The following is a 144,179-nucleotide window of genomic DNA, read 5'->3' on the forward strand; positions in this document are numbered from 1 at the left end:
GCTTCTCTCTACTTTTCATCTGAAGATATTTCCTTTGTCACCATAAGATTCATTGGGCAAAGAAATATTCCACTGCAGATTTCAAGAAAATGGTGTTAGCAACTGATCTATGAACAGAAAAGTGTAAGTCTGTGAGTTGAATTCACACGTCACAATACAGTTTCTTAGATCACTTCTTCTCAGTTTTTCTCTGAAGATAATTCCTTTTTCATTTTAGCCATAAATGGACCCACAAATATCACTTTGCAGATTCCACGGGAAGACTGTTAGCAAACTGTTACATGAAAGGAAAGGTGGAACTCTGTGAGATAAATGAACAGGTCACATAGAAGTTTCTCAGAACGCTTCCTTTCTGTTTTTATGTGAAAATATTTCCTTTTTCACTGTAGCCCTCATTGCGCTCAAAATATCACTTTGCAGACTTCACGAGAAGAGTGTTAGCAAACAGCTACATGAGCAGAAAGGAGGAACGCTGTGAGGTAAATGCACAGGTCACACAGAAGTTTCTCAGAACTCTTCCTATTAGTTTTTATCTGAAGATATTTCCTTTTTCACTGTAGCCATCAATGTGCTCCTAAATATCACTTTGCAGATTCCATGAGAAGAGTGTCAGCAAACAGCTACATGAACAGAAAAGTGGAACTCTGTGAGATGAACTCACAGATCAGAAAAACATCTCTCAGAAATCTTCTTTCTCGTTTTTATCTGGGGATATTTCCTTTGGCTGTATACTCCCCCAATTGATCCGAAATATCGGTTCTCAGATTCACCAAAAACTGGACTAGCAAATAGCTCCATGAAATACAGCTGTAACTCAGTGAGTTGAATTCACACATCACAAAGCAGTTTCTCAGGAAGCTTCTTTCTACTTTTTATGTGAAGATATTTCCTTTGTCACCATAAGATTCATTGGGCAAAGAAATATCCCACTGCAGATTTCCAGAAAACTGTGTTAGCAAACTGATCAATGAAAAGAAAAGTGTAAGTCTGTGAGTTGCATTCACACGTCACAATACAGTTTCTCAGAACGTTGTTTTTCACTTTTTCTCTGAAGATATTTCCTTTTTCATTGAAGCCATAAATGCACCCCCAAATATCACTTTGCAGATTCCATGGGAAGAGTGTTAGGAAACTGAAAGGAAAGGTGTAACTCTGTGATATGAATGAACAGGTGACATAGAAGTTTCTCAGAACGCTTCCTGTCAGTTTTTATCTGAAGATATTTCCTTTTTCACTGTATCTCTCAATGCGCTCCAAATATCACATTGCAGACTCCACGAGAAGAGTGTTAGCAAACATTTACATGAACAGAAAGGTGGAACTTGTGAGGTGAAAGCACAAGTCACATAGAAGTTTCTCAGAACGCTTTCTTTCCGTTTTTATCTGAAGATATTTCCTTTTTCACTGTAGCCCTCAATACGCTCACAAATATCACTTTGCAGATTGCACGAGAAGAGTGTTAGCAAACAGCTACATGAACAGAAAGGAGGAACACTGTGAGGTGAATGCACAGGTCACATAGAAGTTTCTCAGAACTCTTCCTTTTAGTTTTAATCTGAAGATATTCCCTTTTTCACTGTAGCCCTCAATGTGCTCTGAAATATCACTTTGCAGATTCCACGAGAAGAGTGTCAGCAAACAGCTACATGAACAGAAAGGTGGAACTCTGTGAGATGAACTCACAGATCAGAAAGACATTTCTCAGAAATTTTCTTTCTCGTTTTTATATGGGGATATTTCCTTTGCCACTATTGTCCTCCAAGTGATCCGAAATATCGGTTCTCAGATTCAACAAAAACTGGACTAGTAAATACAGCTGTAACTCACTAAGTTGAAATCACACATCACAAAGCAGTTTCCCAGGAAGCTTCTTTCTACTTTTTCTCTGAAGGTATTTCCTTTGTCAACATAAGCTTCATTGGGCAAAGAAATATCCCACTGCAGAATTCAAGAAAACTGTTTGCAAACTGAACAATGAACAGAAACGTGTAACTCTAGGAGTGGCATTCAAACGTCTCAATAAAATTTCTCAGAACGCTTCTTCTCAGTTTTTATCTGAAGATATTTCCTTTTTCACTGTAGCCTTCAATGCGGTCACAAATATCACTTTCTAGATTCCAAGAGAAGAGTGTTAGCTAACAGCTACATGAACAGAAAGGTAGAACTCTGTGAGATGAACTCATAGATCAGAAAGACATTTCCCAGAAATCTTCTTTCTCGTTTTATCTGGAGATATTTCCTTTGGCTCTATACTCCTGCAAGTGATCCGAAATATCGGTTCTCAGATTCAACAAACACTAGACTAGCAAACAGCTCCATAAAATACAGCTGTAACTCAGTGAGTTGAAATCGCACATCACAAAGCAGTTTCTCAGGAAGCTTCTTTCTACTTTTTATCTGAAGGTATTTCCTTTGTCTACATAAGCTTCATTGGTCAAAGAGATATCCCACTGCAGATTTCAAGAAAAAGGTGTTAGCAAACTGATCAATGAACAGAAACGTGCAACTCTGGGAGTGGCATTCAAACGTCTCAATACAGTTTCTCAGAACGCATCTTCTCAGTTTTAATCTGAAGATATTTCGTTTTTCACTGTGACCATCAATGCGCTCCCAAATATCACTTTGCAGACTCCATGAGAAGAGTGTTAACAAACAGCTACATGAACAGAAAGGTGGAACTCTGTGAGGTGAAAGCACAGGTCACAAGTATCTCAGAACGCTTCCTTTCAGTTTTTATACGAAGGTATTTCCTTTTTCACTGTAGCCCTCAATGCTCTCACAAATATCACTTTGCAGATTCCACGAGAAGAGTGTTAGCAATCAGCTACATGAACAGAAAGTTAGAACTCTCTGAGATGAACTCATAGATCGGAAATACATTTCTCAGAAATCTTCTTTCTCGTTTTTATCTGGGGATATTTCCTTTGGCTCTATACTCCTCCAAGTCATCCGAGATATCGGTTCTCAGATTCAACAGAAACTGGACTAGCAAACAGCTCTATGAAATACAGCTGTAACTCAGTGAGTTGAAATCACACATGACAAAGCATTTTCTCAGGAAGTTTCTTTCAACTTTTTATCTGAAAGTATTTCCTTTGTCAACATAAGCTTCATTTGTACAAAGAAATGTCCCACTGCAGATTTCAAGAAAAAGCTGTTAGCAAACTGATCAGTGAACAGAATAGGGTAACTCTGTGAGTTGCATTCACATGTCACAATACAGTTTCACAGAACGCTTCTTTTCAGATTTTATCTGAAGATATTTCCTTTTCACTGTAGCCTTCAATGTGCTCCCAAATATCACTTTGCAGATTCCACGAGAAGAGTGTTAGCAAACAGCTACATGAACAGAAAGGAGGAACTCTGTGAGGTGAATGCACAGGTCACACAGAAGTTTCTCAGAACTCTTCCTTTCAGTTTTTATCTAAAGATATTTCCTTTTTCACTGTAGCCCTCAATGCGCTCCCAAATATCACTTTGAAGATTCCACGAGAAGAGTGTCAGCAAATAGCTACATGAACAGAAAGGTGGAACTCTGTGAGATGGACTCATAGATCAGAAAGACATTTCTCAGCAATCTCCTTTGTAGTTTTTGTCTGGGGATATTTTCTTTGCTCTATACTCCTCCAAGTGATGTGAAGTATCGGTTCTGAGATTAAACAAAAACTGGACTAGCAAACAGCTCCATGAAATACAGCTGTAACTCAGTGAGTTGAAATCACACATCACAAAGCAGTTTCTCAGGAGGCTTCTTCCTATATTTTATCTGAATGTATTTCCTTTGACTACATAAGCTTCATTGGGCAAAGAAATATCCCACTGCAGATTTCAAGAAAACGATGTTAGCAAACTGAATATGGACAGAAACGTGTAACTCTAGGAGTTGCTTTCACACGTGACTATACAGTTTCACAGAACTTTTTTTTCAGTTTTTATATGAAGATATTTCCTTTTTCACTGTGGCCCTCAATCCGCTCACAAATATCACTTTGCAGAATCCACGAGAAGAGTGTTGGCAAACAGCTACATGAACTGAAAGGGGGAAATCCGTGTGATGAATGCACAGGTCACATAGAAGTTTCTCAGAATGCTTCCTTTCAGTTTTTATCTGAAGACATTTCCTTTTTCATTGTTGCCCTCAATCCGCTCACAAATATCACTTTGCAGATTCCACGAGAAGAGTGTTGGCAAACAGCTACGTGAACAGAAAGGGGGAACTCTGTGAGATGAATGCACAGGTCACATAGAAGTTTCTCAGAACTCTTCCTGTCAATTTTTATCTGAAGATATTTCCTTTTTCACAGTAGCCCTCAATTTGCTCCCAAATATCACTTTGCAGATTCCACGAGAAGAGTGTCAGCAAACAGCTACACGAAAAGAAAGGTGGAAGTCTGTGAGATGAACTCGTAGATCAGAAGAACATTTCTCAGAAATCTTCCTTCTCGCTTTTATCTGGGGATATTTCCTTTGGCTCTATACTCCTCCAAGTGTTCCGAAATATCGGTTCTCAAATTCAATAAAAACTGAAGTAGCAAACGGCTCTATGAAATACAGCTGTAACTCAGTGAGTTGAAATCACACATCACAAAGCAGTTTCTCAGGAAGCTTCTTTCAACTTTTTATATGAAGGTATTTCCTTTGTCAACATAAGCTTCATTGAGCAAAGAAATGTCCCACTGCAGATTACAAGAAAACGCTGTTAGCAAACTGATCAATGAACAGAAAAGTGTAACTCTTTGAGTTGCATTCACACGTCACAATACAGTTTCTCAGAACGCTTCTTTTCAGCATTTATCTGAAGATATTTCCTTTTTCACTGCACCCTCAATGCGCTCCCAAATATCACTTTGCAGATTCCACGAGAAGAGTGTTAGCAAACAGCTACATGAACAGAAAGGTGGAACTCTGTGAGGTGAAAGCACAGGTCACATAGAAGTTTCTCAGAATGCTTCTTTCAGTTTTTATCTGAAGATATATCCTTTATCACTGTAGCCCTCAGTGCACTCCCAACTATGACTTTGCAGATTCCACGAGAAGAGTGTTAGCAAACAGCTACATGAAAAGAAAGGTGGAACTCTTTGAGATGAACTCAGAGATCAGAAAGACATTTCTCAGAAATCTTCTTACTCGTTTTTATCGGAGGATATTTCCTTTGGCAGTATACTCCTCCAAGTGATCAGAAATATCGGTTCTCAGAGTCAAAAAAACTGGACTACAAACAGCTCTCTGAAATAGAGCTGTAACGCAGTGAGTTGAATTCACACATCACAAAGCAGTTTCTCAGAAATCTTCTTTCTACTTTTTATCTGAAGATATTTCCTTTGTCACCATAAGCTTCATTGGGCAAAGAAATACCCCACTGCCGTTTTGAAGAAAAATTTGTTAGCAAACTGAAGAATGAACAGAAAAGTGTAACTCTGTGAGTTGCATTCACACGTCACAATGCAGTTTCTCAGAACGCTTCTTATCAGTTTTTATCTAAAGATATTTCCTTTTCAACTGTATCCGTCAATGCGCTCTCAAATATCACTTAGCAGATTCCACGAGAAGAGTGTTAGCAATAAGCTACATGAACAGAAAGGTGGAACTCTGTGGGATGAACTCAGAAATCAGAAAGACATTTTTCAGAAATCTTCTTTCTCGTTTTTTTCTGGGGGTATTTCCTTTGGTTGTATACTCCTACAAGGAATCTGAAATATCGGTTCTCACAATCAACAAAAACTGGACTAGCAAACAGCTACTTGAAATACAGCTGTAACTAGTGTGTTGAATTCACACGTCACAAAGAAGTTTCTCAGAAATGTTCTTTCTACTTTTTACCTGAAGATATTTCCTTTGTCACCAGAAGATTCATTGGGCAAAGGAGTATCCCACTGCAGATTTGAAGAAAACTGTGTGAGCAAACTGATCAATGAACAGAAAAGTGTAACTCTGTGAGTTGCGTTCACACGTCACAATACAGATTCTCAGAACGCTTCCTTTCAGTTTTTATCTGAAGATGTTTCCTTTTTCACTGTAGCCCTCAAAGCACTCTCAAATATCACTTTGCAGATTCCACGAGAAGAATGTTAGCAAACAGCTACATGAACAGAAAGGTGGAACTCTTTGAGGTGAATGCACATGTCACATAGAAGTTTCTCAGAACGCTTCCTTTCCGTTTTTATCTGAATATATTTCCTTTTTCACTGTAGCCCTCAATGTGCTCCAAATATCACTTTGAAGATTGCACGAGAAGAGTGTTAGCAAACAGCGACACGAACTGAAAGGTGGAACTCTGTGAGATGAACTCAGAGATCAGAAACACAGTTCTCAGAAATTTCTTTCTCTTTTTAATCTGGGGATATTTCCTTTGGCTGTATACTCCTCCAAGTGATCCGAAATATCGGTTCTCAGATTCTACAAAAACTGGACCAGCAAACAGCTCCATGAAATACAGCTGTATCTCAGTAAATTGAATTCACACATCACAAAGCAGTTTCTCAGAAAGATTCTTTCTACTTTTTACCCGAAGATATTTCCTTTGTCACCGTAAGCACTATTGGACAAAGAAATATCTCACTGCAGTTTTGAAGAAAACTGTGCTAGCAAACTCATCAATGAACAGAAAGGTGTAACTGTGAGTTGCATTCACACGTCACAATGCAGTTTCTCAGTACGTTTCTTTTCAGTTTTTCTCTGAAGATATTTCCTTTTTCACTGTAGCCGTCAATGGGCTCCGAAATATCACTTTGCAGATTTCAGGAGAAGAGTGTTAACAAACAGCTACATGAACAGAAAAGTAGAACTCTGTGAGGTGAATGCACAGGTCACATAGAAGTTTCTCAGAACACTTCCTTTCAGTTTTTGTCTGAATATATTTGCTTTTTCACTGTAGCCGTCAATGCGCCCCCAAATAATACTTAGCAGATTACACGAGAAGAGTGTCAGCAAACTGCTACATGAACAGAAAGGTGGAACTGTGTGAGGTGTACGCCGTGGACACATAGAAGTTTCTCAGAACGCTTCATGAAGAGAAAGCTGGAACTCTGTGAGATAAACTCAGAGATCAGAAAGACATTTCTCAGATATTTTCTTTCTCCTTTTTATCTGGGGATATTTCCTTTGGCTGTATACTCCTCCACGCAATCCGAAATATTGGTTTTCACATTCAACAAAAACTGGACAAGCAAACAGCTCCATGAAATACAGCTGTAACTCAGTGAGTTGAATTCACACATCACAAAGCAGTATCTCAGAAAGCTTCTTTCTCCTTTTTATCTGAAGATGTTTCCTTTGTCACCATAAGCTTCATTGGGCAAAAAATATCCCACTGCAGATTTCAAGAAAACTGTGCTAGCCAACAGATCAATGAACAGAAAAGTGTAACTCTGTGAGGTGCATTCACACGTCACAATGCAGTTTCTCAGAACGCTTCTTTACAGTTTTTATCTGAAGATATTTCCTTTTTCACTGTGCTGTCAATGCGCTCACAAACATCACTTAGCAGATTCCCCAGAAGAAATTCAGCAAACAGCTACATGAACAGAAAGGTGGAATTCTGTGAGATGAATGCACAGACCACGTAGAAGATTCTCAGAAGGCTTCTTTTAAGTTTTTATCTGAATATGTTTCCTTTTTCACTGTAACCCTCAATGCGCTCCGAAATATCACTTTTCAGATTCCAGGAGAAGAGTGTTAGCAAACAGGTACATGAACAGAAACGTGGAACTCTGTGAGATTAACTCAGAGGTCAGAAAGTCATTTCTCTGAAATCTTCTTTCTCGTTTTTATCTGATGATATTTCCTTTGGCTGTATACTCCTCCAAGTGATCCGAAATATCGTTTCTCAGATGCAACAAAAACTGGACTAGCAAACAGCTCCATGAAATACAGCTGTAACTCAGTGAGTTGAATTCACACATCACAAAGCAGTTTCTCAGGGATCTTCTTTCTACTTTTTATTTAAAGATATTTCCTTTGTCACCGTCAGCTTCACGGTTCAAAGATACATTCCAATGCAGATTAAAAGAAAACTGTGTTAGCAAACGGATCAATGAACACAAAAGTGTAACTCTGTGAGTTACATTCACACGTCACAATGCAGTTTCTCAGAACGCTTCTTTTCAGTTTTTATCTGAAGATATTTCCTTTTTCACTGTAGCCCTCATTGCGCCCCCAAACATCACTTAGCAGATTCCAGGAGAAGAATGTTAGCAAACAGCTACATGAACAGAAAGGTGGAATTCTGTGAGATGAATGCATCGGTAACATAGAAGATTATCAGAAGGCTTTCTTTCAGTTTTATCTGAATATGTATCCTTTTTCACTGTAGCCCTCAAGGCGCTCCAAAATATCACTTTGCAGATTCCACGAGAAAAGTGTAGCAAACAGCTACATGAACAGAAATTTGGAACTCTGTGAGATGAATGCACAGGCCACATAGAAGATTCTCAGAACGCTTCCTTTCAGTTTTTATCTGAAGATGTTTCCTTTTCCACTGCAGCCCTCAATGAACTCCCAAATATCACTTTGAAGATTCCACGAGAAGAGTGTTAGCATACAGCTGCATGAACAGAAAGCTGGAACTGTGTGAGATGAACTCAGAGATGAGAAAATCATTTCTCAAAAATCTTCCTTCTCGTTTTCATCTGGGGATATTTCCTTTGGCTGTATACTCCTCCAAGTGATCCGAAATATCGGTTCTCAGATTCAACAAAAACTGGACTAGCAAACAGCTCCATGAAATACAGCTGTAACTCAGTGAGTTGAATTCACACATCACAAAGAAGTTTCTCAGGAAGCTTCTCTCTACTTTTTTCTGAAGATATTTCCTTTGTTCACCGTAAGCTTCATTGGGCAAAGAAATATCCCATTGCAGTTTTCAAAAAAACTGTCTTAGCAAACTGATCAATGAAGAAAAAAGTGTAACTCTGTGGGTTGCATTCACACGTCACAATGCAGTTTCTCAGAACGCTTCTTTTCAGTTTTTATCTGAAGATATTTCCTTTTTCAGTGTAGCCGTCAATGCGCTCCCAAACATCTCTTAACAGATTCCACGAGAAGAATGTTAGCAAACAGCTGCATGAACAGAAAGGTGGAATTCTGTGATATGAATGCATAGGTCGCATAGAAGTTTATCAGAAGGCTTCCTTTCAGTATTTATCTGAAGATATTTCCTTTTCCACTGTAGCCCTCTAAATGTTCCCAAATATCAGTTTGCAGATTCCAGGAGAAGACTGTTAGCAAACAGCTGCATGAACAGAAAGGTGGAACTCTGTGAGGTGAATGCAAAGGTCAAATAGAAGTTTCTCAGAACGTTCCTTACAATTTTTATCTGAAGATATTTCCTTTTTCACTGTATCCCTCAATGCGCTCCCAAATATCACTTTGCAGATTCCACGAGAAGAGTGTTAGCAAACAGCTACATGAACAGAAAGTTGGAACTCTGTGGGATGAATGCACAGGCCACATAGAAGATTCTCAGAACGCTTTCTTTCAGTTTTTATCTGAATATGTTTCCTTTTTCACTGTTGCCCTCAAAGCGCTCCCAAACACCACTTTGCAGATTCCACGAGAAGAGTGTTAGCAAAAAGCTACATGAACAGAAAGGTGGAATTCTGTGAGATGAACTCAGAGATCAGAAAGACATTTCTCAGAAATCTTCTTTCTCGTTTTTATCTGGGGATATTTTCCTTGGCTGTATACTCCTCCAAGTGATCCGAAATATCGATTCTGAGATTCCACAAAAACTGGAATAGCAAACAGCTCCATGAAATACAGCTGTAACTCAGTGAGTTGAATTCACACATTACAAAGCAGTATCTCAGAAAGCTTCTTTCTCCTTTTTATCTGAAGATGTTTCCTTTGTCACCATAAGCTTCAATTGGCAAAGAAATATCCCATTACAGATTTCAAGAAAACTGTTACCAAACTGATCAATGAACAGAAAAGTGTAACTCTGTGAGTGGAATTCACAGGTCACAATGCAGCTTCTCAGAACGCTTCTTTTCTTTTTTTATCTGAAGATATTTCTTTTTCACTGTAGCCATGAATGCGCTCCCAAACATCACTTAGCGGATTCCACGGGAAGAACATTACCAAACAGCTACATAAACAGAAAGGTGGAACTCTGTGAGATGAATGCACAGGTCACATAGAAGTTTCTCAGATGAGCTCCTTTGCCGGGGGAGATGCTCATCTGAGAAACTTCTATGTGACCTGTGCATTCATCTCACAGAGTTCCACCTTTCTGTTTATGTAGGTGTTTGGTAATGTTCTTCCCGTGGAATCCGCTAAGTGATGTTTGGGAGCGCATTCATGGCTACAGTGAAAAAGAAATATCTTCAGATAAAAAAAAAAGAAAGGAAGCGTTCTGAGAGGCTGCATTGTGACCTGTGAATTCCACTCACAGAGTTACACTTTTCTGTTCATTGATCAGTTTGGTAACAGTTTTCTTGAAATCTGTAATGGGATATTTCTTTGCCAATTGAAGCTTATGGTGACAAAGGAAACATCTATGCAGCCATCAAAAAGGATGAGTTTGCGTCCTTTGTAGGGACTTGGATGCAGCTGGAATCCATCATTCTTAGCAAACTATCACAAGAACAGAAAACCAAACACCGCATGTTCTCAGTCATAGGTGGGAACTGAACAATGAGATCACTCGGACTCAGGAAGGGGAACATCACACACCGGGGGCTATCATGGGGAGGGGGGAGGGGGGAGGGATTGCATTGGGAGTTATACCTGATGTAAATGACGAGTTGATGGGTGCAGCACAGCAACATGGCACAAGTATACATATGTAACAAACCTGCACGTTATGCACATGTACCCTACAACTTAAAGTATAATAATAATAAATAAATTTAAAAAAAAAAGGGAGAAAAATAGCTATTAATAAAAGAGAAGTCAGGAAAAAAAAAAAAAAAAAAAAAAAAAGAAGTTTCTCAGAACGCTTCCTTTCAGTATTTTTCTGAAGATATTTCCTTTTCCACTGTAGCCCTCTAAATGTTCCCAAATATCACTTTGAGATTCCACGAGAAGAGTGTTAGCAAACAGCTACATGAACAGAAAAGTGGAACTCTGTGAGGTGAATGAACAGTCAACATAGAAGTTTATCAGAACGCTTGCTTTCAGTCTTTATTCGAAGATATTTCCTTTTTCACTGTAGCCCTCAATGCGCTCCCAAATATCACTTTTCAGATTCCACGACAAGAATGTTAGCAAACAGCTACATGAACAGTAAGGTGGAACTCTGTGAGATGAATGCATAGATCAGATAGAAGTTTCTCTGAAAGCTTCCTTTCAGTATTTATCTGAAGATATTTAATTTTTCACTGTAGCAATGAATGCGCTCCGAAATATCACTTTGCAGATTCCACGAGAAGTGTGTTAGCAAACAGCTACATGAACGGAAAGGTGGAACTCTGTGAGATGAACTCAGAGATCAGAAAGACATTTCTCAGAAATCTTCTTTCTTGTTTTTATCTGGGGTTATTTCCTTTGGCTGTATACGCCTCCAAGCAATCCAAAATACCGGTTGTCAGATTCAACAAAAACTGGACAAGCAAACAGCTCCATGAAATACAGCTGTAACACGGTGAGTTGAATTCACACATCACAAAGCAGTTTCTCAGAAAACTTCTTTATACTTTTTCCCTGAAGATATTTCCTTTGTCACCCTAAGCTTCATTGGGCAAAAAATATCCCACTGCAGATTTCAAGAAAATTGTGTTAGCAAACTCATCAATGAACAGAAAAGTGTAACTCTGTGAGGTGCATTCACACGTCACAACGCAGTTTCTCAGAACGCTTCTTTACAGTTTTTATCTGAAGATATTTCCTTTTTCACTGTAGCCGTCAATGGACTCCCAAATATCCCGTAGCAGATACCACGAGAAGAGTGTTAGCAAACAGGTATAGAACAGAAAGGTGGAACTCTGTGAGATTAATGCATAGGATAAATAGAAGTTTCTCAGAACGCTTCCTTTCAGTATTTATCTGAAGGTATTTACTTTTCCTTTTTTTAAATTTTTTTAATTTTATTATTATTATTATTATTATTATACTTTAAGTTCTAGGGTACATGTGCATAACGTGCAGGTTTGTTACATATGTATACTTGTGCCATGTTGCTGTGCTGCACCCATCAACTCGTCATTTACATCAGGTATAACGCCCAATGCAATCCCTGCCCCCTTTCCCCTCACCATGATAGGCCCTGGTGTGTGATATTCCCCTTCCCGAGTCCAAGTGATCTCATTGTTCAGTTCCCACCTATGAGTGAGAACATGCAGTGTTTGGTTTTCTGTTCCTGTGATAGTTTGCTGAGAATGATGTTTTCCAGCTGCATCCATGTCCCTACAAAGGACACAAACTCATCCTTTTTCATGGCTGCATAATATTCCATGGTGTATATGTGCCACATTTTCTTAATCCAGTCTGTCACTGATGGGCATTTGGGTTCATTCCAAGTCTTTGCATTGTGAATAGTGCCGCAATAAACATACGTGTGCATGTGTCTTTACAGCAGCATGATTTATAATCCTTTGGGTATATACCCAGTAATGGGATGGCTGGGTCATATGGTACATCTAGTTCTAGATCTTTGAGGAATCGCCATACTGTTTTCTATAATGGTTGAACTAGTTTACAATCCCACCAACAGTGTAAAAGTGTTCCTATTTCTCCACATCCTCTCCAGCACCTGTTGTTTCCTGACTTTTTAATGGTCGCCATCCTAACTGGTGTGAGATGGTATCTCATTGTGGTTTTGATTTGCATTTCTCTGATGGCCAGTGATGATGAGCATTTTTTCATGTGTCTGTTGGCTGTATGAATGTCTTCTTTTGAGAAATGTCTGTTCATATACTTTGCCCACTTTTTGATGGGGTTGTTTGTTTTTTTCTTGTAAATTTGTTTGAGTTCTTTGTAGGTTCTGGAAATTAGCCCTTTATCAGATGAGTAGATTGCAAAAATTTTCTCCCATTCTGTAGGTTGCCTGTTCACTCTGATGGTAGTTTCTTTTGCTGTGCAGAAGCTTTTTAGTTTAATTAGATCCCATTTGTCAATTTTGGGTTTTGCTGCCATTGCTTTTGGTGTTTTAGACATGAAGTCTTTGCCTATGCCTATGTCCTGAATGGTACTACCTAGGTTTTCCTCTAGGGTTTTTATGGTTTTAGGTCTAACATTTAAGTCTCTAATCCATCTTGAATTAATTTTCATATAAGGAGTAAGGAAAGGATCCAGTTTCAGCTTTCTACTTATGGCTAGCCAATTTTCCCAGCACCATTTATTAAATAGGGAATCCTTTCCCCATTTCTTGTTTCTCTCAGGTTTGTCAAAGATCAGATGGCTATAGATGTGTGGTATTATTTCTGAGGACTCTGTTCTGTTCCATTGGTCTATATCTCTGTTTTGGTACCAGTACCATGCTGTTTTGGTTACTGTAGCCTTGTAGTATAGTTTGAAGTCAGGTAGCGTGATGCCTCCAGCTTTGTTTTTTGACTTAGAATTGTCTTAGAGATGCGGGCCCTTTTTTGGTTCCATATGAACTTTAAAGCAGTTTATTCCAATTCTGTGAAGAAACTCATTGGTAGCTTGATGGGGATGGCATTGAATCTATAAATAACCTTGGGCAGTATGGCCATTTTCACGAAAGTGATTCTTCCTCTCCATGAACATGGTATGTTCTTCCATTTGATTGTGTCCTCTTTTGTTTCATTGAGCAGTGGTTTGTAGTTCTCCTTGAAGAGGTCCTTTACATCCCTTGTAAGTTGGATTCCTAGGTATTTTATTCTCTTTGAAGCGATTGTGAATGGAAGTTCATTCATGATTTGGCTCTCTTTTTTTCTGTTACTGGTGTATAAGAATGCTTGTGACTTTTGCACATTAATTTTGTATCCTGAGACTTTGCTGAAGTTGCTTATCAGCTTAAGGAGATTTTGGGCTGAGACAATGGGGTTCTCTAAATATACAATCATGTCATCTGCAAAGAGGGACAATTAGACTTCTTCTTTTCCTAACTGAATACCTTGATTTCTTTCTCTTGCCTGATTGCCCTAGCCAGAACTTCCAACACTATGTTGAATAGGAGTGGTGAGAGAGGGCAACCCTGTCTTATGCCAGTTTTCAAAGGGAATTTTTCCAGTTTTTGCCCATTCAGTATGATATTGGCTGTGGGTTTGTCATAAATAGCTCTTATTATTTTGAGGTACGTTCCATCAATACCGAATTTATTGAGCGTTTTTAGCATGAAGGGCTGTTGAATTTTGTCAAAAGCCTTTTCTGCATCTATTGAGATAAACATGTGATTCTTGTCTTTGGTTCTGTTTATATGCTGGATTATGTTTATTGATTTGCAAATGTTGAACCATCCTTACATCCCAGGGATGAAGCCCACTTGATCATGGTGGATAAGCTTTTTGATGTGCTGCTGAATCCGGTTTGCCAGCATTTTATTGAGGATTTTTGCATCGATGTTCATCAGGGATATTGGTCTAAAATTCTCTTTTTTTCTTGTGTCTCTGCCAGGCTTTGGTATCAGGATGATGTTGGCCTCATAAAATGTGTTAGGGAGGATTCTCTCTTTTTCTATTGATTGGAATAGTTTCAGAAGGAATGGTACCAGCTCCTCCTTGTACCTCTGGTAGAATTCAGCTGTGAATCCATCTGGTCCTGGACTTTTTTTGGTTGGTAGGCTATTAATTATTGCCTCAATTTCAGAGCCTGCTATTCGTCTATTCAGGGATTCAACTTCTTCCTGGTTTAGTCTAGGAAGAGTGTAAGTGTCCAGGAAATTATCCATTTCTTCTAGATTTTCTAGTATATTTGCGTAGAGGTGTTTATAGTATTCTCTGGTGGTAGTTTGCATTTCTGTGGGGTCAGTGATGATATCCCTTTTATCATTTTTTATTGCATCTATCTGATTCTTCTCTCTTTTCTTCTTTATTAGTCTTGCTAGCGGTCTGTCAATTTTGTTGATCTTTTCAAAAAACCAACTCCTGGATCTATTGATTTTTTGGAGGGTTTTTTGTGTTTCTATCTCCTTCAGTTCTGCTCTGATCTTAGTTATTTCTTGCCTTCTGCTAGCTTTCGAATGTGTTTGCTCTTGCTTCTCTAGTTCTTTTAATTGCGATGTTAGAGTGTCAATTTTAGATCGTTCCTGCTTTCTTTTTGGGGCATTTAGTGCTATAAATTTCCCTCTACACACTGCTTTAAATGTGTCCCAGAGATTGTGGTATGTTGTATCTTTGTTCTCATTGGTTTCAAAGAACATCTTAATTTCTGCCTTCATTTTGTTATGTACCCAGTAGTCATTCAGGAGCAGGTTGTTCAGTTTCCATGTAGTTGAGCGGTTTTGATTGAGTTTCTTAGTCCTGAGCTCCAGTTTGATTGCACTGTGGTCTGAGTGACAGTTTGTTATAATTTCTGTTCTTGTACATTTGCTGAGGAGTGCTTTACTTCCAATTATGTGGTCAATTTTGGAGTAAGTACGATGTGGTGCTGAGAAGAATGTATATTCTGTTGATTTGGGGTGGAGAGTTCTGTAGATGTCTATTAGGTCTGCTTGCTGCAGAGATGAGTTCAATTCCTGGATGTCCTTGTTAACTTTCTGTCTCGTTGATCTGTCTAATGTTGACAGTGGAGTGTTGAAGTCTCCCATTATTATTGTATGGGAGTCTAAGTCTCTTTGTAAGTCTCTAAGGACTTGCTTGATGAATCTGGGTGCTCCTGTATTGGGTGCATATATATTTAGGATAGTTATCTCTTCCTGTTGAATTGATCCCTTTACCATTATGTAATGGCCTTCTTTGTCTCTTTTGATCCTTGATGGTTTAAAGTCTATTTTATCAGAGACTAGTATTGCAACCCCTGCTTTTTTTTGTTCTCCATTTGCTTGGTAAATCTTCCTCCATCCCTTTATTTTGAGCCAATGTATGTCTCTGCATATGAGATGGGTCTCCTGAATACAGCAGACTGATGGATCTTGACTGTTTATCCAGTTTGCCAGTCTGTGTCTTTTAATTGGAGCATTGAGTCCATTTACATTTAAGGTTAAGATTGTTATGTGTGAACTTGATCCTGCCATTATGATATTAACTGGTTATTTTGCTCGTTAGTTGATGCAGTTTCTTCCTAGCCTCGATGGTCTTTACATTTTGGCATGTTTTTGCAATGGCTGGTACCGGTTGTTCCTTTCCATGTTTAGTGCTTCCTTCAGGGTCTCTTGTAAGGCAGGCCTAGTGGTGACAAAATCTCTAAGCATTTGCTTATCTGTAAAGGATTTTATTTCTCCTTCACTTATGAAACTTAGTTTGGCTGGATATGAAATCCTGGGTTTAAAATTCTTTTCTTTAAGAATGTTGAATATTGGCCCCCACTCTCTTCTGGCTGTTAGAGTTTCTGCCGAGAGATCTGCTGTTAGTCTGATGAGCTTCCCTTTGTGGGTAACCCGACTTTTCTCTCTGGCTGCCCTTAAGATTTTTTCCTTCATTTCAACTTTGGTGAATCTGGCAATTATGTGTCTTGGAGTTGCTCTTCTCGAGGAGTATCTTTGTGGCATTCTCTGTATTTCCTGCATATGAATGTTGGCCTGCCCTTCTAGGTTGGGGAAGTTCTCCTGGATGATATCCTGAAGAGTGTTTTCCAACTTGGTTCCATTTACCCCATCACTTTCAGGCACCCCAATCAGACGTAGATTTGGTCTTTTTACATAATCCCATACTTCTTGCAGGCTTTGTTCATTTGTTTTTCTTCTTTTTTCTTTTGGTTTCTCTTCTCGCTTCATTTCATTCATTTGATCCTCAATCGCTGATACTCTTTCTTCCAGTTGATCGAGTCGGTTACTGAAGCTTGTGCATTTGTCACGTATTTCTCGTGTCATGGTTTTCATCTCTTTCATTTCGTGTATGACCTTCTCTGCATTAGTTCCTCTAGCTATCAATTCTTCCACTTTTTTTTCAAGATTTTTAGTTTCTTTGCACTGGGTAAGTAATTCCTCCTTTAGCTCTGAGAAGTTTGATGGACTGAAGCCTTCTTCTCTCATCTCGTCAAAGTCATTCTCCGTCAAGCTTTGTTCCGTGGCTGGCAATGAGCTGCGCACCCTGCCGGGGGATATGCGCTCTTTTTTTTTGAATTTCCAGCTTTTCTGCCCTGCTTTTTCCCCATCTTTGTGGTTTTATCTGCCTCTGGTCTTTGATGATGATGGTGACGTACTGATGGGGTTTTGGTGTAGGTGTCCTTCCTGTTTGATAGTTTTCCTTCTAATAGTCAGGACCCTCAGCTGTAAGTCCGTTGGAGATTGCTTGAGGTCCACTCCAGACCCTGTTTGCCTGGGTGTCAGCAGCAGAGGCTGTAGAAGATAGAATATTGCTGAACAGAGAGTGTACCTGTCTGATTCTTGCTTTGGAGGCTTCCTCTCAATGGTGTACTCCACCCTGTGAGGTGTGGGGTGTCAGACTGCCCCTAGTGGGGGATGTCTCCCACTTAGGCTACTCAGGGGTCAGGGACCCACTTGAGCAAGCAGTCTGTCCCTTCTCACATCTCAACCTCCATGTTGGGAGATCCACTGCACCCTTCAAAGCTGTCAGACAGAGTCGTTTGCATCTGCAGAGGTTTCTGCTGCTTTTGTTGTTTACTGTGCCCTGTCCCCAGAGGTGGAGTCTACAGAGACAGGCAGATTTCCTTGAGCTGCTGTGAGCTCCACCCAGTTCGAACTTCCCAGCGGCTTTGTTTACCTACTTAAGCCTCAGCAATGGCGGGCGCCCCTCCCGCAGCCTCGCTGCTGCCTTGCCTCGAGATCGCAGACTGCTGTGCTAGCAATGAGGGAGGCTCCGTGGGCATGGGACCCTCCCGGCCAGGTGTGGGATATAATCTCCTGGTGTGCCCATTTACTTAAAGTGCAGTATTGGGGTGGGAATTACCCGATTTTCCAGGTGTTGAGTGTCTCAGTTCCCCTGGCTAGAAAAGGGGATTCCCTTCCCCCTCACGCTTCCCAGGTGAGGCGATGCCTCACCCTAATTCAGTTTTCGCTGATCCCGCTGCAGCAGCTGGCCAACACCAATTGTCCTGCACTGCCTAGTGAGATGTACCCAGTACCTCAGTTGAAAATGCAGAAATCCCTGGTCTTCTGTGTCACTCGCGCTGGGAGTTGAAGACTGGAGCTGTTCCTATTCGACCATCTTGCTCCCTTCCTTTTTCAATGTAGCTCTCAATACGCTCCCAAATATCACTTTGCAGATTCCACGAAAACAGTGTTAGCACACAGCTACATGAACAGAAAGGTAGAACTCTGTGAGATCAACTCAGAGATCAGAAAGACATTTCACAGAAATCTCCTTTCTCGTTTTTATCAGGGCATATTTCCTTTGGCTGTATACTCCTCCAGGTGATCCGAAATATCAGTTTTCAGATGCAACAACAACTGGACTAGCAAACAGTTCCATGAAGTACAGCTGTAACTCAGTGAGTTGAATTCACACATCACAAAGCAGTTTCTCAGAAAGTCTCTTTCTACTTTTTATTTGAAGATGTTTCCTTTCTCACTGTCAGCTTCACTGGGCAAAGTGTTATTCCACAGCAGATTTCAAGAAAACAGTGTTAGCAAACTGATCAATGAACAGAAAAGTGTAACGCTGTGAGTTGCATTCACACGTCACAATGCAGTTTCCCAGAACGCTTCTTCTCAGTTTTTATCTGAAGATATTTCCTTTTTCACTGTAGCCCTCAAAGTGCTGCCAATTATCACTTTGCAGATTCCAGGAGAAGACTGTTAGCAAACAGCTGCATGAACAGAAAGGTGGAAATCTGTGAAGTGAATGCACAGATCACATAGAAATCTCTCAGAACGCTTCCTTTCAGTTTTTATCTGAAGATATTTCCTTTTTCACTGTACCCCTCAATTTGCTCCCAAATATCACTTTGTAGATTCCACGAGAAGAGTGTTAGCAAACAGCTACATGAACAGCAAGGTGGAACTCAGTGAGATGAACTCAGAAATCAGAAAGACATTTCTCAGAAATCTTCTTTCTCGTTTTTATATGAGGATATTTCCTTTGGCTCTATACTCCTCCAAGTGATCCGAAATATCGGTTCTCAGAGTCAACAAAAGCTGGACTAGCAAACAGCTCCATGAAATACAGCTGTAACTCAGTGAGTTGAATTCACACATCACAAAGCAGTTTCTTAGAAACCTTCCTTCTACTTTTTATCTGAAGGTATTTCCTTTGTCAACATAAGCTTCATTGGGCAAAGAAATGTCCCACTGCAGATTTCAACAAAACTGTGCTAGCAAACTCATCAATGAAGAGAAAAGTGTAAGTCTGTGAGTTGCATTCACACGTCACAGTGCAGTTTCTCAGAATGCTTCTTTTCAGTTTTTATATGAAGATATTTCCGTTTTCACAGTAGCTGTCAATGGGCTCCCATATATCACTTAGCAGATTCCAAGAGAAGAATGTTATCAAACAGCTATTTGAACAGAAAGGTGGAACTCTATGAGATGAATGCATATATCACATAGAAGTTTCTCAGAACGCTTCCTTTCAGTATTTTCCTGAAGATATTTCCCTTTTCACTGTAGCCCTCAATGCACTCCCAAATACCACTTTGCAGATTCCACAAGAAGAATGTTAGCAACCAGCTACATGAACAGAAAGGTAGAACTCTGTGAGATGAACTCAGAGATCAGAAAGAGATTTATCAGAAATATTCTTTCTCGTTTTTATCTGGGGATATTTCCTTTGACTGTATTCTCCTACAAATGATCCGAAATATCTGTTCTCAGATTCAAAAAACACTGGACTAGCAAACAGATCCATGAAATACAGCTGTAACGGCAAGATTGCCGAATAGGAACAGCTCCAGTCTCCAACTCCCAGCGCGAGCGACACAGAAGACTGGTGATTTCTGCATTTTCAACTGAGGTACTGGGTTCATCTCACTGGGGAGTGCCGAACGATCGGTGCTGGTCAGCTGCTGCAGCCCGACCAGCGAGAGCTGAAGCAGGGCGAGGCATTGCCTCATCTGGGAAGCGCAAGGGGGAAGGGAATCCCTTTTCCTACCCAGGGGAACTGAGACACACAACACCTGGAAAATCGGGTAACTCTCACCCCAATACTGCTCTTTAAGCAATCAGGCACACCAGGAGATCATATCCCACACCTGGCCGGGAGGGTCCCACACGCACGGAGCCTCCCTCATTGCTAGCACAGCAGTCTGTGATCTACCGGCAAGGCAGCAGCGAGGCTGGGGGAGGGGCGCCCACCAGTGCTGAGGCTTAAGTAGGTAAACAAAGCTGCTGGGAAGCTCGAACTAGGTGGAGCTCACAGCAGCTCAAGGAAATCTGCCTGTCTCTGTAGACTCCACCTCTAGGGACACGGCACAGTAAACAATAACAAACACGCAGAATCCTCTGCAGACACAAACGACTCTGTCTGACAGCTTTGAAGAGAGCAGTGGATCTTTCAACACGGAGGTTGAGATCTGAGAAGGGACAGACTCTCTGCTCAAGTGGGTCCCTGACCCCTGAGTAGCCTAAGTGGGAGACATCCCCCACTAGGGGCAGTCTGACACCCCACACCTCACAGGGTGGAGTACACCCCTGAGAGGAAGCTTCCAAAGCAAGAATCAGACAGGTACACTCGCTGTTCAGAAATATTCTATCTTCTGCAGCCTCTGCTGCTGATACCCAGGCAAACAGGGTCTGGAGTGGACCTCAAGCAATCTCCAACAGACCTACAGCTGAGGGTCCTGACTGTTCAAACAGGAAGGACACCTACACCAAAACCCCATCAGTACATCACCATCATCAAAGACCAGAGGCAGATAAAACCACAAAGATGGGGAAAAAGCAGGGCAGAAAAGCTGGAAATTCAAAAAATAAGAGCGCATCTCCCCTGGCAAAGGAGCGCAGCTCATCGCCAGCAACGTATCAAAGCTGGACAGAGAATGACTTTGATGAGATGAGAGAAGAAGGCTTCAGTCCATCAAATTTCTCAGAGCTAAAGGACGAATTACATACCCAGCGCAAAGAAACTAAAAATCTTGAAAAAAAAGTGGAAGAATTGATGGCTAGAGTAATTAATGCAGAGAAGGTCATAAACGAAATGAAAGAGATGAAAACCATGACACGAGAAATACGTGACAAATGCACAAGCTTCAGTAACCGACTCGATCAACTGGAAGAAAGAGTATCAGCGATTGAGGATCAAATGAATGAAATGAAGCGAGAAGAGAAACCAAAAGAAAAAAGAAGAAAAAGAAATGAACAAAGCCTGCAAGAGGTAAGGGATTATGTAAAAAGACCAAATCTACGTCTGATTGGGGTGTCTGAAAGTGATGGGGTAAATGGAACCAAGTTGGAAAACACTCTTCAGGATATCATCCAGGAGAACTTCCCCAACCTAGAAGGGCAGGCCAACATTCAAATCCAGGAAATACAGAGAACACCACAAAGATACTCCTCGAGAAGAGCAACTCCAAGACACATAATTGCCAGATTCACCAAAGTTGAAATGAAGGAAAAAATCTTAAGGGCAGCCAGAGAGAAAGGTCGGGTTACCCACAAAGGGAAGCCCATCAGACTAACAGCAGATCTCTTGGCAGAAACTCTCTAAGCCAGAAGAGAGTGGGGGCCAATATTCAACATTCTTAAAGAAAAGAATTTTAAACCCAGAATTTCACATCCAGCCAAACTAAGTTTCATAAGTGAAGGAGAAATAAAATCCTTTACAGATAAGCAAATGCTTAGAGATTTTGTCACCTCTAGGCCTGCCTTACAAGGGACCCTGAAGGAAGCACTAAACATGGAAAGGAACAACCGGTACCAGCCATTGCAAAAACATGCCAAAATGTAAAGACCATCGAGGCTAGGAAGAAACTGCATCAACTAACGAGCAAAATAACCAGTTAATATCATAATGGCAGGATCAAGTTCACACATAACAATCTTAACCTTAAATGTAAATGGACTCAATGCTCCAATTAAAAGACACAGACTGGCAAACTGGATAAAGAGTCAAGACCCATCAGTCTGCTGTATTCAAGAGACCCATCTCACATGCAGAGACATACATAGGCTCAAAATAAAGGGATGGAGGAAGATTTACCAAGCCAATGGAGAACAAATAAAGTGGGGGTTGCAATACTAGTCTCTGATAAAACAGACTTTAAACCATCAAAGATCAAAAGAGACAAAGAAGGCCATTACATAATGGTAAAGGGATCAATTCAACAGGAAGGGCTAACTATCCTAAATATATATGCACCCAATACAGGAGCACCCAGATTCATCAAGCAAGTCCTTAGAGACTTGCTAAGAGACTTAGACTCCCATACAATAATAATGGGAGACTTCAACACTCCACTGTCAACATTAGACAGATCAACGAGACAGAAAGTTAACAAGGATATCCAGGAATTGAACTCATCTCTGCAGCAAGCAGACCTAATAGACATCTACAGAACTCTCCACCCCAAATCAACAGAATATACATTCTTCTCAGCACCACATCGTACTTACTCCAAAATTGACCACATAATTGGAAGTAAAGCACTCCTCAGCAAATGTACAAGAACAGAAATTATAACAAACTGTCTCTCAGACCACAGTGCAATCAAACTAGAACTCAGGACTAAGAAACTCAATCAAAACCGCTCATCTACATGGAAACTGAACAACCTGCTCCTGAATGACTACTGGGTACATAACGAAATGAAGTCAGAAATAAAGATGTTCTTTGAAACCAATGAGAACAAAGATACAACATACCAGAATCTCTGGGACACATTTAAAGCAGTGTGTAGAGGGAAATTTATAGCACTAAATGCCCACAAGAGAAAGCAGGAAAAATCTAAAGTTGACACTCTAACATCGCAATTAAAAGAACTAGAGAAGCAAGAGCAAACACATTCGAAAGCTAGCAGAAGGCAAGAAATAACTAAGATCAGAGCAGAACTGAAGGAGATAGATACACAAAAAAACCCTCCAAAAAATCAATAGATCCAGGAGTTGGTTTTTTGAAAAGATCAACAAAATTGACAGACCGCTAGCAAGACTAATAAAGAAGAAAAGAGAGAAGAATCAAATCGATGCAATAAAAAATGATAAAGGGGATATCGCCACCGACCCCACAGAAATACAAACTACTATCAGAGAATACTATAAACACCTCTATGCAAATAAACTGGAAAATCTAGAAGAAATGGATAATTTCCTGGACACTTACACTCTTCCAAGACTAAACCAGGAAGAAGTTGAATCCCTGAATAGACGAATAGCAGGCTCTGAAATTGAGGCAATAATTAATAGCCTACCAACCAAAAAAAGTCCAGGACCAGATGGATTCACAGCTGAATTCTACCAGAGGTACAAGGAGGAGCTGGTACCATTCCTTCTGAAACTATTCGAATCAATGGAAAAAGAGGGAATCCTCCCTAACTCATTTTATGAGGCCAACATCATCCTGATACCAAAGCCTGGCAGAGACACAAGAAAAAAAGAGAATTTTAGACCAATATCCCTGATGAACATCGATGCAAAAATCCTCAATAAAATACTGGCAAACCGGATTCAGCAGCACATCAAAAAGCTTATCCACCATGATCACGTGGGCTTCATCCCTGGGATGCAAGGCTGGTTCAACATTCGCAAATCAATAAACATAATCCAGCATATAATAAACAGAACCAAAGACAAGAACCACATGATTATCTCAATAGATGCAGAAAAGGCTTTTGACTAAATTCAACAGCCCTTCATGCTAAAAATGCTCAATAAATTCGGTATTGATGGAACGTACCTCAAAATAATAAGAGCTATTTATGACAAACCCACAGCCAATATCATACTGAATGGGCAAAAACTGGAAAAATTCCCTTTGAAAACTGGCACAAGACAGGGATGCCCTCTCTCACCACTCCTATTCAACATAGTGTTGGAAGTTCTGGCTAGGACAATTAGGCAAGAGAAAGAAATCAAGGGTATTCAGTTAGGAAAAGAAGAAATCAAATTGTCCCTCTTTGCAGATGATATGATTGTATATTTAGAGAACCCCATTGTCTCAGCCCAAAATCTCCTTAAGCTGATAAGCAACTTCAGCAAAGTCTCAGGATACAAAATTAGTGTGCAAAAATCACAAGCATTCTTATACACTAGTAACAGACAAACAGAGAGCCAAATCAGGAATGAACTTCCATTCACAATTGCTTCAAAGAGAATAAAATACCTAGGAATCCAACTTACAAGGGATGTAAAGGACCTCTTCAAGGAGAACTACAAACCACTGTTTAGTGAAATAAAAGAGGACACAAACAAATGGAAGAACATACCATGCTCATGGATAGGAAGAATCACTTTCGTGAAAATGGCCATACTGTCCAAGGTAATTTATAGATTCAATGCCATCCCCATCAAGCTACCAATGAGTTTCTTCACAGAATTGGAAAAAACTGCTTTAAAGTTCATATGGAACCAAAAAAGGGCCCGCATCTCCAAGACAATCCTAAGTCAAAAGAACAAAACTGGAGGCATCACGCTACCTGACTTCAAACTATACTACAAGGCTACAGTAACCAAAACAGCATGGTACTGGTACCAAAACAGAGATATAGACCAATGGAACAGAACAGAGTCCTCAGAAATAATACCACACATCTACAGCCATCTGATCTTTGACAAACCTCAGGAAAACAAGAAATGGGGAAAATATTCCCTATTTAATAAATGCTGCTGGGAAAATTGGCTAGCCATAAGTAGAAAGCTGAAACTGGAGCCTTTCCTTACTCCTTATACGAAAATTAATTCAAGATGGATTAGAGACTTAAATGTTAGACCTAATACCATAAAAATCCTAGAGGAAAACCTAGGTAGTACCATTCAGGACATAGGCATAGGCAAAGACTTCATGTCTAAAACACCAAAAGCAACAGCAGCAAAACCCAAAATTGACAAATGGGATCTCATTAAACTAAAGAGCTTCTGCACAGCAAAAGAAACTACCATCAGAGTGAACAGGCAACCTACAGAATGGGAGAAAATTTTTGCAATCTACTCATCTGACAAAGGGCTAATATCCAGAACCTACAAAGAACTCAAACAAATTTACAAGAAAAAAACAAACAACCCCATCAAAAAGTGGGCAAAGGATATGAACAGACATTTCTCAAAAGAAGACATTCATACAGCCAACAGACACATGAAAAAATGCTCATCATCACTGGCCATCAGAGAAATGCAAATCAAAACCACAATGAGATACCATCTCACACCAGTTAGAATGGCAATCATTAAAAAGTCAGGAAACAACAGGTGCTGGAGAAGATGTGGAGAAATAGGAACACTTTTACACTGTTGGTGGGATTGTAAACTAGTTCAACCATTATGGAAAACAGTATGGCAATTCCTCAAGGATCTAGAACTAGATGTACCATATGACCCAGCCATCCCATTACTGGGTATATACCCAAAGGATTATAAATCATGCTGCTATAAAGACACATGCACACGCATGTTTATTGCAGCACTATTCACAATAGCAAAGACTTGGAATCAACCCAAATGTCCGTCAGTGACAGATTGGATTAAGAAAATGTGGCACATATACATGGAATACAATGCAGCCATAAAAAAGGATGAGTTTGTGTCCTTTGTAGGGACATGGATGCAGCTGGAAACCATCATTCTTAGCAAACTATCACGAGAACAGAAAACCAAACACCGCATGTTCTCACTCATAGGTGGGAACTGAACAATGAGATCACTTGGACTCAGGAAGGGGAACATCACACACCGGGGCCTATCATGGGAAGGGGGGAGGGGAGAGGGATTGCATTGAGAGTTATACCTGATGTAAATGACGAGTTGATGGGTGCAGCACAGCAACTTGGCACAAGTATACATATGTAACAAACCTGCACGTTATGCACATGTACCCTACAACTTAAAGTATAATAATAATAAATAAATTTTAAAAAAAAAGAAATACAGCTGTAACTCACTGAGTTGAATTCACACATCACAAAGCAGTTTCTCAGAAAGCTTCTTTCTACTTTAATCTGAAGATATTTCCTTTGTCACCATAAGCTTCATTGGGCAAAGGAATATCCCACTGCAGATTTCGAGAAAACTGTGTTAGCAAAATGATTAATGAACAGAGAAGTGAAACTCTGTAGTTGCATTCACACGTCACAGTGCAGTTTCTCAGAACGCTTCTTTTCAGTTGTTATCTGAAGATATATCCTTTTTCACTGTAGCTGTCAATGAGCTCCCATATATCACTTAGCAGATTCCACGAGAAGAGTTTTAGCAAACAGCTACTTGAACAGAAAGTTGCAACTCTGTGAGATGAATGCATAGGTTACATAGAAATTTCTCAGAACACATCCTTTCAGAATTTATCTGGTGATATTTCCTTTTTCACTGTAGACCTCAATGTGCTCCCATATATCACTTTGCAAATTCCACGAGAAGAGTATTAGCAAACACCTACAGGAAGAGAAAGGTGAACTCGGTGAGGTGAATGCACAGGACACATAGAAGTTTCTCAGAACGCTTCCTTTCTGTTTTTGTCTGAAGATATTTTCTTTTTCACTGTAGCCCTCAGTGCGATCCCAAATATCACTTTGCAGATTCCACGAGAAGAGTATTAGCAAACAGCTACATGAATAGAAAGGTGGAACTCTGTGAGATGAACTCAGAGATCAGAAAGACATTTCTCAGAAATCTTTTTTCTCCTTTGTATCTGGGGATATTTCCTTTGGCTGCATTCTCCTCCAAGCAATCCGAAATAACGGTTCTCAGATTCAACAAAAACTGGACTAGTCAACAGCTCCTTGAAATACAGCTGTAACTCAGTGAGTTGAATTGACACACCACAAAGCAGTTTCTCAGGAAGCTTCCTTCTACTTTTTATCTGAGGATATTTCTTTGTCACCGTAAGCTTCATTGGGCAAAGAAATATTCCACTGCAGATTTGAAAACAACTGTATTAGCAAACTGATCAATGAACAGAAAAGTGGAACTCTCTGAGTTGTATTCAAAGGTCACAATGCAGTTTCTCAGAACGCTTCTTTTCAGTTTTTATCTGAATATAATTCCTTTTTACCTGTAGCCCACAATGCGCTCCCAAATATCACTTAGCAGATTCCATGAGAAGAGTGTTAACAAACAGCTACATGAACAGAAAGGTGGAACTCTGTGAGGTGAATGCACGGGCCACATAGAAGTTTCTCAGAACGCTTCCTTCAGTTTTCACCTGAAGATATTTCTTTTTTCACTGTAGCCCTCAATGTGCTCCCAAATATCACTTTGCAGATTCCACGAGAAGAGTGTAAGCAAACAGCTACATGAACAGAAAGGTGGAACTCTGTGAGATGAATGCATAGTTTATGCAGAAGTTTCTCAGAACGCTTCCTTTTAGTATATATCTGAAGATATTTCCCTTTTCACTGTAGCCCTCAATGCGCTCCCAAATATGTCTTTGCAGATTCAACGACCAGAGTGTTAGCAAACAGCCACATGAACAGAAAGTTGGAATTCTGCGAGGTGAATGCACAGGTCACATAGAAGTTTCTCAGAACGCTACCTCTCAGTTTTTATCTGAAGATATTTCCCTTTTCACTGTAGCCCTCAAAGGGAAACCAAATATCACTTTGCATATTCCACGAGAAGAGTGTTAGCAAACAGCTACATGAACAGAAAGACGGAATTATGTGAGATGAATGCACTGGCCACATAGAAGTTTCTCAGAACGCTTCCTTTCAGTTTTCACCTGAAGATATTTCTTTTTTCACTGTAGCCCTCAATGTGCTCCCAAATATCAATTTGCAGATTCCACGAGAAGAGTGTTAGCAAACAGCTACATGAACAGCAAGGTGGAACTCAGTGAGATGAACTCAGAAATCAGAAAGACATTTCTCAGAAATCTTCTTTCCCGTTTTTATCTCGGGATATTTCCTATGGCTGTATATTCCTCCAAGTGATCTGAAATATCTGTTCTCAGAGTCCAGAAAAACTGGACTAGCAAACAGATCCCTGAAATACAGCTGTAACTCAGTGAGTTGACTTCACACATCACAAAGCAGTTTCTCAGAAAGTTTCTTTCTACTTTTTATCTGAAGATATTTCCTTTGTCACCATAAGTTTCATTGGGCAAAGAAATATCCCACTGCAGTTTTGAAGAAACCTATCTTAGAAAACTGATCAATGAACAGAAAAGTGTAACTCTGTGAGTTGCATTCACACGTCACAATGCAGTTCCTCAGAACGCTTCTTTTCAGTTTTCATCTGAAGATATTTGGTTTTTCACTGTAGCCGTCAAAGCGCTCCCCAACATCACTTAGCAGAATCCACGAGAAGAGTGTTAGCAAATAGCTACATGAACAGAAAGGTGGAACTCTTTGAGATGAATGAACAGGTCACACAGAAGTCCTCAGAACGTTTCCTTTCAGTATTTATCTGAAGTTAATTCCTTTTTCACTGTAGCCCTCAATGCGCTCCCAAATATCACTTTGCACACTCCACGAGAAGAGTGTTAGCAAACAGATACATGAACAGAAAGGTGGAACTCTGTGAGATGAACTCAGAGATCAGAAAGACATTGTTCAGAAATCTTCTTTCTGGTTTTTATCTGGGGATATTTCCTTTGGCTGTATACTCCTCCAAGTGATCCAAAGTATCGGTTCTCAGAGTCAACAAAAACTGGACTAGCAAACAGCTCCATGAAATACAGCTGTAACTCACTGAATTGAATTCACACTCCACAAAGCAGTTTCTCAGAAAGATTCTTTCTACTTTTTAACTGAAGATATTTCCTTTGTCCCGTAAGCTTCATTGGGCAAAGAAATATCCCACTGCAGATTTCAAGAAAACTGTGCTAGCAAACTCATCAATGACCAGAAAAGTGTAACTCTGTGAGTTGCATTCACACGTCACAATGCAGTTTCTCAGAACCCTTCTTTTCAGATTTTATCTGAAGATATTTCCTTTTTCACTGTAGCCGTCAAAGCGTTCCGTAAGATCGCGAAGCAGATTCCACGAGAAGAGTGTTAGCAAAGAGCTACATGAACAGAAAGGTGGAACTCCGTAAGTTGAATGCAGATATCACATAGAAGTTTCTCAGAACGCTTCCTTTCAGTATTTACCTGAAGATATTTCCTTTTTTACTGTAGCCCTCAATGCGCTCCCAAATAACACTCTTCTTGCAGATTCCACGAGAAGAGTGTTAGCAAACTGCTACATGAACAGAAAGGTAGAACACTGTGAGATGAATTCAGAGATCAGAAAGACATTTCTCAGAAATCTTCTTTCTCTTTTTTATCTCGGGATATTTCCTTTGGCTGTATTCTCCTCCAATTTATCCGAAATATCTGTTCTCAGATTCAACAAACACTGGACTAGCAAACAGCTCCATGAAATACGGCTGTAAGTCAGTGAGTTGAATTCACACACCACAAAGCAGTTTCTCAGGAAACTTCTTTCTACTTTAACCTGAAAATATTTCCTTTGTCTCCATAAGCTTCATGGGGCAAAGAAATACCCAACTGCAGGTTTCAAGTAAACGCTGCTAGCAAACAGATCAATGAACAGAAAAGTGTAATTCTGTGAGTTGCATTCACACGTCACAATACAGTTTCTCAGAACGCTTCTTTTCAGTTTTTATCTGTAGATATTTCCTTTTTCACTGTAGCTGTCAATGCGCCTGCAAACATGACTTTGCAGATTCCACGAGAATAGTATTAGCAAACTGCTGCATGAACAGAAAGGTGGAACTCTGTGAGATGAATGAACAGGTCACATAGCAGTTTCTCAGAACGCTTCCTTTCAGTTTTTATCTGAAGATACTTCCTTTTTCACTGTAGCACTCAATGCGCTACCAAATATCACTTTGCAGATTCCACGAGAAGAGTGTTAGCAAACAGCTAAATGAACAGAAAGGTGGAACTCTGTGAGATGAACTCAGAGATCAGAGAGACATTTCTCAGAAATCTTCTTTCTTGTTTTTGCCTGGGGATATTTCCTTTGGCTGTATACTCCTCCAAGTGATCCGAAATATCGGTTCTCAGATTCAACAGACACTAGACTAGCAAAAGCTCCATGAAATACAGCTGTAACTCAGTGAGTTGAATTCACACATCACAAAGCAGTTTCTCAGGAAGCTTCTTTCTACTTTTTATCTGAAGATGTTGTCTTTCTCACCATAAGCTTCATTGGGCAAAGATATATCCCATTGCAGATTTCAAGAAAACTGTGTTAGCAAACTGATCAATGAACAGAAAAGTGTAACTCTGTGAGTTGCAATCACACGTCACAATACAGTTTCTCAGAATGCTTCTTTTCAGTTTTTATCTGAAGATATTTCCTTTTTCACTGTAGCCATCAATGCGCCCCCAAATATCACTTTGCAAATTCCACGAGAAGTGTGTTAACCAACAGCTACATGAACAGAAACGTGGAACTCTGTGAGATGAACTCAGAGATCAGAAAGACATTTCTCAGAAATCTTCTTTCTCGTTTTTACCTAGGGATATTACCTTTGGCTGTATACTCCCCCAATTGATCTGAAATATCGGTTCTCAGATTCAACCGAACTGGACTAGGAAACAGCTCCATGAAATACAGCTGTAACACATTGAGTTGAATTCACACATCACAAAGCAGTTTCCAGGAAGCTTCTTTCTACTTTTTATCTGAAGATGTTTCCTTTGTCACCATAAGCTTCATTGGGCAAAGAAATATCCCACTGCAGATTTCAAGAAAACTGTGTTAGCAAACTCATCAATGAACAGAAAAGTGTTACTCTGTCAGTTGCTTTCACATGTCAGAATGCAGTTTCTCAGAACGTTTCTTTGCAGCTTTTATCTGAAGATATTTCCTTTTTCTCTGTAGCCTTCAATGCGCCCCCAAATATCACTTATCAGATTACATGAGAAGAGTGTTAGCAAACTGCTACATGAATAGAAACGTGGAATCTGTGAGGTGAATGCACAGGTGACATAGAAGTTTCTCAGGACGCTTCCTTTCAGTTTTTATCTGAAGATATTTCCTTTTTCACTGTAGCCCTCAATGCGCTACAAAATATCACTTTCAGATTCCACGAGAAGAGTGTTAGCAAACAGCTACATGAACAGAAAGGTGGAACTCTGTGAGGTGAATGCATAAGCCATATAGAAGTTTCTCAGGAAGCTTCCTTTTGGTTTTTATCTGAAGATATTTCCTTTTTCACTGTAGCCCTCCATGCGCTACCAAATATCACTTTGCAGATTCAACGAGAAGAGTGTTAGCAAACAGCTACATGACCAGAATGGTGGAACTCTGTGAGATGAAATCAGAGATCAGAAAGACATTTCTCAAAAATCTTTCTCGTTTTTATCTGGGGATATTTCCTTTGGCTGAATATTCCTCAAAGCAATCCGAAATATTTGTTGTCAGATTCAACAAAAACTGGACTAGCAAAAAGCTCCATGAAATACAGCTGTAACACAGTGAGTTGAATTCACACATCACAAAGCAGTTTCTCAGAAAGCTTCTATCTACTTTTAACCTGAAGATATTTCCTTTGTCACTATCAGCTTCATTGGGGAAAGAAATATCCCACTGCAGATTTCAATAAAACTGCGCTAGCACACAGATCAAAGAACAGAAAAGTGTAACTCTGTGAGTTGCTTTTACAAATCACAATGTAGTTTCTCAGAACGCTTCTTTTCAGATTTTTTCTGAAGATATTTCCTTTTTCACTGTAGCGGTCAATGGGCTCCAAAATATCACTTAGCACACACCACGAGAAGAGTGTTAGCAAACAGCTACATGAACAGAAAGGTGGAACTCTTTGAGATGAACACAGAGATCAGACAGACATTTCTCAAAAATCTTCTTTCTCGTTTTTATCTGGGGATATTTCCTTTGGCTTTATACTCCTCCAAGTGTTCCGAAATATCGGTTCTCAGATTCAAGAAAAACTGGACTAGCAATCAGCTCCATGAAATACAGCTGTAACTCAGTGAGTTGAATTCACACATCACAAAGCAGTTTCTCAGGAAGCTTCTCTCTACTTTTTATCTGAAGATATTTCCTTTGTTCACCGTAAGCTTCATTGGGCAAAGAAATATCCCATTGCAGTTTTCAAAAAAACTGTCTTAGCAAACTGATCAATGAACAGAAAAGTGCAACTCTGTGAGTTTCATTCACACGTCACAATGCAGTTCCTCAGAACGCTTCTTTTCAGTTTTTCTCTGAAGATATTTCCTTTTTCACAGTAGCCGTCAATGCGCCCCCAAATATCACTTTGAAGATTCCACTAGAAGAGTGTTAGCAAACAGCTACATGAACAGAAAGGTAGAACTCTGTGAGATGAATGGACACGTCACATAGAGGTTTCTCAGAACTCTTCCTTTCAGTTTTTATCTGAAGATATTTCCGTTTTCACGTTAGCCCTCAATGCGCTCCCAAATATCACTTTGCGGAATCCACGAGAAGAGTGTTAATCAACTGCTACATGAACAGAAAGGTGGAACTCTTCGAGATGAACACAGAGATCAGAAAGACATTTCTCAGAAATCTTCTTTCTCGTTTTTATCTGGGGTATTTCCTTTGGCTGTATACTCCTCCAAGCGATCCGAAATATCGGTTCTCAGATACAACAAAAACTGGACTAGCAAAAGCTCCATGAAATACAGCTGTAACTCAGTGAGTAGAATTCACACATCACAAAGCAGTTTCTCAGAAAGCTTCTTTTCAGTTTTTATATGAAGATATTTGCTTTTTCACTGTGGCCGTCAAAGCGTCCCCAAATGTCACTTTGCAGATTCCAAAAGAAGAGTTTTAGCAAACAGCTACATGAACAGAAAGGTTGAACTCTGTGAGGTGAATGCACAGGCCACATAGAAGTTTTTCAGGAAGGTTCCTGTTGGTTTTTATCTGAAGATATTTCCTTTTTCACTATAGCCCTCCATGCGCTCTCAAATATCACTTTACAGATTCCACGAGAAGAGTATTAGCAAACAGCTACATGCACAGAAAGGTGGAACACTGTGAGATGAACCCAGAGATCAGAAAAGACATCTGTCAGCAACCTTCTTTCTCTTTTTTATCTGGGGATATTTCCTTCGGATGTATACTCCTCCAAGTGATCCAAAATATCGATTCTAGCGTCAACAAAAACTGGCCTAGCAAACAGCTCCATGAAATACAGCTGTAACTCAATGAGTTGAATTCACACATCACAAAGCAGTTTCTCAGAAGGCTTCCTTCTACTTTTTATATGAAGATATTTCCTTTGTCACCATAAACTTCATTGGGCAAAGAAATATGGCACTGCAGTTGTGAAGAAAACTGTGTTAGCAAACTGATCAATGAACAGAAAAGTGTAACTCTTTGAGTTGCATTCATACGTCACAATGCAGTTTCCCAGAACGCTTCTTTTCAGTTTTTATGTGAAGATATTTCGTTTTTCACTGTAGCCTTTGATGGGCTCCGAAATATCACTTAGCAGATTTCATGAGAGGAGTGTTAGCAAACAGCTACATGAACAGAAAGGTGGAACTCTGTGAAATGAATGCATAGATCGCATGGAAGTTTCTCAGAACGTTTCCTGTCAGTACTTATCTGAAAATATTTCCTTTTTCACTGTAGCCCTCAATGCGCTACCAAATATTACTTTGCAGATTCCACTAGAAGAGTGTTAGCAAAAAGCTACATGAACATAAAGGTGGAACTCTGTGAGATGAACTCAGAGATCAGAAAGACATTTCTCAGAAATCTTCTTTCTCGTTTTTATCTGGGGATATTTCCTTTGGCTGTATACTCTTCCAATTGATCCGCAATATCGGTTCTCAGATTCAAAACAAAACGGACTACCAAAGAACTCCATGAAATACAGCTGTAACTCAGTGAGTTGAATTCACACATCACAAAGCAGTTTCTCAGAAATCTTCTTTCTACTTTTTATCTGAAGATATTTCCTTTGTCACCATAAGTTTCATTGGACAAAGAAATAGCTAACTGCTGTTTTGTGGAAAACTGTGTTAGCAAACTGATCAATGAACAGAAAAGTGTAACTCTGTGAGTTGCATTCACACGACACAATGCAGTTTCTCAGATCGCTTCTTTTCAGTTTTTATATGAAGATATTTCCTTTTTCACTGTAGCCATCAATGCGCTCCCAAATATCACTTAGCAAATTACACGAGAAGAGTGTTAACAAACTGCTACACCAACAGAAAGGTGGAACTCTGTGAGTTGAATGCACAGGTCACATAGAAGTTTCTCAGAACGCTTCCTTTCAGTTTTAATCTGACGATATTTCCTTTTTCACTGTAGCCCTCAATGCGCTACCAAGTATCACTTTGCAGATTCCACGAGAAGAGTGTTAGCAAACAGCTACATGAGCAGAAATGTGGGACTCTGTGAGGTGAATGCACAGGTCACAGAGAAGTTTCTCAGAACGATTCCGTTTAGTTTTTATCTGAAGATATTTCCTTTTTCACTGTAGCATTCTAAGCGCTCCCAAATATCAGATTCCACGAGAACAGTGTTAGCAAACAGCTACATGAACAGAAAGGTGGAACTAAGTGAGGTGAATGCACAGGCCACATAGAAGTTTCTCAGGACGCTTCCTTACAGTTTTTATCTGAAGATATTTCCTTTTTCACTGGACTCTCAATATGCTCCCAAATATCACTTAGCAGATTCCACGAGAAGAGTGTTAGCAAACAGCTACATGACCAGAATGGTGGAACTCTGTGAGATGAACTCAGAGTTCACAAAGACATTTCTCAGAAATCTTTTTTCTCATTTTTATCTTGGGATATTTCCATTGGCTGTATACTCCGCCAAGCAACCCGAGATATCGGTTCTCAGATTCAACAAAAACAGAATTAGCAAGCAGCTCCACGAAATACTGCTGTAACTCAGTGAGTTGAATTCACACATCACAAAGCAGTTACTCACAAAGCTTCTTTCTACTTTTTATATGAAGATATTTCCTTTGTCACCCTAAGCTTCATTGGGCAAAGAAATATCCCACTGCAATTTTGCGGAAAACTATGTTAGCAGACTGATCAATGAACAGAAAAGTGTAACTGTGAGTTGCATTCACACGTCACAATGCAGTTTCTCAGAAAGCTTCTTTTCAGTTTTTATATGAAGATATTTCCTTTTTCACTGTAGCTATCAATGCGATCCCAAATATCACTTAGCAGATTACACGAGAAGAGTGTTAGCAAACTGCTACATGAACAGAAAATTGGAACTCTGTGAGATGAATGCACAGGTCACATAGAAGTTTCTCAGAACGGTTCCTTTCAATTTTTATCTGAAGATATTTCCTTTTTCACTGTAGCCCTCAATGGGCTCCCAATTATCACATTGCAGAATCCACGAGAAGAGTGTTAGCAAACAGCTACACGAACAGAAAGGTGGAACTCTGTGAGATGAACTCAGAGATCAGAAAAACATTTCTCAGAAATCTTCTTTCTCGTTTTTATCTGGGGACATTTCCTTTGGCTCTATATTTCTACAAGTGATCCCAAATATCGGTTCTCAGACTCACAACTAGTGGACTATCAAACAGCTCCATGAAATACATGTTTAACTCAGTGAGTTGAATTCACTCATCACAAAGCAGTTTCTCAGAAAGCTTCCTTCTACTTTTTACCTGAAGATATTTCCTTTGTTCACCATAAGCTTCATTGGGCAAAGAAATATCCCACTGCAGATTTCAAGATAACTGTGCTGGCAAACAGATCAATGAATAGAAAAGTGTAACTCTGTGAGCTGCATTCACTTGTCGCAATGCAGTTTCTCAGAACGCTTCTTTTCAGTTTTTACCTGAAGATATTTCCTTTTTCACTGTCACAGTCAATGCGCTCCCAAACATCACTTAGCAGATTCCACGAGAAGAATGTTAGCAAACAGCTACATGAACAGAAAGGTGGAACTCTGAGAGATGAATGCACAGGTCACATAGAAGTTTCTCAGAACGGTTCCTTTCAATTTTTATCTGAAGATATTTCCTTTTTGCACTGTAGCCCTCAAAGTGCTCCCACATATCACTTTGCAGATTCCAGGAGAAGAGTGTTAGCAAACAGCTACATGAACAGAAATGTGGAACTCTGTGAGGTGAATGCACAGGCCACATAGAAGTTTCTCAGAACTCTTCCTTTCAGTTTTTATCTGAAGATATTTGCTTTTTCACTGTAGCCCTCAATGGGCTCCCAAATATAACTTTCCAGATTCCATAAAAAGAGTGTTATCAAAAAGCTACATGAACAGAAAGGTGGAACTCTGTGAGATGAACTCAGAGATCAGAAAAAGAGTTCTCAGAAATCTTTTTTCCCGTTTTTATCTGGTGATATTTTATTTGGCTGTATACTCCTCTAAGCAATCCGAAATATCGGTTCTCAGATTAAACGAAAACTGGACTAGCAACAGCTCCATGAAATACAGCTGTAACTCAGTGAGATAAATTCACACATCACAAAGCAGTTTCTCAGAAAGCTTCCTTCTACTTTTTAACTGAAGATATTTCCTTTCTCACTGTAAGTTTCATTGGGCAAAGAAATATGCCACTGCAGATTTGAAGAAATCTGTGCTAGCAAACTCATCAATGAACAGAAAAGTGTAACTCTGTGAGTTGTATTCACAGGTCACAATGCAGTTTCTCAGAACGCTTCTTTTCAGATTTTATCTGAAGATATTTCCTTTTTCACTGTAGCAGTCAATGCGCTCCCAAATATTACTTAGCAGTTTCCACGAGAAGTATGTTGGCAAACAGCTACATAAACAGAAAGGTGGAACTCTGTGAGGTGAATTCACAGGCCACATAGAAGTTTCCCAGAACGCTTCCTTTCAGTTTTTATCTGAAGATATTTCCTTTTTCACTGTAGCCCTCAATGGGCTCCCAAATATCACTTTGCAGAATCCACGAGAAGAGTGTTAGCAAACAGCTACATGAACAGAAAGGGGGAACTCTGTGAGATGAACTCACAGAACAGAAAGACAATCTCAGAAATCTTCTTTCTGGTTTTTATCTGGGTATATTTCCTTTGGCTGTATACTCCTTCAAGCATTCCGAAATATCGATTCTCAGAATCAACAAAAACTGGACAAGCAAACAGCTCCATGAAATACAGCTGTAACTCAGTGAGATGAAATCACACATCACAAAGCAGTTTCTCAGAGAGCTTCTTTCTACTTTTTACCTGAAGATATTTCCTTTGTCATCATAAGCTACATCGGGCAAAGAAATATCCCACTGCAGATATCAAGAACACGGTGCTAGCAAACTGATCAATGAACAGAAAAGTGTAACTCTGTGAGTTGCATTCACACGTCACAATGCAGTTTCTCAGAACGATTCTTTTCAGTTTTTATCTGAAGATATTTCCTTTTTCACTGTAGCCGTCAATGGGCTTCCAAATATCACTTAGCAGATTCCACGAGAAGAGTGTTAGCCAACAGCTACATGAACAGAAAGGTGGAACTCTGTGATGAATGCATAGATCACATAGAAGTTTCTCATAAACCTTGTTTTCAGTATTTATCTGAAGAAATTTCCTTTTTCACTGTAGCCCTCAATGCGCTCCCAAATATCACTTTGCAGATTCCACGAAAAGAGTGTTAGCAAAGAGCTACATGTACAGAAAGGTGGAACTCTGTGAGGTGAACTCAGAGATCAGAAAGACATTTCTTAGAAATCTTCATTCTCGTTTTTATCTGGGGATATTTCCTTTGGCTGTATACTCCTCCAAGTGATCCGAAATATCGGTTCTCAGAGGCAACAAAAACTGGACTAGAAAACAGCTCCCTGAAATACTGCTGTAACTCAGTGAGTTGAATTCACACACCACAAAGCAGTTTCTCAGGAAGCTTCTTTCTACTTTTTATCTGAAGATATTTCATTTCTCACCATGGGCAAAGAAATATCCCACTGCAGTTTTGAAGAAACCTATCTTAGAAAACTGATCAATGAACAGAAAAGTGTAGCTCTATGGGTTGCATTCACACGTCACAATGCAGTTTCTCAGAACGCTTCTTTTCAGTTTTTATGTGAAGATATTTATTTTTTCACTCTACCCGTCAATGGTCTACCAAATATCACTTAGCAGATTCCACGAGAAGAGTGTTAGCAAACAGCTACGTGAACAGAAAGTTGGAACTCTGTGAGATGAATGCATAGATCACATAGAAGTTTCTCAGAACGCTTCCTTTCAGTATTTATCTGAAGATGTTTCCTTTTTCACTGTAGCCCTCAATGCCCTCCCAAATATCACTTTGCAGATTCCACGAGAAGACTGTTAGCAAACAGCTACATGAACTGAAAGATGGAACTCTGTGAGATGAATTCAGAGATCAGAAAGATATTCCTCAGAAATCTTCTTTGTCGTTTTTATCTGAGGATACTTCCTTTGGCTGCATACGCCTCCAAGTGATCCGAAATATCTGTTCTCAGATTCAACAAAAACTGGACTAGCAAACTGCTCCACGAAATACAGCTGTAACTCAGTGAGCTGAATTCACACATCACAAAGCAGTTTCTCAGAAAGCTTCTTTCTACTTTTTACCTGAAGATATTTCCTTTGTCACCATAAGCTTCATTTGTTCAAAGAAATATCCCACTGCAGATTTCAAGAACAGTGTGCTAGCAAACTGCTCAATGAACAGAAAAGTGTAAGTCTGTGAGTTGCATTCACACGACGCAATGCAGTTTCTCAGAACCCTTCTTTTCTGTTTTTATCTGAAGATATTTCCTTTTTCACTGTAACCGTCAATGGGCTCCCAAATACCACTTAGCAGATTCCACGAGAAGAGTGTTAGCAAACATGAACTAAAGTTGGAACTCTATGAGATGAATGCATAGGTTACTTAGAAGTTTCTTAGAACGCTTCCTTTCAGTATTTATCTGAAGATATTTCCTTTTTCACTGTAGAACTCAATGCGCTCCCAAATATCACTTTGTCAATTTCAGGAGAACAGTCTTAGCGAACCGCTTCATGAGGAGAGGGTTGGAACTCTGTGAGATGAGTTCACAGATCACAAAGAAGTTTCTCAGAAAGCTTCTTTCTCATTTTTATCGCAGGATATTTCCTTTGGCCCTATAGTCCTCAAAGGGATCCGAAATATCACTTCTCAGAGTCCACAAAAACCGGGCTAGCCAAGGGCTCTACGAAATACAGCTCTAACTCAGTGAGTTGAAGGCACACATTACAAAGCAGTTTCTCAGAAAGCGGCTTTCTTTTTGGAGCTGAGGTTATTTGTGGTCTCGGAGCGCCACCGTGTGTCTGATTGCAGATTCTGCGAAAACACTGTGAGCAAGCTTCTCAATGAAAACAATGATGTAACCCTGTGAGCTGAATTCACCCATACCAAAGAAGTTTCTGAGAAGGCTTCTCAGCAGATTTGTCTGAGGTTCTTTCATGATTCACCATGAGATTCAACGATATCCAGGATATCACTTCTGAGATTCCACACAATCAGTGCTAGCAAACTCCTCCATGAAAGTGTGGTGTAACACTGTGAAATGAATTCACACATCACAAAGCGGTTTCTCAGAAAGCTTCATTCCGGTTTTTCTCGGAGGATATATCTTTTCTCCTTCCATCTTCAAACCCATCCGAAATATCAGTTCTCAGAATCCTCAAAACCCGGCTAGCAAACGGCTGCACGAAATAGTGGTGTAACTCTGGGAGATAAAGTCACATATCAGAAAGCAATTTCTCAGAAAGCTTCTTCACGTTTTTAACTCAGGATATCTTCTTTGTCACTCTAAGCTTCATAGCGCTAAGCAGTAACCCGTTACAGATTTCAAGAGAACTGTGTTAGCAAAGTGATGCCTGAAGAGAAATGTGTAACTCTGTGAGGTGCATTCACACATCGCAGTGCAGTTTCTCAGAACGCTTCTTCCTGGTTTGAATCTGAGGATATTTCCTTTGTCACCATAGCCCTCAATGAGCTCCCAAATATCACTTTGCGGAATCCACGAACACAGTGTTAGCAAACTGCTACAAGAAGGGAAACGTGAAACTCTGTGTGATGAAGTCACACATCAGGAAGCAAATTCTGAGAAAGCTTCTTTCTCGTTATTATCTGAGGATATTTCCTTTTTCACCATAGGCTTCAAGGCGCTCCTACATATCACTTTGCAGATTCCACGAAAACAACGTTAGCAAACTGCTTCATGAAGACTAAGTTGTAACTCTGTGAGATGAATTCACATATCACAAAGCAGTTTCTCACAAAGCTTCTTTCACGTTTCTAATTGTGGATATTTCCTTTATCAGTGTAGGCCTCAAAGCGGTCCAAAGTAGCCCTTCTCAGGTTCCTCAAAGACAGTGATAATCGACTGCTCCACGAAACGTAAGTGTAACTCTGTGAGATGAATTGAAACATCACAAAGAAGTTTCTAAGAAAGCTTCTTTCTAGTTTTTATCTGAGGATATCTCCTTTGTCGCCATAAGCTTCAGTGCGCTAAGAAGTATCCCATTACAGATTTCAAGAAAACTGTGTTAGCAAACTGATGCCTGAAGAAAAACGTGTAACTCTGTGAGTAGCATTCACACATCGCAGTGCAGTTTCTCAGAGTGCTTCTTTCCCGTTTTAAGCTGAGGATATTTCCTTTTTCACCACAGCCCTCAACGAGCTCCCAAATATCCCTTTGCAAAATCCATGAACACAGTGTTAGCAAACTGCTTCATGAAGACAAAGTTGTAACTCGGTGAGATGAATGCCCATATCACAAAGAAGTTTCTCAGAAAGCTACTTTCTAGTTTTTATTGGAGGATATTTCTTTAGTCACCGGAAACATCATTGCGCTAAGAAATATCCCAATGCAGATTTCAAGAAAACAGTGTTAGAAAACGGATCAATGAAAAGGAAAGTGTAACTCTGTGAGTTGCATTCACATGTCACAATGCAGTTTCTCAGAACGCTTCTTTCCAGTTTTTATCCCAATGCAGATTTCAAGAAAACAGTGTTAGAAAACGGATCAATGAAAAGGAAGTGTAACTCTGTGAGTTGCATTCACATGTCACAATGCAGTTTCTCAGAACGCTTCTTTCCAGTTTTTATCTGAGGATATTTCCTTTTTCACCATAGCCCTCCATGGGCTCTCAAATATCACTTTGCCATTTCCACGAGAATAGTCTTAGCGAACCGCTTCATGAGGAGAGAGGTGGAACTCTGTGAGATGAATTCACAGATCACAAAGAAGTTTCTCAGAAAGCTTCTTTCTCATATTTATCGGAGAGTATTTCCTTTGGACCTATAGTCCTCAAAAGGATCCGAAATATCAGTTCTCAGAGTCTACAAAAACCAGGCTAGCCAACGGCTCCACGAAATACAGCTGTAACTCAGTGAGTTGAATTCACACATCACAAAGCAGTTTCTCAGGAAGCGTCTTTTTGAGCTGAGGTTATTTGTGCTCTCGGAGCGCCACCGTGTGTCTGATTGCAGATTCTGCGAAAACACTTAGCAAGCTTCTCAATAAAAACTATGATGTAACCCTGTGAGCTGAATTCACCCACACCAAAGAAGTTTCTGAGAAGGCTTCTCTGCGGATTTGTCTGAGGTTCTTTCATGATTCACCATGGGATTCAACGATATCCAGGATATCACTTCTGAGTTTCCACTAGATCAGTGCTAGCAAACTCCTCCATGAAAGAGTGGTGTAACACTGTGAAATGAATTCACACATAGCAAAGCGGTTTTTCAGAAAGCTTCGTTCCGCTTTTTCTCGGAGGATATTTCCTTTGTCCTTCTACTCTTCAAACCCAACCGAAATATCAGTTCTCTGAATCCACAAAAACAGGGCTAGCAAACGGCTGCATGAAATAGTGGTGTAACTCTGGGAGATAAAGTCACATATCAGAAAGCAATTTCTCAGAAAGCTTCTTTCACATTTTTATCTGTGTATATCTCCTTTGTCACTGTAAGCTGCATAGCGCTAAGTGGTATCCCTTTGCAGATTTCAAGAAAACTGTGTTAGCAAACTGATCCCTGAGGAGAAAAGTGTAACTCTATGAGTTGCATTCACATTTCGCAATGCAGTTTCTCAGAACGCTTCTTTCCAGTTTGAATCTGAGGATATTTCCTTTTTCACCATAGCCCTTTGAGCATCCAAATATCACTTTGCAGTATCCACAAAAACAGTGTTAGAAACTGCTACAAGAAGGGAAAGGTGAAAGTCTGCGTAATGAAGTCATACATCAGAAAGCAATTTCTGAGAAAGCTTCTTTCTCGTTATTATCTGAGAATATTTCCTTTTTCACAATAGGCCTAAAGGCACTCCCAAATATCACTTTGCAGATTCCGCGAAAACAGTGTTAGCAAACTGCTTCACGAAGACTAAATTGTAACTCGGTGAGATGAATTCACATATCACAAAGCAGTTTCTCACAAAGCTTCTTTCACGTTTTTAATTGAGAATATTTCCTGTATCAGCGTAGGCCTCAATGCGTTCCAAAGTATCCCTTCGCAGGTTCCTCAAAGATAGTGTTAATCGACTGCTCCACAAAATGTAAGTGTAACTCTGTGAGATAAATTCACACATGACAAAGAAGTTTCTAGGAAAGCTTCTTTCTAGTTTTTATCTGAGAATATCTCCTTTGTCACCGTAAGCTTCATTGCGCTAAGAATTATCCCATTGCAGATTTCAAGAAAACTGTGTTAGCAAATTGATGCCTTAAGAGAAATGTGTAACACTGTGAGTAGCATTCACACATCATAGTGCAGTTTCTCAGAACGCTTTTTTCCAGTTTTAATCTGAGGATATTTCCTTTTTCACCATAGCCCTCAATGTGCTCCCAAATATCCCTTTGCCGAATCCACTAACACCGTGGTGTCAAACTGCTTCCTGATGACGAAGTTGTAACTCGGTTAGATGAATTCACATATCACAAAGAAGTTTCTCAGAAAGCTACTTTCTAGTTTTTATTTGAATATATTTCCTTTGTCACTGTAAGCTTCATTGCGCTAAGAAATATCCCAATGCAGATTTCAGGAAAACAATGTTAGCAAACGGATCAATAAAAAGGAAAGTGTAACTCTGTGAGTTGCCTTCCCGTTTCACAATGCAGTTTCTCAGAACCCTTCTTTCCAGTTTTTATCTGAGCATATGTCCTTTTTCACCGTAGCCCCCAATGGGCTCCCAAATATCACTTTGCAAATTCCACGAGAACAGTCTTAGAGAACCGCTTCATGAGGAGAGAGGTGTAACTCTGTGAGATGAATTCACAGATCACAAAGTAGTTTCTCAGAAAGCTTCTTTCTCATTTTTATCGGAGGATATTTCCTTTGGCCCTATAGTCCTCAAAGGGATCCGAAATATCAGTTTTCAGAGTCTACAAAAACCGGGCTAGTCAACAGTTCCACGAAATACAGCTGTAACTCAGTGAGTTAAATTCACACATCACAAAGCAGTTTCTCAGAAAGCGTCTTTTTGAGCTGAGGTTATTTGTGGTCTCGGAGCGCCACCGTGTGTCTTATTGCAGATTCTGCGAAAACACTGTTAGCAAGCTTCTCAATGAAAACCACGATGTAACCCTGTGAACTGAATTCACCCACACCAAAGGAATTTCTGAGAAGGCTTCTCTGCGGATTTGTCTGAGGTTCTTTCATGATTCACCATGGGATTCAACGATATCCAGGATATCACTTCTGAGATCCACACAATCAGTGCTAGCAAACTGCTCCATGAAAGAGTGGTGAAACACTGTGAAATGAATTCACATATCACAAAGCGGTTTCTCAGAAAGCTTCATTCCGATTTTTCTTGGAGTATGTTTCCTTTGTCCTTCTACTCTTCAAACCCATCCGAAATATCAGTTCTCAGAATCCACAAAAACAGGGCTAGCAAATGGCTGCACGAAATAGTGGTGTTACTCTGGGAGATATAGTCACATACTAGAAAGCAATTTCTCTAAAAGCTTCTTTAACTTCTTAACCTCAGGATATCTCCTTTGTCACTGTAAGCTGCATAGCGCTAGGAAGTATCCCATTGCAGATTTCAAGAAAACTGTGTTAGCAAACTGATGCCGTAAGAGAAAAGTGTAACTCTGGGAGTTGCATTCACACATCGCAATGCAGTTTCTCAGAACGCTTCTTTCCAGTTTTAATCTGAAGATATTTCCTTTTTCACCTTAGCCCTCAATGAGCTCCCAAGTATCACTTTGCAGAATCCATGAACACAGTGTTAGCAAACTGCTTCATGAGGAGGGAGGTGTAACTCTGTGAGATGAATTCACACGTCACAAGGAAGTTTCTGAGAAAGCTTCTTTCTACTTTTTATCTGAGGATATCTCCTTTGTCACCGCAAGCTTCATTGTGCTAAGAAGTATCCCATTGCAGATTTCAAGAAAACTGTGTTAGCAAAGTGGTGCCTGTAGAGAAATGTGTAACTCTGTGAGTTGCATTCACACTTCGCAGTGCAGTTTCTCAAAACGCTTCTTTCCAGTTTTAATCTGAGGATATTTCCTTTTTCACCATAGCCCTCAATGTGCTCCCAAATATCCCTTTGCAGAATCCACGAACACTGTTTTACAAAACTGCTTCGTGAAGACAAAGTTGTAACTCGGTTAGATGAATTCACATATCACAAAGAAGTTTCTCAGAAAGCTACTTTCTAGTTTTTATTTGAGGATATTTCCTTTGTCATTGGAAGCTTCATTGCGCTAAGAAATATCCCAATGCAGATTTCAAGAAAATGGTGTGAGCAAACGGATCAATGAAAAGGAAAGTGTATCCCTGTGAGTTGCATTCACATGTCACAATGCAGTTTCTCAGAACCCTTCTTTCCAGTTTTTATCTGAGAAAATTTCCTTTTTCACCATAGCCCTCCGTGTGCTCCCAAATATCACTTTGCAAATTCCAGGAGAACAGTCTTAGCGAATGGCTTCATGAGGAGAGAGGTGTAACTCTGTGAGATGAATTCACAGATCACAAAGTAGTTTCTCAGAAAGCTTCTTTCTCATTTTTATCGGAGGATATTTCCTTTGACCCTGTAGTCTTCAAAGGGTTCCGAAGTATCAGTTATCAGATTCCAGGAAAAAAGGGCGAGCTAACGTCTCCACGCAATACAGGTGCAACTCAGTGAGTTGAATTCACACAGCACAAAGCAGTTTCTCAGAAAGCTGTTTTCTCTGCTGAGCTGAGGTTATTTGCGGTCTCGGAGTGCCACCGTGTGTTTTATTGCAGATCCTACGAAAACACTGTCAGGAAGCTTCCCAATGAAAACAGTGATGTTGCTCTGTGAGCTGAATTCAACCACAACAAAGAAGTTTCTGAGAAGGCTTTTCTGCAGATTTGTCTGAGGATATTTCATGATTCACCATGGGATTCAACGGTATGCAAGATATCACTTGTGAGATTCCACAAACTCAGTGCTAGCAAACTCGTCCATGAAAGAGTGGTGGCACACTTTGAAATGAATTCACACATCCCAAAACAGTTTCTCAGAAAGCTTCATTCCTGTTTTTCTCGGAGGTTTTTATTTCCTTTGTCCTTATACTCTTCAAACCCATCCGAAATATCAGTTCTCCGAATGCACAAAAACAGTGCTAGGAAACGGCTTCAAGAAATAGTGGTGTAACTATGTGAGATGAAGTCACAAATCAGAAAGCAATTTCTCAGGAAGCATCTTTCATTTTTTATCTGAGGATATTTTCTTTTTTACCATAAGCTTCATTGCGCTAAGTATCCCATTGCAGATTTCAAGAAAACTGTGTTAGCAAACTGATCACTGAAGAGAAAAGTGTAACTCTGTGAGTTGCATTCACACATCGCAATGCAGTTTCTCAGAACGCTTCTTTCCAGTTTGAATCTGAGGATATTTCCTTTTTCAGCATAGCCCTCAATGAGCTCCCAAATATCACTTTGCAGAATACAGGAAAACAGTGTTAGCAAACTGCTACAAGAAGGGAAAGGTGAATCTCTGTGACATGATTTCACACAACAGAAAGCAATTTCTCAGACAGCTTCTTTCTAATTATCATCTGAGAATATTTCCCATTTCACCATGGGCCTCAATTCGCTCCCAATATCACTTTGCAAATTCCACGAAAACACTGTGAGCAAACTGCTTCGTGAAGAGAAAGTTGTAACTCGGTGAGATGAATTCACATAGCACAAGGAAGTTTCTCAGAAATCTACTTTCTAGTTTTTATTTGAGGATATTTCCTTTGTCACCGGAAGCTTCATTGCGCTCAGAAATATCCCAATGCAGATTTTAAGAAAACAGTATTAGCAAACGGACCAATTAAAAGGAGAGTGTAACTCTGTGAGTTGCATTCGTATGTCACCATGCAGTTTCTCAGAAAGCTTCTTTCCAGTTTATATCTGAGGATATTTCCCTTTTCACTGTAGCCCTCCATGGGCTCCCAAATATCACTTTGCAAATTCCACGAGAACAGTCTCAGCGAATGGCTTCATGAGGAGAAAGGTGTAACTCTGTGAGATGAATTCACAGATCACAAAGAAGTTTCTCAGAAAGCTTCTTTCTCATTTTTATCGGAGGATATCTCCTTTGACCCTATAGTCTTTAAAGGGATCCGAAATATCAGTTCTCAGATAGCAGGAAAACAGGGCTAGCCCACGGCTCCACGAAATACAGGTGTACCCCAGTGAGTTGAATTCACTCATCACAAAGCGGTTTCTCAGAAATCTTCTTTCTGGTTATTATCTGAGGATATTTCCATTTTCAGCATGGGCCTCAATGCACTCCTACATATCACTTTGCAGATTCCAGGAAAGCAGTGTGAACAAACTGCTTCATGAAAACAAAGTTGTCACTCGGTGAGAGGAATTCACATGGCATAAAGAAGTTTCTCAGAAATCTACTTTCTAGTTTTTATTTGAAGATATTTTCCTTGTCACCGTAACTTCATTGCGCTAAGAAATATCCCAATGCAGATTTCAAGAAAACAGTGCTATCAAACGGATCAGTGAAAAGGAAAGTGTAACTCTGTGAGTTGTATTCACCTGTCACAATGCAGTTTCTCAGAACGCTTCTTTCCAGTTTTTATCTGAGGATATTTCCTTTTTCACCATAGTCCTCCATGGGCTCCCAAATATCACTTTGCAAATTCCTCGAGAACAGTCTTAGAGAACAGCTTCATGAGGAGAAAGGTGTAACTCTGTGAGATGAATTCACAGATCACAAAGAAGTTTCTCAGAAGCTTCTTTCTTATTACTATCGGAGGATATTTCCTTTGGCCCTATAGTCTTCAAATGGATCCGAAATATCAGTTCTCAGATTCCACAAAAACAGGGCTAGCCAACGGCTCCACGCAATACAGGTGTAACTCAGTGAGTTGAATTCACACACCACAAAGCAGTTTCTCAGAAAGCTGCTTTCTCTGCTGAGCTGAGGTTATTTGTGGTCTCGGAGCGCCACCGTGTGTCTTATTGCAGATCCTGCGAAAACACTGTTGGCAAGCTTCTCAGTGAAAACAATGATGTAGCTCTGTGAGTTGAATTCAACCACAAGAAAGAAGTTTCTGAGAAGGCTTCTCTGCAGATTTGTCTGAGGATATTTCATGATTCACCATGGGATTCGACGATATCCAAGATATCACTTGTGAGATTCCACAGACTCAATGCTAGCAAACTCTTCCCTGAAAAAGTGGTGGAACACTTTGAAATGAATTCACACATCCCAGAGCAGTCTCTCAGAAAGTTTCATTCCGGTTTTTCTCGGAGGATATTTCCCTTGTCCTTATACTCTTCAAACCCATCCGAAATATCAGTTCTCAGATTCCACAAAAACAGAGCTAGCTAAAGGCTCCACGAAATACAGGTGTAACTCAGTGAGTTGAATTCACTCATCACAAAGCAGTTTCTGAGAAAGATTCTTTCAAGTTTTTATCTGAGGACATTTCCATTGTCACCATAAGCTTCATTGCCCTATGAGGTATCCGATTGCAGATTTTAGAAAACTTTCTAGTAAACTGATTAATGAAGAGAAAAGGGTATCTCTGTGAGTTGCATTCACACATCACAATGTAGTTTTTCAGAACGCTTCTTTCCAGTTTTTATCTGTGGATATTTCCTTTTTCACCATAGGCCTCAACGCACTCTCAAATATCACTTTACAGATTCCACGAAAAGAGTGTTAGCAAACTGCCACAAGTAGGGAATGGTGAATCTCTGTGTGATGAATTCACACATCAGAAAGCAAGTTCTCAGAAAGCTTCTTTCTAGTTATTATCTGAGGTTACTTCCTTTTTCACCATAGGCCTCAAAGCGCTCCCAAATATCACTTTGCAGATTCCACGAGAACAGTGTTAGCAAACTGCCTCATGAAGATTAAGTTGTAACTACGGGGGATGAATTCAGATATCACAAAGAAGTTTCTCAGAAAGCTTGTTTCACGATTTTATCTGAGGATATTTCCTTTGTCCTTATATTCTTCAAAGCGATCCGAAATATCAGTTCTCAGATTCCACAAAAAAAGGGGTAGCAAACGGCTCCCCGAAATACAAGTGTAACTCATTGAGTTGAATTCACATATCACAAAGCAGATTCTCAGAAAGCTTCTTTCTAGTTTTTCTCTGAGGATATTTACTTTGTCACGCTAAGCTTCATTGTGCTAAGAAGTATCTGAATGCAGATTTCAAGAAAACTGTGTAAGCAAATTGATTAATGAAGAGGAACGTGTATCTCTGTGATTTGTATTCGCACACCACAATGCAGTTTCTCAGAACGCTTCTTTCCAGTTTTTATCTGTGGATATTTCCTTTCTCACAATAGGCCTCAATGCACTCCCAAATATCACTTTACAGATTCCACGACAACAGTGTTATCAAACTGCTAAGAGAAGGGAAAGGAGAATCTCTGAGTGATGAATTCACACATCCGAAAGGAAGTTTTCAGAAAGCTTCTTTCTAGTTATTATCTGAGGATACTTCCTATTTCACCATAGGCCACAATGCGCTACCAAATGTTACTTTGCAGATTCCACGAAAACAGTGTTAGAAAACTGCTTCTTGAAGAGTAAGTTGTAACACTGTGAGATGAATTCACATATCACAAAGAAGTTTCTCAGAAAGCTTCTTTCACATTTTTATCTGAGGATATTTCCTTTATCATGCTAAGATTCTTTCTAGTTTGTTATTCTAAGCTTCATTGTGCTAAGAAGTATCTGATTGCGGATTTCAATTAAACTGTGTTAGCAAACTGATCAATGAAGTGGAAAGTGTATCTCTGTGAGTTGCATTCACACTTCACAATTCAATTTCTCAGAACGCTTCTTTCCAGTTTTTGTCTGTGGATATTTCCTTTTTCACCATAGGCCTCAATGCGCTCCCAAATATCACTTTGCAGATTCCACGAGAACAGTGTTAGAAAACTGCTTCCTGAAGACTAAGTTGTAATTCTGTGAGATGAATTCATACATCAGAAAGAAGTTTCTCAGAACTTCTTTCACATTTTTATCTGACGATATTTCCTTCATCCTTATATTCTTCGAAGCGATCAGAAATATCAGTTATCGGATCCCAGAAATACAGGGCTAGCAAACGGCTCCATGAAATACAGGTGTAACTCAGTAAGTTGAATTCACACATCACAAAGCAGTTTCTCAGAAAGTTTCTTTCTAGTTTTTATCTGAGGATATTTGCTTTGTAACCCTAAGCTTCATTGCGCTAAGAATTATCCGATGGCAGATTTCAAGAAAACTGTGTTAGCAAACTGATCAATGAAGAGAAAGTTGTATCTCTGTGAGTTGCATTCACACATCACAATGCAGTTTCTCAGAAGGCTACTTTAAAGTTTTTACCTGTGGATATTTCCTTTCTCACCATAGGCCTCATGTCGCTCCCAAATATCACTTTACAGATTCCACGAAAACAGTGTTAGCAAACTGCTACAAGAAGGGAAAGGACAATCTCTGAGTGATGAATTCACACATCTGAAAGCAAGTTCTCAGAAAGCTTCTCTCTAGTTATTATCTGAGGATACTTCCTTTTTCACCATAGGCCTCAACTTGCTCCCAAATATCAGTTTGCAGATTCCACGAAAACAGTGTTAGCAAACTGCCTCTTGAAGATTAAGTTGTAACTCTGGGAGATGAATTCATTATTCACAAAGTTTCTCAGAAAGCTTCTTTCACGTCTTTATCTGAGGATATTTCCTTTGTCCTTATATTGTTCACAGCAATCCGAAATATCAGTTCTCAGATTCCACAAAATCAAGGCTTTGAAACGGCTCCAAGAAATACAGGTGTAACTCAGTTAGTTGAATTCACACATCACAAAGTAGTTTCTCTGAAACCTTCTTTCTAGTTTTTCTCTGAGTATATTTCCTTTGTCACCCTAAGCTTCATTGCGATGAGAAGTATCCGATTGCAGATTTCAAGAAAACTGTGTTAGCAAGCTGATCAATGAAGAGGAACGTGTATCTCTGTGGGTTGCAGTCACAATTCACAAGGTAATTTCTCAGAATACTTCTTTCCAGTTTTTATCTGTGGATATTTCCTTTTTCACCATAGGCCTCAATGTGCTCCAAATATCACTTTGCAGATTCCACAAGAACATTATTAGAAAACTGTTTAATGAAAACTAAGTTGTAACTCTGCGAGATGAATTCATATATCACAAAGAAGTTTCTCAGAACTTCTTCCACATTTTTATCTGACGATATTTCCATTGTCCTTATAATCTTCAAAGCAATGCAAAATATCAGTTCTCAGATTCCACAAAAACAGGACTAACAAACGGCTCCACGAAATACAGGTTTTATTCAGTGAGTTGAATTCACACATCACAAAGCAGTTTCTCAGAGAGCTTCTCTCTGTTTTTTTTCAGAGGATATTTCCTTTGTCCCGCTAAGATTCATTGTGTTAAGAAGTATCCGATTGCAGATTTAAAGGAAACTGTTCTAGCAAAGTGATCAATGAATAGGAAATTGTATCTCTGTGAGCTACATTCACACGTCACAATGCAGTTTCTCACAACGATTTTTTCCAGTTTTTATCTCTAGATATTTCCTTTTTCACCAGAGCCCCCAGTGCGCTCCCATATATCACTTTGCAGATTCCACGAGAACAGTGTTAGCAAACTGCTTCATGAAGATTAAGCTGTAACTCTGGGAGATGAATTCATATATCACAAAGAAGTTTCTCAGAAAGCTTCTTTCACATTTTTATCTGAGGATATTTCCTTTGTCCTTATATTCTTCAAAACGATCAGAAATAACAGTTCTCAGATTCCACAAAAACAGGGCTGGCAAATGGCTCCACGAAATACAGGTGTAACTCAGTGAGTTGAATTCACACATCACAAACAGTTTCTCAGAAAGCTTCTTTCTAATTTTTCTCTGAGGATATTTCCTTTGTCACCCTAAGCTTCATTGCGCTAAGAAGTATCCGAATGCAGATTTCAAGAAAACCGTGTTAGCAAACTGATCAATGAAGAGGAACGTGGATCTCTGTGAGTTGCATTCACACATTACAATGCAATTTCTCAGAACGCTTCTTAGAGTTTTTATCTGTGGATAATTCCTTTCTCACCATAGGCCTCAATGCGCTCCCAAATATCACTTTACAGATTCCACGAAAACAGTGTTAGCAAACTGCTAAGAGAAGGGAAAGGAGAATTTCTGAGTGATGAATTCACACATCCGAAAGCAAGTTTCAGAAAGCTTCTTTCCAGTTATTGTCTGAGGATACATACTTTTTCACCATAGGCCTCAATTCGTTCCCAAATATCACTTTGCAGATTCCACGAGAACAGTGTTAGTAAATGGCTTCATGAAGAGAAAGATGTAACTCTGTGAAATGAATTCACACGTCACAACGAAGTTTCTCAGAAATCTTCTTTCTTTTTTTTTTTTGTTTTGTTTTTTTGAGACAGAGTCTCGCTCTGTCTCCCAGGCTGGAGTGCAGTGGCCGGATCTCAGCTCACTGCAAGCTCTACCTCCCGGGTCCACGCCATTCTCCTGCCTCAGCCTCCGAGTAGCTGGGACTACAGGCGCCCACCACCTCGCCCGGCTAGTTTTTTTTTTTTTGTATCTTTTTGTAGAGACGGGGTTTCATTGTGTTAGCCAGGATGGTCTCGATCTCCTGACCTCGTGATCCACCCGTCTCGGCTTCCCAAAGTGCTGGGATTACAGGCTTGAGCCACTGCGCCCGGCCTCGCGTTTTTTTCTGAGGATATTTCCTTTGGCCCTATAGTCCTCAAAGGGATCCGAAATATCAGTTCTCAGATTCCACAAAAACAGGGCTAGCAAATGGCTCCACGAAATACAGGTGTAACTCAGTGAGTTGAAGTCACACACCGCAAAGCAGTTTCTCAGAAAGCTTCTTTCTTTTTTGAGCTGAGGATATTTGTGGTCTGAAAGCGTCCCCGTGTGTCTCATTGCAGATTCTGCGAAAACACTCTTAGCAAGCTTCTCAATGAAAACAATGATGTAACTCTGTGAGCTGAATTCACCCACAACAAAGCAGTTTCTGAGAAGGCTTCTCTGGACTTTTTGTCTGAGGATATTTCATTATTCACCATGGGATTCAACGATATCCAAGGCATCACGTCTGAGATTCCACAAAATCAGTGCTAGCAAACTCCTCCATGAAAGAGTGGTGTCACACTGTGAAATTAATTGACACATCACAAAGCAGTTCCCCAGAAAGCTTCATTCCGGTTTTTCTCTGAGGTTATTTTCTTTGTCCTCATACTCTTCAAACCCATCCGAAATATCGGTTCTCAGCTTCCACATAAACAGGGCTACCTAAAGGCTCCACGAAATACAGGTGTAACTCAGTGAGTTGAATTCACACATCACAAAGTAGTTTCTCAGAAAGCTTCTTTCTAGTTTTTATCAGAGGACGTTTCCTTTGTCACCATAAGCTTCATTGCGCTGAGAGGTATCCGAATGTAGACTTCAAGAAACCGTGCTAGCAAACTGATTAATGAAGAGAAAAGTGTATCTCTGTGAGTTGCATTCACACATCACAATGCAGTTTCTCAGAATGCTTCTTTCAGGTTTTTATCTGTGGATATTTCCTTTTTCACCATAGGCCTCAATGTGCTCCCAAATATCACTTTACAGATTCCCCGAAAACAGTGTTAGCAAACTGCTACAAGAAGGGAAAGGACAATCTCTGAGTGATGAATTCACACTTCCGAAGGCAAGTTCTCAGAAAGCTTCTTTCTAGTTATTATCTGAGAATACTTCCTTTTTGTCCATAGGCCTCAATGCGCTCCCAAATATCAATTTGCAGATTTCACGAGAGCAGTGTTAGCAAACGGCGTCATGAAGACAAAGTTGTAACTCTGGGAGATGAATTCATATATCACAAAGAAGTTTCTCAGAACGCTTCTTTCACGTTTTTATCTGAGGATATTTCCTTTGTCCTTATATTCTTCAAAGCGATCTGAAATACCAGTTCTCAGATACTACAAAATCAAGGCTACGAAACGGCTCCAAGAAATACAGGTGTAACTCAGTGAGTTGAATTCACACATCACAAAGTAGTTTCTCAGAAAGCTTCTTTCTAGTTTTTTTCAGAAGATATTTCCTTTGTCACGCTAAGATTGATTGTGCTAAGAAGTATCTGATTGCAGATTGCAAGGAAACTGTTCCAGCAAACTGATCAATGAATAGGAAAGTGTATCTCTGTAAGTTGCATTCACACGTCACAATGCAGTTTCTCAGAACGCTTCTTTCCGGTTTTTATCTGTGGATATTTCCTTTTTCACCTGAGCCCCCAATGCGCTCCCAAATATCACTTTGCAGATTCCACAAGAACAGTGTTAGAAAACTGCTTCATGAAGACTAAGTTGTACCTCTGGGAGATGAATTAATATATCAGAAAGAAGTTTCTCAGAAAGCTTCTTTCTTTTTTTAGCTGAGGATATTTGTGGTCTCAAAGTGCCCTCATTTGTCTCATTGCAGATTCTGCGAAAACACTCTTAGCAAGCTTCTCAATGAAAACAATGATGTAACTCTGAGCTGAATTCACCCACAACAAAACAGTTTCTGAGTAGGCTTCTCTGCACTTTTTTTCTGAGGGTATTTCATTATTCACCATGGTATTCAATGATATCCAAGGCATCACTTCCGAGATTCCACAATATCAGTGCTAGCAAACTCCTCCATGAAAGAGTGGTGTCACATTTTGAAAGGAATTGACACATCACAAAGCAGTTCCTCAGAAAGCTACATTCCGGTTTTTCTCTGAGTATATTTACCTTTTCCTTATACTCTTCAAACCCGTCTGAAATATCAGTTCTCAGATTCCACAAATGGGGCTTGCTAAAGGCTCCACGAAATACAGGTGTAACTCAGTGAGTCGAATTCACACATCACAAAGCAGTTTCTCAGAAAGCTTCTTTCTAGTTTTTATCTGAGGACATTTCCTTTGTAACCGTCAGCTTCATTGCGCTAATAGGTATCCGATTGCAGATTTCAAGAAAACTGTGTTAACAAACTGATTAATGAAAAGTGTATCTCTGTGAGTTACATTCACACATCACAATGTAGTTTCTCAGAACGCTTCTTTCCAGTTTTTATCTGTGGATATTTCCTTTTTCACCCTAGGCCTCAATGCACTCCCAAATATCACTTTACAGATTCCACGAAAACAGTGTTAGCAAACTGCTAAGAGAAGGGAAGGAGAATCGCTGTGTGATGAATTCACACATCTGAAAGCAAGTTCTTAGAAAACTTCTTTCTAGTTATTATCTGAGGATATTTCCTTTTACACCATAGGACTCAATGCACTCCCAAATGTCACTTTGCAGATTCCACGAGAACAGTGTTAGAAAACTGCTTCTTGAAGACTAAAGTGTAACACTGTGAGATGAATTCACATATCACAAAGAGGTTTCTCAGAAAGTTTCTTTAACATTTTTATCTGAATATATTTTGTGTCCGTATATTCTTCAAAGTGATCCGATATATGAGCCTCAGATTCCACAAATAAAGGGCTAGCAAACGGCTCCTCGAAATACAGATGTAACTCACTGAGTTGAATTCACATATCACAAAGCAGATTCTCAGAAAGTTTCTTTCTAGTTTTTGTGTGAGGATATTTCCTTTGTCACCCTAAGCTTCATTGCACTAAGAAGTATCCCACTGCAGATTTCAAGAAAACTGTGTTAGCAAACTGATCAATGAAGAGGAACGTGTATCTCTGTGAGTTGCATTCACACATCACAATGCAGTTACTCAGAACGCTTCTTTCCACTTTTTATCTGAGGATATTTCCCTTGCCCATATACTCTTTAAACCCATCCGAAACATCAGTTCTGAGAATCCACAAAAACAGCGGTAGCAAACAGCTCCTAGAAATAGTGGTGTAACTCTGTGAGATGAAGTCACATATCAGAAAGCCATTTCTCAGAAACCTTCTTTCACGTTTCTAATTGAGGATATTTCCTTTATCAGTGTAGGCACAATGCGATCCAAAGTATCCCTTCTCAGATCCCCAAAGACAGAGGTAATAGACTGCCCCATGAAACGAAAGTGTAATTCTGTGAGATGAATTCACACATCACAAAGCAGTTTCTCAGAAAGTTTCTTTCTCGTTTTTATCTGAGGATATTTCCTTTGTCACCATAAGCTTCATTGCAATAAGAAGTATCCGATTACAGATTTCAAGAAAACTGTGTTAACAAGCTGATCAATGAAGAGGAACGTGTATCTCTGTGAGTTGCATTCACACATCACAATGCAATTTCTCAGAACGCTTCTTTCCAGTTTTTAATCTGTGGATATTTCCTTTTTCACCATAGGCCTCAATGCACTCCCAAATATCACTTTGCAGATTACAGGAGAGCATTGTTAGAAAACTGCTTCATGAAGACACAGTTGTAACTCTGTGAGATGAATCAATATATCACAAAGAAGTTTCTCAGAAAGCTTCTTTCACATTTTTATCTGAGGATATTTACTTTGTCCTTATAATCTTCAAAGCAATCCGAAATATCAGTTCTCAGATTCCACAAAAACAGGGCTAGCAAACGGCTCCATGAAATACAGGTGTAACTAAGTTAGTTGAATTCACACATCACAAAGCAGTTTCTCAGAACGCTTCTTTCCAGTTTTTATCTGTGGATGTTTTCTTTTCACCATAGGCCTGAAAGCGCTCCCAAATATCACTTTGCAGATTCCACGAAAAGAGTTTTAGCAAACAGCTTCGTGCAGAGAAAGGTGTAGCTCTGTTAGATGAATTCACACATCACAAAGAACTTTCTCAGAAAGCTTCTTTCTAGTTTTTATCTGAGGATATTTCATTTTTCACTACAGGGCTCAAAAGGTTTCCAAGTATCCCCTGGTGGATTACATGAAAACAGTGTTAGCAAACTGCTCAATGAAACGCAGAGTGTAACATAGTGAGATGGATTCACACATCCCAATGCGGTTTCTTAGAAAGCTTGTTTCTAGTTTTTATCTGCATATATGTATTTTTCACCATAGGCCTCAGTGAGCTCCAATATATCCCATTGGAGATTCCATGAAAAGAGTGTTAGCAGACAGCTTCATGAAGAGAAAGCTGCAACTCTGTGTCATGAATTCACACATCACAAAGAAGTTTCTCAGAATGCTTCTTTCTAGTTTTTATCTGAGGATATTTCCTTTTTCACTATAGGCCTCAAAGTGCTGCCAAATATCCCCTGTCAGACTCTATGAAAAATGGTGAAAACAAACTGCTCAATGAAAAGAATAGTTTAACACTGTGAGATGCACTCGCGTAACACAATGTATTTTCTCAGATAGTTCTTTCCAGTTTTTATCGGACTATATTTCCTTTTTCAATATATTCCTCATATTGCTGACAAATATCCCTTTGCAGATTACAGGAACACAGTGCCAGCAAACTGCTCCATGAAAAGAAACATGTAACTCTCTGGGATGAATTACCATATTACAAAGAACTTTCTCAGAAGGTTTCCCTCCAGTTTTTATCTGAGGATATTTCCTGTGTAACCACAGTCTTCATTGTACTAAGAAATATCACATTAGAGATTCCAAGAAAGCAGCGTTAGCAAACTGCTCAATGAAAAGCACAGTGTAACTCTGTGAGATGCATTCGCACATCACAATGCAGTTTCTCAGAAAGCTTCTTTCTGCTTTTTATCTGAGGATATGTCCTTTTTCACTGTAGGCCTCAATGCGCTCCCAAATATCCCTTTGCAGATTCCACAAAAAAAAGTGTTAGCAAACGGCTTCATGCAGAGAAAGGTGTAGCTCTGTTATGAATTCAGACATCCCAAAGAAGGCTCTCAGAATGCTTCTTTCTAGTTTTTAACTGAGGATATTTCCTTTTCACTGTAGGCCTCAAAATTCTCCCAGATATCCCTTGGGAGATTCCCTGAAAACAGTGTCAGCAAACTGTTCCATGAAAAGAAAAGTGTAACTCTGTAAGATGCATTCACACATCACAATGCAGTTTCTTTGACACTTTCTTTCTAGTTTTTCTCTGAATATATTTCCTTTGTCACTATAATTTTCAAAGCGCTCCCAAACATCCTATTGCAGTTTCCACGAAAACAGTGTTAGCAGACTGCTGTTGGAAAAGGACAGTGTAACTCTGTGAGATGTACTCACACACCACAAAGAACTTTCTCAGAAAGTTTCCATCCAGTTTTTATCTGAGGATAATTCCTTTGTCACCCCAGTCTTCATTGTGCTGAGAAATATTCCACTGCAGATTCCAAGAAAAAAGTCTTAGCAAACTTCTCAAAAAATGCACATTGTAACTCTGTGAGATGCATTCACAATGCAGTTTCTCAGAAAACTTCTCTCTGCTTTTTATCTGAGGATATGTCCTTTTTCACCATAGGCCTCAATGCGCTCCCAAATATCCCTTTGCAGATTCCACAAAAACAGGGTTAGCACACGGCTTCATGCAGAGAAAGGTGTAGCTCTGTTAGATGAATTCACACATCACAAAGAACTTTCTCAGAAAGTTTCTTTCTAGTTTTTATCTGAGGATATTTCCTTTTTCACTGTAGGCTTCAAAGTGCTGCCAGATATCCCTTGGGAGATTCCACGAAAACAGTGTTAGCAAACTGCTCCATGAAAAGAAAAATGTAACTCTGTAAGATGCATTCACACAGCACAATGCAGTTTTTCAGAAAACTTCTTTCTAGTTTTTATCTGAGGATATTTCCTGGTTCGCCATGGGCCTCAATGCGCTCCTTTATATCCCTTTACAGATTCCAAGAAAACAATGTCAGCAAACGGCTTCATGCAGAGAAAGGTGTAACTCTGTGAGATGAATTCAAACATCCCAAAGAAGGCTCTCAGAAAACTTCTTTCTAGTTTTTATGTGCGGATAATTCCTTCGTCAGTGAAGGCTTCAATGCGATCTAAAATATCCCATCTCAGAGTCCCCAAAAATAGTGCTAACAAACTGCTCCATGATAAGAAAGTGCATCTCTGGGATGTGAATTTATGCATCACAATGCAGTTTCTTGGAAAGCTTCTTTCTAGTTTTAATCTGAGGATATTCTCTTTGTCACTATAATCTTCAAAGTGCTGTGAAATATCCTTTATGATTTCAAGAAAACAGTGTTAGCAGACTGCTCAATGAAAAGAACATTGTAACTCTGTGTCATGAATTCACACAACACAAAGAACTTTCTCAGAAAGCTTCTATCCAGTTTTTATTTGAGTATATTTCATTTGTCACTATAATCTTCAAAGTGCTGTGAAATAACCAAGGATACAGTGTTAGCAGAGTGCTCAATGAAAAGGACACTGAAACTCTGTGAGGTGTATTTACACATCACAAAGCAGTTTCTCAGAAGGTTTCTTTTTGGTTTTTATCTGACGATATTTCCTTTGTCCCCATAGGCTTCAATGTGCTCCCAAACATCCTAATACAGTTTCCACGAAAACAGTGTTAGCAGACTGCTGTATGAAAAGTACGGTGGAACTCTGTGAGATGAACTCAAACATCACAAAGCAGTTTCTCAGAAAGCTTCTATCCAGTTTTTATCTGAGGATATACCCTTTGTCACCACAGACTTCATTGCGCTAAGAAATATCCCACTGCAGATTTCAAGAAAACAGCATTAGCAAACTGCTGCATGAAAAAAGAAGTGTATCTCTGTAAGATGCATTCACACATCATAATGCAGTTTCTCAGAAAGCTTCTTTCTAGTTTTTATCTGAGGATATTTCCTGGTTCGCCATGGGCCTCAATGTGCTCCTTTGTATCCCTTTACAGATTCCATGAAAACAGTGTTAGTAGACTGCTGTATGAAAAGAAAGGTGTAACTCTGTGAGATGAACTCACATATCAAAAAGCACTTTCTCAGAAAGCTTCTTTCTAGTTATTATCTGAGGATATTTCATTTTTCACTATAGGCCTCAAAGTGCTGCCCAGTCTACCTTGGCAGATTCCATGAAAAAAGTGTGAGCAAAGTGCTCCATGAAAAAATGTTGTAACTCTCTGAGATGAATTCACACATCACAGAGAACTTTCTCATAAAGCTTCTATCCAGTTTTTATCTGAGGATGTTTCGTCACCACAGGCTTCATTGTACTAAGAAATGTCCCATTGCAGATTCCAAGAAAACAGGGTTACCAAACTGCCAAATGAAAAGCACAGTTTAACTCTGTGAGATGCATTTGCACATCCCAATGTAGTTTCTCAGAAAGCTTCTTTCTAGTTTTTATCAGAGGATATTTCCTTTTTCACTATAGGCCTCAAAGTGCTGCCAAATATCCCTTGGCAGATGCCCTGAAAACAATGTTAGCAAACTGCTCCATGAAAGTAATGGTGTAACTCTCTGAGATGAATTCACACATCACAAAAGAACTTTCTCAGAAAGGTTCTATCCAGTTTTTATCTGAGGATATTTTCTTTGTCACCACAGACCTCATTGCGCTAAGAAATATCCCACTGTAGATTCCAAGAAAACAGTGTTAGAAAACTGCTCAATGAAAAGCACAGTGTAACTCTGTGAGATGCATTTGCACATCACAGTGCAGTTTCTCAGAAAGCTTCTTTCTGCTTTTTATCTGAGGATATGTCTTTTTTCACCATAGGCCTCAATGCGCTCCCAAATATCCCTTTGCAGATTCCATGAAAACAGTGTTAGCAAACGGCTTCATGCAGATAAAGGTGTAGCTCTGTTAAATGAATTTACACATCACAAAGAACTTTCTCAGAAAGCTTCTTTCTAGTTTTTAATCTGAGGATATTTCCTTTTTCACTTTAGGGCTCAGAAGGCTTCCAAGTATCCCCTGGCAGATTCCACAAAAACAGTGTTAGCAAACTGCTCAATGAAAGGCAGAGTGTAACAATGTGAGATGGATTCGCACATCCCAATGCAGTTTCTCAGAAAGATTCTTTCTAGTTTTTATCTATTTCCTGGTTCACCATAGGCCTCAATGCGCTCCCAAATATCCCTTTACAGATTCCACGATAACAGTGTTAGCAAACGACTTCATGTAGAGAAAGGTGTAACTCTGTGAGAAGAACTCAAACATCACAAAGAAGTTTCTCAGAAAGTTTCTTACTAGTTTTTATCTGAGGATATTTCCTTTGTCACTATAATCTTCAAAGTGCTGCGAAATAACCAAGGAAATAGGGTTAGCAGACTGTTCAATGAAAAGAACACTGTAACTCTGTGAGATGTATTCACACATCACATACAGTTTCTCAGAAGGCTTCTTTTTGATTTTTATCTGAGGATATTTCGTTTTCCACTATAGCCCTCAAAGTGCTACCAAATATCCCTTGGCAGATTCCATGAAAAAAGTGTTAGCAAACTGCTCCATGAAAAAATGTTGTAACTCCCTGAGATGAATTCACACATCACAGATAACTTTCTCAGAAAGCTTCTATCCAGTTTTTATCTGAGGATATTTCATCACTACAGGCTTCATTGCGCTAAGAAATGTCCCATTGCAGATTCCAGGAAAACAGGGTTAGCAAACTGCCAAATGAAAAGCACAGTTTAACTCTGTGATATGCATTCACACATCCCAATGCAATTTCACAGAAAGCTTCTTTCTAGATTTTATTCACACGTCCCAATGCAGTTTCTCAGAAAACTTCTTTCTAGGTTTTATCAGAGGACATTTCCTTTTTCACTATAGGCCTCAAAGTGCTGCCAAATATCCTTTGGCAGATACCACAAAAACAGTGTTAGCAAACTGCTCCATGAAAAGAGATGTGTAACTCTCTGCGATGAATTCACACATCAGAAAGAACTTTCTCAGAAAGCTTCTATCCAGTTTTTATCTGAGGATATTTCCTTTGTCACCACAAACTTCATTGCACTAAGAAATGTCCCATTGCAGATTCCTAGAAAACGGTGTTAGCAAACTGCTCAATGAAAAGCACAGTGTAACTCTGTGAGATGCATTCGCACATCACAATGCAGTTTCTCAAAAAGTTTCTTTCTGCTTTTTATCTGATGATATCTCCTTTTTAACCATAGGCCTGAAAGCGCTCCCAAATATCCCTGTGCATATTCCACGAAAACAGCGTTAGCAAACAGGTTCATGCAGAGAAAGGTGTAACTCTCTGCGATGAATTCACACATCACAGAGCACTTTCTCAGAAATCTTCTTTCTAGTTTTTATCTGAGGATATTTCCTTTTTCACTATAGGGCTCAAAGGGCTTCCAGGTATCCCCTGGCAGATTACATGAAAACAGTGTTAGCAAACTGCTCCATGAAATGCAGAGTGTAACAATGTGAGATGGATTCGCACATCCCAATGCAGTTTTTCAAAAAGCTTCTTTCTAGTTTTTATCTGAGGATATTTCCTTTGTCAGTATAATCTTCAAAGTGCTGAGAAATAACCAAGGAAACAGTGTTAGCAGACTGCTCAATGAAAAGAACGCTGTACCTCTGTGAGATGTATTCACACATCACAACGCAGTTTCTCAGAAGGCTTCTTTTTGGCTTTTATCTGAGGATATTTCCTTTGTCCCCTTAGGCTTCAATGCACTCCCAAACATCCTAATACAGTTTCCATGAAAACAGTGTTAGCAGACTGCTGTATGAAAAGAACAGTCAAACTCTGTGAGATGAACTCACACATCACAAAGCAGTTTCTCAGAAAGCTTCTATCCAGTTTTTATCTGAGGATGTTTCATCACCACAGGCTTCAATGCACTAAGAAATGTCCCATTGCATATTCCAAGAAAAGAGGGTTAGCAGACTGCCAAATGCAAAGCACAGTTTAACTCTGTGAGATGCTTTTGCACATCCCAATGTAGTTTCTCAGAAAGCTTCTTTCTAGTTTTTATCTGGGGATATTTCATTTTTCACTATAGACCTCAAAGTGCTACCAAATATCCCTTGGCAGATTCCATGAAAACAGTGTTAGCAAACTGCTCCATGAAAAGAAAGGTGTAATTCTCTGAGATGAATTCACACATTACAGAGCACTTTCTCAGAAAGGTTCTATCCAGTTTTTATCTGAGGATATTTCCTCTGTCACTACAGGCTTCATTGTGCAAAGAAATATCCCACTGCAGATTCCAAGAAAACAGTGTTAGAAAACTGCTCATTGAAAAGCACAGTGTAACTCTGTGAGATGCATTCGCACATCACAATGCAGTTTCTCAGAAAGCTTCTTTCTGCTTTTTATCTGAGGATGTGTTTTCACCATAGGCCTCAATGCACTCCAAAACATCCTATTGCCAGTTTCCACAAAAAGGGTGTTAGCAGACTGCTGCATGAAAATAACAGTGTAACTCTGTGAGATGAACTCACACATCACAAAGCAGTTTCCCCGAATGCTTCTTTCTAGTTTCTTTCTGAGGATATTTCCTTTTTCACTAAAGTCCTCAAAGTTCTGCCAAATATCCCTTTTCATGTTCCAGGAAAACAGTGTTAGCAAACTGCTCTATCAAAAGAAGGGTGTAACTCTCTGAATTGAATTCACACATCACAAAGGACTTTCTCAGAAAGCTTCTATTCAGTTTTTTTCTGAGAATATTTCCTTTGTTACCATAGGTTTCAATGAGATTCAAACTATCGCTTCTCAGATTCCCCAAAAACAGGGCTAACAAAGTGATCCATGAAAAGAATTGTGTAACTCTGTGAGATGAATTTACACATCCAAAGCTGTTTCTCAGAAAATTTCTTTTCAGTTTTAGTCTGAGGACATTTCCTTTGTCACCATAGGTTTCAATGCACGCCAAATATCCTAATGCAGATTCCACGAAAACAGTGTTAACAGACTGCTCAAAGAAAAGAATGGTGTAACTTTGTGAGATGAATTACCCCATCACAAAGCAGTTTCTCAGAAAGCTTCTTTCCAGTTTTTATCTGAGGATATTTACTTTGTCACCATAAGCTTCATTGCGCTAAGAAATATCCCATTGCAGATTCCAAGAAAACAACATTAACAAACTGCTCAATGAAAAGCATAGTGTAACTCTGTTAGATGCATTCATACATCACAATGCAGTTTCTCAGAAAGCTTCTTTCTAGTTTTCATCTGAGGATATATTCTTTTTCGCCATAGGCCTCAATACACTCCCAAATATCACTTTGAAGATTTCTCCGAAAAGTGTTAGCAAACGGCTTCATGAAAAGGATGGTGTAACTCTGTAAGATGAATTCACACATCACAAAGAAGTTTCTCAGAAAGCTTCTTTCTAGTTTTTATCAGAGTATATTTCCTTTGTCAGCATAGGCTTCAATGCGATCCAAACTATCCCATCTCAGTTTCCCCAAAAATAGTGCTAACAAACTGCTCTATGATAGGAAAGTGCAACTCTGTGAGATGAATTAACACATCAAATAGCAGATTCTCAGACATCTTCTTTCTAGTTTCACTCTGAGGATATTTTCCTTGTCACCATAAGATTCAATGTGCTGTGAAATATCCCATATAGATTCCAAGAAAACAGTGTTAGCTGACAGCTCAATGAAAACAACACTGTAACCCTGTGAGATGTATTCACACATCACAAAGCAGTTTTTCAGATGGCTTCTTTCTAGTTTTTATCTGAGGACATTTCCTTTGTTACCATAGCCATAAAAGTGATTAAATTTATCCCTTCTCAGATTCCACAAAAACAATGCTAGCAAATTGATTCATGAAAGAGCATCTATACCTCAAAGAAAAGAGAGGTATAACTGTAGGAGATGAATGCACATTTCACAAAGCAGTTTCTCAAAAAGCTTCTTTCCAGTTTTCATCTGAAGTTATTTCCTTTTTCATCTTAGGCCTCAATGTGCTCCCGATTATCCCTTTGAAGATTCCTCAAAATCAGTGTTAACAAACTGCTCAATGAAAAGAAAGATTTAACTCTGTGAGAGTAATTCACACATCACAAAGCAGTTTCTCAGAAAGCTTCTTTCTAGTTTCTATCCATTTCCTTTATCACCATAGTCCTAAAAGCACACCAAGGCCGGGCACAGTGGCTCAAGCCTGTAATCCCAGCACTTTGGGAGGCCGAGACGGGCAGATCACGAGGTCAGGAGATCGAGACCATCCTGGCTAACATGGTGAAACCCCGACTCTACTAAAAAATATAAAAAACTAGCTGGATGAGGTGGCGGGCATCTGTAATCCCAGCTACTAGGGAGGCTGAGGCAGGAGAATGGTGTGAACCCAGGAGGTGGAGCTTGCAGTGAGCTGAGATCCAGCCACTGCACTCCAGCCTGGGTGACATAGCGAGACTCTGTCTCAAAAAAAAAAAAAAAAAAAAAAAAAAAAAAGCACTCCAAAATATCCCTTTGTAGATTTTACACAAACAGTGTTTCCACACTGCTCAATGAAAAGAGAGGTATAACTCTGGGAGATGAATGCACACATTACAAAGCAGTTTCTCAGAAAGATTATTTCCAGTTTTCATCTGAAGACATTTCCTTTTCCACCATTGGCCTCAATGCTCTCCCGAATATCCCTATGTAGATTCCATAGAAATAGTGTTCCCAAACTGCACAATGTAAAGTTAGGTTAACTCTTTGAGATGAATGCACATGTCACAAAGCAGTTTCTCGGAAGGTTCTTTCTAGTTTTTACCTGAAGATAGTTCCTTCTTCAACTTAGCCTTCAATGTGTTCTGACATATCACTTTGAGATTTTAAAGAAACAGTGTTTCCACACTCCTCAATGAAGAGAAAGGTATAACCTTGTGAGAGGAATGCACACATCACAAAGCAGTTTCTCAGAAACCTTCTGTCCTGTTTTTATCTCAAGATATTTCCTTTATAATCATAGGCCTCAATTCTCTCCTGAATGTCCCTTTGCTGGTTCCACAAACACAGTGGTCCCAAATTGCTCAATGAGCAGAAATGTTTAACTGTGTCAGGTGAATTCATATATCACAAAGCAGTTTCTCAGAAAGCTTCTTTCTAGTTTTTATCTGAGGATACTTCCTTTTTCACTGTAGGCTGCACTGTGCTGCAAAATATCCCTCTGTATATTTTACACAAACAGTGTTTCCACAGTGCTCAATGAAAGAAAGGTATAACTTTATGAGATGAATGCAAACATCAGAAACCAGTGTCTCAGGAAGCTTATTTCCAGTTTTCATCTGAAGATATTTCCTTTTTCACCATAAGCCTCAATGCGCTCCTGAATATCCCTTTGCAGATTCCACAAAACCAGTGTTACAACACTGTTCAATGAAAACAAAGGTTTAATTATGTGAGATGAATTCATATATCACGAGGCAGTTTCTTGGAAAGCTTCTTTCTAATTTCTATCTGAGGATATTTCCTTTTTCATCATAAGATTCAATGTGCTCCCAAATATCGTTTCTCACATTCGATAAAACCAGTGATTCTAAACAGCTCAATCATAAGAAAGGTTTACCTCTAGAAGATGAATGAATACAGCAGAAAGAATTTTCTCAGAAAGCATCCTTATAGTTTTTATCTGAAGATTATTTGATCTTCACCTTAGGCTTCAATGCGCTCCAAAATATACCTCAGTAGGTTTTACACAAACTGTGTTTCAACACTGCTCAATAAAAGAAAGGTATATCTCAGTGACAAGAATGCACACATCACAAAGCAGTTTCTCAGAAAGCTTCTTTCCAGTTTTCATCTGAAGATATTTCCTTCTTCACCATGGGCCTCAATGTGCCCTCAAATGTACCTTCATGGATTCCTCAAAGACAGAGCTTCCAAACAGAGCAATGAAAGGAAAGGTTTAACTGTGTGAGATGAATTCACACATCACAAAGCAGCTTCTTGGAAAGTTTCTTTCTAATTTTTATCTGTCGATATTTCTCTTTTCATCATAGGCTAAAATACCCCTTCTCAGATTCCACAAAAACAGTGATTCCAAAAGTCCCAATCAAAAGATAGGTTTAAGTCTATGAGATGAATGCTCATCACAAAGCAGTTTCTTGGAAAGCTTCTTTCCAGTTTTCATCTGAAGATATTTCCATTTTCACCATAGTCCTCAATGTGCTACCAAACATCCCTTTGCAGATTCCACAAAAATATTGTTAACAAACTGCTCCATGAAAAGAAAGGTTTAACTCTATGAGATGAATTGAAACATCACAAAGCAGATTCTTGCAAACTTCTTTCTAGTTTTTATCTGAGGATATTTCTTTTTTCACCAAATGCTTCAATGCAGTCCCAAATATCCCTTCTCAGACTCTACAAAATAGTGATTCTAAACTGCTCAATCAAAAGAAAGGTTTAACTCTATGAGATGAATGCACATATCACAAAGCAGTGTCTCAGAAAACTTCTTTCTAGTTTTCATCTGAAGGTATTCCCTTGTTCACCATAGGCCTCCATACACCCCGAAATGTCCCTTCACAGATTTGTCAAAGACAGTGTTTCCAAATTGTGCATTTTTTGTTTGTTTGTTTTTTGTTTTTTGGTTTTTTTTGAGATGGAGTCTCGGTCTGTCACCCAGGCTGGAGTGCAGTGGCCGGATCTCAGCTCACTGCAAGTTCCGCCTCCCAGGTTTACACCATTCTCCTGCCTCAGCCTCCCGAGTAGCTGGGACTACAGGCGCCCGCCACCTCGCCTGGCTAGTTTCTTGTGTTTTTTAGTAGAGACGGGGTTTCACCGTGTTAGCCAGGATGGTCTCGATCTCCTGACCTCGTGATCCACCCGTCTCGGCCTCCCAAAGTGCTGGGATTACAGGCTTGAGCCACTGCGCCCAGCCCAAACTGTGCATTGTAAAGAAAGGTTTAACTTTGTGAGATAAATGTACACATCACAAAGCAGTTTTTCAGAAAGCTTCTTTCTAGTTTTTATCTGAAAATATTTCCTTCATCACCTTAGGCTTCTATACCTTCTGAAATATCCCTTTGTACATTTTACACAAACAATGTTTCCACACTGCTCAATGAAAAGAAAGGTATAACTCTGTGAGAGGAATGCACACTTCACAAAGCAGTTTCTCAGAAAGCTTCTCTCCAGTTTTCATCTGAAGATACTTCCTTTTTCACCATAGGCCTCAATGACTTCCGGAATATCCCTTTTCAGATTCCACAAAAGCAGTGTTACCAAATAGCAGAATATAAAGTTTGGTTTAATTGTGTGGAATGAATGCAAACATCACATAGCATTTTCTCGGAATGCTTCTTTCTAGTTTTTATATGAAGATATTTCCTTCATCACCTTAGGCTTCAATGTGCTCCAAAATATCTTTTGTAGGTTTTACACAAACAGTTTTTCTACACTGCTCAATGAAAATAGAGGTATAATTCTATGAGATGAATGGATACATCACAAAGAAGTTTCTCAGAAAGCTTCTTTTCAGTTTTCTTCTGAAGGTATTTCCTTTTTCACCATAGGCCTCAATGCACTACTGAATATCCCTTTGCAGATGCCACAAAAACAGTGTTATCAAACTGCTCAATGAAGAGAAAGGTTTAACTCTGTAAGAATGAATTCACACATCGTAATGCAGTTTCTCTCTAGTTTTTTTCTGTGGCTATTTCCTTTTACAACATAGACATCAATGCACTGCCTAATATCCCTTCTCAGATTCCACAAAAATAGTGATTCCACACTGCTCAATCAAAAGAAAGCTTTAACTCTATGAGACAAATGCCCATATCACAAAGAAGTTTGTCAGAAAGCTTCTTTCTAGTGTTCATCTGATGATATTTCCTTGTTCACTGTAGGCCTCATTGCTTCCAAAATGTCCCATCATGGATTCATCAAAGACAGCATTTCCAAGCTCTGCAATGTAAAGAAAGGTTTAAATCTGTGAGATGAAGAAAGCTTCTTTCTAGTTTTTATCTAAAGATACTTCCATCTTCACCTTATTCTTCAATGCACTCCAAATTATCCCTTTGTAGATTTCACACAAACTGTGTTACCACACTGCTCAATGAAAAGAAAGGAACAATCTGTGAGAGGAATGCACACATCACAAAGCAGTTTCTTGGAAAGTTTTTTTCTAGTTTTCATCTGAGGATATTTCCTTTTTCACCATAGGCCTCAATGTGCTCCAAATATCCCTTTGCAGATTCCACAAAAACAGTGTTACCAAGCTGCTCAATGGAAAGAAAGTTTTAACTCTGTGAGAGGAATTCAAACATCACAAATCAGTTTCTTGGAAAGCTTCTTTCTAGTTTTTATCTGAGTATATTTCCTTTCTCATAATAGGCTTCTATGTGCTCCCAAATATCCCTTCTCAGATTCCACAAAAACAGTGATTCTAAACTGCTCAATCAAAAGAAAGTTTAAGTCTTTGAGATGAATGCACATATCACAAAGCTGTGTCTTAGAAAGTGGCTTTCTAGTTTTCATCTGAAGATATTTCCCTGTTCACCATAGTCCTCAAGGCACCCCAAATATCCCTTCATAGATTCTAGGAAAACAGTGTTTCCAAACAGCAGAATGAAAAGAATGGTTTAACTCTGCAAGATGAATGCGTACAGCACAAAGGAGTTTTTCAGATAGCTTCCTTCTCGTTTTTATCCTGGTATATTCCCTTTTTCACCAATATCCTCAATGAGCTCCTAAATGTCCACTTGCAGAATGAACAAAAACCATTTTCCCCAAATGCTGAATCAAAAGAAATGTCTAACTCTGTGAGATGAATACAGACATCACAATGCAGTTTCTCAGATAGATTCCTTCCAGTTTTCATTCTGGGATATTCGATTTTTCACCATTGGCCTCAATAAGTTCCCCAATTTCCATTTGCAGATTCTACAAAAACAGTGTTTCCAAACTGCTTAAAGAAAATAAAGGTTTAACTCTGCGAGATGAATGCATGCTTCACAAGCCAGGTTCACACATAGCCATCTTCTAGTTTTTGTTGTAGGATATTCGCTTTTTTGCCGTTGACCTCAATGAACTCCCAAATGTCCATTCCTAGAATGGAAAGAACAGTGATTCCAAACAGCTGATTGAAAAGAAAAGTTGGACTCTGTGAGATGAATGCACATATCACAAAGCACTTTCTCAATGATCTTCTTTCTAAATTTTATGTGAAGATATTTTCTTTTTCACCATAGGCCTCAATGCACTCCCAAATATCCTTCACAGATTCTACAGAAACCGTGTTTCCAAACTGCTGGATCCAAAGAAGTTGAGCAGTTTGGAATCACAATTTTTGTGGAATCTGAGAGAGGATATGTACAAGTGCATTGAAGGCTATGGTGAAAAAGGAAATATGTTCAGAAAAAAACTAGAAAGAAGCTTTCTGAGAAACTGCTTTGTGATGTGTGAATTCATCTGACAGAGTTAAATGTTTCTTCTCATTGAGAAGTGTGGTAATACTGTTTTTGTGGAATGTGTAAAGGGATATGCAGGAGCGCATTGAGGCCTATGGTTTAAAAGGAAATATCTTCAGATAGAAACTGGAGAGAAGCTTTTTGATGCACTGCTTTGTGATGTGTGCATTCATCTCATAGTGTTAAATGTTTCTTTACATTGTGCAGTTTGGAAACTGATGAATCTATGAGGGTACATTTGGGGGCACATTGAGGTCTAACATGAACAAGGAATACCTTCACATGAAAACTGGAAAGAAGCTTTCTAAGAAACTGTTTTGTGATTTGGGCATTCATCTCATAGAGTTAAACATTTCTTTTGATTGAGCAGTTTTAAATCACTGATTTTGTGGAATCTGAGAAGGGATATTTGGGAGCACATTGAAGCCTATGGTAGAAAAGGAAATATCCTCAGACAAAAACTAGAAAGGGGCTTTCCGAGAAACTGCTTTGTGATGTGTGAATTCATCTCACAGTGTTAAAAGTTTCTTCTCATTAAGCAGTTTGGTAACACTGTTTTATGGCATCTTCAAAGGGACGTTCATGAGCGCATTGAGGCCTATAGTGAGAAAGGAAATATCTCAATTAAAAACCAGAGAGAAGCTTTCTGATAAATTGTTTTGCATTGTGTGCATTCATCTCACAGAGTTATACCTTACTTTTCATTGAGCAGTATTGAAACGCTTTTTGTGTAAAATCTACACAGGGATATTTCAGAGTGCATTGAATCCTCAGGTGAAAAAGGAAATATCCTGAGACAAAAACTTGAAAGGATTTTCCAAGAAACTGCTTTGTGATGTGTGCATTCATCTCACAGAATTAAAGCTTTCTCTACATTGTGTAGTTTGGAAACTCTGTCTTTGATGAATCCACAAAGGGACATTTGGGAGCGCATTGAGGCCTATGGTGAAAAGGAAATATCTTCAGAAGAAAACTAGAAAGAATCTTTTTGAGAAACTGCTTTGTGAAGTGTGCATTCCTCTCCCAGATTTATACTTTTGTTTTCATTGAACAGTGTGGAAACACTGTTTGTGTAAAATCTACAAAGGGATATTTTGGAGCACACTGAGGTCTAAATGATGAAGGAATTATCTTCAGATAAAAACTAGAAAGAAGCTGCCTGAGAAACTGCTTTGTGATGTGCACATTCATCTCACAGACTTAAAACTTTCTTCACGTTGTGCTGTTTGAAAACTCTGTCTTTGATGAAACTGCAAAGGGAAATTTGGGGGCATATTAAGGCAAACAAGGAAACATCTTCAGATGAAAACTGGAAAGAAACTTTCTGAGAAACTGCTTTGTGATGTGGACATTCACCTCATAGAGTTAAACCTTTCTTTTATTGAGCAGTTTGGAATCACTGTTCTTTTGTGGAATCTGAGAAGGGATATTCAGGAGTCCATTGAAGCATATGTTGAAAAAGGAAATACATTCAGATAAAAACTGGAGAGAAACTTTCTGAGAAACTGCTTTGTTATGTGCACGTTCCCCTCCCGAGTTATACCTTTCTTTTCATTGAGCAGTGTGGAAACGCTGTTTATATTCTACAAAGGGACATTTTGGAGCACATTGAATCCTAAGGTGAAGACGGAAGTATCTTCAGATAAAAATTAGAAAGAAGCTTTCTGAGAAACTGCTTTGTGATGTGTTCATTCATCTCACAGAGTTAAACCTTTCTTTACATTGTGCAGTTTGGAAACTCTGTCTTTGTCAAATCCACGAAGGGACATTTTGGGGCTCATTGAGGCCTTCAGTGAACAAGGAAGTATCTTCAGGTGAAAAGTGGAAAGAAGCTTTCTGTGAAACTGCTTTGAGATGTGTGCATTCATCTCATAGAGTTAAACATATCTTTTGATTGAGCAGTTTTGAATCACTGTTTTTGTGGAATCAAAGAGGGAATATTTGGGAGCACATCAAAGCCTATGGTGAATATGGAAATATCCTCAGATAAAAACTAGAAAGAAGCTTTCTGAGAATCTGCTTTGTGATGTGTGAATTCATTTCACAGAGTTAAACCTTTCTTTTCAGTGAGCAGTTTGGTAACATTGTTTTTGTGTTATCTGCAAAGGGACATTTGGGAGCTCTTTGAGGCCTATGGTGAAAAAGGAAATATCTTCAGACAAAAACTGGAGAGAAGCTTTCTGAGAATCTGTTTTCTGAAGTATGCGTTCCTCTCACAGAGTTATACCTTTCTTTTCATTAAGCAGTGTGGAAACACTGTTTGTGTAAAATCTGCACAGGGATATTTTGGAGTGCTTTGAAGCCTAAGCTGAAGTTGGAAGTATCTTCAGATAAAAACTAGAAAGAATTTTTCTAAGAAACTGGTTTGTGATATGTGCATTTATCTTACAAAGATAAACCTTTCTTTACATTGCACAGTTTGAAAACACTGTGTGTGACCAATCCATGAAGTGACATTTGGGGATGCATTAATGCCTATGGTGAACAAGGAAATATCCTCAGATAAATACTAGAAAGAAGCTTTCTGAGACACTGCTGGTGATATGTGCATTCATCCCATAGAGTTAAACCTTTCTTCTCATTGAGCAGTTTTGGAACACCGTTTTTGTGGAATCTGCAAAGGGATATTCAGGAACGCATTGAGTCCTATGGTGAAAAAGGATATATCTTCAGATGAAAACCGCAAAGAAACTTGCTGAGAAACTGCTTTTTGATGTGTGCATTTGTCTCATTGAGTTATATCTCTCTTTTCATTGAGTAGTGTGGAGACACTCTTTGTGTAAAATCTACAAAGATGTATTTCAGAGTGCATTGAAGTCTTTGGTGATGAAGGAAATATCTTCAGATAATAACTAGAAAGAAGCTTTCTGAGAAACTGCTTTGTGATGTGTGCATTCATCTCACAGACTTGTACGTTTCTTTAGATAGTGCAGTTTGGAAACTCTGTCTTTGAAGAATCTGTGAAGGGATATTTGGGGGTGTACTGAGGCCTATGGTGAACAAGGAAATACCTTCAGATGAACACTGGAAATAAGCTTTCTGAGAAATTGCTTTGTGATGTGGGCATTCACCTCATAGGGTTAAACCTTTCTTTCAATGGAGCAGTTTGGAATCACTGTGTTTGTGGAATCTGACAAGGGATATTTGGGAGCACATTGATGCCTGTGGTGAAAAAGGAAATATCCTCAGATAAACACTAGAAAGAAGCTTTCTGAGAAACTTCTTTGTGATGTGTGAGTTCATCTCATAGAGTTAAACTTTTCTTTTTTTGAGCAGTTTTGTAACACTGTGTTTGTGGAATCTGCAATGGTATATTTGGCAGCGCACTGAGGCCTATGGTGAAAAAGGAAATATCTTCAGATGAAAACTGGAAAGAAGCTTTCTGAGAAACGGCTTTCTGATGTGTGAGTTCATCTGACAGAGTTACACATTTCTTCTCTTTGAGCAGATTAGTAACACTGGTTTTGTGGAATCTGCAAGGGGATATATGTGATCACATTGAGGCTTATGATGAATAAGGAAATATCTTCAGATAAAAACTGGAGGGAAGCTTTATGAGATACTGCTTTGTGAAGTGTGCATGTCTCTCACAGAGTTAAGCCTTTCATTTCATTGAGTGGTGTGGAAACACTGTTTGTGTAAAATCTACAAAGGAATATTTTGGAGCGCATTGAAGCCTAAGGTAAAAATGGAACTTTCTTCAGATAAAAACTAGAAGGAAGTTTTCTGAGAACATGCTTTGTGGTGTGTGCATTCATCTCACGGAATTAAACCTTTCTTTACATTGCGCAGTTTGGAAACTCTGTCTTTGACAGATCTGTGAAGGGATATTTTGGGGCGCGTTGAGTCCTATGGTGGACAAGGAAATATCTTTAGATGAAAACTGGAAAGAAGCTATCTGAAAAACTGCTTTGTGATGTGTGCATTCATCCCATAGAGCTAAACCTTTCTTTTGATTGAGCAGTTTGGAATCACTGCTTTCTGTGAAATCAAAGAGGGGATATTTGGGATCACATAGAAGCCTATGATGAAAATGGAAATATCCTTAGATAAAGACTAGAAAGAAACTTTCTAAGAAACTGCTTTGTAATGTGTGAATTCATCTCATAGAGTTAAACCTTTCTTTTCATTGAGCAGTTTGGTAACATTGTTTTTGTGGTATCTGCAAAAGGATATTTGGGAATGCTTTCAGGACTATGGTGAAATAGGGAATATCTTCAGATAAAAACTGGAGAGTAGCTTTCTAAGAATCTACTTTGTGAGGTGTGCATTGCTCTCATAGAGTTATACCTTTCTTTTCATTGAGCAGGGTGGAAACACTGCTCATGTAAAATCTACAAAGGGATATTTCAGAGCATTTTGAAGCCTAAGGTGAAGATGGAAGTATCTTCAGATAAAAACTCGAAAGAAGCTTTCTGAGAAACTGGTTTGTGATGTGTGCTTTCATCTCACAAAGATAAACCTTTCTTTTCATTGAGTTGTTTGTTAACACTGTCTTTGTAGGATATGGAAAAGGATATTTGGGAATTCATTAAGGCCTATGGTGAAAAAGAATTACCTTCAGATGAAAACTGGAGAGAAGATTTCTGTGAAACTGCTTTGTGAAGTGTGCATTCCTCTCACATAGTTAAACTTTTCATTTCATTAAGTGGTGTGGAAACACTCTTTGTGTAAAATCTACAAAGGGATATTTCAGAGCGCATTGAAGTCTAAGGTTAAAATAGAACTTTCTTCAGATCAAAACTAGAAAGATTTCTGAGAAACTGCTTTGTGATGTGTGCATTCATCTCACAGAGTTAGACCGTTTTTTGAGTCAGCATTTTGGGAACACAATTTTTGTCCATTCTGTGAGTGGTCATTTGGGATCTCTTGAGGCCAATGGCAGAAAAGGGAATATGCCAGGATAAAACCAGAAGGAAATTATCTGAGAAATCACTTTGTGATGCGTACATTCGTGTCACAGGGTTAAAACTTCTTTTCCATTCAGCAGTTTGGAAACACTGTTTTTGTAGAATCTGTGAAGGGATATTTGGGAGCTCTTTGAGGCCTATGGTGAAAAAGAAAATACCTTCACATAAAATCTAGAAAGAAGTTCATTGAGAAACTGCGTTGTGATGTGTGCATTCTTCTCACAGAGTTCAAATGTACTTTTCATTCAGCTGTTTAGAAACACTGTTCTTTCCATTCTAGGAATGGACATTTGGGAGCTCATTGAGGCCAATGGCAAAAAAGCGAATATCCTCTGACAAAAACTAGAAGGAAGTTATGTGCAAAACTGGCTTGTGTTTTTGTAGATTCTGCAAAGGCATATTTGGGAGTGCTTTGAGGCCAATGGTGAAAAAGAAAATATCTTCGGATAAAAACTAGAAAGAAGCTTAAAAGGAAGTTATCTGAGAAATTGCTTGGTGATGTGTGCATTCATCTCAGAGATTTAAGCCTTTCTTTGGATGCAGTAGTTTCAAAACACTGTTATTGTAGTATCTGCAAAGGGATATTTGGGAGTGCTTTGAGGCCTATGGTGAAAAAGAAAATATCTTCAGATAAAAACAAGAAAGAAGCTTTCTAAAAAACTTCTTTCTGATGTGTGCATTCATCTCACAGAGGTAAACATTTATTTTGATTCAGCATTTTGAAAACACTGTTGCTTTCCCTTCTGTGAATGAACATTTGGAGCTCACTGAGGCCAATGGTGAGAAAGTGAATATCCAGGTAAAAACAAGAAGGATGCTATCTGATAAACTGCTTTTTGATGTTGCATTCATCTCACAGAGGTAAACCTTATTTTTCATTCAGCTGTTTGGAAACTCTGTTTTTGTCCTTTTTGTGAATGGACATTTGGGAGCTCGTTGAGGCCAATGGCAAAAAAGTGAGTATCCCAGGTAAAAACTAGAAGAAAGCTATCTGAGGAACCACTTTGTGATGTGTGCATTCATCTCACAGAGTCAAACCTTTATTTTCTTTCAGCAGTTTGGAAGCACTCTTTTTGTGTATTCTGCAAATGGATACTTGGGATCTCATTGAGACCAATGGTGAAAAATCGAATATCCTAAGATAAAAACCGGAAGTATGCTATCTGAGAGACCTCTTTGTGATGTGTGCATTAATCTCACAGAGTTATACCTTTCTTTTGATTCAGCAGTTTGGAAACACCGTTTTTGTAGAATCTGCAAAGGGATATTTGAGAGCATATTGAGGCCTAAGATGAAAAAGAAAATATCTTCAGTTAAAAACCGAAAAGAAGCTTTCTGAGAAACTGCTTTGTGATGTGTCCATTCATCTCACAGAATTAAACCTTTCTTTTGATTCAGCAGTTTGGACACGCTGGTGCTCTTCATTCTGAAAATGGAAATTAGGGAGCTCATTGATGCCAATGGCAATAAATTGAATATCCCAGGATAAAAAGTAGAAGGAAGTTATCTGAGAAACTGCTTTTTGATGTGTGAATTCATCTCAGAGAGTTAAACCTTTTTCTTGATTCAGCAGTTTGGAAATACTGTTTTTGTAGAATCTGTGAAGGGATATTTGGGAGCACATTGAGGCCTCTGGTGAAAAAGAAAATATCTTCAATTAAAATCTAGAAAGAAGCTCATTGAGAAACTGCTTTGTGATGTGTGCATTCATCTCACAGAGTTAAATTTTCTTTTCATTCAGCTGTTTGGAAACACTTTTTTCCACTCTATGCATGGACATTTTGGAACTCATTGAGGCCAATGGCAAAAAAGTGAATATTCCATGATGAAAACTAGAAGGAAGCTATGTGCAAAACCAGTTTACAAAGTGTGCATTCATCTCACAGAGTCCCTTCACACATTCTACAAGTAGAGTGTTTCCAACCTGCTGAATCAAAAGAAAGCTTTAACTCTGTGAATTGAATTCACACACCACAAAGTAGTTTCACAGATAGCTTCTTTCTAGTTTTTATCTGGGGATATTTGGTTTTTCCTCATTGGCCACAATGGGCTCCCTAATGTCCTTTCACAGATTCTAAAAAGAAAGTGCTTCCAATCTGGTGAATCAAAAGAAAGGTTCACCTTTGTGATATGAATCCTCATATCACAAAACCATTTCACAGATAGCTACTTTCTAGTTTTTATCTGAGGATATTTGATTTTTCACCATAGGCCTCAATGGGCTCCCAAATGTCCCTTCACAGATTCTACAAGAGGAGTGTTTTGAACCTGCTGAATCAAAACAAACGTTTACCTCTGTGAGGTGTATCCACATATCAAAAGCAGTTTCACAGATATCTTCTTTTTAGTTTTTATCTGTGGATATTCGGTTTTCCACCATAGGCCTCAATGGGCTCCAAAATGTCCCTTTGCAAACTCTACAAAAAGAGTGTTTCCAATCTGCTGAATCAAAAGAATGGTTCAACTCTGTGAGATGAATTATCCTATCACAAAGCAGCTTCGCAGATAGCTTCCTTCTAGGTTTTATTTGGGGATATTTGGTTTTTCACCATAGGCATCAATGAACTCACAAATATTTTTCTGAAGATTCTACAAGAAAAGGGTTTTTAACCTCCTCAATCAAAGGAATGGTTCAATTCTGTGAGATGAATCCACATTTCAGAAAGTAGTCTCACAAATAACTTATTTCGAGTTTTTATCTGAGGATATTCCATTTTTAACATTGGGCTCAATAAGCTCCCAAATGACCCTTCACAGATTTTAGAAAAAGAGTGTTTCCACCCTTCTGAATCCAGAGAAAAGTTTACCTCTGTGAGATGAACCCACACACCACAAAGCAGTTTCACAGGTATCTTCCTCTTAGTTTTCATCTAGGAATATTCTGTTTTTCACAGTAGGCCTAAATGGGCTCCCAAATGTCCATCCACAGAATCTTCAAAAAGTGTGTTGCAAACCTGCTGAATCAAAAGAATGATTTAAATTTTCAGTGAATCCACACATCAGATAGCCATTTCACAGATACCTTCTTTCTAGTTATTTTCTGGGGATATTCCGTTTTTCACTATAGGCCTCAATGAGTTCCCAAATGTCCCATTGCAGACTCTACAAGAAGAGTGTTTCCAAATGCTGAACCAAAAGAATGGTTTAACTCTGTGAGCTGCATCCACACATCACAAATCTGTTTCACCAATGGCTTCTTTCTAGAATTTATCTGGGTTTATTCGGTTTTTAACCATAGGCATGAATCATCTACGAAATGCGCCTTTGCATATGCTACAACAAGACTATTTCCAACCTCCTGAAACAAACAAACAAACAAACAAAAGGTTTAACTCTGTGAGATGAATCCACACATCAAAAAATTGTTTCACAGATGCCTTCTTTCTAGCTTTTATCTGAGGATATTTGGTTTTTCACCATAGGCCTCTATAGGCACCCAAATGTCCATTTGCAGATACCCCAAAAGAGTGATTTAAACCAGCTGAATCAAAAGAAACGTTTATCTCTGTGAGATGAATCCACACAACAGAAAGAAGATTCACAGTAAGTTTCTTTCTACTTTTTATCCAGGGATATATGGTTTTTCAACATAGGCCTCAATTGGCTCCCAAATGCCCCTTCGCAGACTCTACAAGATGTTTTCCAATCTGCTGAATCATAAGAATGTTTTAACTCTGTAAGATGAATCCACACGTCACAAAGTAGTTTCCCAGGTAGCTTCTTTCTAGTTTTCATCTGAGGATATTCGGTTTGAGGATATTCAGTTTTTCACCATAGGCCAAAAGGGTCACCAAAATATTCCTTCACAGATTCTACAAGAAGAGTTGCTCCAACTTGCTGAAAGAAAAGTTTAACACTGAGGTGAATCCACACAGCACAAAGTGGTTTCACTGATAACTTCTTTCTAATTTTTATCTGAGGATATTCAGTTTTTTACCATAGGCCTCAATGGGCTCCCATACGCCCCTTCACAAATTCTAAAAAAAAAGTTTCCAACCTGCTGAATCAAAAGAATGGTTTACATCTGTGAGATGAATCAACCAATCACAAAGTAGTTTCACATATAGATTGTTTCTACTTTTTATCTGGGGATTTTTTTTTTTAATCTACAGAGCTTCTTTTTAGTTTTTATGTTCCTCTGCAGATTCTACAAAGAGTATTTCCAGCTTGTTTAATCAAATGAAAGTTTAACTATTGAGATGAATCCACATATCACAAAGCAGTTTCACCAACACCTTCTTTCTAGTTTTTATCTGGGGATATTTTGTTTTTCACCATAGTCCTCAAAGTGCTCCCAAACATCCCTTGGCAGATTCAACAAGAAGTGTGCTTCCAATTTTCTGAAGTGAAAGAAGATTTATCTCTGTGAGATGAATCCACATATCACAAAGCAGTTTCACAGATAGCATCATTCTAATTTTTGTATGGGGATATTTGTCTTTTCACATTTGACTTCAATGGCCTCTAAAATGTCTCTTCCTAGATTCTACAAAAAAAGTGTTTCCAACTTGCTGAATGAAGGTGAAGGTTTTACTCTGTGAGATGAATGCAGTCATAACAAAGCAGTCTCACCAATACATTCTTTATAGTTTTTATCTGTGGATACTCAGTTTTTCACTATATGCCTCAATGGGCTCCCAAATGTCCCTTTGCAGAATTTACAAAAAGAGTTTTCAACTAGCGTAATCAAAATAAAGTTTTAAATCTGTGAGATTTAAAACACATCACAAAGCAGTTACAGTGATAGCTTCTTTCTTGCTTTTATCTGTGGATGTTTGGTTTTTCATCTCACACAGTTAAACTTTCGTTTGATTAAACAGGTTGGAAATACTCTTTTTGTAGAATCTGCAGAGGGACATAAAAACTAAAAAGAAGCTCTGTAGATAAAAAAAATCCCCAGATAAAAACATATATCTCAATTGGCTCCCACATATCCCTTTGCAGATACTACAAATTGAGTGTTTTCATCCTGCTGAATCTAAAGAAAGTTTCAACACTGTGTGATGAATCAACACATCACAAAGCAGTCTCACAGATGTCTTCTTTCTAGTTTTTATCTAGAGATATTCAGTGTTTCACCATATGCCTCAACAGACTCCCGAAGGTCTTGTCAGAGATTCTACAAAAAGAGTGTTTCCAACCTTCAGAATTGAAAGAAAGGTTCAACTCTGTGAGATGAATCCACATATCATGAAGTAGTTTCACAGACTGCTGCTCTCTAGTTTTTCTCTGGGGATATTCATTTTTTTTCCATAGACCTCAAAGGACAATCAAATGTTTCTTCACAGATTGTATAAGAGTGTTTCTGACTTGCTGAATCAAAACAAAGCTTTAACTCTGGGAGATGAATCCACACTTCACAAAGCAGATTCACAAAGAGCTTCTTTCTAGTTTTTATCTGGAGGTATTTGATGTTTAACCATGGGTTTTATTGGGCACCCAAATGTCTCTTGACAGATTCTACAGAAAGAGTGTTTCCAACCTGCTGAATCAAAAGAAAGGTTTAAATCTGTTAGATGAATCCACACATTACAAAGCAGTTTCACGAAGAGCTTCTTTCTAGTTTTTATCTAAGGATATTCAGTTTTTCATCATATGCCTTAATGGGCTCCCAACTGTTCCTTCCCAGATTCTACAAAAAGACTGTTTCTAACCTGGTGAACCAAAATAAAGGTTTAACTCTGTGAGATGTATCCACACATCACAAAGCCGTTTCAATGACAGCTTCTTACTAGTTTTTATCTGGGAATTTTTGTTTTTTTACCATAGACCACAGTGGGCTCCCAAATGTCCCTTCTCAGATTCTACAAGAAGAGTTTTTCCAACCTGTGGCATCAAAAGAAAGTTTTAACCCTGTGAGATGAATCCACACATCACAAAGAAGTTTCACAGATAGCTTTGCTTTAGTGTTTATCTGGGAATATACAGTTTTTCACCATAGGCCTCAAAGGGTTCCCTAATGTTCCTTTGCAGATTTCCCAAGAAGAGTGTTTCCAACCTGTTAAATCAAAAGAAAGTTTTAGGTCTCTAAGATGAATCCACACATCACAAAGCAGTTTCACAGGTGCCTTCTTTCTAGTTTTTTTCTGAGAATATTCGGTTTTTCACCATAGGCCTCAATGGGCTCCCAAATTTCCATTTGCAGGTACTACAAGAAGAGTGTTTCTAACCTGCTGAGTGAAAAGAAACGTTTACCTCTGTGAGATTAATTCATACATCACAAAGCAGTTTCACAGACAACTTCTTACTTTTTATCTGGGGATATTCGGTTTTTCACCATAGGTCTCAAAGGTCTGCCAAATGTCCCTGCGCAGATTCTGCAAAAAGAGTGTTTTCAACCTGCTGAATCAAAAGAATGCGTTAACTCTTTCAGATGAATCCACACATCACAAAGAAGTATCACAGATAGCTTCTTTCTACTTTTTAACTGGAGATATTCAGTTTTTCAGCATAGGCCTCATTGATCTCTCCAATGTTCCTTCAGAGATACTGCAAGAAGAGTGTTTTCAACCTGCTGAATCAAAAGAAACGTTTAACTCTGTGAGATGAATCTACACATCAGAAAGCAGTTTCACAGATAACTACTTTCTAGCTTTGATCTGGAAATATTTGGTTTTTCACCATACACCTCAATGGACTCCCAAACGTCCCAATGCAGATTCTACAAGAAGAGTGCTTCCAATCTGCTGAATCAAAAGAAAGGTTCAACTCTGTGGGATGAATCCACATATCCCCAAAAAATTTCAGAGATAGCTTCTTTCTAGTTTTTACCTGGGGATATTTGGTTCTTTGTAGTATGCCACAAGGAGTCCCCAAGTGTCCCTTCGCAGATTCTACAAGAAGAGTGTTTCCAACCTGCTGAATGAAAAAAAAATTAAGTAAGGGAGATGAAGCCACACTTCACAAAACAGTTTTACAGACAGCTTCTTTCTAGTTTATAACTGAGGATATTGGCTCCCAAATGTCCATTTGCATATTCTATAAGAAGAGTGTTTCCAACCTGCTGAATCCAGAGAAAGATTTAACTCTGTAAGATGAATCCACACATCACAAAGCAGTTTTACAGATAGCTTCTTCTTAGTTTTTGTATGGGAATATTCAGTTATTCACAGTAGGCCTCAATTAGTCTCCAAATGTCCCTTCGCAGATTCTACAAAAAGTGTGATTCAAACCTGCTGAATCAAAAGAATTGTTTAACTCCTTTTGATGAATCCACACATCAGATAGCAGTTTCACAGATAGCTTCTTTCTAGTTTTTTTCTGGGGCTATTTTGTTTTTCACCATAGGCATGAATGGCCTTCTAAGTGTCCCTTTGCATATTCTACAAAAAGACTGTTTCCAACCCCATGAAACAGAAAAAAAAAAAAAAAGATTTACTTCTGTGAGCTGAATTCACACATCACAACACTGTTTCACTGATGCCTTCTTTCTAGTTTTTATCTGAGGATATTTTGTTTTTTCATCATAGGCCTCAAGAGGTGCCCAAATGTCCATTCTCGGATAGTACAGAAAGAGTGTTTCAAACCAGCTGAGTCAAAATAAACATTTATCTCTGTGAGATGAATCCACACAACAGGAAGGTGTTTCACAGTTAGACTCTTTCTACTTTTTATCCAGGGATATATGGTTTTTCACCATAGGCCACAATGGACTCCCAAATATCCCTTCACAGATTCTACAAGAAGAGGTTTTCCAACCTGCTGAGTCAAAAGAATGGTTTAACTCTGTTAGATGAATCCACATATCACAAGGCAGTTTCACAGGTAGCCTCTTTGTAGTTTTTGTCTGGGGATTTTCTGTTTTTCACCTTAGGCCTCAATGGGCCCCCAAATGTTCTTCTGCAAATGTTACAAGAAGAGTGTTTCCAACCTGCTGAATCAAAAGAAAGGTTTAACTCTGTGAGGTGAATCCACATGTCACAAAGCAATTTCACAGATAGCTTCTTCTTAGTTTTTATCTAAGGATATTCAGTTTTTCACAGTAGGTTTCATTAGGCTTCCAAATGTCCCTTCACAGATCCTACAAAAAGCGTTTCCAACCAGCTGATTCAAAAGAATGGTTTAACTCTGTGAGATGAATCCACATACCGCAAAGCAGTTTCACAGATAACTTCTTAGTTTTTATCTGGGGATATATGGTTTTTCACCATAGGCCTCAATGGTCTCCCCAATATCCCTTCCCAGATTTCACAAAAAAGGTGTTTCCAACCTGTTCAATTAAAATAAAAATGTAACTCTGTGAAATAAAACCACACATCAAAAAGCAGTTTCACAGGTAGCTTCTATCTGGGTCTCACCTAAGGATATTTGGTTTTTCACCTTCGGCCACAGTGGCCACTAAAATGCCCTTTTGCAGATTCAACTACAACACTGTTTCTAACCTGGTGAATCAAAAGAAAGGTTTAGATCTTTTAGTGTATTCTACACCTCACAAAGCAGTTTCACAGATAGCTTCTTCTCAATTTTTATCAGAGAATATTCCGTTTTTCACAATTGGCTGCAATGGACTCTACCCTTCACAGATTCTACAAGAAGAGGGTTTCTAATTTGCTAAATCAAAAAAAAAAAAAAGTTTAACTCTGTGAGATGAATTCACACGTTGAAAAGCAGTTTCACAGGTAGCTTCTTTCTAGTTTTTATCTGTCAATGTTCATTTTTCACCATAGGCCTCAGCGGTCTTTCAAATGTCTTTTTGCAGATGCTATAAGAAGAGAGTTTCCAATGTGCTGAAACAAAAGTAAGGTTTAACACTGTGAGATGAATCCACACATCAGAAAGCAGTTTAACAGGTGCCTTTTTCTGGTTTTCATCTGAGGATATTTGGTATTTCATACCATAAGCCAAAATAGGCTACCAAATGTCCATTTGCAGATACTACATGAACAGTCTTTCCAAGACGTTGAATCAAATGAAAGGTTTAATTCCGTGAGATGAATCCACACATCAGAAAGCAGTTTCACACATAACTTCTTTCTAGTTTTGATTTGTGGATATTCAGTTTTTCACCATAGTCCTCAATGGGCTCCCAAATGTCCCATCACAGATTCTACAAGGGGAATGTTTTCAACCTGCCGAATCAAAAGAAATGTTCAACTCTGTGAGATGAATCCACATATCACAAATCAGTTTCAGAGATAGCTTCTGTCTAGTTTTTATCTGAGGATATTCAGTTTTTCATACTAGGCCCCAAGGAACCCCCAAATGTCCCTTCACAGATTCTACAAGAGTGTTTCCAACCTGCTGAATCAAAAGAAAGGTTGAACTCTGTGAGATGAATCTACATATTACAAAGCAATTTCACGGATAATTTCTTTCTATTTTTTATGTGGAGGTATTCCGTTTTTCACCATAGGCCACAATGGGCTCCCAAAAGTCCCCTCACAGGTTCTACAAGAAGAATGATTCTAACTTGCTAGATCAAAAAAACAGTTTTAACTCTGTGAGATGAATCCACACATCAGAAAGCAGTTTCACAAATAGATTCTTCTTAGTTTTTCTCTGTTGATGTTCAATTTTACTCCATGTGCTTCAATGGTCTCCCAAATGTATTTTTGCAGAAGCTACAAGAAGAGTGTTTCCAACCTGTGGGAATAAAGAAAGATTTAACACTGTGAGATGAATCCACAGATCAAAAAGCAGTTTCATGGATAGCTTCTTTCCAGTTTTTATCTGAGGATATTTGGTTTTTCACATAGGCCACAATAGTCTCCCAAATGTCCATTTGCAGATACTTCAAGAATAGTGTTTCCAACCTACTGAATCAAGGAAAAAATTTAAATCCTTGAGATGAATCCAGACGTCAGAAAGCAGTTTGACAGAGAGCTTCTGTCTAGTCTTTATCTGGGTATATTCAATTTTTCACCATTGGTCTCAATGGGCTCCCAAATGTCCCTTCATAGATTCTACAAGAGGAGTGTTCCTAACCTGCTTAATCAAAGGAAAGGTTTAACTCCGTAGGATGAATCCACACATCACAGAGCAGTTTCACAAATAGCTTCTCAGTTTTTATGTGGAGATGTTCAGTTTTTCATAGTAGGCCTCAATGGGTTACAAAATGGCCTTTCACAGACTCTACAAAGACTGTTTCCAAACTGCTGAATCAAAAGAATGGTTTATTTCTGTGAGATGAATCCACACATCACAAAGCAGTTTCACAGGCAGCTTCTTTCCAGTTTTTTCTGGGGATATTCCATTTTTCACCATAGGCTTCAATGACCCCCAAATGTCCTTTCACAGATTCAACAAGAAGAGTTTTTACAATTTGCTGAAACAAAAAAAAATTTTAACACTGTGAGATGAATCCACACATCACAAAGTAGTTTCACAGATGTTTCTTCTTAGCATTTATCTGGAGATATTCTGTTTCTAACATTAAACCACAATGGGCTCCAAAATGCCTCTTTGCAGATTCTACAAAAAGAGTGTTTCCAACCTGCTGAATTAAAATAATGTTTTAACATTATGTGATGAATCAATATATCACAAAGCAATTTCACAGATAGCTTCTTCCTAGTTTTTTTCTAAGGATATTCTGTTTTTCACCACAGGCCTCAATGGTCTCTCAAAATTTCCTTCACAGGTTCTACAAAAAGAGATTTTTCCAAACTGCTAAAATAAAAGAAATGTTTAACACTGTGGGATGAATCCACACATCACAATGCAGTTTCACAGATGCCTTCTTTCTAGTTAATATCAGGATATTTGGTTTTTCACCATAGGCCTCAAGAGGCTCCCAAATGTCCACTCACGGATACTACAAGAAGAGTGTTTCAAACTTGCTGAATCAAAACAAATGTTTACTTCTGTGAGATGAATCCACATATCACAAAGCAGTTTAACAGATTGCTTCTTTGTTTTTATGTGGATATGCGGGTTTTCACCATAGGACTTAATGGCCTTCCAAATGTCCCTTCTCAGATTCTACAAAGAGTGTTTCCAATCTGCCGAATCAAAAGAATGGTTAAACTCTGTGAGATAAATCCACATATCTCAAAGCAGTTTCACAGGTACCTTCTTTCTAGTTTTTACCTGGGGATATTCCGTTTTTCACCATAGGCCTCAATCGGCCCCCAAATGTCCTTTCACAGTTTCCACAAGAAGGGTGTTTCCAACCTGCTGAAACAAAAGAAAAGTTTATCTCTGTGAGATGGATCCACACATCACAAAGCAGTTTCACAGGTAGCTTCTTTCTAGTTTTTATCTGGGGATATTCCATTTTTCACTATAGGCCTCAATGACCCCCAAATGTCCTTTCACAGATTCAACAAGAAGAGCTTTTCCAATTTGCTGAAACAAAATGAATTTTAACACTGTGAGATGAATCCACACATCACAAAGTAGTTTCACAGATAACTTCTTCTTAGTTTTTATCTGGGGATATTCTGTTTTTCACAGTAGGCCTCAATGGGCTCCCAAACATCCCTTTGCAGATCCTACAAGAGTGCTTCCAAACTGCTGAAACAAAAGAAAGGATTAACACATGAGATGAATCCACATTTCACAAAACAGTTTCACAGATAGCTTCCTTCTAGTATTTGTCAGGGGATATTCAATTTTTCATCATAGACTTCAAAAGTCTCTGAAATGTCCTTTTGCAACTTCTACAGGAAGAGTATTTTCAACCTACTGTAATAAAAGAAAGGTTTTAAAGCTGTAAGATGAATCCACACATCAAAAAGTGGTTTCACAGATAGCTTCTATCTACTGTTTATCTGAGGATATTTGGTTTTTCACCATAGGCCTTAATAGCCTCCCAAAACTCCATTCACAGATACTACAATGTTGGGGTCCACGTGTTTCCTAAACAAAGGAATGAACACACAAGACAACACAAGACAAGACAGACATGGCGGCCGCCTCGAATGGCACGCTCTCCTTTATTTTATACAGTCGTTTGTGGAATGTTGCCAAGTCACAAGACACATTGTTGTTTTTCTGACCTTTCCCTGACTTTCTGGATTTTCAAGATATTTACATATAAACAGGCCCCCAACGCCCTGCTTCATTTGCAAGAGCAGGACTTATGGGGAACACCCTGTTTGTGAGCACGTAGTCCTCTACATTTCCCCTTTCCTTATTTATAAGTTTGAATTTCTTTTAAAACCATCATTACATGTTGGGCTCGCTGGGATTCGGTGTTTGCCCTTTGGCACCGTCTCCAGCAGACTGTGAAAAATGACAAAGGCAAGAACAACAATCAATACATTACTAGAATCAGGGTCAGCAAAGTTTTTACAGGACTCATAGGGTTCAAAGACGTCAAACTTTGTGCAATACCAGTCATCAAATCTGCACCAGTCAGCAACGGTAACTGATTGCAAAATGTTTCAGAAATGTTCTGTGTTAATTCTTGTATTTCTAGGGAAAGATTATTATGACCAATTAAAAGTCTCTTTATCTCAGTCCAATTATGTACAGTGCTGTCAAAAGGAACAGGAGTAATACAAAATTGGGTAGTGTTCCAATCACATTTCAACAAAGCTTGGGTATTCAACACTGTTAGCTGATCTCCTAACCAAGAAACCACTTGTTCCAGATTATCTACTTGTTCAGTCAAATGAGCATCTATGTCTCGTTGCTGCTGCCACAACAAATGTGATTGTTCATGCCATTGTTGCACAAATTCTGCATTTTGTATATTCTGGTGTAGAGCTAATCCAGCAACAGTGGCAGTGGAAGCAATTGCTACAAGTCCTATCACCGCAGTCACGACGATTCCAACCATTCTCCGACTGCGATGGACAAGATCTTGCATAACCTTATAAATTTGAGTAACCCCAGCAGATTCACTCCAAGTACGTGTTAAGTTTACAGGTAGCCAGGTTTCTTTCTGGCCCTTAGTATATATAAATCGGAATGAGACTTATTCCAATTATTATTCCACCAAGTAGTATTTATACAACTTAAGAATGTACAATTGTTTTTACAGTTAACTACCCCTGTATTATTATCCCATTTAAAAATTCCTGTCAACAACAAGTAAGGCTTTCTTACACATGCAATAACATATTTAGAACTATTTCAATGCAAAGATATATGGAAAGGGTTAGCAATATTAGTAAGATTTAAGGACATGTTTCCCGTGAAAGTGAACATTGGTTTACCAGCAGCTAGCAACTTCCAAATATGACCTTGTATTTGTGAGGTATTAGCCAAATGTGGCAAGGGGGTGATAGACCACCATCATGCCAAATAATAGTTTCATTGCCATCTGCAGAAATGCTGTGATTACCTTATGCCAACGCAGGTTGACATGGCTGAATTTAGTCTGAAAATCTCCATGTACACTCCAATCTGTAACAAAGTATTTACAACTCTTCCCTTTTACTTCTAACAATAATCGTGGCCCACTACTTCTACATCTAGTCCACTCTAGTTGGGAAACACCTCCGGACACATCAGGGATAGGGCATAAAGATAATGTACTTGGCAGAGTTTCATTAAGTACTGCAGTATGATTATACGTAAAACTTTGAGCAACAATAATCATAGTAAAGGCAGATATAGGACTATGGTTATAGTGAACAGCCCAAGCCTCATGAGAAAGATGCAGACAATGTGGACTACCCTCCCAAGATGTATAGGTAACCCTTCAACCCCAAATTGATATGAACTATTTACTGTGCCAGTGTCTAATTCAGGATCCTGGTTTAAAAAAGGTGATGGCATCCAAGCAGTATCATTAGTAAATACTGGGACTTCTGTCTCCCCAGGCCACACCTTGATATAAGGGTGGAAAAGGAATATAAGCCCAGTATGTAAATTCTCCAGCTGTTACCTGACAGTTTACTACCGCCAGCATAGCCAGGAATAAAGTCAGTGGGGTTTTGGGCTGCCTAGCTTGTTGAACAACTCCTTTAGCTTCTTAACTGTTTCAGTTGTCCCCATGTCGGGGGCTCCGCACGAGTTCCAAAGGTGAATGTTCTCTGAGCGCTCAGATTTAGCTCCTGGAATTCCTTCAGGAACTGTTTGGATTGGCTCCTCTTCGCCATGGCACTCTTTCAACCGTCGAGATGGAAACGACTCGTTTCCGGCACCTGTACGGACAAGAGAATAGCCTCGGCCCCATTGTAAAACTTTTCCTTTTAAATATTTCCTTTGTAATGAAGGATAATACACCCACAGATTACTGTTTTGCGGCTTTTCTAAAGGCTGTTGAAAATGTTTCACCACTGCAGACTGCTGTAATTGGCGCCAATGGTTGAGAAAATTTAAAGTAAAAAAGGCTTTCAGAATTTGATGTTTTGGGGAATCTCGCCCATCTCCCCATTTTTGCTTTAAAAGTTGTAATTTTAAGGTAGCATTGGCTCTTTCAATAATTGCTTGACCTTGACTGTTAAATGGAATACTAGTGGAATGATGAATATGGTATAAAGAGAGGAAGGCAGCCAATTTGCGAGAGCAATAAGCAGGGGCATTATCAGTTTTTAATTCAGCAGGGACTCCCATAACTGCAAAGCAAGTAAGTAAATGAGTAATAACAGAGTCAGCCTTTTCAGAGGGTAATGGCGTAGCCCACTGGAAATGTGACCACGTATCAATAGTATGATGAACATATTTTAAACGACCAAAGGAAGGAACATAAGTTACATCCATTTGCCAAATGTGATTTTGTTGAATGCCTCGAGGATTAATACCTGGACTTTAAAAAGGTGCAATAATAGGAGCACAAGGTGGGCAGGCTCTGACAATAGCTCGGGCTTGTCGGCGTGTTATAGAAAATTGCCGTTGTAATCCTAAACTATTGGTATGATGTAGTTGGTGCTCATCTTGAGCCCGTTGGACACTGCCAATAAGTAAAGAATCAATCTGACTATTGCCAAAAGATAAAGGTCCTGGCAAAGCTGAATGAGAATGAATATGAGTGATAAAAAGGGGGGCAATGCGGGAAGTAAGAGTTACAAATAATAGAAATTTTTGAATTGTCTGAAGTCCAGTATCCAGCCTTTCCATTGCTTGAAGCATCAGTAAAAAAGGTGGGACCTTTAACTGGAGTGTAAGAGATAGGATTATATGGCAGTAAAGAATATTGTTGCAGAAAAGCAAACAATTTATTACTAGGATAATGCTGAGAAAAAGAACCAGTATACTCAGCGCAAGCCACTTGCCAACCCTCATGAGTTTCCAGCAGAGATTCAATGTATTGATTAGATAATTGGGTAATAATTTTTACAGGGTCAGCATCAAGCAACTGACGAGCTCAATGTCGTCCTTTAATAATTAATTCAGCCAATTTATCAATATATGGGTGAATTTTCTTAATGGCTTTATTAGCCAAAAACAGCCACTCCAGAATATTATTATCTTGGTGTAAAATGGCCCTTGGCGAATGGGGAGTATGAAAAAGACACAACGAAAGTGGAAGATTGGGTACAATATAATCAAGGTGAGCTTCATTAATTCTATTTTCTACAAATGACAATTCTTCTTCTGCTACAGGGGATAAAGTCCCCATAGGTTGAATACAAGTATTTACAGCTCTAAGATCAGTTAATAAGTGCCATTATCCTTTTTTTTTTTTTTTTTTTTTTTTTTTTTTGACATGACAAACACAGGGGAATTCCATGCAGAAGTACTTGGTTCAATATGCCCCTCGGCCAACTGTTCCTTAACTAAATTCTTTAAAGCCTTAAGTCTTTCTTTAGATAATGGCCACTGTTCCACCCAAACAGGAGTTGTAGTTTTCCACTTCAATTGTAAAGCTTGAGGCTTGTGGACAGTGGCTAAGAGTTTAAAGGATTGTAGCCCATTTTGAACATCATATTTTTGGCAGCTGAAGAAATATGAGGAATGCTTAAAAAGGCACCAAATTGTTGTAAAAGATCGCGGCCCCAAATACAATATAAAAGAACACTTTTCCTTGTTGTCCTTCAGGTCCTACACAGCTCAGGGGCTCGACAGTTTGGTAGACTATAGAAGCAGTACCTAGGCCGGATAGAGTAACCGATACTTGTTTCTTTTTCCAATGATCAGGCCATTGAGCCAAACATTATTATATACATCCGCACCTGTGTCGACTAAGCCCTCAAAAAATATCCCATTAATTTGCAATGAACATAAAGATTTTTGATCAGAAACTAAAGTTTCCCAGAAAACAGTTTTCCCAGTACTACCGAAACCTCCTTGACGAGACACATCTCCAGATAAGAAAGGGAAAAAAGGCAATAAAAGCAATTATGCAATACATTCCCCTGCCTCTAGGCGCATAAGTTGTGAGACTTGTACCATAATAAGGATTTCATCAGTAAAATCAGGATCAATTATTCCTGAGACCACCATTAACCCCCGCATAGCGTTGCTACTTTAACCTAGTAAAAGTCCTACATGTCCCTTTGGCAAAGGACCACACACTCCGGTAGCCAACTTATATATTCCTCTATTAGGATTTAAAGTATAAGGCTGGACTATAGCTAGGTCAGCAATGGCACTCTGCTTAGTGGCAGCATAAAGCTGAGAAACTGGGGTAGGGTAAGATGTCTTTAAGGAGGACTCGAGGTCATTCCTTGATGTTGTAAGCCACTGCTCACTGGGTACTAGGGTAGGCCTGCATTGTAGTTGTTGGGGCCCCAAGCCTGCGGGCCCCAGCTTCCGTTTCCCGAGAGGGGTGACAGTACATTCCCACTTTTATCAGTTTTTGAACGGCATTCATTGGTCCAATGTCGACCCTTGCCACATCGTTTACACATATTAGATGGTAACCTTTTTTCTTTTAGAGCAGAAAAGCCTAATTTTTTCCGGCATTCCTTTTAAAAATGACCGGGTTTCCTACATTGATAGCATATACCTTGTTTAGAATTGCCTTTTAAAGCCTTAGAAAGTGCCCCAGCAAACAACTGAGCATTGTAAATAGCTCCTCCAACACCTGCACAAGCCCGAATGTATTCATCTAAATCAGCCCCACTAGCTTTTAGAGGACGCAGCAATTTTTGGCACTCAGGATTAGCACTCTCAAAAGCCAGAGTATCCAAAAGAATTTTAGCAGCAGGGCCTGAACCTACAGTCTTTAATACAGCATCTTGAAGATGGGCTACAAAATCTGGATATGGCTCTGTGGCTCCTTGTAGGATCTTTACAAAAGATAAAGAAGTTTTACCCGCTATTTCAACCTTAGTCCACGCTTTTAAAAACAAGGCTTTAATCTGAGTGAGAGCAATATCATCTAGGCCTGCCTGAGCATTAAGAGTGGCGTATGGTCCTGAACCCGTAAGCTGCTCTTCAGTAGGTCCTGGGGGATTTCGCGTAGCATTTTTTCTAGCTTGTACTCTTGCTTCCTCCCACCACCAACTTTTTAATTGAAGCCATTGCGAACGACCAAGGACAGCCTGTCCCAACGTTTCCCAGTCAATAGGAATCATCATATGTTCTGAAGAGAAGGAATCGAGAAGGCCAAGGACAAATGGTGATTGAGGTCCATAATTAGAAATTGCAGCTTTCATTTCTTTCAAAAATTTAAATTGTAGGGCTGTAAAAGTCACATTCTGGCCACCGTTTGGGAACTGAGCATTGGGGCCGAAAGCAGCCCGTGTTATTGGGAATAAATCTAATTCCTCGAAATCACCCTTTTCCTTCTATTCCTTCTTTTCTCCTACAGGAGGAAGAGGCACAGAGAAAACCTGACCTGACATAGACAAAGGGGTTGGAGGTGGAGGCAAAGGGAAATCCTTTTAGCATAAGGGAAGGTAACAGGGAAGGCTCATGGCGGAGAGATAGGAGAAACAGGAGCAGCGGTATCTTGCAATTTTAACAACTGTTGTAACATCTCTAAAATGTGCTGCAAATCAGAATTTCCTTCAGATGAAGGAGGCATTAGCTCTTTTTCCAATTCCTTGTCCTCAACAACCGGGGCGTAAATATGTTCCTCTCTAGGATCATTCCTCTCTAAAGCTTCAGATGCCTCACCTCCTGTGGCAGTATCGCCATGCTCTGAGTCAGTTTCAAGTAACTCTAATGCCTGAGTAATGGAATTACACAAAGTCCACAAAGTCAGAGGCATCGTTTGCCCCCACTGATGAGCTCAACGCAGGACTTTAATCACTTGTAACCATTCCTTTCGATTTAACTGCACTTTGGTTTGATATTGAAACCAATAACAATATTGTTCAACATGGGCAAACAATCACTTCAAAGTCTTATGTTCCTTAACTAACTTCTACTCCTATAGACATCAGCGGTCCCTGGAGTAACCGCAAATATTCAGAGGCCAGAGAGGTGGAATTCCCCATAATTTTCCCGTGGGTCCCCCTTTCTTTATTTACCTGCCTGGGGTGTTCCCCCTCCGGTTCCTTGCTCTCGTGGAGCCACGGACCCTGCTCGCTGCGCCAGATGTTGGGGTCCACGTGTTTCCTAAACGAAGGAATGAACACACAAGACAACACAAGACAAGACAGACATGGTGGCCACCTCAAATGGCGCGCTCTCCTTTATTTTATACAGTCGTTTGTGGAATGTTGCCAAGTCACAAGACACATTGTTGTTTTTCTGACCTTTCCCTGACTTTCTGGATTTTCAAGATATTTACATATAAACAGGCCCCCAACACCCTGCTTCGTTTGCAAGAGCAGGACTTGTCGGGAACGCCCTGCTTCGTTTGCGAGAGCAGGACTTATGGGGAACACCCTGTTTGTGAGCACGTAGTCCTCTACACTACAAGAAAAGTGTCTCCTAAGTGTCCCTTTGCAGATTTCAAAAGAAGAGTGTTAACAACCTGCTGAATCAAAATAAAGGTTTAACTCTGTGAGATGAATCTACACATCACAAAGCAGTTTCACAGGTAGCTTCTTTCTAGTTTGTATCTGGAAATATTCTATTTTTCATAGTAGACCTAAATGGGCTTTGAATTCTCCCTTCGCAGATTCTACAAGAAAAGTGTTTCCAACATGTTGAATCAAAAGAAAGGTTTAACACTCTGAGGTGAATCCACACATCAAGAGCAGTTTCACAGATAGCTTCTTTGTAGTTTGTATCTGAGGATATTCTATTTTTCACTGTAGGCCTTAATTGGCCCCCAAATGACCCTTCACAGATCCTACAAGAAGAGTGTTTCCAATTTGCTGAAACAAAAGAAAGGTTTGATTTTGTGAGATGAATCCACGTATCAGAAATCATTTTCACAGATGGCTTATTTCTAGTTTTTATCTGATTATATTCAGTTTTTCACAGTAGGTCTCAATGGACTCCCAAATATCCCTTCACAGATACTACAAGAAGAGTTTTTCCAACCTTCTTAATCAAAGGAAAGGTTTAACTTTGCCAGATGAATTCACACATTACAAAGCAGTTCCACAGATAGCGTCTTTCTAGTTTTTATCTGAGGATATTCTGTTTTTTACCATAGACCTTATTGGCTCCCAAATATCCCTTCGCTGATACTACAAGAAGAGTGTTTCCCCACATGTTCTCACTCATAGGTGGGAATTGAACAATGAGATCACTTGGACTCTGGAAGGGGAACATCACACACTGGAGCCTATTATGTGGAGGGTGGGGGGGAGGGATGGCACTGGGAATTATACCTGATATAAATGACAAGTTGATGGGTGCTGAGAAGTTGATGGGTGCAGCACACCAACATGGCACAAGTATACATATGTAACAAACCTGCACATTGTGCACTTGTACCCTAGAACTTAAAGTATAATTTAAAAAAATCCCAGAGCAACTGAAGGAGACAGAAGATGCAAAACCTCTGCAAAATCTTTTGCATCAGAGCAGGTCTCAAAGTAATGAAACCCAGAGGAGCAGCAGTGCACAGTGGCTGATGGATGACAATTCAGCACTCTCCAAAGCTTTTCTCCACAGCAAGCACCAGTCCCCAAAATGTCTAGTAGGTCTAGTGTTGAGTTAAATTCTGCACCAAGAAAAGAAAAAAATATTAACAATGTTAAAATGTCAGGAAATGAATGTGAAAAGTGTGTAGAAAGACACACTAACCTGTCAACCATATAATGTCTGAATTGTACCATTGTGATTTGCTTTTATTATTTGCAATTTATAAATTATCTACAATGAACCTGTATTGTTACTGAAATAAGAAAAAACAGTAAAAGCTATTAATTTTTAAATCTCTTTTCAAAAAAAAAAAAAAACAAAAACAAAAGAAGAGTGTTTCCAACCTCCTGAATCAAAAAGAAAGGTTTAACTCTGTGAGATGAATCCACACATCAGAAGGTAGTTTTACAGATAGCTTCATTGTAGTTTTATCTGAGGACATTTGGTTTTTCACCGTAGGCCTCAATAGGCTCCCAAATGTCCATTAGCAGATACTTCAAGAAGAGTTTTTCCAATTTTCTGAATCAAAAGAAAGGTATAACTCTGTGAGGTGAATCCACACTTCATAAAGCAGTTTTGCAGATAGTTTCTTCTTAGTTTTTATCTGGGGATATTCAGTTTTTCACAGTAGGCCTCAATGGGCTCAAAATATCCTTTCACAGATTCTACAAAAAGAGTATTTCCAACTAGCTGAATCAAAAGAATGATTAACTTTGTGAGATGAATCTAGATATCACCAAGCCATTTCACAGATAGCTTCTTTCTACTTTTTATCTGAGGATATTTGGTTTTTCACCATAGGCCTCAATGGGCTCCCAAATATCCCTTTGCAGATTCTACAAGAAGAATGTTGCCAACCTGCTGAAACAAAAGAAAGGTTTAACACTTTGAGATGAATCCACACATCACAAAACGGTTTCACCAATAGCTTCTTTCTAATTTGTATCTGAGGATGTTTGGTTTTTCTCCATAGGCCTCTATAGGCTCCAAATGTCCATTTGCAGATACAACAAGACAAGCGTTTTCCAACTTGCTGAATCAAAAGAAAGATTTAACTCTGTGAGATGAAATCACACATCAGAAAAAATTTGACAGATAGCTTATTTCTAATTTATATCTGGGGATATTTGGGTTTTACCATTGACCTCAATGGGCTCCAAAATTTCCATTTCCCTTGGCAGATTCTACAAGAGTGTTTACAACCTTCTAAAACAAAAGAAAGGTTTATCTCTGTTGGATGAATCCACACATCAGAAAGCAAATTCACAGATAGCTTCTTTCTAGTTTATTTTTCTGGGGATATTCGGTTTTTCACACTATGCCTCATTGGTCTCCAAAATGTCCCATCACACATTCTACAAGAATAGTGTTTCCAACCTGCTGAAATGAAAGAAATGTTCAACTCTGTGAGGTGAATACACATATCCCAAAGCAGTTTCAGAAATAGATTCTTTCTATTTTTTATCTAAGGATATTCAGTTTTTCACCATAGGCCTCAATAAGCTCCTTAATATTCATTTGCAGATTCTACCAGAAAAGTGTTTCCAACATGCTGAATCAAAAGAAATGTTTAATTCTGTCAGATGAATCTTCATATCAGAAAGCAGTTTCACAGACAGCTACTTTTTAGTTTTTATCTGTGGATAATCGTTTTTTCACCATAGGACTCAAGGGGTCCCAAATGTCCCTTTACAAATTCTACAAGGACAGAATTTCCAAGCAGCTAAAAGAAAGTTTTAACTCTGTGAGCCAAATCCACACATCACAAAGCAGTTTTGCAGTTAGATTTTTCTAGTTTTTATCTGAGGATATTCGATTTTTCCTCCCAGACCTCAATAGCCTCCCAAAAGTTCATTAGCAGATTCTACAAAAAGAGCATTTCCAACCTCCTGAATTAGAAGAAAGGTTTAACTCTGTAAGGTGAACCCACAATTCACAAAGCAGTTTCAGAGATAGCTTCTCTTTAGTTTTTATCTGGGGATATTCTGTTTTTCACAGCCTCCATGGGCTCCCAAATATCCCATAGCTGATTCTAAAAGAAGAGTATTTCCAACCTGCTGGATGAAAAAAAAGTTTCAATTCTGTGAGATGAATCTACACACAACAAAGCAGTTTCACAGATAGAGAAGATAACTACTTTCTAGTTCTTATATAAAGCCTCAATGGGCTCCCAAATGTCAAACTGCACTTTCTACAAGAAGAGTTTTTCCAACCTGCTGAATCAAAAGAAAGGTTCAACTCTGTGAGATGAATCCACACATCACAAAGCAGTTTCACAGATATGTTCTTTCTAGTTTTTATTTGGAGATATTTGATTTTTCACCATAGCCCTCGATGCGCTCCGTAATGTCCCTTGTCAATTCTACAAGAAGATTGTTTCCAACCTGCTGAATCAAGAGAAAGGTTTAACTCCATGAGATGAATCCACACTTCACAAAGCAGTTTCACAGATAACTTTTTTCTGGTTTTTATCTGAGGATATTCTGCTTTTTACCATAGGCTTGAATTAGACCCCAAATGTACATTCACAGATTCTATAAGAACAGTGTTTCCAACCTTCTGGATCCAAAAAAAGGTTTAACTCTCTGAGATGAATCCGTACATCAGAAAGCAGTTTCACATATAGCTTCTGTCTACTTTATAGCTGAGGATATTCGGTTTTCCACCATAGGCCTCAAAGAGCTCCCAAGTGGCCCTTGCAGTTTCCACAAGAAGCGTATTTCCAACCTGCTGAATCGAAAGAAAGGTTTAACTCTGTCAGATGAAGCCACACATCAGAAAGCAGTTTCACAGATACCTTCTTCTTAATTTTCATCTGGAAATATTTGTTTTTTTACAGTAGGCCTCAAAGAGCTCCCAAATGTATTTTCTCAGATTCTACAAAAAGAGAGTTTCCAACCTGCTGAAACAAAAGAAACATTTAACACATTGAGATGAGTGCAGATATCACAAAGCAGTTTCACAGATAGCTTCTTTCTAGTTTTTATGTGAGGGCATTCCACTTTTCACCACAGGCCTTAATAGGCTCTCAAATGTCCATTCACAGATACTACAAGAAGAGTGTTTTCCACCTGTAATCAAAAGAAAGGTGTATCTCTCTGAGATGAATCCACACAGCACCAAGCAGTTTCACAGATAGCCTCTGTCTACTATTTATCTGGGGATGCTCAGTTTTTCATAGTAGGCTTCAATGGGGTCCCAAATGTCCCTTCACCAATACTACAAGAGGAGTGTTTCCAACCTGCTGAATAAAAGGAACGGTTTAACATTGTGAGATGAATCCACATATAATGCATCAGTCCCACAGATAGCTTCTTCTAGTTTTTATCTGTGGATACTCGGTTTCTCACCATAGGCCTCAATGGGCTCACAACGTCCATTCCCAGGTTCTACAAAAAGAGTGTTTAGAGGCTGCTGAATAAAAGAAAGGTTAAACTCTGTGAATTGATTCCACTAATCCAAAAACAGTTTCACAGATAGACCTCAATGGGCTCTCAAATGTCCATTTGCAGATCCTATAAAAAAAGTGTTTCTTGGCCGGGTGCGGTGGCTCAAGCCTGTAATCCCAGCACTTTGGGAGGCTGAGACAGGCGGATCACGAGGTCAGGAGATTGAGACCATCCTGTCTAACACGGTGAAACCCCGTCTCTACTAAAAATACAAAAAACTAGCCGGGCGAGGTGGCGGGCGCCTGTAGTCCCAGCTACTCTGGAGGCTGAGGCAGGAGAATGGTGCAAACCCGGGAGGCGGAGCTTGCAGTGAGCTGAGATCCAGCCACTGCACTCCAGCCCAGGCTACAGAGCAAGACTCCGTCTCAAAAAAAAAAAAAAAAAAAAAAAAAAAAAAAAAAAGTGTTTCCAAGCTGTTGAATCAGAAGAATGGTTTATTTTGTGAGAAAAATCCACACATCACAAAGGACTTTCACAGAGAGCTTTTTTTCTAGTTTTTATCTGGGGGTATTCAGTTTTTCACCAGAGGCCTCAATCAGCTCCTGAATGTCTCTTTGCAGATTCTACAAGATGAGTGATTTCAACCTGCTGAATCGAAAGAAAGGTTTAACTCTGTGAGATGAATCTACACATCAGAAAGCAGTTTCACAGATAACTTCTTTGTAGTTTTTATTTGGAGATACTCGGTTTTTCAAGATAGGCCTCAATGGGCTCCAAAATGTTCCATCAGAGTTTCTACAAGAAAAATGTTTCCAACCTACTGAACTAATAGAAATGTTTAACTCTGTGAGATGAAACCACACATCAGAAAGCAGTTTCAGAGATAGCTTCTTTCTAGTTTTATCAGGGGATATTCAGTTTTTCATGATAGGCCTCAAAGGGCTCCCAAATGTCCCTTCACAGATCCTACAAGAAGAGTGCTTTCAACCTGCTGAATAAAAAGAAGGTTTAACTCTCTGCGACATGAATCCACAAATCACAAAACAGTTTCACAGATAGCTTCTTCTTAGTTTTTACCTGGGCATATTTGATTTTTCATAGTAGGCCTCAATGGGTTCCCAAATATCCCTTCTCAGATTCTACAAAAAGAGTGCTTCCAACCAGCTGAAAAAAAAAAAGGTTTAACTCTGTGAGATGAATCCAGACATCAGAAAGCAGTTTCATAGATAGCTTCTTTCTAGTTTTTCTTTTTTTCTGGGAATATTCAATTTTTCACTCAATGGGCTTCCAAATGTCCCTTCACAGATTCTAAAAAAAAAAAAGTGTTTTCAACCTGCTGAATCAAAAGAAAGGTTTAACTTTGTGCATTGAATCCACATATCAGAAATCAGTTTCATAGATAGCTTCTTTCTAATTTATATCTGGGGACATTTTGCTTTTCACTCAAGGCCTCAATGGGCTCTCAAATGTCCCTTCACAGTGTTTCCAAGCTGCTGAGTCAAAAGAAGGGCTTAATTGGGTTAGATGAATCCACACATCAGAAAGTAGTTTCACAGATAGTTTCTTTCTAATTTTCATCTGGGAATGTTTGGGTTTTCACCATAGGCCTCAATGGGCTTCCAAATATTCCTTCACAGATTCTACAAGAAGAGTGTTTCCAACCTGCTGAATCAAAAGAAAGGTTTACTTCTGTGAGATAAAGCCACCCTTCACAAAGGAGTTTCAAAGATAGTTTCTTAGTTTTTATCTGTGGATATTTGGTTTTTCACAGTAGGCCTCAATGGGCTCCCAAATGTCCCTTTGCAGATTGTATAAAAAGAGTGTTTCCAACCTGATGAATCAAAAGAACAGTTTAATTCTCTGAGAATAATCCACACATCACAAAGCAGTTTCACCTACCACTTCTCTCTTGTTTTTATCCGGGTATATTTCATTTTTTTTACCATAGGCCTCAATGGGCTCTTAAATGTCCCTTCTCCGATTCTGCAATAGAGTGTTTCCAACCTGCTGAAACAAAGTTTTAACACTGTGAGCTGAGTCAAAACATCACAAAGCAGTTTCACAAATAACTTCTTTCTAGTTTTTATTTGAAGCGATTCAGTTTTTTTACCATAGGCTGCAATAGACTCCCAAATGTCCATTCGCAGATAGTACAGGAATAATGTTTCCAATCGGTTGAATCAAAAGGATAGTTTAATTCTGTGAGATGAGTCCACACATCAGAGAGCAGTTTCACAGATATCTTCTTTCTAGTTTTTATCTGGGGTTATTTGGTTTTTCACGATAGACCTCAATGGACTCCCAAATGTCCCTTTTGTAGATTCTACAAGAACAGGGTTTCTAACCTGGTAAATCAAAGGAAAGGTTTAACTCTTTTGGATGAAAGTACACATCAGAAAGCAGTTTTACAGGTAGCTTCTTTCTAGTTTTTATCTGGGTATATTTCTATTTTTCACCATATGCTGAGACCAGCTTGCTCATGGAGACCCTAAAGCAGCAGCGCTAGTAGAATTAAAGACACACACACCAAAATATAGCATGTGGAGTGGGAAATCAGGGTTCTCACAATCTTCAGAGATGAGAGCCTTGAACAGAGATTTAGCCACATATTTATTGACAGCAAGCCAGTGATAAGCATTGTTTCTATAGATTATAGTTTAACATAGTTTAACTGAAAGTATTTCTTATGGGAAATAAAGGGATGGACTGAAATAAAGGGATGGGTTCTGGCTAGTTGTCTGTAGCCTGAACATGTCTTTAAAGCACAGATTGCTCATGCTATCATTTGTGTTTCAAGAAAGCCTTTAAGCGTTTTTCCACCCTGGGTGGGCCAGGGCTCCTTCCCCTCATTCCAGTGAACCAACAACCTTCCAATGTCGGTGTTATGGCCATCACAAGCATGTCACAGAGCTGTAGAGATTTTGTTTATGTCCAGTTATGTGGCCAGTTTATGGCCAGATTTGGGGGCCTCTTCCCAACATGTCTTCCTTCTTTGTTTTGCAAAATGATTAAAGCATAGGCAGCTTTGTCACAGTGAGCTACTTCTCGCAGGATTCAGGATCCACATCTGCAGACTATACAAAGACCAACAACATAGATTAATAACACAATCATCATTGAAATCACAGAGATTTCAAGTGTTTTTATCCATTTTAATGTGGTACTAGCTGCTAATCTGTCTGCAGCTCCTTCAAACACTCCAGTTCCTGGCATTAAGGCCAGGTGTGACTGAGATGTTTTATATATTTGTTCTTTTAATTTTGCAATATCCAAAAACAAGTTTTTAGAGTGTCCCAGATGCTTTTTTATTCTTTCCTAAATTTGATCTTATTAAGAGCTATTAAGAGTTTCCACAAATTCTTATGTTTAGCTCAGGTGCCACTATACCACCATAGTTCCAGATAATAAGAACTCTTGCCATACTTATTATCATTTCTACCATCTAACTGTTTTGTTCAGACCAGCTGAACATAGTGTGGCTGTGGCACACAGATGAGAAGTGCAATTCAAGCTAAACATCCTCTTAGGGGACCAGTCAATAATGATTCCCTAGGAATCATTGCACAGCACCTCTGCTTGTTCTGCAATGCAATCTTCTCAAACAAGTATGTTCATTTCTCTAACCAGGTCCAATCCTGTTTACAAATAAGTTTTTGAGGACTGCATGCCTCAATCATAGGAGCAGATTTATTATGGTAAATTCTGAGATCAGAAAGCGTATTTAACTGTGTCATAGAGTGATTACATCCAGGCATTATTACCAGCCAAGATTGATACATATGTCCAATAAGTATAATTGTTCTGTCTCAGTCCTTCTTGAAGGAATACGCATGGCAATGGTGATCACCACTACCATAGCTATCATTAAATTACTAATTACGACTGGTTGTCCCACTTTTCTCAGGTTTTATTCTGCCCTCTGTGACAGTTTCTTGGTCTGTCCCCACGCCAGTGACTGTGTTCAATGGGTGTTTCTCATGATAGTTGGGGTCCTCCTCAGTGTCAGTCATGACATGGCTGTAACTGGGGGGTCCTCACAATACTCTCAGAATCTCTTCCTCAATATCTGGCTCGTGATAAGGTTTCAGGTGTCTTGATGGTATCCAAATTGGCTGTTGATTTGGTCCTGAAGAAACACAAGCATAACCGCTACCTCAAGTTATTATTTTACCTATTTCCCAAATTTTGTTATCGGATCTCTCCATCAAACCAGTTGTTCTGCTTCTGTCCTTGCAGCAGGTTTCTGTAGAGGCTGTTCAGCTGCTGATAGCATCTGGCCTTTAGGCAGGCTCAAAAATGTAAAGCTAATAATGCTAGATTCAATTACTTATGGGGTGTCCTGTAGTCCCACTTTCTCCCCCTTTTTTGTTTTTATAACTGCTGTTTCAGGGAGAGATTCATTCTTTCCACTATGACTTGTCCTTGAGAATTATATGGGACACCAGTAATATGTTTAATATTCCATATAAAGAAAAATGTAGCTAGAGCTTGGTGAGTATAGCCTGGGGCATTATCTGTTTTAATAGAAACTGGAATGCCCATCACCGCAAAACACTGCAAAATGTGACGTTTAACACAGGTGGAAGACTCTCCTGATTGGCATGTAGCCCAGACAAAGTGAGAAAAGGTGTCCACACATACATGAACATAAGTTAGTCTCCCAAACGAGGGAACATGTGTGACATCCATTTGCCAAAGGGAATTAGGTTCCAATCCTCGAGGATTAACTCCTCCAGTAAAAGATGAGGAATGCACCATTTGGCAAGTTGGGCATCACTGGGTAATAGCTTTAGCTTCTTTTGTTAATTGCCAAGGGCTAGTGAGACTAAGATCTCTTCTAAGAACAGAAAATAGATTACTCATGGCATAGGTAAGAGTGCCTAGAGCAGGTCATATCCAATTAATATACCCTAGTAATTTTTGAAAATCACTTAATGTTTTCAATTGATTCCTGTGTATGGCTACTTTCTGTGGCAGAAAGGTAGTGCCATTTACTAAGGTCCCCAAGTAGAAGTAAGGAGTAGCAGTCTGAATTTTGTCAGGAGCTATAATTAAACCAGCATGAGAAATCGAATTTTGCAAGTGATCATAATATTGAAGTCAAATTTCTGAAGTTGTGTCAGCACTAAGTATGTTGTCCATATAATGAATAATGTAACACTGTGATTTTTTTTTACTGGTAGGTTCATTTGCTTACCCTACATATGCCTGGCAAATTGTTGTACTGTTTAACATGCCTTGTGGCAACACTTTCCAATGAAAATGCTTACCAGACTGTATGTTGTTTACTGCAGGAATTGTAAATGCAAATATTTCACAGTTTTGCTCAGCTATGGAGCTGGTAAAGAAAGAGTCTTTTAAATCTATGACTGTTAAGGGCCGTTTTATTGGAATCATAGCAGGAGAAAGCTATGTCCCCATAGGTTGTATAACTGAATTAATGGCTCTTAAATCAGTTAACATTCTCCATTTACCTGCTTTTTTCTTAATTACAAAAACTAGAGAATTCCAAATGGGAAAATGTTGGAGTAATGTGTCCTTTTTGCAATTGTTCAGTAACTAATTCCTCTAAAGCCTCCCATTTCTTTTTACTTAGTGGCCATTGTATTATCCAAATTGGCTTATCTATTAACCATTTTAAAGGTATAGGTTCTGGAGGCTTAACAATGGCCACCATAAAAAATGATATCCTATACCTTGGAGGGAACTTTGTCTTTTCACTTGAAGTGGTTGCTACAAACCCTGCAAATATTTTCCTAGTCCCATACCAGGGACATACCCCATTTCATGCATCATATGTTGACCTTGAGGACTGTATAATTGCTCTGGAATTAGAACTTTCTCTCTCCATTGTTGTAATAAATCTCTTACCAATAAATTTATAGTTACAGAAGTTACAATTGGTTGAATATTCCTAGGTTGTACATCCGGCCCTTCACAATGCAAAGTATAACTACATCGATATACTTCAGGGGCTTTACCAACTCCAACTATGCTAAATTGCGTGGGTCAAATTGGCCACACAGATGGCCAGTGCTGTAGAGAAATGATTGAAATATCTGCTCCTGTATTTACCAAACTTTTACATCTCTTTCCCTGAATAGTTATTACACAGGTAGGAAATTTATCAGTAATTTGATTTACACAGCAAACTGCTTTGCCTTGTTTATTTGCATGTCCAAATCCTCCTGTTCATTTAATTTCACTTGTCCCCATTTCCACACATGGCACAATCAGGAGCTGTGCTATACACTCTGCTGGTTCTGCATTCCAGGGAACAGAAGTAGATATAACAATTTGAATTTCCCCATTGTAATCTGCATCAATGACTCCTGTTTGTACTTGTACCCTTTTTACATTTTTTTTTATTATACTTTAAGTTCTAGGGTAAATGTGCATAACATGCAGGTTTGTTACATATGTATACATTTGCCAGGTTGCTGTGCTGCACCCATCAACTCGTCAGCACCCATCAACTCGTCTTTTACATCAGGTAAAACTCCAAATGCAATCCCTCCCCTCTCCCCCCTCCCCCCTCCCCATGATAGGCCCCAGTGTGTGATGTTCCCCTTCCCGAGTCCAAGTGATCTCATTGTTCAGTTCCCACCTATGAGTGAGAACATGCGGTGTTTGGTTTTCTGTTCTCGTGATAGTTTGCTAAGAATGATGGTTTCCAGCTGCATCCATGTCCCTACAAAGGACACAAACTCATCCTTTTTTATGGCTGCATAGTATTCCATGGTGTATATGTGCCACATTTTCTTAATCCAGTCTGTCACTGATGGACATTTGGATTGATTCCAAGTCTTTGCTATTGTGAATAGTGCCGCAATAAACATACGTGTGCATGTGTCTTTATAGCAGCATGATTTATAATCCTTTGGGTATATACCCAGTAATGGGATGGCTGGGTCATATGGTACATCTAGTTCTAGATCCTTGAGGAATCGCCATACTGTTTTCCATAATGGTTGAACTACTTTACAATCCCACCAACAGTGTAAAAGTGTTCCTATTTCTCCACATCGTCTCCAGCACCTGTTGTTTCCTGACTTTTTAATGATTGCCATTCTAACTGGTGTGAGATGGTATCTCATTGTGGTTTTGATTTGCATTTCTCTGATGGCCAGTGATGAGCATTTTTTCATGTGTCTGTTGGCTGTATGAATGTCTTCTTTTGAGAAATGTCTGTTCATATCCTTTGCCCACTTTTTGATGGGGTTGTTTGTTTTTTTCTTGTAAATTTGTTTGAGTTCTTTGTAGCTTCTGGATATTAGCCCTTTGTCAGATGAGTAGATTGCAAAAATTTTCTCCCATTCTGTAGGTTGCCTGTTCACTCTGATGGTAGTTTCTTTTGCTGTGCAGAAGCTCTTTAGTTTAATTAGATCCCATTTGTCAATTTTGGCTTTTGCTGCCATTGCTTTTGGTGTTTTAGACATGAAGTCTTTGCACATGCCTATGTCCTGAATGGTACTATGTAGGTTTTCCTCTAGGATTTTTATGGTATTAGGTCTAACATTTAAGTCTCTAATCCATCTTGAATTAATTTTCGTATAAGGAGTAAGGAAAGGATCCAGTTTCAGCTTTCTACTTATGGCTAGCCAATTTTCCCAGCACCATTTATTAAATAGGGAATCCTTTCCCCATTTCTGGTTTCTCTCAGGTTTGTCAAAGATCATATGGCTGTGGATGTGTGGGATTATTTCTGAGGACTCTGTTCTGTTCCATTGGTCTATATCTCTGTTTTGGTACCAGTACCATGCTGTTTTGGTTACTGTAGCCTTGTAGTATAGTTTGAAGTCAGGTAGCGTGATGCCTCCAGTTTTGTTCTTTTGACTTAGGATTGTCTTGGAGATGCGGGCCCTTTTTTGGTTCCATATGAACTTTAAAGCAGTTTTTTCCAATTCTGTGAAGAAACTCATTGGTAGCTTGATGGGGATGGCATTGAATCTATAAATTACCTTGGACAGTATGGCCATTTTCACGAAAGTGATTCTTCCTATCCATGAGCATGGTATGTTCTTCCATTTGTTTGTGTCCTCTTTTATTTCACTAAACAGTGGTTTGTAGTTCTCCTTGAAGAGGTCCTTTACATCCCTTGTAAGTTGGATTCCTAGGTATTTGATTCTCTTTGAAGCAATTGTGAATGGAAGTTCATTCATGATTTGGCTCTCTGTTTGTCTGTTACTGGTGTATAAGAATGCTTGTGATTTTTGCACATTAATTTTGTATCCTGAGACTTTGCTGAAGTTGCTTATCAGCTTAAGGAGATTTTGGGCTGAGACAATGGGATTTTCTAAATATACAATTATGTCATCTGCAAAGAGGGACAATTTGACTTCTTCTTTTCCTAACTGAATACACTTGATTTCTTTCTCTTGCCTGATTGCCCTAGCCAGAACTTCCAACATTATGTTGAATAGGAGTGGTGAGAGAGGGCATCCCTGTCTTGTGCCAGTTTTCAAAGGGAATTTTTCCAGTTTTTGCCCATTCAGTATGATATTGGCTGTGGGTTTGTCAAACATAGCTCTTATTATTTTGAGGTACGTTCCATCATTACCGAATTTATTGAGCATTTTTAGCATGAAGGGCTGTTGAAGTTTGTCAAAAGCCTTTTCTGCATTTATTGAGATAATCATGTGGTTCTTGTCTTTGGTTCTATTTATATGCTGGATTATGTTTATTGATTTGTGAATGTTAAACCAGCCTTGCATCCCAGGGATGAAGCCCACTTGATCCTGGTGGTTAAGCTTTTTGATGTGCTGCTGCATCCGGTTTGCCAGTATTTTATTGAGGATTTTTGCATCGATGTTCATCAGGGATATTGGTCTAAAATTCTCTTTTTTTCTTGTGTCTCTGCCAGGCTTTGGTATCAGGATGATGTTGGCCTCATAAAATGAGTTAGGGAGGATTCCCTCTTTTTCCATTGATTGGAATAGTTTCAGAAGGAATGGTACCAGCTCCTCCTTGTACCTCTGGTAGAATTCAGCTGTGAATCCATCTGGTCCTGGACTTTTTTTGGTTGGTAGGCTATTAATTATTGCCTCAATTTCAGAGCCTGCTATTGGTCTATTCAGGGATTCAACTTCCTGGTTTAGTCTTGGAAGAGTGTAAGTGTCCAGGAAATTATCCATTTCTTCTAGATTGTCTAGTTTATTTGCGTAGAGGTGTTTATGGTATTCTCTGATGGTAGTTTGTATTTCTGTGGGGTCGGTGGTGATATCCCCTTTATCATTTTTTATTGTGTCTATTTGATTCTTCTCTCTTTTCTTCTTTATTAGTCTTGCTAGCGGTCTGTCAATTTTGTTGATCTTTTCAAAAAAACAACTCCTGGATTCATTGATTTTTTGGAGGGTTTTTTGTGTCTCTGTCTCCTTCAGTTCTGCTCTGATCTTAGTTATTTCTTGCCTTCTGCTAGCTTTTGAATGTGTTTGCTCTTGCTTCTCTAGTTCTTTTAATTGTGATGTTAGAGTGTCCATTTTAGATCTTTCCTGCTTTCTCTTGTGGGCATTTAGTGCTATAAATTTCCCTCTACACACTGCTTTAAATGTGTCCCAGAGATTCTGGTATGTTGTATCTTTGTTCTCATTGGTTTCAAAGAACATCTTTATTTCTGCCTTCATTTCGTTATGGACCCAGTAGTCATTCAGGAGCAGGTTGTTCAGTTTCCATGTAGTTGAGCGGTTTTGATTGAGTTTCTTAGTCCTGAGTTCTAGTTTGATTGCACTGTGGTCTGAGAGACAGTTTGTTACAATTTCTGTTCTTGTACATTTGCTGAGGAGTGCTTTACTTCCAATTATGTGGTCAATTTTGGAATAAGTGCGATGTGGTGCTGAGAAGAATGTATATTCTGTTGATTTGGGGTGGAGAGTTCTATAGATGTCTATTAGGTCTGCTTGCTGCAGAGATGAGTTCAATTCCTGGATATCCTTGTTAATTTTCTGTCTCGTTGATCTGTCTAATGTTGACAGTGGAGTGTTGAAGTCTCCCATTATTATTGTATGGGAGTCTAAGTCTCTTTGTAAGTCTCTAAGGACTTGCTTTATGAATCTGGATGCTGCTGTATTGGGTGCATATATATTTAGGATAGTTAGCTCTTCCTGTTGAATTGATCCCTTTACCATTATGAAATGGCCTTTTTTGTCTCTTTTGATCTTTGATGGTTTAAAGTCTGTTTTATCAGAGACTAGTGTTGCAACCCCTGCTTTTTTTTTTTTTGTTCTCCATTTGCTTGGTAAATCTTCCTCCATCCCTTTATTTTGAGTCTATGTATGTCTCTGCGTGTGAGATGGGTCTCCTGAATACAGCAGACTGATGGGTCTTGACTCTTTATCCAGTTTGCCAGTCTGTGTCTTTTAATTGGAGCATTTAGTCCATTTACATTTAAGGTTAATAGTGTTATGTGTGAACTTGATCCTGCCATTATGATATTAACTGGTTATTTTGCTCGTTAGTTCATGCAGTTTCTTCCTAGCCTAAATGGTCTTTACATTTTGTCATGTTTTTGCAATGGCTTGTACTGGTTGTTCCTTTCCATGTTTAGTGCTTCCTCTAGGGTCTCTTGTAAGGCAGGCCTAGTGGTGACAAAATCTCTAAGCATTTGCTTATCTGTAAAGGATTTTATTTCTCCTTCACTTATGAAACTTAGTTTAGCTGGATATGAAATTCTGGGTTTAAAATTCTTTTCTTTAAGAATGTTGAATATTGGCCCCCACTCTCTTCTGGCTTGTAGAGTTTCTGCCAAGAGATCTGCTGTTAGTCTGATGGGCTTCCCTTTGTGGGTAACCCGACCTTTCTCTCTGGCTGCCCTTAAGATTTTTTCCTTCATTTCAACTTTGGTGAATCTGGCAATTATGTGTCTTAGAGTTGCTCTTCTCGAGGAGTATCTTTGTGGCGTTCTCTGTATTTCCTGGATTTGAATGTTTGCCTGCCCTACTAGGTTGGGGAAGTTCTCCTGGATGATATCCTGAAGAGTGTTTTCCAACTTGGTTCCATTTTCCCCCTCACTTTCAGGCACCCCAATCAGATGTAGATTTGGTCTTTTTACATAATCCCATACTTCTTGCAGGCTTTGTTCATTTGTTTTTCTTCTTATTTCTTGTGGTTTCTCTTCTCACTTTACTTCGTTCATTTGATCCTCAATCACTGATACTCTTTCTTCCAGTTGATCGAGTCTGTTACTGAAGCTTGTGCATTTGTCACGTATTTCTCGTGTCATGGTTTTCATCTCTGTCATTTCGTTTATGACCTTCTCTGCATTAATTACTCTAGCCATCAATTCTTCCCCTTTTTTTTTTCAAGATTTTTAGTTTCTTTGTGCTGGGTATGTAATTCTTCCTTTAGTTCTGAGAAGTTTGATGGACTGAAGCCTTCTTCTCTCATCTCATCAAAGTAATTCTCCATCAAGCTTTGATCCGTTGCTGGCGATGAGCTGCGCTCCTTTGCCGGGGGAGATGCGCTCTTATTTTTTGAATTGCCAGCTTTTCTGCCCTGCTTTTTCCCCATCTTTGTGGTTTTATCTGCCTCTGCTCTTTGATGATGATGGTGACGTACTGATGGGGTTTTGGTGTAGGTGTCCTTCCTGTTTGATAGTTTTCCTTCTAACAGTCAGGACCCTCAGCTGTAGGTCTGTTGGAGATTGCTTGAGGTTCACTCCAGACGCTGTTTGCCTGGGTATCAGCAGCAGAGGCTGTAGAAGATAGAATATTGCTGAACAGTGATTGTACCTCTCTGATTCTTGCTTTGGAGGCTTCCTCTCAGGAGTGTACTCCACCCTGTGAGGTGTGGGGTGTCAGACTGCCCCTCGGGGGGGATGTCTCCCAGTTAGGCTACTCAGGGGTCAGGGACCCACTTGAGCAGGCAGTCTGTCCGTTCTCAGATCTCAACCTCCGTGGTGGGAGATCCACTGCTCTTTTCAAAGCTGTCAGACAGAGTCGTTTGCATCTGCAGAGGTTTCAGCTGCTTTTTTTTTGTTGTTGTTGTTTAGCTATGCCCTGTCCCCAGAGGTGGAGTCTACAGAGACAGGCAGGACTCCTTGAGCTGCTGTGAGCTCCACCCAGTTCCAGCTTCCCAGCTGCTTTGTTTATCTACTTAAGCCTCAGCAATGGCAGGCACCCCTCCCCCAGCCTCGCTGGTGCCTTGCCGCGAGATCGCAGACAGCTGTGCTAGCAATGAGGGAGGCTCCGTGGGCATGGGACTCTCCCGGCCAGGTGTGGGATATAATCTTCTGGTGTGCCCGTTTGCTAAGATCCTTGGTAGAGCACAGTATTGGGCTGAGAGTTACCCGATTTTCCAGGTGTTGTGTGTCTCAGTTCCCCTGGCTAGGAAAAGGAATTCCCTTCCCCCTTGCGCTTCCCAGGTGAGGCAATGCCTCGCCCTGCTTCAGCTCTCTCTGGTTGGGCTGCAGCAGCTGATCAGCACTGACTGTCCCGCACTCCCTAGTGAGATGAACCCAGTACCTCAGTTGAAAATGCAGAAATCACCGGTCTTCTGTGTCGCTCATGCTGGGAGTTGGAGACTGGAGCTGTTCCTATTCGGCCATCTTGCCCTGCCCCCTTCTTTACATTTTAACTAGACCTGCCTAGATGTAATCCTATCATCCCTGCTGGCAAGTGTTCACAGACTCCTGTTGGGACCTTTTGCAGGGATTCCCCAGGCAGAAGTCTCACAGCTTTTGTGTAGCATAAATCTACTGTAGCACTACCACCTGTGGTGGGGGACAGACATTGTACAGGTGTTAGAGAATGGCCTGAGCCAGAAATGCTCCAGTTTGGAATGGGGCCCGGGACAGACCCCTCATGGTCTTTCCTGAAATCGAGTTCCCATCTTTATCAAACTTAGAATGACACTGACTGCCCAATGTTTTACTTTTTTACATTTTGGACATATTTGAGACTCAGCAGTTTTCTTTTTTTCCCTATCTTGCAGCCTTACTTACTGATTTTTTCTACATTATTTTTTAGTATGACCATGCTCCCCACAGTTAAAACAAGCTCCAGGAAATGGAGCATTTCCTTTATTCACTTGCAGTCCTGCCACAGCTTGCACCAACAAAGTAGCTTTATGCAGATTGTTTCTGTTACCATCACTTGATATAATCAACTAAATGTGCTTTCCCTCTAATAGGTTGCAGAGCAATCTGGCACTCAGTATTAGCATTATCAAAAGCTAATAACCCCAACACTATATTCTGAGCAGCCAAATCTGCAATCACATTTTTAAGAGACTCCCGTAATAAAGCTATAAAATCTGCATACTGTTCTTTAGGTACCTGTTTTATAGCATGAAAGGAAGGGTATTTCTCTCCTCCTGAAGTGATTTTTTCCCACGCTGTAATGTCCCACGCTGTAATGCACACTCCTCTAAGCTGCTCTATGGCATCATCCTGCATGACCCCTTGTGCATCTAAACCAGCTCAACTGCCAACCCCCAAAAGTTGGTCTACAGTTATATTAATTTGAGGTTGGGCCTGTGCATTGCAAGCAGCCTGAATGGTATCTTCATCTGCCAACCCAGTTTTAAATTGTAAGAACTGAGCAGGAGTTAGGAAAGCTCGTGTAAGACCATCCCAGTCAGTAGGAATCATCCAACTGAAAACAGTAACATTCTTTAACTGTCCCACTACAAAAGGAGAACCTGGTATATATTGATTAATAGTTTTTAAAAATTCTTTGAGCAATTTTAAAGGAAAAGGCTCAAATGTAGCTATAATGTTTTCCTGTTGATATGGGGGGTGTATTCTAACAGGGAACTGCCAAGCCTCTAAATCACCCTCTCCTTTAGCTTACTGAATTCCTGCCTGAATAGAACCGATAATGGTCACTCAAGGCACTGCTTGAACAGTCACTGGCACAACTACTTGTCACCCAGTGTCCTCTGGAAAAGAAAGATCTGGAGGGTCAGGCCACTCCTTTTCTTCAAAATTAGGAGGGGGTGTAGAAGGGTAGGGAAGAGCCTCTTCCTCCTTTGCTGCTTTAGCTTTAGCTGGCAACAAACCTGCTCTGTTACTTTGTTATACTCTCCTTCCCCCTCCTCATCAGTGTGAAAAGGTTCCAAGGTGGAACGAACCAGAGTCCACACTTGTCTTATTGTTACCATGATGCTTTCGGGCTCCCCTTCTTACTCACCACAGGCATTGCTTAAGAGTACTTGGGTGTTCTCAGCTTAGTTCCATGTTCTCCAATCATCACTCTGTTGACCCTTTGACCCGGGTTTGAGCCACACATATGGGCACCACTTGCCAAGACCAGCTCAAACATGGAGACCCTAACCCTGCAGTGCTAGAGAAATTAAAGATGCACACATACAAATATAGCATGTGGAGTGGGAAATCAGGGGTCTCATAGACTTCAGACATGACAGCAAGCCAGTGATCAGCATTGTTTCTAAAAGACTATAGATTAACTAAAATTATTCCTTACGGGAAATATAGAGATGTCTTGAAATAAAGGGATGGGCTCTGGCTAGTTATTTGCAGCAGGGAAGTGTCCTTAATGCACAGATCGTTCATGATGTTTATGGTCAAGAATACCTTTAAGTGGTTTTCTGCACTGAGTGGGCTAGGTGTTCCTTGCCCTCATTCCAGTAAACCGACAACATTCCAGCATGGACATCATGGTCATCATGATCATGTAACAGTGCTGCAGAGAATTTGTATATGGCCAGTTTTAGGGCCAGTTAATGGCCAGATTTGGGGGCCTGTTCCCAACAAATATAGGCCTCAATGGGCTCCCATATGTGCCTTTGCAGATTCTACAAGAAGAGTGTTTCCAACCAGCCGAATAAAAAGAAAGGTTTAACTCTGTGAGATGAATCCAAATATCACAAAACAGTTTCACAGATAGTTTCTTTCTAGTTTTTATCTGAGGATATTTGGTTTTTCACGTTAAGCCCCAGTGGGCTACAAAATGTCCCTTGGCAGATTCTACAAGAAGTGTGTTTCCAACCTGCTGAATCAAAAGAAAGGTTTAACTCTGTGAAACGAATCCATGCTACAAAAGCAGTTTCACAGATAGCTTCCTCTAAGCTGTTATCTGGGAACATTCAGTTTTTCACAGTAGGCCTCAATGGACTTCCAAATATTTCTTCTCAGATTCTACCAAAGATGTGTTTCTAACCTCCTGAATCAAAAGAATGGCTTACCTCTGGGATATGAATCCACACATCACAAAGTAGTTTCACAGATATCTTCTTTCCAGTATTTATCTGAGGATATTCAGTTTTTCACCAAAGGTCTCCATGGTCTTTGAAATGTCCTTTCAGAGATCCTACAAGAAGAGTGTTTCCAACCTGCTGAAACAAAAATAAGGTTTAAAATTGTTAGATGAATCCATATATCAAAAGTGATTTCACAGGTAGCTTCTTTCTAGTGTTTATCTGGGGATATTCAGATTTTCCCCATAGGCCTCAATCAGCTACTAAATGTCACTTTGTAGATCCTAAAAAAGAGGGTTTCCAAACTGCTGAATCAAAAGAAAGGTTTAACTCTGTGAGATGAATCCACACATCAGAAAGTAGTTTCACAGATAGCTTCTTTCTAGTTTTTAATCTGGGGATATTCGGTTTTTCACCATATACCTCAATGGGCTCCCATCGCAGAGTCTACAAGAAGAGTGTTTCCAACCTGATGAATCAAAAGAAAGCTTCAACTCGATGTGAAGAATCCACATATCACAAAGCACTTTCACAGATAGCTTCTTTCTCATTTTTATCTGGGAATAATCGATTTTTCATAGTAGGCCTGAATGGGCTTTCAATTGCCCCTTTGCAGATTCTATAAGAGTGTTTCCAACTTGCTGAATCAAAAGAAAGGTGTAACTCTTTCAGCTGAATCTAAATGTCAGAAAGCAGTTTCACAGATAGTTTTATTCTAGTTTTTATCTGAGGATATTCAGTTTTTCACCACAGGCTTCCATAGGCTCCAAAATATCCATGACCAGATACTACAATAAGAGTGTTTCCAACCTTGTGAATCAAAAGAAATGTTTAACTCTTTGAGATGAATTCAAACTTCACCAAGCATTTCACAGATGGCTTCTTCCTAGTTTGTATCTGAGGATATTTGTATTTTCACTTTAGACCCCAATGGGCTTCCAAATGTCCCTTTGAAGATTCTACAAGAAGAGTGGTTCCAGTCTGCTGAATCAAATGAAAGGTTCAACTCTGTGAGATGAATCCACTTATCACCAAGCAGTTTCACAGATAGATTCTTTCAGATTTTTATCAGGGGATATTTGAATTTTCATAGTAGGCCTCAGTGGGCTCCCAAATGTCTCTTCACGTATTCTATAAGAAGAGTGTTTTCAACCTGCTGAATCAAAAGAAAAGTTTAACTCTGTAAGATGAATCCACACTACAAAAGCAGTTCCACAGATAGCTTCCTCTTGGTTGTTATCTGGGGATATTCAGTTTTTCACAGTAGGCCTCAAAGGGCTTCCAAATGTCTCTTCAGAGATTCTACAAAAGGAGTGCTTCCAGCCTGCTGAATCAAAGGAATGGTTCACCTCTGTGAGATGAATCCACACATCACAAAGCAGTTTCACAGACAGCCTCTTTCTAGTATTTATGGGGTATATTCGGTTTTTCACCACAGGCCTCAATGGTCTTTCAAAGTCCTTTCATAGATCCTACAAGAAGAGTGCTGCCAACCTGCTGAAACAAAAGTAAGGTTTAAAACTGTGAGATGAATCCACACATCAAAAAGCGTTTCACAGGTATCTTCTTTCTAGTGTTTATTTGAGGATATTCCGTTTTTCACCATAAATCCCAATAGGCTCCAAAATGATCTTTCACAGATATGACAAGAAAAGTGTTACCAAACTGCTGAATCAAAAGAAATGTTTAACTCTGTGAGATGAATTCACACATCAGAAAGCAGTTTCACAGATAACTTCTTTCTAAGTTTTAGATGCGAATATTTGGTTTTTCACCATAGGAATCAATGGGCTCCAAGTGTGCCTTCACAGATTCTGAAAGAAGAGTATTTCCAACCTGCTAAATCAAAAGAAAGGTTTAAATATATGAGATGAATCTACACATCACAAAGAAGTTTCACACATAGTTACTTTCTGGTTTTTATCTGGGGATATTAGGTTTTTCACAATAGGCTGCAATGGGCTCCCAAATATCTCATAGTAGTTTCTACAAGAACGGTGTTTCCCACCTGCTGAATCAGAAGAAACGTTCAACTCTGTGTGATGAATCTGTATATGACAAAGCAGTTTCACAGATAGCTTCTTTATCGTTTTTAATCTGAGGATATTCCATTTTTTGTAGTAGACTTAAATAGGCTTTCAATTGTCCCTTCATAGATTCCGCAAAAAGAGTGTTTCCAATCTGCTGAATCAAAAGGTTTAATTTTGTGACAAAAATCCACACATCACAAAGCAGTTTCACGACAGGTTCTTCTTAGTTTTTATCTGGTGACATATGGTTTTCCCATAGGCCTCAATGGGCTCCCAAATATGCCTTCTCAGATTCTACAAAAAGAGTGTTTCCAACCTCCTGAAACAAAAGAAAGGTTTAACACATTGAGCTGAATCCATACATCACAAAGCAATTTCACAGATACCGTCTTTCTAGTTTTACATGAGGATATTTTGTTTTTTACCATGGGCATCAATAGGCTTACAAATGTATATTCACAGATACTACAAGAAGAGTGTTTTCAACCTGCTGAATAAAAAAAAAAAAGGTTTAACTTTGTGAGATGAATCCAAACATCAGAAAGCAGTTTCACAGATAGCTTCTTTCTAGTTTTTATCTGAGGATATTCAGTTTTTCACCATAGGCGTCAATGGGCTCCCAAATGTTTCCTCACAGATTCTACAAGAAGAGTGTTTACATCCTCCTGAATGAAAAGAAAGGTTTAATTCTTTGAGATGAGCCCACATGTCAGAAAAACGTTTCATACATAGCTTTTTTCTAGTTTTCATTTGGGAATATTCAGTTTGTCACCTTAGGCCTCTAAAGGCTCCCAAATGTCCCCTTGCAGTTTCTACAAGAAATTTTTCTAACTTTATGAATCAAGAGAAAAGTTTAGCTGGGTTAGACAAATCCAAACATGAGGAAGCATTTTCAGATACCTTCTTTCTAGTTTTTATCTGGAAACATTCTGTTTTCCACCATAGGCCTCAATGGGCAATCAAATATTTCTTCAATGATTCTACTAGAAGAGTGTGTCCAACCTGCTGAGTAAAAAAAAAAAAAAAAAGGTTTAACTTTGTGAGGTGAATCCACACAGCAGAAAGGAGATTCACAGATAGCCTCTTTGTAGTTTTTTTTCCAGAAATATTATATTCAATTTTTCACCATAGGCCTCAATTGGCTCGCAAATGTCCCTTCGCAGATTCTACAAGAAAAGTGTTTCAATCTGCTAAATCAAAAGAAACATTTTACTCTGTGAGATGATTCCACACATGAGAAAGAAGTTTCACAGAGACCTTCTTTCTACTTTTTATCTGGGAATATTTGGGTTTTCACCATAGGCTTCAATGGGCTAAAAATGTTTCCTTGATGATTCTACTAGAAGAGCATTTCCAACCTGCTGAGTCAAAAAAAAGGTTTAACTCTGTGAGATGAATCCACACATCAGAAATGAGATTCACAGATAGTACCTTTCTAGTTTTATTCTGGAAATACTAGTTTTTTCACCATAGGCCTCAATTGGCCTGCAAATGTTGCTTCGCAGATTTCTACAAGAAAAGTGTTTCCAATCTGCTAAATCAAAAGAAAAGTTTTACTCTGTGAGGTGATTCCACATATCAGAAAGCAGCTTCAAGACAGCTTCTGTCTAATATTTATCTGAAAATATTTGGTTTTTAACCATCGACCACAATATGATCCCAAATATGCCTTTGTAGATTCTACAAGGAGAGTGTTTCCAATTTGCTGAATCAACAGGAAGGTTTATCTCTTTGAGATGAATCCACACATCATAATGCAGTTTCATAGATGGCTTCTTTCTAGTTTTTACCTAAGGTTATTATGTTTTTCAACATAGGCCTCAATGGGCTCCCAAATATTGCTTCACAGATTCTACAAGAAGAGTGTTTACAACCTCCTGAATCAAAAGAAAGGTTTAACTCTTTGCGATGTACCCACACATCAGAAAAAATGTTTCATACACAGCCTTTTTTCTATCTGGGAATATTAGGATTGTCACCTTAGACCTCAATAGGCTTCCAAATGTCCCTTTGCCAATACTACAAGAAGAATTGTTCCAACCTGCTGAAAGGAAAGAAAAGCTTAACACTCTGAGATGAATCCATATGTCACAAAGCAGTTTCACAAATGCTTTTTATCTGAAGATATTCCGTTTTTCACCATAGGCCTCAATATGCTACCAAATGTCCATTTGCAGATAGAACAAGAAGAGTGTTTTCAAGCTGGTGAATCAATAGAAAGATTTGATCTTTGAGATAAATTCACGTACCAGAAAACATATTAACAGGTAGTTTTTTTGTATTTTTTTATCTAAGGATATTTGGTTTTTCACCATAGGCCTCAATGGGCTCCCAAATGTCCTCACAAAGATTCTGTGAGAAAAGTGTTTCCAACCTGCTGAATCAAAAGAAAGGTTTAACTGGGTTAGATGAATCCACACATTAGAAATGAGTTTCACAGATAGCGTCGTTCTAGCTTTTTTTCTGGGGATGTTTGGTTTTTCAGCATAGGCCTCAATGGGCTCCCAAATGTTCCTTTGCATATTCTACAAAAAGAGTGTTTCCACTCTTTCTTTCCAACTGGCTGAATCAAAAGAAAGCTTTAACTCTTTGAGAAGAATCCATACCTCAGAAAGCAGATTCACAGCTAGCTTCTTTCTAGTTTTTATCTGGGAATCTTCGGTTTTTCACCATAGGCCTTAATGGGCTTTCAAATATCCCTTCACAGATTCTATGGGAAGAGTTTTTCCAATTTACTGAATCAAAAGAAAGATTTAACTGGGTTAGATGAATCCACCCATCACAAAGCAGTCTCACAGATAGTTTCTTTCTATTTTTTTATCTGGGGATATTTGGTTTTTCACCTTAGACCCCAGTGGGCTCCCAAATGTTCCCTCACAGATTCTACAAGAAGAGTGTTTCCAACCTACTGAAACAAAAGATAGGTTTAACACATTGATATGAATCTACATATCACAAAGCAGTTTCATAGATAGCTTCTTTCTAGCTTTTAGCTGAAGATATTTGCATTTTCAATGTAGGGCTCAATTGGCTCCCTAATATTCATTTGCAGATACTTCAAGAAGAGTGTTTCCAACCTGCTGAATCAAAAGAAAGATTTAACTCTGTGAGATGAATCCACACATCACAAAGCAGTTTCATAGATAGCTTCTTTTTAGTTTGTATCTGAGGATATTCAGTTTTATCCCATAGGCCTCAATAGGCTCTAAAATGTCTATTTGCAGATACTATAAGAAGAATGTTTCCAACCTGCTGAATCAAAATAAAGGTTTAAATCTGTGAGATGAATCCACACATCTGAAAGAAGTTTCACAGATAGATTCTTTCTAGTTTTTATCTGGGGATATTCGATTTTTCACCATAGGCCTCAATGGGCTCCCAAATATCCCTTCGCAGATTCTGTAAGAAGTGTGTTTCCAAACAGCTGAAAAAAATCAAAGGTTTAACCCTGTGAGGTGAATCCACACATCACAAAGCAGTTTTGCAGACAGTTTCTTTCTAGTTTGTATCTGAGGATATTCGATTTTTCACCATATGCAACAATAGGCTCCCAAATGTCCAATCACAGTTACTACCAGAAGAGTGTTTCCAACCTGCTGAATAAAAAGAAAGTTTCTACTATGTGAGTTGAATTAACATATCACAAATCAGTTTCGCAGATAGCTTCTTTCTTGTATTTATCTGGGGATATTCTGGTTTTCATAGTAGGCTTCAATGAGTTCCCAAATGTCCTTTTGCAGTTTCTACAAAAAGAGTTTTTCCAACCTGCCGAATCATAAAAAAGGTTTAACTCTGTGTGATGAATCCACACTTCAAAAGCAGTTTCACAGCATCTTTTTAGTTTTTATCTGGGGATATTCTTTTCTTCACATTAGGCCTCAATGGGCTCCCAACTGCCCCTTTGCAGATTCTACAAAAAGAGTGTTTCCAATATACTGAATCAAAAGAATGGTTTAACTATGTGAGATAAATCTACACATAACACAGCGGTCTCACAGATAGCTTCTTTCTAGTTTTTATGTGGGGAATATTCATTTTTTCAACCTAGGCCTCAGTGGAATCCCAAATATCCCTTCACAGATTCTATAAGAAAAGTTTTTCCAATTTGCTGAATCCAAAGAAAGGTTTAGCACATTGAGTTGAACCCACACATCACAAAGCAGTTTCATAAATAGCTTCTTTCTAGTTTTTATCTGAAGATATTTGGTTTTTCACCATAGGCCTGAATAGGCTCCCAAATATCCTTTTGCAGGTACTACAAGAAGAGTGTTTCTAACCTGCTGAATGAAATGAAAGGTTTAGGGTTTTGTGATGTGTGGATTCATCTCAATGTATTAAACCTTTCTTTTGTTTCAGTAGGTTGGAAACACACTTCTTGTAGTATCTGTGGAAGGACATTTGGGAGCCCATTGCAGGCTATGGTGAAAACCCATATATTTCCAGATAAAAAATAAGAAGATGCTGTTATGATTGCATTAGGGCTTCCAAATGTCCCTTCACATATTCTACAAGAAGAGTGTATCCAACCTCCTGAAACAAAAGAAAAGTTTGACACATTGAGATGAATCCACATATCACAAAGCAGTTTCAAAAATAGCTTCTTTCCAGTTTTAATCTGAAGATATTTGGTTTTTCACCATAGACCTGAATAGGCTCCAAAATGTCCTTTCACAGATACTACAAGAAGAGTGTTTCTAACCTGCTAAATGAAAAGAAAAATTTAGCTCTGTTACATGAATCCACACATCAGAAAGCAGTTTCACAGTTTCTTTCTTGTCTTTATCTGGGAATATTCAGATTTTTGTTATAGGCCTCAATGGGTTCCCAAATATTCTTTCATAGATTCTACAAAAAGAGTGTTTCCATCCTGTTGAATCATTAAAAAAAAGGCTTGACTCTGTGAGATGAATCCACAATTCAAAAGCTGTTACACAGACAGCATCTTCTTAATTTTTAACTGGGAATATATGGTTTTTCACCATTGGCCTCAATGGGCTCCCAAATGTCCTTTTGCAGATACTACAAGAAGTGTGTTTCCAACCTAATGAAACAAAAGAAATGTTTAATACATTGAGATGAATCCACACATCACAAAGCAGTTTCATAGATAGCTTCTTTCTAGTTTTTATCTGAGGATATTTGGTTTTCACAATAGGACTCAATGGGCTCCCAAATGTCTATTTGCAGATACTATAAGAAGAATGTTTCCAACCTGTGGAATCAAAAGAAAGGTTTAACTCTTTGAGATGAATCTACACATCAGAAAACAGATTTACAGATAATTTGTATTTTTTATCTGGGGAAAATGTTTTTCACCATAGGCCTCAATGGGCTCCCTAATACGCCTTCACAGATTCTACAAAAAGTGTGTTTCCAACCAGTTGAAAAAAATCAAAGGTTTAACACTGTGATATGAATCCACACATCACAAAGCTGTTTCACAGATAGCTTCTTTCTAGTTTTTATCTGAGGATATTCAGTTTTTCACCATAGACCACCGTAAGATCCCAAATATTCAATCACAGTTACTACAAGAGTGTTTCCAACATGCTGAATCAAAATTAAGTTTCAACTGTGTAATGAATCCACATATCACAAAACAATTTCACAGATAATTTCTTTCTGGTGTTTACCTGGGGATAATCTGTTTTTCATAGTAGGCTTCAATGAGCTCCCAAATGTCCCTTCGCAGATACTACAAGAAGAGTGTTTCCAACCTGCTGAATCATAAAAAATATTTAACTCTGTTTGATGAATCCACACTTCAAAAGCAGTTGCACAGATAGCATCTTCTTAGTTTTTATCTGGGGATATTCAGTTTTTCACAGTAGGCCTCAATGGGCTGCCAAATGTCCCTTTGCAGATAGTACATAAAGCGTGCTTGCAATCTGCTGAATCAAAAGAATGGTTTAACTCTGTGAGATGAATCCACACATAACACAGCAATCTCACAGATAGCTTCTTTCTGGTTTTTATGTGGAGATATTCATTTTTTTCAACCTAGGCCTCAATGGGATCCCAAATATCCCTTTGCAGATTCTATAAAAAAAGTTTTTCCAATTTGCTAAAACTACAGAAAGGTTTAACACATTGAGATGAATCCGCACATTTCAGAGATGTTTCACAGATAGCTTCTTTCTAGTTTCTATCCGAGCATATTCTGTTTCTCACCATAGACCTCAATTGGTTCTCAAATGTCAGTTCACACATTCTAAAAAACGAGTCGTTCCAACATACTGATTCAAAAGAAAGGTTTCACCCTGTGTGATGAATCCACACATCAGAAGGCAGTTTCAAAGATAGCTTCTTTCTAGTTTTCATCTGGGGATATTCTGTTTTTCACCATAGGCCCTAATGGACTCCTAAATGTCCGTTTGCAGATTCTAGAAGAAGAGTGTTTCCAACCTGTTGAAAGAAAAGAAAGGTTTAACATATTGAGTTGAATCCACATGCCACAAAGAAGTTTTAAAGATAGCTTCTTTTGAGTTTTTATCAGGGGTTATTCAGTTTTTCATGGTAGGCCTATATGGGCTCCCAATTGTCTCTTTGTAGAGTCTACAAGCAGAATGTTTCCAACCCACTGAATCAAAAGAAAGGTTTAACACATTTAGGTGAATCCACACAACACAAAGCAGTTTCACAGTTAGCTTCTTTCTGTTTTTATCTGGGGATATTCTGTTTTTCACCATAGGCCACAATGGGTTCCCAAATGTCCCTTTGCAGATTCTACACGAAGAGTTTTTCCAACCTGATGAATCAAGAGAAAGTTTTAACTCTGTGAGATGAATCCATACATCACAAAGCTGTTTCACAGAAACCTTCTTAGTTTTTATCTGTGGGTATTCTGTTTTTTATACAGGAGACCTCAGTGGGCTTCAAAATGTCCCTTTACAGATTCTGTAAGAAACTTGTTTCCAACCTGTTGAATCAAAATAAAGCTTTAAATCTGTGATATGAATTCATACATCACAGTTTCACAGTAGTTTCTTTCTACTTTTTATCTGGGCATATTCCATTTTTCACCTTAGGCCTCAATGGTCAACAAAATTTCCCTTCAAAGTTTCTACAAGAATTGTGTTTTTAACCTGATGAAACAAAAGAAAGGTTTAACACTGTGAGATGAATGCACACATCACAAAGCAGTTTCACAGATAGCTTCTTACTCGTTTTTATCTGAGGTTATTCAGTTTATCACCATAGGCCTCAATAGGCTCCTAAATGTACATTCATAGATACTACACAAAAGGTACTTCCAACCTGCTGGATCAAAAGAATGGCTTAACTCTGTGAGATCAATGCAAACATGAAAAAGCAGTTTCACAGATAGCTTCTTTTTAGTTTTTATCTGGAGATATTCGGTTTTTCATTACAGGCCTCAATGGGCTCCCAAATGTCCCTTTGCAGATTCCACAAGAAGAGTGTTTCCAACCTACTGAAAGGAAAAAAATGTTTAACATATTGAGATGAATCCACACGTCACAAAGCAGTTTCACAGACAGCTTCTTTCTAGTTTTTATCTGAGCATATTCTGATTTTCACCATAAGCCTCAATGGGCTGTTAAATGTCCCTTTGCACATTCTACAAAACGAGCTTTTCCAACATGCTGAATCAAAAGAAAGGTTTAACTCTGTGAGATAAATTCACACATCACAAAGAAGTTTCACAGATTGCTTCTTTCTAGTTTTTATCTGGGGATATTATGTTTTTCACCATAGGCCTCAATGGCCTCACAAATGACTCTTAGCAGATTCTACAAGAATAGTGTTTCCAGCCTGCTGAATCAAACGGAAGATTTAGTTGTATGAAATGAATCCACAGATCACAAAGTAGTTTCACAGATAGCCTCTTTCTAGTTTTTAACTGGGGATATTCTGTTTTTCATCATAGGCCTCAATGGGCTCCCAAATGTCCCTTTGCAGATTCTACAAGAAGAGTGTTCCAACTTGTTGAAACAAAACAAAGGTTTAACACATTGAAATGAATCTACATATCACAAAGCAGTTTCACATATAGCTTCTTTTTAGTTTTTATAGGGGTTATTTTGTTTTTCATAGTAGGCCTCTATGGGCTCCCAATTGTCCCTTCCCAGATTCCACGAGAAGAGTGTTTCCAACCTGCTGAATCAAAAGAAAGGTATAACTCTGTGAGATGAATCCACACATCACAAAGAAATTTCACAGATGGCTTCTTTCTAGCTTTTGTCTGAGAATATTTTGTTTTTCACCATAGACCTCAATGAGCTCCCAAATCCTGAATGGATTCCCAAGGCATTTTAGGATCCCTTCACAGATTCTAAAAGAAGAATGTTTTCAACCTGCTGAATCAAAAGAAAGGTTTAACACATTCAGATGAATCCACACTCCACAAAGCAGTTTCAAAACAGTTAGTTACTTTCTAGTTTTTATCTGGGGATATTCTGTTTTTCACCATAGGCCACAAAGGGCTCCCAAATGACCCTTTGCAGATTCTACAAGAAAAGTTTTTCCAAGCTGCCGAATCAAGAAAAAAGATTTAACTCTGTGAGATGAACACACACATCACAAAGCAGTTTCAAGGACAGCTTCCTCTTAGTTTTCATCTGGGGATATTTGTTTTTTTATAATAGCCCTCAATGGGCTTCAACATGTCCCTTTGCAGATTATAAAAGAAAGGTGTTTCCAACCTGCTGAATCTAAAGTAAGGTTTAAGTCTATGATATGAATGCACACCTCATAAAGCAGTTTCACGGAGAACTTCTTTCTAGTTTTTATATGGGGATATTCAGTTTTTCACCACAGGCCTCAATAGGCTCCTAAATGCCCATTCACATATGCTACACAGAGTGTTTCCAACCTGCTGGATCCAAAGAATGGCTTAACTCTATGACTTGAATCCAATCATCACAAAGCAGTTTCACATGTAGCATCTTTCTAGTTTTTACCTGGGGATATTCGGTTTTTCACCATAGGCCTCAATGGGCTCCCAAATGTCCCTTCACGGATTCTACAAGAAGAGTTTTTCCAACCTGCTGAAACAAAAGAAAGGTTTAAAATATTGAGATGAATCCACACATCACCAAGTGGTTTCACAGATAGCTTCTTTCTAGCTTTTATCTGAGCTATTTATTTTTTCCCCATAGGCCTCAATGGGCTCCCAAATGACTTTTTGCACATTCTACAGAGTGTTTCCAACCTGATGAATCAAAAAAAGGGTTAACTCTTTGAAACTAATGTACACATCACAAAGCACTTTTACAGATAACTTCCATCTAGTTTTTTTTTTCAGGGGATACACTGTTTTTCACCATAGGGCTCAATGGGCTCCTAAATGTCCCTTTGAAGATTCTACAAGAAGAGTGTTAACAACTTGATGAATCAAAGAGAGGATCAACAATGTGAGATGAATCGCCATATCACAAAGCAGTTTAACAGATAGATTCTTTCTTGTTTTTGTCTGTCAATTCTCCTTTTTCACAGCAGTCCTCAATGGGCTCTTAAATATCCCTTCACAGATTCTACAAGAAGAGTGTTTCCAACCTGCTGAATCAAAAGAAAGGTTTAACTCTGTGAGATGAATCCATACATCAAAAAGTAGATTCACAGACAGCTTCTTTCTAGTTTTCATTTGGGGATATTCAGTTTTTCACCATAGGCCTCAATGGGCTCCCAAATGTCCCTTTGCAGATTCTACAAGAAGAGTGTTTCCAAACTTCTAAATCAAAAGAAAAGTTTAATACATTGAGAAGAATGCACACACCACAAGGCAGTTTCACAGATACATTCTTTCTAGTTTTTGTCTGAGGATATTCCGTTTTTCACCATAGGCCTCAATAGCCTCCCAAATGTCCATTCACAGATACTACTAGAAGAAAGTTTTCAACCTGCTGAATCAAAAGAAAGGTTTATCTCTGTGAGACGAATCCACACACCAGAAAGCAGTTTCACAGATATCTTCTTTCTAGTTTTTATCTGTGGATATTTGGTTTTCCACCATAGGCCTCAAAGGACTCTCAAATGTCCTTTCTCAGATTCTACAAGAAGAGTGTTTTCAATCTGCTGAATCAAAAGAAAGGTTTAACTCTGTGAGATGAATACACACATCACAAAGCAATTTGACAGATAGCTTCTTTCTAGTTTTATCCAGCAATATTCAGTTTTTCAACATAGGCCTCAATGGGCTCATATATGTTTCTTCACAGATACTACAAGAAGAGTGTTTCCAACTTGATGACATGAAAGAAAAATTTAACATATTGAGATGAATCCACACATCATGAAACAGTTTTACAAATATCTTCTTTGTAGTTTTTATCTGAAGATACTCAGATTTTCACCATAGGCCTCAATAGACTCCCAAATGTCCATTTTCAGATACTAGAAGAAGAGCGTTTCCAACCTGCTGAATCAAAAGAAAGGTGTAACTCTGTGACATGAATCCACATATCAGAAAGCTTTTCACAGATAGCTTCTTTCTAGTTTTTAATTGGGGATATTCAGCTTTTCAACATAGGCATCAATGGTCTCCAAAATGTCCCTCTGTAGATTCCACAAGAAGAGGTTTCCAAATCTGCTGAATCAAAAGAAAAGTTTAACTCTGAGAGATGAATCCATACATCAGAAAGCAATTTCACAGATAGCTTCTTTCTAGTTTTTATCTGGGGATATTTGGTTTTTCACCATAGGTCTCAAAAGGCTCCTAAATATCCCATCACAGATTCTACAGGAAGGGTGATTCAAACCTTCTGAATCAAACTAGGTTTTATCTGAATATTCAGTTTTTCACAGTAGGCCTCAATTGGCTCCTGAATGTCTCTTTGCAGATTCTACAAAAAGAGTATTTTAAATCTGCTGTATAAAAAGAATGTTTTACTTCTGTGAGATTAATCCATACACTACAAACACTTTCACAGATAGCTTTTTTCTTGTGTTTAACTTGGGATATTCTGTTTTTCACCACAGTCCTCAATGGGCTCTCAAATGTCCATTCGCAGATTGTACTAGAAGAGTGTTTCCAACTGCTGAATCAAAAGAACAGTTTAACTCAGTGAGATGAATTCACACATCACAAAGCAGTTTCACAAATAGCTTATTTCTAGTTTCTAGAAGTTTAGGAACACTGTTTTGGCAGAACCTTGGGACACTTGGGAGTGTATTGAGGCCTATAGTGCAACACTTGCAGACACTTGGGAGAGCATTGAGGCCTATAGTGAATAAGCAAGTATTGTCAGATAAAACTTGAAAGAAGCTATCTGAGAAACTCCTTTGTGATGTGTACTTTCACCTCCCAGAGTTAAAACTTTCTTTTGATGCAGCAGTGTGGAAACACTGTTTTTGTCTATTCTGTGAATGGATATTTGAGAGCTCAGTGAGGTCAATATTGAAAAATCGAATATCCCATAATAAAAATGAGAACAAAACTACCTGAGGAAATGCTTTGTGATATGTGCATTCATCTCACAGAATTAAACCGTTCCTTTCATTCAGCAGTTTGGAAATGCTGTTTATGTAGAATCTGGGAAGGGATATTTGGGAGTGGATTGGGGAGGATGGTGTAAATGACATTTTATATATAAATTAGAAAGTAGCTTTCTGAGAAATTGCTTTGTGATGTGTGCATTCATCTCAAAAAGTTAAAGCTTTCTTTTCATTGAGCAGGCTGAAAACACAGTTTTTGTAGAATCTGTGAATGGAGCGCAATGAGGCATATGATGACAAAGAAAATATCATCAGATGAAAACTAGAAAGATGCATTCTGAGAAACTGCATTGTGATGTGTGCATTCATCTCACAGAGTTAAAACTTTCTTTTAATTCAGCAGAATGGAAACTCTTTTTTTGTCCATTCTGCAAAAAGACATTTGGGAGCTCAGAGAGGCCAAAGGCAAAAAAGTGAAAAAATCAGTATAAAAACTTGGCAGAAGCTATCTGAGAAACCTCTTTGTGATGAGTGCATTCATCTCTCAAAGTTAAACCTTTCTTTTCTTTCAGCCGTTTGGAAACACTGTTTTGGCGGAATCTGTGAAGGAATATTTGGGAGCGCATTAGGGCTATGGTGAAAAAGAAAATACGTTCAGATAAAAATTAGAAAGAGAAGCTTTCTGAGAAACTGCTGTGTGATGTGAGCATTCATCTCACAGTATTGAACCTTTCTTTTGATTCAGCAATTTGGAAACACCATTTGTGTACATTCTGCCATTTTACATTTGGGAGCTCATTGGGGCCAATGGTGAAAAAACGATTATACCAGGATAAAAACTAGCAGGAAGCAATCTTAGGAACTGCTTTGTGTAGTGTGCATTCGTCTCACACAGTTAAAACTTTCTTTACATTCAGCAGTTTGGAAACACTTTTTGTAGAATCTATGAGGTAACACTTCACAGGTTTGGGAGAGTATTGAGGAAAAAGAAAATAGCTTTAGATAAAAATTAGAGAATGTTTCTGAGAAACTGCACAGAGTTACACATTTCTTTTGATTCAGCAGTTTGGAAACATGGCTTTTTTCATTCTGCAAATGGACATTTGGAAGCCCATTTAGGCCTATGACAAAAGTAGAATATCCCAGGATAAAAACTAGAAGGAAGCTATCTGAGAAACTGCTATGTGATGTGTGCATTCATGTCAAAAGCTTAAACCTTTCTTCTCATTCAGCAGCATGAAAACAATAGCTTTTTAGATTCTGCAAAGGAATATTTGGGAGTGCACAGAGGCCTATGGTGAAAAATAAAGTATCATCAGGCAAAAACTAGAAAGAAACTTTCTGAGAAACTGCTTTGTGATGAGTGCATTTATCTCACAAAGTTAAAGCTTGCTTTTGATTAATCAGTTTGGAAAAACTGTTTTTCTCCATTCTGTGAAGAGATGTTTGGGAGTTCTTTGAGGCCAATGGTGAAAAATCAAATATCTCCTGATAAAAACTGTAAGGAAGCTATCTGTGAAACTGGTCTGTGACATATGCATTCATATTGCAGTGTTAAACCTTTCCTTTCATTCAGCAGTTTGGAAACACTGTTTTTGTAGAAGCTGTGAAGGGATTTTTGAGAGCGCATTGTGGCTTTTGGTGAAAAAGAAAATATCTTCAGATAAAAACTAGAAAGAAATTTTCTGAGAAACTTCTTAGGGATGTGTGCATTCATCTTACAGAGTGAAACCTTTCTTTTGTTTCAGCAGTTTGGAAACACTGTTTTTGTCCATTCTGTGAATGGACATTTGGGAGCTCATTGAGGCTAATCCTGAAAAATAGAATATCCCATGATAAAAACGGGAAGGAATCTATTTGAGAAACTGCTTTGTGATGTGTATATTCCTCGACAGAGTTAAACCTTCCTTTTCATTCAGAAGTCTGGAAACAGTGTTTTCGTACAACTTGCAAAGGCATATTTGAGAGCATATTGGGTCCTACGGTGAAAAGGAAAATAACTTCAGATTAAAACTAGAAAGAAGCTTTCAGAGATAATATTTTGTAATGTGTGCATTCATCTAACAGAATCAAACTCTTTTTTTGATTCAGCATTATGAAAACATTGTTTTTGTCCATTTTGCAATTGGATATTTGGGAGCTAATTGAGGCCAATGGCAAAAAATCGAATATCCCATGATAAAAACTAGAAAGAGGCTATCTTCAAAACCACTTTGTGATGTATGCATGCACCTGGCAGAGTTAAACCTTTCTTTACATTCAGTAGCTTGGAAGTAATGTTTTTGTAAAATCTGCAAAGGGATATTTTGGAGCTCATTGAGGCCAATGATGAAAAATCGCATATTCCAGGATAAATACTAGAAGGAAGCTAGCTGAGAAACTACTTTGTTTTGTGTGCATTCATCTTGAAATGTTAAAGTTTCCTTTTCATTCAGCACTTTGAAAATACTGTTTTTGTAGAATCTGCAAATGGATCCTTGCCAATGCTTTGAGGCCTATGGTGAAAAAGACAATATCTTCAGATAAAAACTTGAAAGAAACTTTCTGAGAAACAGCTTTGGGGTGTGTGCATTCATCTCGTAGATTTTAACTTTGCTTTTCATTCAGGACTTTGGAAACACTGTTTTTGTTCAATCTGCAAAGGGATATTTGGGAGCACATGAGGCCTATGGTGGAAAAGAAAATATCTTCAGGTAAAAACTAGAAAGAAACTTTCTGAGAAACTGCTTTGTGATGTGCCCATTCATCCCGTTATTCAGCAGTTTGAAAACACTGTTCTTGTCAATTCTGCAAATGGACATTTCGGAGCTCATTGACAACAAAGGCAAAAAAGTGAATACGCCAGGAAAAAAAGTAGACGGAAGCTGAGAAATCATTTTGTGATGTGTGCATTCACCACACCAAGTTAACCCTTTCTTTTCATTCAGCAGTTTGGAAACCCTGTTTTTTAGAATCTGCAAAAGGGATATTTGGGAGTGCATTGAGGCCTATTGTGAAAAAGAAAATATCTTCATATAAAAAACAGAAAGAAGATTTCTGAGAAACTGCTTTGTAATGAGTGCATTCATGTCACAGATTTAAACCCTTCTTTTGATTCAGTAGTTTGGAAACACTGTTTTTTTTTTCCATTCTGCAAATGGACATTTTGGTGCTCATTGAGGCCAATGGTGAAAAATCGAATATTCCAGCATAAAAACTAGAGTCTGTGAAGGGATATTTATTGGCACTTTGAGGCCTAAGGTCAAAAAGAAAATATCTTCAGATAAAAACTAGAAAGAAGCTTTCTGAAAAACTGTTTTGTGATATGTGCATTCATCTCACAGAGTTAAACCTTTCTTTTCATTCAGCAGTTTGAAAACACTTTTTTTTTGGTCCATTCTGTGAATCGAGATTTGATAGCTTATTGAGGCCAATGGCCAAAAAATCGAATGTCCCACCATAAAAAGTAGAAGAAAGCTGTCTGAGAAACTGCTTTGTGATGTCTGCATTCATCTCAAAAAGTTTAACTTTCCTTTTAATTCAGGTGTTTGAAAACACTTATTTTGTAGAATCTGTGAAAGCATATTTGGGAGCACATTGAGTCCTATGGTGAAAAAGAATACACCTTCAGAAAAAAACTACAAAGAAGCTTTCTGAGAAACTGCTTTGTGATATGTCCATTCATCTCACAGAGCTAAACCTTTCTTTAGATTCAGCAGTTTGGAAACACTGTTTTTGTCCTTTCTGCAAAAGGACATAAGGGAGCTCAGTGATGCCACTGGCGAGAAATGGAATATCCCAGGATAAAAAGTAAAAGGAAGCTATCTGAGAAACTGCCCTGTGATGTGTGCATTCATCTCACAGAGTTAAACCTTTCTTCTCATTCAGAAGTTCAGAAAAAATGTTTTGTAGAATCTGTGAGTTAATATTTGGGAATGCATTGAAGCCTGTGATGAAAAAGAAAATATCTTCAGATAAGAACTAGAAAGAAAACTCATGAGAAACTGCTTCATGATGAGTGCATTCATCTCACAGAGTTAAACCTTTCCTTTCATTCAGCAGTTTGGAAACGCTGTTCTTGTAGAATCTACAAAGTGATATTTGAGAGTGCATTGAAGCCTATGGTGAAAAAGAAAATATCTTCCAATAAAAACTAGAAAGAAGTGTTCTGAGAAACTGCTTTGGAATGTGGACATTCATCTCACAGAGTTAAACCTTTCTTTTGATTCAGCAATTTGGAAGCACTGCTTATGTCCATTCCACGCATGAATATTGGAGATCTCATTGAAACAAATGGTGAAAAAGTGAATATCTCATGATGAAAACTAGAAGGAACCTGTCTGAGAAACCACTTTGTGATGTGTACAATCATCTTGCAGAGGCAAACCTTTCTTTGCATTCAGCTGTTTGGAAACACTGTTTTTGTAGAATCTGTGAAGGCATATTTGGGAGTGCCTTGAGGCCTATGGTGAAAAAGAAAATATCTTCAGGTAAAAACTAGAAAGAAGCTTTCTGAGAAACTGCATTGTGATATGCGCATTCATCTCACAGAGTAAACCTTTTCTTTGATTCAGCAGTTTGGAAAAACCGTTTTTGTCCATTCTGCATATGGACATTTGGCGGCTCATTGAGGCCAATGGCAAAGTATCAAATATCCCAGGAAAAAAACTAGAAGGAAGCTATCTGAGGAAACGACTTGTGATGTGTGCATTCATCTCGCAGAGTTAAAAATTTCTTTTCATTCAGCAGTTTGGAAACACTGTTTTTGTAGAATCTGTGAAGGGATATTTGGGAGTGCCTTGAGGCCTATGGTGAAAAAGAAAATATCTTCAGGTAAAAACTAGAAAGAAGCTTTCTGAGAAACTGCATTGTGATATGTGCATTCATCTCACAGAAATATACCTTTCTTTTGATTCAGCAGTTTGGAAACACTGTTTTTCTCCCTTCTGCGAATGGACATTTGGGAGCTCATGGGGGACGATGGTGAAAAAACGACAATCCCAGGGTGAAAACTAGAAGGAAGCTATCTGAGAAACCACTTAGTGATGTGTGTATTCATCTCAAAAAGTTAAACCTTTCTTTTCATTCCACAGTTTGAAAATGCTGTTTTTGTAGAACCTGCAAAGGGACATTTGGGAGCGCCCTGAGGCCCAGGTGAAAAAGAAAATATATTCAGATAAAAACTAAAAAGAAGCATTCTGAGAAACTGCTTTGTGATGTGTGCATTCATCTCACAAAGTTAAACCTTTCTTTTGATTCAGCTGTTTGGAAACACTGTTTTTGTCCATTCTGTGAATGGACATTTGGGAGTTCATTTAGGCCAATGGAGACAAATTGAACATCCCAGGATAAAAACTAGAAGGAAGGTGTCTGAGGAACCACTTTGTGATGTGTGCACTGATCTCTCTGAGTTAACATTTTCTTTTCATTCAGCAGTTTGGAAGCACTCTTTTTGTAGAATCTGTGAAGGGATATTTGGGACCGCATTGAGGCCTATGGTGAAAAAGAAAGTATCCTCAGATAAAAACTAGAAAGAAGTTTTCTGAGAAAATGCTTTGTGATGTGTGCATTCAATATCTCACAGATTTAAACCTTTCTTTTGATTCTGCAGTTTGGAAACACTGTTTGCCCATTCGCAAAATGGACATTTGGGAGCTCATCAAGGCCAGTGGTGAAAAAGCAAATATCCCATGATAAAAACTAGAAGGAAGCTGTCTGAGGACCCACTTTGTGATGTGTACATTCATCTCATTAAACTTTTCTTTTCATTCATCACTTTAGAAACACTGATTTTGTAGAATCTGCAAAGGGATATTTGGGAGTGCATCAAGGCCTATTGTGAAAAATAATCTTCAGATAAAAACTAGAAAGATGCTGCCTGTGAAACTGCTTTGTGATATGTGGATTCATCTCACAGAGTTAAATCTTTCTTTTGATTCCACACGTTGGAAACACTCTTTTTGTAGAATCTGCAGAGGGACATTTGGGAGACAATTGAGGCCAATGGGGAAAAAGGGAATATCTCCAGGTAAAAACTCTAAAGAGGCTATCTGTGAAACTGCTTTGTGATGTGTGGATGCATCTCACAAAATAAATCGAATCTTTTGATTCAACAGGTTGGAAACACTCTTTTTCTGGAATCTACGAAGTGACGTTTTTGAACCCATTGTGGCCTATGGGGAAAAATCGACTATTCCCAGGTAAAAACGAGAAAGAGGTTATCTGTGAAACTGATTTATGATGATTGGATTCCTTTCACAGACCTAAAACTTTCTTCTGATTCATCAGGTTGGAAAAACTCTTTTTGTGGAATCTCTGAAAGGACATTTGAAAGCCCTTTGAGGCTATGGGAAAAACCAAGTATCACCAGATAAAAACTAGAAAGAAGCCATCTGAGAAACTGCTTTGTGATGTGTGGATTCATCTCGCAGAGTTAAACCTTTCTTTGGATGCAGAAGGTTGGAAACACTCTTTTTCTAGAATCTGTGAAAGGACATTTAGGAGCCCATTGAGACCTATGGGGAAAAACATATCCCTAAAGAAAAACTAAAAAGAAGCTATCTGTGAGATGTGTAGATTCATCTCACCAAGAAAAACCTGTCTTTTTGTTGAGCATGTTGAAAAAAAGTATTTTTTCTAGAATCTGTGATGGGACATTTGAGAACCAGGTCTTGAACTCCTGACCTCAAGCAATCCTCCTGTCTTAGGGTCCCAAAATGTTGGAATTACAGATGTGAGCCTCTGTGCTTGGCCTGCATTGTTATTTTTTCTAAATTTTCTTCAGTATTTCAGCAAATAGCAGGCACACAGAAAATGGTAACTCAAAGTTTTAAATTGAATGATTGTAAAAGATTACTGAAAACATAGCAGAAAATAAATTTTCAAAACCAAAAATAGAGAGAACACATTCATAAATATTACTTAAATAACAAAACAATTTAAACAGTAAATAATGAAATGGAAATAATTTCACACAGTCTGAAAAGGAAATGTGGTACTTCATACATTTAATATACCCTCACCATACAGAATGTTCTTTCCCTATTACATAACGAGTATATGTATTAAGCACTAAAATTTTGGAATAATAAAAGACTATATTCATATTTGGTAACTTATTTATTTAATCAGAAGAGGTTTCCAACATAAATAAATAGATTGAACTTACTTTGTATGAAAATTGCATTATCTAAAACTTCACAGAGAAAATAGGAAAACTCCACATTTAGTGTTCAGGTCTGCTAAGTCATATTTTTAAATCTAAGTATAAGCATGAAAATGATTTCATTGTCATGGTAGTAATAGCTGAACTGGTCAATAAGCAATAAGTAAGTCTTGTTTAAGAAGTAGTTGTTTCTGGTAACCACTATAACCCCACGTTTTTGGAGTTACACGTTGGCAGTGATATTGGCCATATAATTCCCTATGGTACTGATGGCAGATACGGAATTTGGTATAGGAATGACGATGGTAGGTGTTAGGATTTAATTTGTAGGTATACTAACCACAGTTGCCCTAGAATAGGTCATTAGAAAATTGCCATTTTGGTCAAGTGAGAGTAGTAATCAGACTTAGTCAATTCATTAGAAAAAATGAAAGCTTTGCATTTATGAATAAGTGGTGAATGGCTTTGAATAACATGAAATAGAAATTGTAATGCTTGTAGATTCCAGTGATAGGCTATTAAAAGGTTCAGTAAAGTTTTGTCTGTTGTAGGAGTACATAGAGTAGAAATGTGGTGGTCTCTATTGTGAAATTTCAGTAGATGTTATAGGAATAGCAACTTTTGTTGATGGAGCATGATTGTTGTGGCTATGAATGGACTCATTTGAAGGGGCAGTGGAAGAGCTGGCAGTATAGTGAGAGCAGATTATGTAGAAACTATAACTGCGATTTCATTTTCTATTAACAGGTAATGATGCTCATGGAGATTGTAAATTGAGCTGATATTGCTAGAGAGTCGTGATCGAAGAGTCAGTTGAGTTAGTAGTGTATGTGTTGGCTTTCATTTAGTTGAGTTGGTGGCAGTGAAGGTTAAAGATGTTGGTTTAGTTGTATCAGAAAACAGAAGAGACTCAGTAACTGAGTTGGAGGTAGCTATTGTGAGGGTTGTAAATTCAATTAAAGTGCAGGTAGTAGTGTCTGATGATTTTGTTAAAGTAATAATCATTTGTAGGTTCATTTGATATGAGAGTAATTCAGGGTTGAGTTAAAAGTTGTTGGATGATTTATGTAGTTGTAGCTTCAACCGAAGTGGGAGTTTTGGCCACTGTGGATACCAATAAGTGAGACTGTTATTGTAATCTTATGATACTAGATTCAGTAAAAGTTACAATGGTCATAGACTTAGCTAATATGAACCTAGTTGTCATGGCTGTGGCCTCAATTGAAAAGATAATTGTGATTGTGGTAATACATTCAGTTGAAGGAACAAAGCTTGGAGTTACAGTGATAAGTTTGGATTAAGAGATGGTGCTCACAATTATGCTGACATGTTCAGATGAGGCGCTACCAGTAGATGTAGTTATACTAACTTCAGTTGAAGTAGCAGCTGCTGTTGTGATTATTAGTTTATTTAAAATGGTAGCAGGCCAGGTGCAGTGGGTCATGCCTGTAATCCCAGCACTTTGGGAGGCCAAGGTGGGTGGATCACGAGGTCAGGGGATCGAGACCATCCTGGCTAACATGGTGAAACCCCATCTCTACTAAAAATACAAAAAATTAGCCAGGCATGGTGGCACAGGCCTGTAGTTCCAGCTACTTGGGAGGCTGAAGCAGGAGAATCGCTTGAACCTGGGAGGCGGAGGTGGCACCACTGCACTCCAGCCTGGGTGACAGAGTAAGACTCTGTCTCAAAAAAAAAAAAAAAAAAAAAAATGGTAGCACTACCATTAGTGTCTACAGACTCATTAGATGAGGTCCATGGTTGCTGTTCTGTTAAATTCAGCTGCAGTGCTATATATGGTTATGTGGTTTGTGGTTAAATTGAAGGAATGGTTGCTGTTGTGATAACTGGTTCTTTCGAAGCAATAGTCCTGACTCTTATACTTACAGGCTAGTAGAGATGCTGCCTATGATTGTTATGATAATGACCGTAGTCAAAATGGTGGCTATTTCTGTTTTCCAGGTTTAGTTCAGTCAAAGTGATGGATGCTGTTGGAGTAGTGAGTTCAATAGAAGTAGTAATGGGGACTTTTGTGGTTGTAGCCTGAGTAGGAGTACCTGTGGTTGTTGTGGTGGTCAGTTCAGGTGAACCAGTGGGTGCAGTTGTGGTTGAAGATTCAGTAGAAGCAGAAGTTGGGATCATTGTGATTGATGGCTCAGTGGAAGTCCCTACAGTTGTTGTACTAGTCTGTTCAGTGGGCATCATGGCTGCTATTGTGGTTGTAGACTCACTGAGGGCAATCACAGTGGCAATTTTGGTTGTACCCACCGTGGAAGTACCAACAGTCATTGTAGTAGTCTGTTTAGTTTCAGTGCTAGCTGCTATTGTGGTTGCAGGTACAGAAGAAGGGAGAGTGGTGGCTGTTGTAGTTGTAGCCACAGTGGAAGGACCTGATGTATTGTGGCAGTTGTTTCAATGGAGGTGCTGGCTGCTATTGGTGTTGTCGATCAAGTAGAGGAGGTAGTAGTGCTCACCATGGTGGTAGCATCAGTAAAAGTGCTGGCAATTAGGTGGTTGGTTGGATTGAAGTGGTGACTTCTGAGGAAGAAGTGGTGGTGGCTGATGTGGTTGAAGACTCAGCAGAAACTGCTGCACTTGTGGTAAACCGTTAAGTTTCAATGCTGGCTGTTGAACTGCCAGGATCAGTAGAGGTGGCAGTGTTGGTAATTATGGTAGCAGTATCAGTGGAAGTGCCTGCAGTTGTTGTGCCAGAGTGTTCAGTTTCAGTGCTGGCTGTTGTTGTGGTTTTAGGTTCAGTAGAGATGGCAGTGGTGGCTGTGGTGGTTGTAGCTTCAGTGGAAGTGCCTACAGTTGTTGTGGCAGACTGTTCAGTTGCAGTTGCTGACTGTTGCTGTGGTTGTGTGTTCAGTAAAGGTGGTAGTGGTGGCTGTTGTGGTTGTAGCCTCAGAGAAAGTGCCTGCAATTGTTATGGCAGACTATTCAGTTGCAGTGCTGGCTGTGTTGTAGCGCTTGGTTCAGTAGAGGTGGTAGTGGTGGCTGTGGTCATTGTAGTCTCAGTGGAAGGGTCAGCAGTTTTTGCAACAGGCTGTTCAGTTGCAGTGCCAGGTGTTGCTCTACTACTGGACTTGGAAGAGGTGGCAGCAGTGGCTATTGTGGTAGAAGTGTCAGTGGAAGTGCCTGCAGTTCTGGTGGCAGAATGTTCAGTTGAAGTGCTGGCTGTTGTTGTGGTTGTGGGTTAAGTAGAGGTGGCAGTGGTGGCCACTGTAGTTGTAGTCTCAGTGGAAGTGCCTGAAGTTGTAGTGGCAGACTGTTCAGTTACAATGCTGGCTGCTGTTGTGGTTGTGAGTTCAGTAGAGGTGGTCGTGGTGACTGTAGTGGTTACAGCCTCAGTGGAAGTGCCTGCAGTTGTGGTGGGACACAGTTCAGTTGCAGTGCTGGAGGTTGTAGTGCGGGTGGTATCTGTTGTTGTTGTAACTGCAGTGGGAGTATCTCCAGTTGTTGTGGCAGTGGTGTCTGTTGTGGTTGTAACTCCAGTGGAAGTACCTTCAGTTGTTGTGGCAGACTGTTCCGTTGCAGTGCTGGCTGTTGTTCTGGTTGTGGATTCAGTAGAGGTGGTTGTGGTTGCTGTTGTAGTTGTAGCCTCAGTGGAAGTGCCAGCATTTGTGGTGGCAGACTGTTCAGTTACAGTGCTGGCTGTTGTTGTGGCTGCGGGTTCAGTAGAGGTGGCAGTGGTGGCTGTTGTGGTTATAGTCTCAGTGGCTGTGGCTGCAGTAGTGGTGGCAGACTGTTCAGTTACAGTGCTTGCTGTGGTTGATGTTGTGGGTTCAGTAGAAGCGGTATTGGTGGCTGTTGTGCATGTATCCTCAGTGGATGTGCCTGCAGTTGTAGTAGCAGACTATTCAGTTGCAGTGCTGGCTATTGTTGTGGGTTCAGTGAAGGTGGAATTGGTCGGTGGTGTGGTTGTAGCCTCAGTGGAAGTGTCTGCAGTTGTGGTGGCAGACTGTTCAGTTGCAGTGCTTGCTGTGGTTGTCATTGTAGGTTCAGTAGATGAGGTAGTGGTGGCTATTGTGGTTATTGTCTCAGTGGAAGTGCCAGCAGTTGTGGTGGCAGACTATTCAGTTGCAGTGCTGGCTGCTGTGGTTGTGGGTTCAGTAGAGGTGGCAGTGGTGGCTGTTGTGGTTGTAGTCTCAATGGAAATGTCTGCAGTTGTGGTGGCAGACAGTTCAGTTGCAGTGCTGGCTGTTGTTGTGGTTGTGGGTTCAGAAGTGGTAGTGGTGGATGATGGGGTTGTAGTCTCAGTGGAAGTGCCTACAGTTGTGATGGCAGACTATTCAGTTGCAGTGCTGGTTTTGTTGTGGTTATAGGTTCAGTAAAGGTGGCAGTGGTGGATGATGGGGTTGTAGTCTCAGTGGAAGTGCCTACAGTTGTGGTGGCAGACTGTTCAGTTGCAGTGCTGGCTGTTGTTGTGGTTGTGGGTTCAATAGATGTGGTAGTGGTGGCTGTTGTGGCTATTGTCTCAGTGGAAGTGCCAGCAGTTGTGGTGGCAGACTGTTCAGTTGCAGTGCTGGCTGTTGTTGTGGTTGTGGGTTCAGTAGATGTGGTAGTGGTGGATGATGGGGTTGTAGTCTCAGTGAAAGTGCCTACAGTTGTGGTGGCAGACTGTTCAGATGCAGTGCTTGCTGTAATTGTCACTGTAGGTTCAGTAGATGTGGTAGTGGTGGCTATCATGGTTATTGTCTCAGTGGAAGTGCCGGCAGTTGTGGTGGAAGACTGTTCAGTTGCAGTGCTGGCTGTTGTTGTGGTTGTGGGTTCAGTAGAGGTTGCAGTGGTGATTGTTATGGTTGTAGTCTCAGTAGCAGTGTCTGCAGTTGTGGTGGCAGACTGTTCAGTTGCAGTGCTTGCTGTTGTTGTGGTTGTGGGTTCAGAAGTGGTAGTGGTGGATGATGGGGTTGTAGTCTCAGTGGAAGTGTCCACAGTTGTGATGGCAGACTGTTCAGTTGCAGTGCTGGTTTTTGTTATGGTTGTGGGTTCAGTAGAGGTGGCAGTGGTGACTGCTGTGGTTGTAGTCTCAATGGAAGTGTCTGCAGTTGTGGTGGCAGACTGTTCAGTTGCAGTGCTGGTTTTTGTTGTGGTTGTGGGTTCAGTAGAGGTGGCAGTGGTGGGTGTTGTGGTTGTAGTCTCAATGGAAGTGCCAGCAGTTGTGGTGGCAGACTGTTCAGTTGCAGTGCTGGCTGTTGTTGTGGTTGTGGGTTCAGTAAAGGTGGTAGTGGTGGATGATGGGGTTGTAGTCTCAATGGAAGTGTCTGCAGAGGTGTTGGCATACTGTTCAGATGCAGTGCTGGCTGTTGTGGTTGTGGGTTCAGTAGAAGTGGTAGTGGTGGATGATGGGGCTGTAGTCTCAGTGGAAGTGCCTACAGTTGTGACGGCAGACTGTTCAGTTGCAGTGCTGGCTGTTGTTGTGGTTGTGGGTTCAGTAGAGGTGGCAGTGGTGGCTGTTGTGGTTGTAGTCTCAATGGAAGTGTCTGCAGTTGTGGTAGCAGACTGTTCAGTTGCAGTGCTGGCTGTTGTTCTGGTTGTGGCTTCAGTAGAGGTGGTAGTGGTGGTTGTTGTGGTTGTAGTCTCAATGGAAGTGCCAGCAGTTGTGGTGGCAGACTGTTCAGTTGCAGTGCTGGCTGTTGTTGTGGTTGTGGGTTCAGTAAAAGTGGTAGTGGTGGAAGATGGGGTTGTAGTCTCAGTGGAAGTGTCTGCAGTTGTGGTGGCAGACTGTTCAGTTGCAGTGTTGGCTGTTGTTGTGGTTGTGGGTTCACTAAAGGTGGCAGCGGTGGCCGTTGTGGTTGTAGTCTCAATGGAAGTGTCTGCAGTTGTGGTGGCAGACTGTTCAGTTGCAGTGCTTGCAGTGGTTGTCACTGTGGGTTTGATAGAAGTGGCAGTGGTGTCTGCTGTGGATGTATTCTCAGTGGAAGTGCCTGCAGTTGTGGTGGCAGACTGCTCAGTTACAGTGCTGGCTGTTGTGGTGGTGGAATTAGTAGAGGTGGTAGTGTTGGCTGTTGCGGTTGTAGTCTCAATGGAAGTTCCTGCAGTTGTGGTGGTAGACTGTTCAGTTGCAGTGCTTGCTGTGGTTGTCATTGCAGGTTCAGTAGATGTGGTAGTGGTGGCTGTTGTGGTTATTGTCTCAGTGGAAATGCCAGGAGTTTTGGTGGAAGACTGTTCAGTTGCAGTGCTGGCTGTTGTTGTGGTTGTGGGTTCAGTAGAGGTTGCAGTGGTGGCTGTTATGGTTCTAGTCTCAGTAGCAATGTCTGCAGTTGTGGTGGCAGACTGTTCAGTTGCAGTGCTTGCTGTTGTTGTGGTTGTGGGTTCAGTAGAAATGGTATTGGTTGCTGTTATTGTTGTAGTCTCAGTGGAAGTGCCAGCAGTTGTGGTGGCAGGCTGTTCAGTTGTAGTGCTGGTTGCTGTTGTGGTTGTGGGTTCAGTAGAGGTGGCAGTGATGACTACTGTGTTTTTGGTCTCAGTAGCAGTGGCTACAGTTGTGGTGGCAGACTCTTTAGCTGCAGTGCTTATTGTGGTTGTCATTGTGGGTTCAGTATAAGTGGTAGTGGTGGCTGTTGTGGCTGTTGATTCAGTGGAAGTGCCTGCAGTTGTGGTGGCAGACTGTTCAGTTACCATGCTGGTTGTTGTACTGCTGGGTTCAGTAGAAGTGGCAGTGGTGTCTGTTTTGTCTGTAATTCCATTGGAAGTACCTTCAGTTGCTGTGGCAGACTGTTCAGTTGTAGTGCTGGCTGTTGTTGTGGTTGTGCATTCAGTAGAGGTGGTAGTGGTGGCTGTTGTGGTTGTAGTCTGAGTGGAAGTGCCTACAGTTGTGGTAGTACTCTGTTTAGTTGCAGTGTTGGCTGTTGTTGTGGCTGTGGATTCAGTAGTGGTTGTGGTGGTGGCTGTTGTGGCTGTTGTCTCAGTGGAAGTGCCTGAAGTTGTAGTGGCAGACTGTTCAGTTGCAGTGCTGGCTGTTGTTCTGGTTATGGGTTCAGAAGAGGTGGTATTGTTGGCTGTTGTGGTTGTAGTCTCAGTGGAAGTGTCTACAGTTGTGGTGGCAGACTGTTCACATTCAGTGCTGGTCGTTGTTTTGGTTGTGGGTTCAGCAGAGGTGACAGTGGTGGCTTTTGTTGTTGTTGCCTCAGTGGAAGTACCTGCAGTTGTTGTGGTGAACTGTTCAGTTGCATTGCTTACTGTTGTTGTGGATGTGTATTCAGTGGAAGTGGTAGTGGAGGTTGTTTTGGTTGTAGCCTCTGTGGAAATTCCCGCTGTTGTGGCTGTGGCTTCAGTTGAAACGGTGACTGGTGATACTGAAGTTGCAACTGAAGTGTTATTGGAGGTCATCGTGCTGGTAGGTTCTATAGAATTGCTTGCAGTGGTTCTTATAATAGTAGGTTTAGGTGAAGTGGATTTTGTGGTAGAATTTATTATAGTAGTGGTAACAGTAGGTTGAGAATCTGTAGATGAGGTTATTCCAGTGGCAGATGAGGGTGTTCCATGGCTTTGGGGAAACTGGATAACAACGGAGGCATTATTATTTTTCTCATTATATACCAGGTATACCATGAGTACTCCAATTGCTGTTGTTATCACACAGGCTAAGAGACAAGCCAGAAAGGTTTTCCATAGAGACCAGTCACAGAAAAAATTTCGTGTCACCTGGAATGGATTTAAGTAAAATTACTAAAGATGAAAATAAATATTTTATGAAAAATTAATGCCATTGTTCATCCTATTTATATTATGTTTTCTTCTAGTAACGTTATAATTACAAGTCTTACACTGAAGTATTTTGCCATTTTGTGTTGATATTTGTATATGATGTGTGATAGAGTCCAATTTCCCTCTTCTCCAGGTGGATATTCAGTTTTTCCAACACAATTTTTGAAAAGACTGTTCTTCATTGTGTGTTCTTGACATCTTTGTTGAAAAACCAATTGATCATAAATGTTTGGGTTTATTTCTGGACTCTCTGTCTTCTTCAATTGGTCTTTTTTTGTGTGTGCCAATACCATCCTGTTTTGATTACTACAGCTTTGTAGTAGATTTTGAAATAGATTACTTCACTGAAAGAATGTATAAATGAAACTAACTTTGCAAAAATTGTAACTGTGAGAAAATTATGATGGTGAAAGAGATCTGATCTAATCAACTCTCATCTTGCCTTTAACTTCCAAACTGTCCTTACTTGTTCCTAGACATAATAGCCCTTCCCCAAAACTAAACTGCCTTTGTAAAGCTAATGAAAGACCACCAGGTTAGGAGGATGAGAGAAGCCTGAATTCTAATCAGGTGTAGACATAAATGATTACCTGTCATTATTCTGGAGATCACAAGATTTACAACTTCCCCAATTACTCCTGCAGATTCTTTCACTATTGTAGCACCTAAGATTGGTCTTTTGAAATTCCTTTTCAGGTTTTTACATTTCTGATGACTGGTGGCAGCAACTGGTCTTCTGGCCCTACCCAGAATCAACTTCAGTGGCCACAAGGACCATTTCCCACACTCCTATGATTGTACCCCCAACCAGTCAGTAGCACCCATTCCCTAGCCACCTTTCCTTCTCCCAAACTACGTTTGAAAAACCCTAGCCTCCAAACTTTGAGGCAGGTGAATATGAGTAATAATAAAACTCTGGTCCCTCATTTTGCCAGCTCTACATGTGTGAAACTCTTTATTGCAAACCCCCTGTCTTGACAAATTGGTTCTATCTAAGCAGTGGGCAAGAAGAGCCCATTGAGCATAAAACAGGAAGATAAAAACTATTTTAAATAACAAATGCTGGGCCCAAATTTTAGTTTTTATTAGGAAAAACCTAGTACTTTTGTTTTCCTTAATGTTCAAAGAAATTTCCACTGATCTCTCATGCTTTCTTATTTACATGAATGTATCTTTCCAAATTAAAAAATAATAGATATCATCTTAGAAACTCTTTATACCTCCAAGGGTACATAAACCATCCAGCCAAGGTTGAAAACATATGAGATCAGAGCCAGGAGGGCTACAAGAAGGCCCACAGTTAGGCTCAGAGGCACGCAGGAAGGCAGAGAGAGACAGATCATCCACAGATTAGGGCCTGGGACCTCAACACATGACGTCATCTTCCACCTGAGCAAGGTTTACAGACAATGTCATTCACTGCCAATGTATTTGTTACCTAGTCAGTACTTCAAAAATAAAAGCCTCTAATTTTTGTTTTCTTTGACCCTCTCTAAAATCCTTATATGTTTTTGTCTTTCTATTAAGATCATTAACTCCTTAAACAAACATCCCCATAAATCTTCTACCTCTCCTATATTCCCTCTCAGTGACTTCACATTTTCAAAGGATTTCTCAAAAGAAAAATGTTAATGTTAATTGACTGAATGTTTTTCCTCCAAATATTGGATCAAGAGTATTTTCATGTGGATTATATCTTAATCCAGAAAACAGTGTTGTCCCAAGTATTACCTGATAATGTTGGAATTCTCTGTTTGAAAATTCTGAGTGTTCAAGGGTCGCTGGGCTGGTGCAGACACCAATTAAATTAGTACCAACATCACCAGATATTTCAGTTGATGTAGAGAACTGACATGCTGAATTGTGAGCTTCATTGTTTCTTGGACTCAGGAAAGGCTATAGGCAGAAAAGAATGGGAAAAAGCGTAAAACATATACCACCTATTGAGAAGTCTGGTTCCAGGCCAAACTTCTATATGTGACCTTTCAGATGCAACCATAGGCCACTGCAAAGCCTTCACCTGGAAAGCCTCAAAGAAGAAAGCTGCCCTCCCTGAAGATTTGGTGCAGCTGTGCATTGCAGTATCTGAAGGAAGCTGCAGTCAGGAAGCTGCATTGCATTTATGCACTGCAGTCTCTGAAGGAAGCTGCAGTCAGGAATTCAGCCTCCCCTTTCCCCACACCACCCTGGGCAATCATACTGTTGAGCACATCTTCATTCCTTGTGTAGGAATTTCCATCTGGAGGCTTGCTTGTTTGGTACAGTGGGGTAGAAGCAGGGGTTGCCTCAGGAGAGATATTGTTCAAGCACTTATGTGCAGATCTCCTTATCTGGGGCATTGGAGACAATTTTCTCCACCCTGACTCAGTACTCAGTTCTTTCCCACTTCTAGGCCTTCTTCCTCTTTCTCCTTCTATCTCCCAGGTCCATAAAATGGCAGAAGCCCTTTATTCAGTGCTCCATTGGCAATGGGGTCATCCTGGTCTATGCTGATCCATTTAACTCTTGCCCAGTGCTGTTATGCGGAGAAAAAAAAAATGGAACGTTATGGTGGCTGACACCGTTTCCTCTTTGACCTCTTGCTTATACTATTGCAATAAGTGAATAAGGGCTTAGTCATTACTTTTAGTTTGGCTCAAAGTCCTAATTGAACACCTGGACAGCTAGCAGCTCTCAGCACTTATCATATGACATAGTCACTGTGTTCCTGCCTGTATATCCAAGAGCTATGAAAGTATATGTGATCCATAAGCCATGGATAAGGAAGTTCACAGAAGTTTGATTCATAACAGCAAAAAAATGAAAACAACTCAACCGTTCATCAACAGGAAAATGGATAAATTATGGTTTGTTTATGCAAATGAAATATTTTACAATTATAGAGAAGAAACCAGTGATATAGATATGGTGATGAGCAACATAAGCCACACACGTAAGAGTACTGTACAACTCCAGTTATACAGAATTCAGGAAAATACAAAACTAAGCTGTGGCAACAGAAATAAGAGTGGTTACCTCTGAAAGGATGGGGTACTGACTGGCAGCAGCCTAGGGGGTCTTCTTGGATGTTGCAAATGTTCTGTATTTAGATTTAGGGGATGTCACAGGTGATCAGTGACTA

This window comes from Macaca thibetana, chromosome 18, assembly GCF_024542745.1.
Source record: "Macaca thibetana thibetana isolate TM-01 chromosome 18, ASM2454274v1, whole genome shotgun sequence".
NCBI lineage: Eukaryota > Metazoa > Chordata > Mammalia > Primates > Cercopithecidae > Macaca > Macaca thibetana.